At 39.1% G+C, this 144,179-nt stretch overlaps 1 protein-coding gene across 2 annotated transcripts; it reads left to right on the top strand.

The window, feature by feature from the left end:
* The first annotated feature begins 24,683 nt into the window (after window positions 1-24,683).
* On the top strand, window positions 24,684-119,720 carry lrrc4ca (leucine rich repeat containing 4C, genome duplicate a). Of its 2 annotated transcripts, XM_041794690.1 has the most exons (4): window positions 24,684-25,520; window positions 59,968-60,041; window positions 88,851-88,924; window positions 113,525-119,720. In XM_041794690.1, exon 4 carries the CDS (start codon window positions 113,576-113,578, stop codon window positions 115,520-115,522), a length of 1,947 nt encoding a protein of 648 aa, XP_041650624.1. In that variant the 5' UTR covers window positions 24,684-25,520; window positions 59,968-60,041; window positions 88,851-88,924; window positions 113,525-113,575; the 3' UTR covers window positions 115,523-119,720. The 2 variants fall into 2 exon arrangements, with proteins under 2 accessions (XP_041650624.1, XP_041650625.1); XM_041794691.1 differs by lacking the exon at window positions 59,968-60,041.
* The last annotated feature ends 24,459 nt before the right edge of the window (window positions 119,721-144,179 follow it).

Here is a 144,179-nt window from a genome sequence, read left to right as displayed (position 1 = left end):
TCAAAGAAAAAGTTTTTGAAAAGTATAAGTAGATACAAAAACATTTCCAAGGTATTGAACATCCTCCGGAGTTCAGTTTAATTGATCATCAAGAGATGATATGGAACATGTGTAAATCAGACTAGATCAGGCTGTCCTGAGTGACTGTGCAAAAAGGAGACTGGTGAGAGAGACCACCAAGACACTATAACCTCTCTGAAGGAGTTACAAGCTTCAGCAGCTGAAATGGGTGAGACTCTGAATACAACTCTCGTCTGGGTTCTTTACTGGAAGAAAACTCATGTTAGATCTCAACTAGAGTTCACCAAAAGGCATGTGGGAGACTCCATGGTCAAATGAAAGAAAGGTCTTTAGTCTGTTGAGACAAAAATAGTGCTTGTTGGCTATCAGACAAGATGCCATGTTTGGCGGATACAAAACATTGGACATCGCCACAAACCCACCATCGCCATTATGAAGCACGATGGTGGCGGCATCATGGTGTGGGGATGCTGCTTGGCAGCTGACCCTGCAAGGCTTGTAAAAGGCAGAGAGTAAAAATGAATGCAGTAAAACATAGGAGGACATTGTTATTCAGTCTGTAAGAGAACTACAACCCAAAGCCTTCAGCGAAAGCTACACAGAATTGATTTAAAGACAACAAGGTGGATGTTTTGGAGTGGCTAAATCAGAAGCAAGACCTCAGTCGAATAGAGAATTTGCTGCTGGACTTAAGAAGAGCTGTTCACACCCAATCTTATTATAGATCTTCACTTGCCACACTGCTATATCCTAATTTCTCTTTAAGTTGATTTATTGGTAACACTACAAAAAAAATGAAAGCCAGTAGTGTCAATAGTCCTTTTAGTGAACATGAAACACTAACATTAGAAAAGTTCATCTAAAATGTGTGTGACCTGCAGTGTAAAAGAGAGTATTACCGTATTAAATGGAGGTTAAAATTAACTTGTCAAGTTCACTGGGGTTTTGCAGTTATAAAAGGTGATATCTGATGCCTTTCCTAAAATAAAACCATCACAAAATGACTCCAGAAGAAAGTGACAACTCTGCAAACAGTCATATGTTTGTTCATATTTGTGTTTTGATCTTCTTTACTTCTTTAGCTCATACAGCTGTGTGAAACTGTAGTCTTAAACTCTTTTTAACTTCTGATGATACACTATGCCAGCGTTTCATATTTATGTGTAACAATTTGAACTGGGGCATTGGTTGGTATCTTATTAACTTTGAAAAACTGAGAGCTTTTAATTTTTCATGAAAATGAATCTTATGATTCCAAGATCATTTTCTAATTAATTCAGTAACACAGAGCGGATTTTTATTTTCTCTAGAGATGGCATTACACTTCTGTAAATTTTGTCTATCGAGAACAACAGAAGAGCCTGACTCTTATTTCTTGTGGGTTGAAACAAATGAGCTTTTTAAAGCTGACTCTGGTTCTGATTTACTATAGAACAGCCATAAAACAAAACAAAACAAAACAAAAAAATTTGCACCATGTCAAAACCTGGGGACATCGTTTGACTCACAATGGAAATTTTGTGACATCTGCAGTAAAACATGAACATTAAGGGTTAACTTTTTCAAAAGATCAACGCTTTATGTGTCTCTGAGAGATTTTTATGGAACGTTTTGAACTCTCTGCTCTGAGGTCACTGTAGTCAGCTGAAAAGTCTAAAGTCTAAAAGTCTCTAAAGAAATTTCCAAAAGCAAAAGGGATTATGAGTCAGCCGGACCACATCCATCCGTTAATTTCTCTTTAATGCTGTCAGGATGGTGCTATCTTTCTCCTTTAAGGAAACAGACATTCAGTCTCTTTCTTTCCTTCTGCTATCAGGCTGTTAAATGTTGACATCAGTAGTCAACGTAGTTGACAGACCAGCTCTAAAAAACTCCTGTACACTGTACCCTGTTGTTGTTAACTCCGCCAAGGAAGTTATGTGATCGGCAGGGTTTGTTAGTTTGTTATTTAGTTAGTTAGTTTGCTTGTTTGTTTGTTAGCAACATAACTCAAAAAGTTATGGACGGATTTTGATGAAATTTTTTAAGAAATATCAGAGATGGCATAAGGAAGAACTGATTAGATTTTGGGACTGATCTGGATCACCGTCTGGATCCAGGAATTTTTTAAAGGATTCTGTACTATTGGGAGATTGGGCTAATGGCGGACGTCTGCGCTCTCTGAGTGCTTTTCTAGTTTTTGTTTGGGTTTTTTTTTTTTTGTCTGTTTTCTTTTTTTACATTGCTTACGAATTATTTAGTGTTCTGGTTTCTAGTTCTTTATGGCAGATCTGCCGTCACTGACCTGTCACTCTGCTGTTGACTATATTTGTCTGTTCTTTAAAACAAATATTAAGGATGTAAGAGAATCAAAATCTCACAGCACAACAATAACTCTGTAACAAGTCCACAGTACAATATTTATTGTGGTATCAAAAAACAACAAATGAACTGGGTACTCCGGCTTCCTCCCGCCACCAAAGACATGCTCGTTAGGTTAATTGGTGACTCCAAACTGGCCGTAGGTGTGAGTGTGAGTGTGAGCGTGCCTGGTTGTCTGTCTCTATATGTCAGCCCTGTGATTGACTGGTGATTGACTGGTCCAGGGTGTACCCCGCCTCTCGCCCAATGACAGCTGGGATAGGCTCTAGAACCCCCTTTGACCCCCAATGGGGTAAACGGTATAGAAAATGGATGGATGGGTCTCTCCCTTGATACTATTCTGTTGTTTACATCTGTTAATCATGAAATAAACATACAAATATGTTTCTGTTTAATTGTATCTCATAAAAAATACTTTATTATTGATTTATGTTTCATTTATTTGAAATTTTTGACGTTTTAAACTCGACTAGTCTCAGGGGGTTTTGAACCCTATGTGAGGTTTTCTAGTAGGACTTTGCACATTAGATTAACATGCGTTTGATGCTCTCATGCATTGAAAACATATAATTTACATTTACTGGTAGTCTATGGGGAGGGAGAGAATAAAAATAAGGCCTCTGATTGCAATTTTCCTCCTTTTAGTCTGACCAGAAGAATTACCAGATTTCCAAACATGTCACCCAGATAAATATAATTATACTGATGACATTGCTTTCAAGTAAATTAACTTGCTCAATACATCTTGTTCTCAAACTGAAGTAACTAAATGTATTACATAAACTGGAGCACACTCACTAAACTAAAATAAGAACATTACCCATGCACTTTGGAGATTACTGAGGCTGTGTTTCTATGGCAGGCTGCTGGATTCTTGTAAGAGAAGGGCCACGGGGCTTCTGTGGCAAAGTGATTCAGCTTGTGACTTTGCAAATCTGAGTTCATTGCTTCGCTTTATATAAAAGCCCTGCATGGCTGGAGCTGTGGCTGTGGGACAACAGTATTAAACAAATCTGCTTTTTTAAGTGTACAAAGCTTATTGAAGCATGCGTGTGTGTGTTTCTGTGGATAAGTCTGTGAACAAGAGGGCAGGGGGAGAAAGCAGGAGAGGAAGAGGTTTGACTCACCTACTGTCAGCCAATGAGACTTTGTTAGTATTTGTGCCCCTTTATTGCATATCTGGGTTTATTTAATACTTTTGAGTCCAGGGATTATAGGAGAAAACCTCCATGACTTTGATGTTTGTTGTAAATACATTTACCAGAGGGATAGTTTGTCTTGATCCCCACTTTACTGATGTTTTGTTGTGCAAAGATTAAGATATTATGTTGAATGTATGGTGTTAGTTCAGAGTCAGTTGCTGCCATATAATTAAGATACAGCTGATCTCACACAAGCCCTCATCAGCTGAAAGCCAGCTGATTTGCTCAAAGCATGCTATTGGCTAATCACACTTCTGCTAAATTTAAACTGCTCTAGCCTGGCTATGCTTTGCTGCTCTCTCTGCAAGCCAGTTTTTGCAACCCTCCTCCACCCCAGCTCCTCCTTTATTCTACTTCTGACTTAATCATTGTCATTATGTTGTCACTGGTATCTGCTCTGCTCTGAGTTTTTTTTGTTTGTTTGTTTGTTTGTTTGTTTGTTTTGCTGCTTCTCTCCCTGCCACAGGCTTTCCTTGTAGGCACAAGAAAGGCAGGAATGTATGTTGTTCCTACCTTTATGGGATATGGCCGACACAGCAGTCAGTCAGAAGGGGGGGACTTTAAATGTTTTGGCTCCAAATATTTGGAAAGATATACAGTGAAGTAGACCTTGAGTCTCTGGAATGGCCCATGACTTTCTAGAAGTCACCAGACCTTGACACCAGGGATACTTTTTCATGTAGGCATGTCCTTTTTTTTTTTTTTTTTTTGGTAATACCACTGTCCATGGTGCTGATCCTACGATTGGCTAACATTGCTGGACCACAATACTTATCTATGTCTTTTCTGTGCTACTTTTAAACTCACTATGACACTGTTTTAATCACAGAAACCTTCTCTCAAATTACAGTGGTAAACTCCATGTGTGAAGTTGTATTGCCTCCTCTCTTTGCTTCTCATCTTTCAAGTTTACTTGAGGATACTTGCTGTGCTTACATGTGCTCTGATAGATGGGTCACAGAGATGAGCATTGAAACACTCATCTTGACGCTTGAAACTACAACTATGAAAGATCCACATGTTATTTAAAGAAAAATGTCAAAAATCCTTCAAGTATACTGTCCAGGACTTATATTTTGATTGATCACACATAATGCATCTCAGTTTTTAATTGAAGTGTTTGTTTGTTGTCCTGATTTTCTGCTGCTTTTATCAACTGAGTGAAATATAACACCTGAAAGATGAAGATTAATCTGTTTCCCCTCTCTGCTTAATTAGCTGGATATGAACAAATTGTGAAATTGATTTGTAAAATGAAGTGTAAGTCCTTGACTAAGACAGTCTGATTGATCAGCTTAAGTGCACAGGATGCATGCTTGGATTGTAATTCTTCAAGTTGTATAATTGTATTACTAAAGACAACATTACACATTCATCAGCAATATTCTGTTGTTATATTTTCTCTAGTCTTAATAAATTTAAATAAATGGACGAAACGTAAAATCCCCAGTCTGGGTAAAATTCATTTTTGGTTTGGGTCAGGATAAAAGGTTTTTTCGGCTGTGAATGATAGTCGAGTGGATGTCCTCCAAGAAGTCTTGAAACTGTAGTTAGAAAAATACTTCTTGCAGTGTGCCCTTGGAGAGAGGAGAGTAACAAATAAAAGAGTTTTACTTTTAAAAAAGACATCAGCTTTAGAGAGAACTTCTTCTTTATCCAACTCCAACTGTTGGAGCTGTAAGATAGCTCTGGCTCAATTTAGAAATACTTTTCAACAGTGAAATAGGAGGATGGATATTTGTTTGAAATTATTACTTTTAAATTGCTTCTCTGTGTGGCCATGACGGACATAAAGGATGGCTACAGTGACTAACAGAGCCTAAAGTTAAAATCCAGACATGAGTATCATTTGAGTCATACCAAATAAACATGCTTTCTTCAAGTACATGTTTACAGCATCTTCATAGGGAAGGAGTCTAAATTTAGACACTGGATATCTTCTGTTGGTGTCCTGTTATGTTCAGGAATTTCTATTTTGTGGAAGTCAGTTTGTCAGTGCTGTCAAAAGGAGTTCTCCCCAGGGGATAATAACGTTTAAGTATTGATTCTTAAGTTTTTATGTAAGTCGAAATACAGTAAAGAGTTTTCAGAGGAACAGTAAAATCACAAAGGTACAGTGCTTAACAAATTTTGTGACCACCTGTCATATTTGTCTCAGAGACCATCCAGCATCATGAAGTGCTTTAATGCAGACTCTTTCATTTTCAGTCAGCTCTCCACGTTTTACCATTTTGAACAGAAATGAGGAATTTCAAACTGAATTCACCCAAATTTGAACCGGCTCACTGGGCTTCTCTGAGAAGTCAGAAATTAATCAAGCATAACATTCAACCACTAAAACTAATTTTTCTGTTCAGGAATGCAAGTAAATAACTATAATTTGACATATTAATCAAGAAATATTAATGTGCTTTACTATTTTCTCAGTTTTTTTGTAAATCAGTAAATTTGAAAATTCGTGGATAACAATAAGAATTATATTTTAGCATTAAAAATAACATTTGGGTTAAAGAGCTTCTACATATTGGTGTATTAACCATTGCAGAAACATAAAAATGATTTTGATAATTACCAATACTGTTATTTTAGGGCAGGGTTGGTTAGGGTTAGGGTGGTCTAATAAATTTGTTAAGCACTGTACATCTCATTGGTTTTTGGCTGAAGGACATTATCAGAAGTGTGTAGTTGGGGAACTTTGGTTTTTAGTTGGTAACAGTTTGCAGATTAGCCAGTGAATCTGGGATGGATTATGGCAAAGGTCAAAGCCCTATTTACTAGAGGAGAATTTGGAGAAAAGGATTATCACTGGCGTCTGTGGCAGGGGTGGAACTAGAAGGAGCAAATATCCGGGGCTTAGCCTGACCTCAGATGCTCCAGAGACATGCTCCCCCATGAATTGTATCCTCATTAGGGAGTTATTTCAAGTCATTCTAGTGACAAATGTCCTGTAGATCTAAGCCCCAGCTGGTGTAAACGGTTACACTCAGGGTGTAAGTGGCCAAAAATGGCAGCATACATAAATAATAATAACTAAAAAGTACATTAATTTTTTTCCAACTTCTGATCAAAATCAGACCTGATTATGGATACCAAATACTGATTAATGTATTGAATTGTTGATAATTGCAAGCCCTGGTGTTTGTAATGCACATCTTTTTTTTAATTTAACCTTTATTTAACCAGATAAAATTATTATTAATTGTTATTATTATTAGTAGTATTGTATTATTATTATATATGCTTTGATTATTTAATTATTCTGTATTCTTGTTTCATATTCAAACAGCCACATTTCCCAAATCATAACTACTTTTATTAGGTAAACAGAGCTGATGTTTGAGTGCAGTTTTATTAAAGAATTGTGAAATGTTCCCCCAGCATTAGAGCGTCTGTTTTCAGTGCTTAAAACCACTCATGCATCTTGTTATTGAATGTATGTGTTACTTTTATGAAGGTTGGTTTTCCCTCACTGTTAATGGCTGTTAATGTTAATGCAAAGACTGCGGAACATTCTGCTGCATTTTCCACTGATATGAAGCTGCAGGTCAGCAAAAGCAGCTCAAACTTTTGCTATGCACTCCTGACTTTGTGTGCTCTGTCCTCACTTCCCACTTGTTTGTAAGTTTTTTTGGCACAGATTCTGTTTACCCAGCCCACTTTAGTGTTCTTCCAAGCAAAAATACAGCATATGATTTTTTTTCTATTTTGTTTATTCATCTGCTGCAAGTGGTAGAGATCAAGAGATTTCTTATTTTTTCATTATTTTCTATTTATTTTTGCCAGAAGCTTTTTCTGAGGCAGGGTTCATCAGCTAAGGCTCACACAGAGAATACTTGAAAGCGGGCGTATCATTTAAACGTGGAACACTACACAAAGAGCCCACCACATTTCTGACAGCACCTATGTAGTTTTCATCCAGTTCATCATATTGATTGTCCATTTATAGGAGTAATGTATACTCAGATTGAAAGGCACATACGGCTGCACCGCTGGAGTGCATGTGTGTGTTTGGATTGAGTGTGGACATATATTGCTGGCCGCTTTGAATATATTGGACTCCAGGAAGGATATCACTTAAATATATTTGCTTCACAGCCGTCTAGCCGGAGATGAAAAATTGTTTTGATGACAGAACAATAACAGATCAGTGCAATTGAATTTTATCATAATGTGAGGCCATGATTTATTTTGCAGTGGGTTTTTTCTTGTGTGTGCCTCTGGGCATGTGTGTCACCCTCACTGAGTACAACGCTTCAAGTTTTGCTCTGGGTGAAAAACCACTGATGTAACAAAAGGCCTTTCCTTTGGGTTTGCGAAACATTAATACATGTAAAACATACAGTTACATTCTATGCACCGCCCTTGTTCTCTGGATTGAAATGACCCACCTGCACCAAACCTCCGCAATTCAGCAGCTAAATTGAAATTAACATAAATCTTTTTTGCTTGAAGAAAAAGGTCATTCACCACAAACTGTGTGAATACCTCAGTTTCCTTCATAATGGCAGAAATACTTCATTGATTCAGGATGCACCATACATTTGTATTTCACTGTCAGTTGTTTTCTTTGTGTAACATTTTTAAATGCAGTATTTAGTATGTCTATAGCTTGAGAAAGTAAGGGAAAAGTTTAAAAAGGGGTTTTAATGCATTTTTATTTATCCCAATAACTAACTTCCAGATACCACTGACATAAAATATGCAAAACAAAAAATGTGAACAGATTAACCCAACAATGTAATTCAGTCAGCTAATTTGCACATGTAGTGCAGTGTCCTGACTCACTAAGGAAGTCAGGGATAGGAGGGTTCAGCTACTTGATATAGAAGCAGCAGTTGCGCTTCTATGGGCATTTTCCTGGGCCTAATCCAGCTTACTGCAAACTGTGTGCCCAGGACCTGATAGGTTGGTCCAGATATCAGAGGTGGCTGGGTGCATAATAGAGAGGTCAGCTGGGAGGATACTGGGAGAAATAGGGCATGGGCCTGGCACCGCACAGGGTGAAGGCCATCAAGAGGCCAGAACAGTACAGGACCAAGGTCAACATGGTGAAGTGCCAAACTGGCATATGCTCCTATACCTGACCAGACACAGAGTGTCCTATAGTCCTTCTTTGGTGGACAGAACTGGCATTTTTTCCTCTACTTGTTGCAGCTAGGATGTTATCTGGGGCCGTAGCTGAATTTGGGGTACCATCATCCTTATAACCTCTAAGTAGCCGCAATGACAAGGTGTTAATATTGTTGTATTTCAATCATAAGGGTCTGTCTGTTCTTGCACTTCTTGACAATCCAATCATTAGTTCCAGCTGCTTGGTAACAGAGCTGGTCCAAGGCAGTGCACTCCGTTAGTAAAGACCACATAACTTGTCATGTTGATGTGTTTTAGTACATTTTTTGCAGAGCTTTCATGAAAATATTAATAATGGCAACACTTCACTTTGTCTAATGTAGAGATATAGGAAAGTCTAGGAAAATTTATCAAATTTTAAGTTGAAAAAATATTTTGGGGATTTTTCTCTGCTGTTTGACACACTGGCAGGTTATTTTGACCCAAAGACAACAGAAGGGTTAAATGAGTTATGGTATATGCAAGGAATAGTGAATAGAGTGGGTTATTTTCACCTAATTCAGGGTGAACAGGACCCCAGTGCAAAGCAACAACAACAGCCCACTTGCTTTATAATGTCCCACTTTAACAGCCCATTGGAATCTACAGTTGAAGCTGCATTAATGACAACAGCTGAGAGGTGGGGGTGGGTTATTTTCATCGGAATTGGTATGCACAATGGCTGCTAGTGAACTGATTAGCTCAGATGTAGGCATAGCAGCAGTTTTATCAGAATTAGACCACATTTCTTCATGAAAATAAGAGTAAAGCACCAATGAAAGCTTGTGCTGTAAGCCAGTGTATTCAGTGGCTGCTACCTCTGAAGCATTTAGCTCAGAAGTAGATGTAGAAAAGTGGCAGTTTCATCAGAATATTTCTTTATTAAAACAAAAGCAACAAGCCTCAACAAAAGCTTCTCTTGGTGGAGAAAATGTTTTCACTCTTCTGCCAACTGGCCTTGGCATAAGTTTTATGCACATCATGTTCTACTATACACTATGCCAGATTTGTATCGACACTGTGCATGCATACAACTTCATTTAATCCTGTTCTGATCTGACAGCAATGAATGTGACAGACGGAACATTTCTTTAATCACCTACTGAGAATTTCATGAAAAGTTCTTCCCTTCCCATACGCTCTCTATAGGAGGTTTCTCAGATAAATGTGAAATATATCCATGCAATCAATATATGAAACAGTCTATCTGGTGTGTCAGGTTAATGAGTAGCCAAATTAAAGTGAGTATAGCAGTCCTTTAATTTTGCCTAATTGATTGAAAACAGCATTATAAGCTTAATATTCATACAAATTCAACTTACAAAGCCACATACATTACAGTGATGACGATAATTAGCATGAAACTCACACTTTGGGCCTACTTGCACATAAGCAGTGAATTGGTCTGTGATTCTTGCAATGTCTGTGATTGTTTCTGGGAGATCAGGAAGTCCTCCACTACTCTGTCTCTGCTGGGATGTTGTTAGGTTGAACCTTATGCACACAGATGAAAGAAAGGGTCCTCTCTTCCTCTTCTTTTTTGGTCTCTCTGGCTGTAGAGGGCTGTGTTGGAGCCTCCTGAGGTCAGACCCATCTCATCAGCATCCACACTAGAACAGTAGAAAAAAAGACTACATTTTTTAACTTGTGCCCAGTAGTAAGGCACTGTTATTGTTTACCAACAGTGGAGCTCATCAGTGGATAAAATCCACTGACAAGCTAACGCCTGTGAGGAGAAGAGAAAGCATCTTTCTCTCTCATGAAAGGGCTTTTAATAAAGATATGTGGTGCAGTTCTGGAAAAACTGTTACTATACTACAGCTACATCCAAGCTAATCACCAACCAGGGGCAGCCATTGTCAGCAGCTTCTGATAAACGCTGCTTGTAGCTATTTGTGGTATCCTCAAATGATTGTGATGAGTCGGGTCCATTCTCAGACTGAGCACAAATGTTTCAGATTGGAGCTTTGCCCGATGATGCTGGATGACAGATGTGGAATCTGGCCGACCTATCAAGAGGGGTCTGGTTGCAGGCCTTACAGCTCTGACAGCCACTCTCACAGTTCATCTCAGATGCCGTATCTCTCAGTACCCAAGTACATGGTTAACTTCTGAAATAAAATCAGATTACAGTTCTGTTTAGGGTTAAAGTAAAGGTTAAGGTAAATGTTAGGATACCAAAAGTTGAAAGATAAAAAGCTGACCTCTAAAATTTGATTGAAGGATGTTTAATAAGGCTGAGTAAACCGTCTTCTTACAGAAAAAAAAACTTGTCGTCCATGAAAACATTTCAACGCAGTGAGAGTAGCCTATGTAGCTCTACTAGCTGTGTAAGCAATTAGATAACATAACTACATAGCCAAGCTAGCTACAAAGCTATCAAAGCCATGCAGCTAATGTAGCTAAAGCTAAGCTCACAAAGCAGCTACATAAGCTACATGTCTATGTAGCTATGTTAGCTCTAGCTTCGTTTGCTAAAGCACAGATAGCTACATTGGCTTATGTAGTAACGTTAATTATGTAGCTAGTAAGCAATGTTAGCTATAGCTAAAGCTAACATAGCTAAAGTGAGACACTGTTTGTATATTTACTCTAAAATGGGTCTATACATAATTTAATCCCAGATTAGACTTCTTACCTTTTTTTCTGCTTTACTTATGACATGTTGCTTAGTCTGTAATGTTAGAAATGTGGTTATTTCACAAACGTAACTGCCAGTCTTCTTTAGTAAATAAAGCAGAATTTTAAAGAAAATGGAAATACGTTGTACCGGCAAGTTATGGCACTTTTTCAATGAAATATAGGTCAGCATTGAACAGTCTTCAGCCACACTGTCTAGATTCTACCTGCTTTGCCAGGATACTGAAACAAAGGAGAGGAATTTGTGCTACATATAATAGTAATACTGTAACACGTGGGATGATGTAATTGTCAATGCTGTACAATATTCAATAACCCCCCCCCCAGTTTTCCTTCCTTTGTTAAATAAACAGATTGATAAAAGGTTAGAAAAAATTTAACATTTTCTTTTTCAATCAATGGAACTTTCAAACTCTTGATTCCTCATACATACGTAGGCTATGTTAACACAAGCATGTCAAGGAGTTTATTGAAATTGAAATCTCTATTTTTTCTAATGTGCCAACAAAACTCCTCCCTTATGTAATATTGTCATCTAGAAGATGCCTCGGTGTGTTAAAAACATCTGTGGTGGATTTTATTTTAAGTTTTATTTATTATAAATCTGAAAGATGTTATTCAGCTCAAATCTGGTTATTCGTCGTATACAGTCAGATTCTATTCATCAGTTGGATTTGACAAGAGTCCCATCTGTAAGTCTGACCTGAAGCATAGTCACATCGTCCTCACAGTTTGAACTGTATGTAACTTTAGTGAAACATTTAAAGGCATAACACGCTAAAACAAGGTAGCTCATTGAATGCTAAAGTGCAGGTGTATGACTCCTTCAGCTATTCATACTTTGTATTTTAAAGAATATTTCCAAAAACACGGTACATTCCTTCCGGACTAGCATTGTCACTTATTTGTTACCATGCAATATTGAATATGTTTTTGTCCCTTTAATTCTCCAAATGCATAATCCAATATACAGGATGGTGAAAATAGACAAAACTAGCCTTTACCACATGACTACAGGTACTTGTAAAGAAATGTACCTCTTTGCGTTGGCCACTGGCATCATTCATAAATGTATGGATCTGTGGATGTCAGTAAGCCAAAAACAAGGCATAGGGCTTTTACTTATACAGGTGCATAAATACTCTAAGCTGCACCATATCAAACAGTCATAAAGACCATTTAAACTGGAGCTACATGGTGTTTTAAGGCCTCATCCATCTTTTCTGTTCATTTCCAACCCTATATCACTGCTGCAGATCGACTGGGATTACTTAGCCAGTACCATGTGATTTGTCAGACTTATTTGAAGGGTTAAAAAGGTTAAAAAGTAATCATGAAGTGACCATTTAGTAACTACAGACAGAGCAGAGGTGGAGAATTGCTATCCACTCATCCACTGTGTTTAATGGTCACACTTTTTCATGCCATGTCACATCTGGCTCCATATTCTATTGCTCATCTCACTAATCTCTTTAAAATAGTGTTAGCTTGCCCATTAGACACTAGCACAAGCAGCTCTTATGAATGTCATCATTTACCACTCATTGATTCTTATTGTCTGTCGTTAACCAGACCGTTAAATGACCTTTCTGGGAGAAAGATAATTGAGGTAATCAGAGTCAATCTCATAGTGGTCCAATTTTTTTTTTTTTTCAAACCTTTCAAGGTGATACTTTTAGAGGCCAAATAGAGCTCTGACTGGGTCTTTTTATGCTCTTTTAAAGTTTCATTTTTCTATTGGCACATTCTGTCTGGTTTATACAGTATACAGAGCTACCTCATCTCTCTCCCTTTTTTGCATTTATGGACAGTTTAAAGTGGAAGAGGGAATTCGTTTTTCAGTAATTAATCACTAAATACTAGGTGTCAAGCTATTAAATTAAGCAAACGTTTAAGGCCTTGATATAAAATTCTCTCCTTCTGAGATGTACAACTTTTAATATTTTAGTAAAAAGCATAAATATTGAAACCATCATCCTCTGCTGTATCAGACTTACTGCAAAAGCACCATAACTACTGCTCTTTACTGATACTTGTTGTTACAAGCTTATCTTGGCTGAGAAAAGGGTCTGTCTGCACACACTACATCTCTGATGACCACTCTCACAGACCATTCATCTGAGACATTGTATATATCTCAGAAAGGAAGTGCCATGATTTGGTGGTACAATGTATTTCCTGTTTAAGATTTTTTTTTCTTCAACTTTATTCATAAACAAAGTCTGGCAGTTACATTCGTGAAATAACCACATTGCAAACATTAAATAATGAAGCAACATTTCATAAATGAAACAGAGCAAAAGGTAAGGGATGTAATCTGGTATTAAATAATGTATATACCTTTTTTAGGAGCAATTAAACAAACAGTTGCTTGCTTTAGCTTCATAAGATTTAGCCAAAGCTAAAATAGCTATGCTAGCTAAAGTACATAATTAGCATTACTACATATGCCAATGTAGCTACGTTAGCTTTAGCTTTTGGGCTTTAGCAAACATAGCTAAAAACCTATGTAGCTCCATAGGTAACGTAGTTAACATAGCTGCTTTGTGAGCTTAGATTTAGCTATGATAGCTAACTATGTTTGCTTCATAGCTCAGTTATCTGTAGCTAAGTTAGTTTTAGCAATGTGAGCTTAAGCAAAAATAGCTAATGCTAACTTAGGTACAAATATAATGTAGATACGTTGCTTACGTAGCTCACATAGCTGCTTTGTGAGCTTAGCTTTGCCAACATAGCTACGTAGCGCTGTTATCTGCATAGCTTATGTAGCTAAGAGAGCTATTTAAGCTACGCTTGCTGCATCGGTATCCCAAGCCTTACCCCGACTCTTAATGCAAGTTTAATCCGCTTTCATCTTGAAAGTTTTGGCGTGTATCTCCGTTCAGAGATATACAGGGTCTCAGGTGAACAGCCCATGAGAGTGTCCATCAGAGATGAATGGTCTGCAGTCAGACTGCTTTGAAATAGGGAGTATGATGGTGTCACAGATATTTTATGCTCCTAAAATGTTGATGTCATTTAAGGACACATTTTGTACTTGCTGGAGCTTTTGTTTCTCAATGAATAAAGGACCAGTTAAGCCAGTGCAAAAACCTGTTTCTCTCTCCATAACACATCCCAGGCTCTCTTGCACCCACACATTTAACTGTTCTCATTTTGTGTGTTTTCAATACCAATCTAAATGGACACTTAATTCAAGAGGTAATCAACCTCCATCCCACTTGATACGAGCGGTATATTATTGGCAGCAAACAAAGCTGTTAAAATGTGCAGTCCCTTCTGATGTTTCATGTTGATTATATGGGCATTTAGTGTTTTTTTCTCTCTCTGTTTATCTGCCCTATGGCAGGCAGGATGTAAATGGATGGCCCACTCCATCCCCATGTGTCTGAGCAGAAAGACAAGCACACGGAGGATTAGAAGGAAAGGGGATCGACCGTCACATCCAGATGCTGCAAATCTGCTCCCAGCCTCACATGTGAATAGGTATGCCATTGTCTGGAGCACTGCTTGTTTTGCATGAAAAAAACAAACAAAAAAAAAAAAAAAAAAAACAAAACAAACAAACAAAAAAAAAAAACAAGGAGATAAACAAGCAGAAAGTGAGGTTATACCCAACCTAAATCTGCTATGATACAGGATTACAAGGTTTATGCCATGCCTTAAAACATTATCCTCTGATTGTCAGTCAAGATTTACTCAGTAGCAAACTTTGTAAGCCTTTAATGGCTGTGCATTAACAGACAATTCTATCAGGAATACAAGGGTCGTTAAAAGATGCACAGCATACTGATTCTGAGCTGTGAGTGGGAGGAGACAGACTGAACTGCATTTGATCAGATGGTTGGAGGAATATATAGTACCAGAATGGGCTTTAGGTGAGAAAATTCTTCAAACCTAGGCTGTACTTTTGTCAACCTACCATAAATGGACTTATTTAGAGATCCCCAGCTTAAATGCTCCTCATATGAAGATCTGTATGTGTATCCCTTGATGTTTTTTTCTTTTGGTTCACATTCAGAGCAAACAGCTGAGCAAACAGTTAGAAAAATATATAAATCTCTTTCTTGTCATACAAGACAATTTCATCTGTAAATGTTGCATGCTTAAGGCCTCAATTTTCCAGACAGTTTTGGACAACAAATAGAAGTTTTAAAGTATACTGAAGGATGAAGGGAAATAAAAATTATATATGAATGTTCAGGCAGAGTTCTACATTTAGAGATGAGGATGTTAAAAGAAGCCTTGGGGGATATAAAAAGTGTGATGAGTGATTGAGGAAACTGCTAATGACTAATAAATTCAGGTTAAATTCTAACCATAAAAGTGTTTGAGATAGCTGAAGCCATAGAATGAAACTATCTCATGCTTAACACTCTCTTTATTTGCATTAAAAAACATTACAGGCTTTTTCTAATCAGTATACATCTCAATTTATGAAGAGGACTATGGGTAACTTGCATATGTTTCCACCTTTGACTGAGTAATGAATGTCATCATCTTCCCCTGAAGCATTTAAACTCCTACCACTCTCAGATTAATGAAAATACTGTCCTCTTGAACTAATAAAATTTCCATCTGATTAAGTATTAAGGGGGAGCTACTGTGATTTTTAATTCTCGCTTTGCTGTCATGTTTTTCTCAGCAAATTCTAGGATTTTTGTGTTTTCACACACGTTATGTAAATGGGCAAACAAGATGTGAAATTGTCTTGGAAAACACAATCATCACACCATTGTGACCAAGTTCAGGAAGAAAAAAAAGCCAAAGTAACAGACATGCAGCTAAATATTTTGGATAGAACTTGAATTGTACTTAACCACATTGCATCATGCTCTGCAGCACCAATATCATGTCTGTGTATTGGCTCCCTCTCCATCAAATTTTACACAGTACATTTCAACTGCCTACATCATCTTTGCATCACAAAATTGTGATACTTGCACTCAGTCATGACCCACAAAGAACTTGCACACAGGCTGAAAGGAATACATAATTGCTTAATGCCCACACATTACAGCATCCAAACCACCCATAATGTGTTCAAATGGCTCAGCCATTTGGACCATAATTGTTAGGGCTGTATTCAAGCATATGGCCAAACACTGGCAAGTAAAAAAAGTCTATATGCACAACAACTTTTCTTCTTTGCTCATACTTTTTTCCCCTGACCTGTACTTCATAAGGATGTTATGCACTGAACCATGATATATGACTATAGTTTGGCATAATCCTGCAAAGATGATGGATTGGCCAGATTCCTTGTCCATCATCAGGCAGAGCAATCTTGCAGCTCATGCTGGGCTCTTGGTTAAGCAATTTTGGACCCAAAAGCAAATCGCTTTTTTTCGCTTGATTACCCTCTCTATTCACCTGATCTAGCACTGTGTGACTTCTTCCTTTTTCCCTGCGGTCAAATCTGTACTTAAAGGAACAAGTTTTGAGTCTGTGTGAGAAGTTAAGAAAAGAACCACAAAGGTTCTGAGACAACTATAAAGAAGATCGACTGCTCTGCTTTGACCTGAATGCAGCGGTGTGTTGAAGCAGGAGGGAAGAATAGCGAAGGAGAAAGATGGTGAAAAATGTTTCTGTTCAGTAAAATTGTATCAAAGCATTAGTCTTGTTTGTTGATAGCCATACCTCGTATATGTGCTTATTTCTACATAATGAGATGAGTGCATGGATCTTGTCATTCTATCTCACAGCTGCTTTGAACCACAGCCAACATCCAGTAACCAATCATCCAACCTCTCTCAGAGTTATATGATATGATATGATATTGTAGAAGTGGCTAAGGGAGCCATGGGTCAGGCATGCTTTGAATTTTTTTCATTAACCCATGATCATACCGGAGAATCTGAGCCAGGAGTTGTGCAGAATGCGTGTTAAGAATCCATCCTCCAATCCTGAGCCCTGTGGGCCAGAGGAAGCCTTGCATAAGAAGTACAGTAAGAGATTAGTGCTGATCAAAGAGGAGATTAAACAGGACTACTAACACATTGATGCACCGTGTTATCAAGCTTGTGAAATCTGATAAACTACTAAATAATCACAAGTTTATTTGTAAAATTTCCTTCACTGACTCTTCAAAATAAGCCAATTTTGAAAGGTTATAGCATGGGTTTCTAGAGAGTACAGTCAAAATCAAACATTAGACGGACGCTTGCACCCAGGCTGATGGAGAAGAATAGAAAGGAGTGCCGTGTGAAACATCGTCAGCACACAGACTCGCTCCTCCGTCTCGTCTCTCACCACACACCTGACTACATTATTTTGCTGCCTCTGAGCCTTGCAGGATATCAGGAGTGATGTCTCATACCCCTCCAAAACAACATCATGAATAATAAATGCCAGATCTCAAAATAAAAAACACACATTATTAATGTATTCACAGCCTCTTTTAAAAGGGGGCAGCTGTAGGTGCCACAACGCCTCTTTCTCACACGGTCTCTGAGCAGGTAACTATTTTTGGGAAGAAGATCAGATAGAGAGAGGGGTATTTTAGCATGTGTTTTATGGAAATAAACACCACATTCTTAAAATAAGGTAGTGCATCTGTTTGGATACACAATTTGAGGTGCTTTAAGAATATCTTAGCATTCAAATTGAAAAATGAGTATCACAGATTTTAATTCTACTCGCCTTACACAAAGCTTTATGCTGATGCTCTTATAGTCTGGATAAACCTATACCATGTGTACACATATGCTCATATATTCCCTTTGATCACTGGATGAGACCTACATGGCATACCCAACATGATTATTACATTATCTAATTGCATCCCAAAACATGTTTTATTCAGCCCCTGACAACATAATACTCTCAGGGAGGGAATGATCAGAGTGCCTTAAGCCGTCCCCGAATGGCACTTCAGTGCTGTTCTGCCTCTGCTGTCAAAAAAAAAAGCATTTTTTTTCCAGGGTAGTCTGACAAAAAAAAAAAAAATGTGTTGAGAAAAAAAAAAATCATGTTAAAGCTTGCACTATCAATGCAGTGTCTGTGATTCTCATTATTAACTACAAGCAATCGTCTTTTTACAAGGATGGTGAAAGCATGACCAATAATCTATACTGGAGCATTCCTTTGAGTGAGCTCTTTTACTCGCCCTTGCCCCTCCATGAATAACTGCCCCCGAGAGTCTTGTATGTGTCTTGCCCTTTCAGGAACAAGGTCACATTGTTTACAATGGCAGCACAACATGCTTCTCCAAGGGCAGGGCGATCTTTCCTATCATGGTCCACTAGTGTGTGTGAGAAACCTCTGCTTGATGCAATAAGACATTATATCATGTGCCACATAAGCTGATTTTGAATAATGCATTCACAATCAACAGGAGGTGTTGCATTACCAAAATGGGTACCAGAAAATATCTCTTAGGTCATCTAAAAGTGGTATAAGCTATCAGTGGGTTAACCTGAGAAAAATCAGCTTTTTCAATTGGAAACTTCTTTACCTCTCCAAGTTATTGGCCTGGACTCATTTGCTCTTGTTTTGGTAAAGAAATGAGGTCAAGTTTTGACAAAAACTGCTGCTGTGGCTACATCTGAGCTATTCATCCCACCAGCTGCTATTGTGCTAGCTCCAACCCCAGCAATTGTAAACTCATGCTGAAGCAGGTCAGGAGAAGAGTAAAAACATCTTTTCCATCATGTAGAGCTTTCAGTATGGTTCCCTGCTCTCCATTAAAGCTACATCTGAGGTAATCGCTACACCCGCTGCAGCCATTGCCATCAGCTTCCAGTAAACTATATCCTGTAACACCAATTAAGATTACAAATTTCTCCGTCTTTGAAAACTGTTGAAAACATCTGAGGAAATGAAGGTACTCATTTTAAAAAATACATATAACTGTCAGCATTTATGTGTCTATTGTAATTAATCAAGGTCCATAATTAAAACATAGATTTTTTTAAGTTGCAATTACTTGCTTGCTTCATTATCCCTTCCAGCACACTTTAGTATACCACTGTAGCCAAAAATATTTTTCTCTTAGTTTAAGACAGTACAAAAATACAAAATGAAACAAAAACAGTTTTAAATGCAACATTTTGGAATTTCAAACTGGAGAGATTATCCGGGATGAACTTCAGAAATTCTGTAACACTCTGTAACAACATGCATCAACATTTTTAGTTGTTTGACAGACCAACATAAATCAGATGAAGTTATTTTATAAGTAAAGTAGAAATTTGGGTGCAAAAATATGTAATGTATACCTTCAAGCTGTTACCTGTTAAAAATGCTGTATTTCTTAGCCACTTCAGTGTAAACAGCAAATCCAGTGGGCTCCAAGTCCAGCTTCCACTAATGTTATATCAGCATGTTAGCAGTTGCTCTGATTTAAAAGTTTTAGTTCCTTTTCCTTTTTATTGTTCCCATTCTTTTCTTAAAGGAGCTGAAATTAACTGCAAGTGTCATTCTCTTCAAATCTAATGGGCATGATAGTTTAAACCTAAAAAAAGAAAAGCTTCAATGTAAAAAGCCTCAAGGTAAAAATCTGTGCTCAGCCAGTGCCCCTAATCAGACTCTTTCTAAATAGAAATGGTATTGCATAATTCAGTCAATTCTGTTTTCTCTTTTGTCAACCCAGCAGCTATAATGAAACTGTTAAGCACTTGGAATTGGTGTATTCAAAAATGCAGGTTTTGAACTAGGTCTAAAATGAAATGTGTAGTTGAGGAGCATCCTTACAATTCAAAATGAAAGCATGGAGGGGCAGCTTTATTTATGTGGCACATTTAACACACTGAGCCTAGTTAAAGTGCTTTGCAGAATATTACAATGAAAAGACAGAAATTCAGTTAAAAAGAGCAGGGGTAAAAGCATCAAATTAATTAAATTATTCATTAAAATTCATGAAAAAGCAAATAAAAGAGGTTCATTGTCTGATATCCACCCGTTTCTTTTACTCTATCTCCCTATCATAAGTAATTGCAGCTTGTTTTCTCACAATCTCAACTAATTTATTTTGTTATCTGAAGGTAACAAATCTGGTATTCCTGCAAGAGGTTCATTTCTCAAAACCTTGTGAAAACAACAAAAATTACGTCTTTATCAAAAGAAAACCACTATTACCATCCCAGATAATTATTTAAATCAGATGGATACATGCCCTTTTAGGACTTCCTTAAAACCATTTAGATGATAAATTATTTCAGCTTGGAATTAAAGGCGGTCCAAGTAAGGACTAATCTGACATCATCTGGGGGATCAGTCCAAGCCTGAGCTAATGAAAGCATAATGCTGCTAAATCATGTTTTCTTCCAATAATGTGGGCAGTTAATATGTTTTTTATTAAGTACGCTGATTAGGAATCAAAAGGAATGGAGAAAAGTTAGTACATAAAAGCTCTAAATAGATGCACGCTGCAATCATCATTAGAAAGTTGCTGCTTACATTGGGTATGAGCTTGGTGATTTGTTTCCTGTGAGTTAACCGATTTAGCCTGGCATGGAGGCTCAGAAGGTCGAGTCTGTTGTGGGCTCGACCCCCAGCTCCTGCAGTTACACATCTAACACTGATGACCTATCAGAATGAATGGAGTGAAAGGGTGTGAATGGATAGGTGAGAGCTGCTGTGTAAAAGTGCTTTGAGTAGTCGGATGGCTAGAAAAGCGCTGTAGTCCATTAACCATGAAAAGAGTCAGATTTTCCTTTGCAATGACGAAGGTGGGATGGACATTAGCTTTAAAAAAAAAAACAAGGTTGATTTGTTACAAGATGTATCTCGGCTCTAAACCACGGAATATGTTACATGTGAGCAGACATTTTTTAAAATCACTTCTCTGATCCAAAAATATGTCTGCAGTCATAGTCTTTACTTTTCATTAAGATTCTTCCTGCTGCATTTTACATATGATCTAGTTATAGAGCTTGTTTTGAAAGCTCTATGGAATTACTATCACAGGCATATTATCCGCAGGCAGGCCTTCACACAAATTGACTGGGCCCCTGATAAACACATAGATAGATAGATAGATAGATAGATAGATAGATAGATAGATAGATAGATAGATAGATAGATCGTTGTTTATTGTCATTGCATTGTAAATATACAATGAAATTACATTTGGCAGTCTCCTCTGTAGCAGCAAACACAGTGGTCCAAGCGGTGGTTAAAAATCCACGGCCTCACGTCATCCATCCTGCTGGCGAGGGAGCGGGCACCCAGGAGGAAGATGCTCAGGCTTTACAATGCCAGTGCATGTGTGGTAGATCATGGCATGGGCTAACAGTTAACTCATGTCGGAGCTGAAAAGTGTGTCAAGCTCATATTGGGTCTGTTGTTGAAATTGTTTGATTCTGCCACTTTCTGACCCCTTTTCACCAGTTTTTCCACCCATTTTGCCACTTGTAAGCCATTTTCCCTTCTTTCTTACCTCTTTAGCCCAACTTTAACAACTTTCTGACACTTTTAGCCCATTTTTGCCAATTTTATTGCTACTGTTAAACTCTTTTGCCACTTCTAACTGCTTATGACAGTGTTACTTTTGACTGTTTTTTTAGTCTCATCTTAGTCTTAAGATTGCATGCCTTTCAGATTTAGTCACATTTCAGTCATTTCTATCCTTACAAGTTTTAGTCTAATTTGGTTGACAAAAACTCATAAACATTGTTTTAGTGCATAAAAAGTCTTCAAATTTTAATCTTAACTTTTAGTCCAATGGTTATTCTCTTGCCTAAATCTGGTACCAAATCATAGTATTGTATGCACCCTGCCAAGCCTTGGATCCCTGCTTTCTACAGCTGAGAGACAGAAGAGTTACAGAGGCACTGTATTTTGATAGATTTAACTACAGTGGAGAAATATCACAGATTTTAAAAACCCAATAAAAACTAAATTACATTTTAGTCTAGTTTAAGATCTATTTTTGTCAGTCTTAGTCTATACCTCATGGGAAAAAAGCTATCAGTGAACATCTTAGTCATAGATTTAGTCGATTAATTAAAACTGGATTATAACTCTTTCTTTTAACTTTTCTCCTACTTTAAAACAAGTTTTGCCAGTTTTTAAAAATAATTTAACCTGTGTTTGCCCATTTTACAATGATTAATGATTTTTTGGACCCTCCATGGACCCCCTTTAAGCCCCCTTATGGGTGGCCTTGTCCACAGGAAAGGGAGGCATGTAGAAGCATTTCAAGGTCTTGCTTTCACTTTAATGCTGTGACTCAAAATGTTTTTAAAGACACAAAGATAATAAGTTATTGATTCCTGTGGTTGGTGAAATTGAGTCCAGGGTTACACACAATGAGGGACTCAGTGATTTAAGTTCAAAGACGGACACTGGCAACGAAATTTGTGTATTCAAAAGTCTTACTTTAAGGGTTTTTAACCAGCAGCGGCCATCATAAGCAACATAAATAATGATAAAGGACCTCCACTGACAGCAAATCAGACATTTCTGATCAACCATATACTGTCAGCAGCAGGAAGGGTAAAAGCTTTGAATCAAACCCATTATAGGCCATGCTGTCATATAGCAACATGACACCAACTATGGCAGTAAGCACTCAAAAGTGACCCCAGCAGTTACATGTCAATGGCATGAAAATGCGACAGAATGAAAGGATATTATATGGGAAAAAAAAGCCACTGCTGTGTGATCTTGAAGAGCAAAGTGGGTTTAATAGGTTTCATTGGCCAGCTTGGTCAGGGCCAGGGAAAAACGTGTTGAGAAGAACGGTGTGAAAAAAAAAATGGCCAGCTATTTAATGATGTCTCCTTCGACTGGAAAGCAAGAGGGTGGTGCTCTTTACTACCTTATGGCAGACACACAGACAGGCAGGTCGACAGTTATGAAGACGGATGAATGATGCAACGCTTTCAGCCCTGAGGGAAATGAGATGGGATGTTGACAGCCCAATGGACACATCCCTGCTCTGGCATTCAAATGTTTCCTCACATCTGCTTTGACATGACCAGTCAATGCATACTTACTTCTCCCAGATGTTTGCACTCACAACGTCACTGCTTTTTTAAGGTCTATGATGCATCTGGTTGCCAATCATAAGAATGACCTCAGTATAACAAGTAGCATGCAGCAGGTTGATGGAGATAATTGTTCCATCAGCAGTAATATCTTTGAAAGTCTATCAGCCTACTTGTTGAATGTGCTGTTTGTAACTCATTCGATACATTAAGCAGTAAATTACCAGGGAGACTACATCATATATTTATTTCTTACTGTCAAACTTGTCACACTCCTACTATGTGCATGTGCTGATTTGATTGTGTGACATTGTGCTTACTTCTCTCCTCGCCATAAAACAATTATGTAGGCCTAGATATCTCATGCTGTACCCTGCAGCATTTTCAAACAGAAATAGATATGGTGTATGTATAACCTTATATAAACACAACTTAGTCTCTCATGGGAGAGCAGTCCTATGCGACAATCAGCCGCTCTCATGCAACAAGCAGGCTGCAGAAGCCGGTAGGTGGCAGTCGTGTCTCATTTGCAGAGGACACATGAGGAGAATCTGTCTCTCTCTGTCTGCCTTAACCTCGCTCTATCTCTTTTTCCCCTCTTTCGCACACGCGGATCCAATTTTGTGCACGCGTAAATAACGATTTGCATTGTTTTTCCTTTATCAAAACTGACCAATGAGATAGAAGGACAGAGGTCGATTATGTTTTATTAAAAGCCAGTCTTTCAGGGGAGATTCCATCAGTAGAGACATTTTTGCAGCCACAGAAGTTCCCGTCGAGAAACGTGAAGTCTGAAAAGGGAAAGGGGAAACAACATTTCCTGCCCTCACTGCTCCAGTCCTGCGGCTGCCTCTCCGATTCACCAGCAGTGACTGGCGGAACAAGCTCTCTCAGGGAGAGCAGCTTGTCAGTGGGAGGTAACCTAAACGAAGACCCCCTTGTGAACTAATCGATCCAGTGTCCATCTATTGCGGGATGTACGTAAATGAAGAACGTACTGAGGTGCTGTAAAGCGCACCGATGGGCACAGCCTGCCTGCGCGCGTTGGAACGAAATCATCTATGAGCCAGAGCAGCTGAATTCAGCCTGCGATCGACACATGAGGAGGCGACGGGGCTCGGACGATCAGAATTCTGTGGATCATAACCTCTCAAGCACAGTTTTACCCCCCTGTGTATGCGTCTCACTGATGGTTACGCGAGGCTTCAATCGGCGAAATGCGTACGTGGATGGAGCGAGGGCGCAGAAGTGATTACTGCTTGTGGTGAACTATAACTCCAGTCCAGACAGTCTGAAACGAGGATCAGCGCGAAGAAAATGTGAGCATTAAGCAAAAGGAAGACTTTTCTTTTCATTTGAGATTGCTGCCTGAGCGTGTGTTGGTGTTTTACATGAATCTTGAGGACATAAGCTGGATTTTTACTTCGATGTTGCATATTTTTCCTTTAAAATGGAGACGCTGAAGAGAAAAAGAAGATGTTTATTCATTTCTGCAACTTCTCCAATCATCTGATGTATAGGATGCCAGTTAATTCGCTCAATAGCGTGACTTATCCCACTGATATAACCAGGAGGGAAAATAGAAAATAAGCGTCTTGAAATCCGCACTGGGTTGTGAGGTGAAATCTAATCAGATTCAGCAGCGTTGATGACTAAGACAAGGGACTTAAAGAAAAAGTTAAATTTGGAAACGACAGCGAACGGGACTTTTAAATAACCCCACCTCTGCCCCTCTGTGCATGGATGATGGTCTACTTCAGTCTGCAGTCCACCGACGGGCTCCTCAGGATGGATCCACCTGGAAATTGACCACATGAGGTTCCCTTCGCCTTTTTGGAGAGGCTACTTTTCAACATTTCAGTTATACCGCAGAGAAAATCTAGGCAGTGTTGCTTCACATGGACCTGGTTCATCACTTTAAGAAAACCTTGGACCCCTAGTGAGTATCCCTTTTTCACCAGGAGAGTAGTTCCAACAATGGCACTTGTGGGCGCCTTCGTGTTCTGTGTATCCTGAAAAAGGAGGAAATATCGGATGTGTTATGAGCACTGTGAGAGTTGAATGCATTTTTATGCAGACTGGTGTGTGGATTACATACAACGTATGGAGCAAAATGTGCCTGACAAGAAAATATCACCCCGGATTCTGCCAAATCGCCTGAGAATTACGGATGGTTTTTGGATGCAGTTTTGTGCAAGGAGCTGGGAGCATCTAAAGCAACGATCCCTAACACTACAGGAGTCTTTATGAACGAGTAAGTTTGTGTTTTGGTGTGAAATAACGTCTTAATTTGACTGCCACACTGAGCCCTGCAATATAACTACCCCTCTCTGATACTTCTTTAATCTTCTTTTGATTTCACTTTAGCAACATTATTCAAATCAGGGCAAATTAATTCCCAGGCTTTGTCGTCATCAACACTGCGGCCTCTAACTAAAAAGATCTCTTATCACGCGCTGATTTGAGGATAAGGAGAAGATGTGCGCGCTCGCGTCGGTCTGCTTGCGTTTCAGCGCGCGCCCTTGAGTTGAATGCGTGGCAGTCAGCTTAGATGTCATTAACACTCAGGAAGATTGAGTTCGCCTCAGTATACCCAGATCAGAATCAAATATTTGTCAATGAAAGTGCAACATAAATGCGCAATGCTTCATGCATAATGCACTCGATCCATGCGCCTTTTCCATACCTGCTGCTCTCAACCTACTTTGAGAACCTGCCATATTTAGCACCACTATGTGTATGTTATGGCGACCTTTGGGGAGAAAATGCATGACATACATATAAAATATTTAGTCCTTGAATTCAAAATTCAAGGATTGCATCTCTGGCTGCAGGCTAAGTCGTCACACATTGGTTTGATTCTTTTTCTTGGCATGGTGCACACAGAAGACTGCTTGTTCACGGCCCCAGTGGAAGCCTGGGAGGGAGCTGTCCTTCTTACGTGGTGCTGAAATTAAAAATCTCCCTCCTTGCTCTGCCTCTGCTCAGCTGGAGAGGACATGAATGTTGCATTTGCTGGCTGAAAAATATGAACCACGAATCATCATTCCCCACTATGCAGTGAAGCAACAGATTACCCAAAAGATGATGTCTGTCTGTCTTTCTATCTATCTGAATATTTCCCCCAACAAAGGTCAGTTCAATCACATCCCAAGTGTTGGATTTAAAAAGTGAGCTTTAAAATAGATGTCTGTCAAGCTGTTGATAAAGCAGTGTTGGTGTTAAAAGCATAAATAGAGGTGGCTGTCACTCTCCAGACAAAGAATGGATTGCATCTCTCACCTGTGAAAGTGAGAAACATGGCGAACATTACTCATCCGCTGAAAGAAAAGCCCTCCAAATGATGGAGTGACACCACCTTGGGGAGACAAATTAGACCACTGATTTTTATGTTTTTTTTTTGGCCTGTCAGAGGCTGAAGCATGATAAATCCTCCCTACATATTCCCCAGATTGTTTGTTGGCAAGTGGTGCAGAGTGATTCATAGGAATAAGTAGAGAGACTATTTCTCCTCCCCATTTAACACTTTTCAAACCTACTCATCCCTGCGGAGATTCTCATGGAGATGAATGTGGGCCGTATGCTTTGAGAAACCATAGGCTACGTAAAAAGACAACGACAACATAAGGAGAAAATGACTTTTAAATCCGACTGATTCACTGGGTACTCACTGAGGATCAGTGTTTGTTTATTTCACTATGCTAGAGTGACAACAGCTGTATCCCCAGCGTGTCCCTGTTAGTCCGTCTAAGCAGTGGGAAAGAGCCTGAGAGCAGGTGCAACACAGGGACTGAGAGGGACTTCCTGCTGCTCTGGTCCTCTGCTGATAATGTTGCTTCCACAGACATCTGTTTTATGTCCAATTTCTCCAGCCATTGTTGTCTGACTTATCTATTTCAAATCATTCCAAGATGCCGTGTCAAGAAATTAATGAACTTGTCAGCCAGAAAAGGGCAGCACTGCAATGAGGCGCCAGGGTCGCGCAGAGCGACAGTCTGTATACCCAGGTTCCCCCTTCCCACAGAGTCTTTTGTCATTCTTTCACCCTCCTCAGCCTGTGACTCAGTCCACATCAGGGCCAGCAATTTGTGCCTTATAATAAAATGTTCATTCCTCAAATCGGATTAATCTCTGTAAAGCCCGGCTTAGGACACCATTAGCATTCATTTCTTTCACTGCTGGAGACTTGTATCAATAATGGAGCTACCCCTACATTCCTCATCTTCTCTTCTGGGTATAAAGTCTCTTAGGGGGTTTCATTCAATGAGAAAAGGGAGAATTTACAGTGATCCGTTATCTACTCTTCAGCCTATTGTGTTGAAGATCAGCAGTGCTGTGCAGGAGGTCTACTGTGGTGGGCCCAAAAAGACAAGAGCCCAGTAATGCTGAAGGTGAAAGAGGCCTTTGTGTAAAGAGAGCAGCAGAGTGCATGGGTAAATGGATTAGATGCCACATTTAAAGTTTGAAACAATATTTTCTTCTGTTTTTGCATCATCAGCGTTGCAGCTCATCCATTGAGAGGGTGGGGAAAGTTCATCAAAATACAACTTTGTTGACCATCAGTCCTTTAATAAAGACTTTTCACTTTGATAGCAGTTAATTAATTTAGAAAAATCTACAGATAAAAGAAACTTTTCTCTTAAGTCACCATTATCTTCACTCATCATAAGTACATTACTTTCTGCAGGTCAAGCAGGATTTCACAATAAAAGCGCCCTTGGCAGAAACAGGCACTTTGGCTCATAATTCAATAAGATTACTGAAGTAGAGACAGTATGCTCTTGTTTAAGTTGTCTAAGAGCAGGATTTGGATCCTTCTTCCTCTTATGTAATAAAACAGACATTTGCTCATTGTTGCAGCAGCTCAATACCAGTCAGGGGCACACTCGTTCCACATTGCAGTGTAAAGTTTAAGCATTCTTTCACTGTGTTTCTTTGGCACTGCTCAATATATATATTCATTTCTATCTTTACAAAAGATACAATGAAAATTAGATTTGATCATCATTTTGCAAAATTAACATCAATGGAAAAAAAAAATCAAGTTAATTCACACTGATTATTTCTGATAATTGGATTTTTTTTAAATTCTGTTTATTTAACCTTTCTTTTGTCAGGTTAGTCCCACTGAGATCAGAGAGCTCTTTTCAAGAGAGACCTGACCAAGATTGGCAGCAACACATAGTGTCGACAACCGATACACTCAAACCCACACAGTAAATAATAGATGTTAACAACAATAATACATCATCAATTATAAACAGTGGGATTCAAAAGGTTTGGATTCACAAGTTCTCACTAAAGATATTCAAACATTCAGGGTCCCCAGGTTTTGAAGTTTCAAATCAGTCTGCAGATTGTTCCAAGCAGATGGCAGACAACCTAAAAGCCTTCTTTCCTAACTCAGTTCAGACTCTGCAAACAACAAAAGAATGCATATTGTGCAAAACTTCCTTTAAGTTTAAGAAATGAAAAGGTAGTCCAGAATTTGGGCCAGAATGCTTTTATAATTTTTTTTCAGCAACATACTAAAAATGCTCCTTTCATAGAGTCAGAACTCTTAATATTTGAAATAAGATGCCAACTCAATTTCTTGATTATATTTAGTAAGTATTTTCTTGGACAATGTTGTTTTCACAGTTTTTTTTTTTTTTCTTTTTTTTTTGGGGATGTGTGCAAGCCAATGTGTCATCGGCATAAAATGAAAAGAAGCATCAGGAATATTCCTTCCAAGGCAATTGATATAAATAGTGAGTGCAAATGGTCCCAGAACCATACCCTGAGGTACCTCCTTTGGTTTTGTAGTACCTCTTTTGAGCATTCGAATTATACAGTGGCTTCTTGCCTCTATTTTGGATGTGCAGTACCGCGTTCCAAGTCGCATGCACCGCACATACATGTGTAAGTGCAGCACGGTCAACATCAGAGTTAACAGTCATTCTGCCACTTCTGCAGCGTTGAGTTAATGTCATCAGCAACCCGCCACTTAGATACAATAATGACATCTTAAGTATCTCGTAAGAAGCAGAGGAAATGAGAGCAAATAAAACTTTAAGAAACAGACAATCACAAGAAATGTGTTTTTATACCCACGAAGTCTAGAAAGAAAAAGACCAACTCACTGATAAGTTCAGGTACGTCATTCTGGGCCTTATTTCAGTGCAGCACTGCTACACATGAAGCAGGAATAGACGCTGAATTTTGTTGATCTGTGGGGACAGGTGGTCGAAAATTGTAATTTATTATGTGATGAACTGGTAAACGAACACCATTGTGATATTTATACTATTGGTTTTACATTTCAGGGAACTAATGTACATAAAATAACCTACATATTTACAACTCTGTAAAGCTCCCACTAAACATCACATTTGAGGCTTTCAAGGGGCTCGTACCCCTTTTAGGGGAACCCAGCTCCCCTTAGCTCCTTGTTAATTTAAACTATACCTCTGATGTCACACCTTCTTATTGAACAGAATATCTCACTGGCAGAACCTATTCTGTTCAATAAGAAGGTGTGACATCAAAGGTAATTTAAACTATACCTCTGATGTCACACCCTCTTATTGAACAGAATAGGTTGTGCCAGTGAGATAGTTTGCGAACCACATCACAGCATACTCTGAAAACCCAGTAGCTTAAAGATGGTACAGTAATGTGTGACCAGTTCTAATACCCAGTTGTTCCATGTGAAAGTATTAATCTAGCTTAATTCTAGCTCTGCTATAAGACTGATGCATCAACGATGCAATGCAATGCAATACAATACAAATATTTTATTTCAACTTATTTAACTCTTGTGTAACCAGGTTAGTCCCATAGAGATCAGAGATTTCTATTTTCCAGGGCAGGGGTGTCAAGCTCAATCACAGCAGGGGCCAGATTCTGGATTCAGGACTAACCTGACGGCCTAACAGGGTCACCTTTTTAACCCATTAAAGCCTGAAAACACAAATTATAGCCAAGAAATTCTAATTTTTTGGAACTGAAATGTTTATTTCACTTTCTACTTAAATCCAAAAAAATCTAAATTTCCATAAAATTTAACATATATATTTTTTGTATCTCATTTGATACATTAAGTGTTTTTGGTAACTGATAATCCACTTGAAGACATTTTTTAAAATCATTTTCCAGATTATATTCAGAAGTTTTTTTAGTAATTTATGATCATATAAATAAGGTGCACTCATGATAAATAATTTTGACAGTTAAAAAGTTAAAATATAAGTTTAAAAGGCTGACAATCTGAGAAAAACAAAATGTATTAGTACAAAAAGATCAAAACGAAAGATTGAAAACTAATGTTTCTTTAAGGCAAACATATGAGAAAGAAAGACAAAATCATGAGTTTAAAAGGTCAAAATATGAAATAAAATTTGTAATCATCAAATTAAAAGTCAAAATATGATTCAAAATTTTAAATTGTATTTCTAAAAGGTCAAACTATGGGATTATGAGGTCAAAGTTTAAAGTTGAAAATATGAGGTAAAATACAGAATAATTCATTAAAAAGGTCAAAATATCTCTTAAAAATAGATTTATGAATCTTAAAGCTAAAAATGTTATATGGGAAGTCAAAATTATGAGTTGAAATGCTCAAAGTATGAAATAAAAAGTCAAAATCTTAAGTTTGAGTCCTAAATGTGAGATGCTTAATTGAAAATATGAAATTAAAATACAAATTAATTTCTTTTCCCTCATTCTTGACTTCTTAACTAAATATTTTTACTCCTTACTTTTTCAGATTTTATGACTTAACAAGGATATCTTAAATCATCAAGGATAAGTTTACATTTTTATACTCAAGGAAATCTGCAGACATCATACTGATGGGCCAGTTATGACAGAAATATGAGATCATCTTGTGGGCCGGATTTAACTGTTCCACGGGCCAGATTTGGCCCCCGGGCCTTGAGTTTGACACCTGTGTTCTAAGGGAACCTGACCAAGAATGGCAGTTAAACACAGTTTCAAAAGTTAAACCACTCAGTTCATAGAGTACACATCAGGAATAAGTACAGAAATGCTAAAAAATCAGCTACAACAGCAGCATACAAAATATGAAAATACCAAATATAATACGAATTAAAAACCCAAATTTGGAATATTTTTCAAGTGATCTGATTTATTTTAATAATAATTAGCTCAGTTTGAGTAAAAAACATGCCAAATTAATGAGACAGGACAACACAAGCATGTTTTAGAGAATTTTTTTTTGGACTTTTTGATGCAATTTTTGCTTCCATGAACAATGTCATGACCCATGAAAAGGGGCTCTACCAGGTGACAGCCACTGCTTAATGATATGATACATTAAAATATGATACAATCAAATATGATGCAGTACAAAACAATAGGTTGTGATATGTCAGGATGTGATATCATATTATATAGACAATATGGTTCAGTACAGTTTATTGTCCCCTTGGGAGATTATGTCTTCGGCATAAAGAGCACTCAAGTCTGGTAGCCAAAAGCCATATGCTTCCTAACGTAATTTATAACTTTATTAGAGACAATTATATTTGCCAGATATTACACAGCTATGACAAATCCTGTGTTCTGATCGGTTAGTTACAGCATCCTGAGGATCTGTCTGCTGTTTCTGTAATTCAGAAAAGGACTCCAGCTTAATCCTCATAACTAGAGGACTATTTTTTATCCAACTGATATGCAGAAGAAAAATCTGATAAATGTGACATTAGTAGACTCTCTCTGGGAATATCTTAAAAAAAAAAAAAAAATCAACGCTAAGTCAAACTTTCATGTCAGTTTGTGAATTCATTGTATTTGTCCTTTAAAAGAGACATATTTTTGGAGCGCATGGTGTTGAGGCTCAGACGCAGAAGTCAGTTAGCTTGAAGATAAGTGCATTGAGGATGTTGATTGCTGCTTTTACACCCAAGCTCAGTCTTTGTGTGATCAATCGTGCACAAAAACAAGAGTCACCTTCAGGGGATTGACGTTGTGGAGATGCTTCATAAGCCATGAGTGAGTAAGCTCGAACACAGGGTGGTCACTGACACAGTGCTGTAAATATGCATCACAGGAAGCTATTGTGAATGTGATGAAAGAAAAAAGAAAGCATTTCATTTTAGCTGTGCTGCTGGTGGATGACGCAGGCACTGCTTTGAAGAGATTAAGAGAGTGTTGTGGTCAGGTTGGTTGGCTGTAAAAATGCTGCAATTTATTACAAAAAGCATCCATTTATAGTCTTAAAAGAGTTTTTTCAACCTGCTGTCTAACCATGAAACCTCAGACTCTATTTTGTGATTCTCTTCTAATCTAATTTACTGTAACAGTCAGACACAAGCATGAATCTGGGCTCTGAAAGTATACACAGACAGACATGGACAGTTTCTTCAGAAGCCTCCTTCATTAGTCATCCTCTCCAGTATGTCTGGCCAAATTCTCCATCCAGGGAAAGAACAGCTGAGCATGGGGACGGCCGCAGCACATTCCGTCAGTCGATGGATTAATCAATCGGCGTTCCAACTCGGCCCATCCATCTCGGGGAATAATCTGGGAGACATCATAAAAGTGCCATTCTGTCATTCTAGTGGCCAGGGAGCACTGCTGCTTCTTCTATCTCTCTCTCTCTCTCTCTCTCTCTCTCTCTGCTTATCACAGAAGGAGGAGTGGATTATACGGAGTCTAGATAAGTTTTCCGCATGGCAACAACGTGAGGTGTTTGCTTGTGTTTCTGCTATTTTGGAACAATACACCTTGAAATATTTTTGCTGCTGTGACTCAGTGCTTAAAAAGGAATTTTCTAACTCTGTCGCCTTCTACTCGTTTTTTCGCCTCCTTCGTAAAATTCAGCTTAGAGCGTCGACCTGAATTCGAGGTGCATCATTACTCACCACTTGCCTTGCATCACCCACCTTGCCAGTCATGATGAGGGTGCCTTTCCGACTTAGTCCTCACCTTCGTCTGCACTGCCAGGTCTTTTTCTTCTCTTGACCTCACTGTAATGTCACATGAGGGGAAGCACATAGCAAAGGCATGACTTCAGTAACAGATTACGTATGAAAGGGGCAAATCATTGAATAGATTTTTTTTAAAGGGACAATGGACCAATAATGAGTAAACAAAATGGCTGTATTATTTTTAATTTTATACCCCATTCCACTTCCACTCACCTAAAGCTTTAAAGGGGACATATTATGCAAAAATCCCTTTTCAAGCATTTCTAGGAAAATATATATGCCCCTTGTCTTTACACAATCCCCCCAAGAATCAGACCACCCACCCCCCCTTTCTCCACCTTTCAGAAAATGTGGGCTAAAACAAGTTGCTCTCAGATTTTCCCCTCATGATGTCATGTGAGGAGTTAGCACCGCCCCCAGGTTCGGTTAGCTCTCCTCGCTTGGGAGAAAGTTCAACCCTCCTTTACGATCCTCCTCTCAGCTGGTCCACATCCATTAAGCAACATCCATTTCCTGAGAGGGGTGGAGTCAGACGGCTCAGTAACATTTAAAGCAACAGACACGGAAATGGCTCTTTATGAGCAGGGCTGAAACAGAGGGCTTTTTAGACATGCAAAAATCCAATAATGAAGTGAGGTTTTTTTCAGCTTCACAGGTATGTTTTGGTGACCTTTGAGACAAATTTGAAATTCTTTTAAAAGGGTGAAATATGTCCCTTTTAAGGTTGGGTGCCTAACCCTTACCTTCTTTGAGTTTTCCTTAGTTTGTGGTCTGTTAAATGGAAATTTATATCCCTCAGTAAGCAAAAAATTTATGTCATTCAGTACGCCATTCTGGTTCAGGTTTTGGTATTGTATGTCACTTCCAACCCCACAGCTGAGGTCACCCCATTGTAGAGATCTGCAACAGATGAGCCAGAAACACCCCACCATAGAGATCTGAAGCCAGATCTTCAAGAGATTGCTGCCAAGAGATTGATTTATGTTTTTGATAAAAAACTGTTTGTGGTTTCTGTTGAGTATTTTGGTCTTAAACCAAACTGTTGAGGATGAAGGAGTTGATTGGTCTCAAGATGGTCGATAACCTGCTGTGCCACAACTTTATCAGGTTTCTTTGATAGTACAGAGAGAATAGAGATAGGGTAGTAGTTGTTAACCAAATCACGCCTCCCTTGTTTTTTTTGTTGTGACGACCGCCTTTTTCCAGTTACTTTGAAATGGGTATAACCATTCACAGCTGTACTTGACTTTTCCATCTGATTTCAGTTCTTTGATGTCATTTTAACCATATGATCTGCTGGTTGAATTCTTTAAATATTCCAAATAGAAGCACCATGGCCATCGCCATCATTTGAGTGTAATATGATTATTTTGCTTAACATAGGACTCATTTATTACCAAAACGTTGTAAAGATGTTCAGAATTAATTTTATAAGACATTTACAAATCAAATTCAAGGCTGCCTTTCTTTATGCTTCAGGGAAGCATTTGTTTAAAGTGACACCAGCTCTGGCTGCCACATTAATCCCTGCTGCTAAATTAAAAGGTTAAACAGGCTGGGGAAAGGTGGCGGGCTATCGCTTACTGGCTCCCTGTATTTTTTTTTCCTCATACATGAATGGTTTTTAACTCCTCCAGGAGAAACAAATGATTGAAACAAGAAAATTGAAGGCAGGGCATGAGAAGAGACCTTCCTTTCCAGCACTGTCTTCTCAATCTTTTGTTGTTTACACTCAAATCTAGCATGAGCCGAGCATGCTGGGAGCTCTGTGCTCCAAACACTTAAAGTTAAAATCATTTGAACTGAAGAACGGCCTTTCAAACTTGTTTTAAGACGTAGCATAGCAACAGAGCCATCTCTCAAGCATCCCCTGGCAGTTTATGGGCTTCTAAGCCTTTAGCAGAAAACACCATAATAATCTGTTTTTAATACTTGGGGCTATTTTAATGCTGTTGGTCTCCTGGAAATGCACTCATATCTTAGTTCATTAATATGAATTTTCATCAATGGCAGTTGGTTTCCTGTCAAACACATCTGTCAGTCTGGAAACAAAGAGAAGCTGCAGTAGTAGACACAAGTGAATGCATGTGCAGGCAGGAGGATGCACTGCTTACCGTTTAACTTGTGGTGTTTTTTTGAGATGAAAGAAAATGCCCTGTAGCTGTAATGAATTCTTGACCTGTTAGAGCTAATGGGCTTCTCCCAGAGGAGGAGAAGCATTTCTTTGTTTTGTTGTTTTGTCCATAACAAATTGCAAGCTTTATCTGCAGGGGGGAAGTTGCAAAGATTTTGTTCTTGGCTCTCTGTACAAAACAGCAAAAGCTTTTCACAAGGATCTGTTTAATTTTCAGCGCTGTGTAGTCTCCAGGTGAAAATATCAGAATACAGAAAAACCTTGGAAGAGAATGGAACAGAAGGGCAAGGAACCAGTCCTAGCCTCACAGCTCCTGCAATGTGTATCAATGAATGAAATTATGCAGAAAAAATGAAATGAAAAATTCAGGTGCCCTTTGAGGATTTCTCTTAAAGCTGTAATGTCAAAAAGCAATGCATCTCAGTTGCATTCATCTGGGTTTGACCTTGAGCGAGGCTGTACTGGCAGTTAAAAATGTTGTGACTTCTGAGAACAGGTGGCAGCTCTTCTCTGGTTAGAAAAAATCATGGCTGCCTCATGGCTTTTCTATGGAAATTAAAACTCATCCACTCTCATAAGAACAGCAATATGGACAAAAGAAATGAAAGAAAGAATAGTTAAACCACCTTTGTGTTGAATACCTATATCATACCATACATTTGAGATCAGCTGATCTCATGCAAGCCCTCATCAGATTGTAACCATCTGATTCTCTCTAAGCACTCTATTGGCTGATTGTACTGCTGCCATATTTAAACTGCTCTAGCCTAGCTATGCTTTGCTGCGCCCCACTTCAAGCCACTTTTTGCAAACTTCCTCCACCCCAGCTCCTCCTCTATGCTATATATGACTTAATCAATGTCATTCTGTTGTCATTGATGCCTGGTCTGCTCTGCGTTCATTGCTGCTTCCCTCCCATGTGTGCTTTTTTTGCTTGATGCTTTACATATACGCTTGTGGAGGGGCAGGGGTATCCCAGAACAGCCACGCCGCCAAATATAAGTAACAGCAATGAGGGTAATATTAGTAACTGAGCACCCAGGGGTGCAGAATAAGTGTCTTGTATTGGGACATCTGGGTCTAGCTTCGCCGTCTGTCCCTCAGACATGCCTTTCGGCTCATAAACTGGATCAGGTTGCCAACAAGACAGTAGGTCAGCTTTGTAGCATAAGTGTGGCCATCTATCAAGACAACAGCATGGTCTGACCCTGAACAGGAGGCACACAATTGAGGACTTTTGAGCTGGTTTCTTGATCACAAGAAATTCCTTCTCTCAAAGTTTACTGATATTGACTAAATGTTGCGATACTACTGTTAATTATGGTGGCAGTACAGAGCAATTTATCCAACAGTTGAAGCAAGAGCTGCAAAACACAAAACTAGAGTACAAAGAGCCACCTCTTTTACATGATTGATACAATCTGCATCCTGTTTGGGAGCTTATATTTTTTTTTTCTTTTTTTTTTTTTTTTGGCATTAATGATAATAATGATATTATTGCTTTTATATATTTTGTGTGTCTGTGTGTTATTTAATTGATTAGACACAACAATCTTTTCCCTACACTACTCTACCACAGGCACACCATGCATTATGCACACAAGCTTTATGGTGTAACATTGTTTTATATGAGGCGTGTCATACAGCCCAGCCAGTGTGCAGATTTCATCTGACCTACCACTTATTTTTTAACCTTGCAAACCAGATGGATTCGCCCATTTCCGTGTTTCTCACTGGTGAATCCATCTTGCAAAGCTCCCATCACCAATCAGGAGTAAAAGGCAGTACTTTCGGGTGCGACGGAGTCATGACGTAAGAAAGCGGCAACAAGAGGCTGGTGTAATTATGGCAGAATAGATTAGCATGGATGCTGCTGTAACATCAGGTTTATCAGACATTTCTTCTTTAACAGAGGAACAAATACAGCATTGAGTGGTTTTCCTTTGAAAAAGAACAAAAGTCATGTACTGACATATCTACAGTCTCAATGGTTTGCGTTATGAAGTGTACTCCTCTGTATTGGCAAACACCTATGACGTTGCGTGTTCTGTTGCTCCGATTGGCCCGTAAAGATGTGATGGTCAGAACATGCATCCAATGACCCTCCAATTTTTTTTTTTTTTTTCAAAGGCTCTGCCCTTTCCCAAATGCTGTCTATGAGAGGTTTTCCAGATGGATGAGTGAAACAAATCTATCTGGTGTGTCAAGTGACGTATTTTCAGGAGTTTAAACAAAAAAATTAAAAGATATTTTCATTTATTCAAAAATGAAACATAATTGGAGTGAAATGCCAGCACACATATCAATGATATGTGATGACATTGCTAAATCAGGTCAGTGAAGCTAAACAGGTACGTTTGCCAGTCAAAAAGGTCCGTCTCTTCTTGTTGCGCTGAGCCAAGTTACCCTGATCACTAAAAAGAGCTTGAATACCCATCACTAATGGCACAGAGACGGACACCTACAAGAGCACAAGGCAGAGGGCAGATAGAGCAGCAATGGAGTTGTGGATGTCTGTGTGAAACAGCAACCTCTAGTGAATACATTTTCAACTTCCACCCGACAGAGGAGACGTGTATGGGTACGTTGGCGGTGACAGTTGTAGTGTTTAATACACACGGATCTTTTTCAATACATAAAGTGAGCACAAATTACCCTTAAAGGTACAGTGTATTATATTTAGCCTGATAGCATATACTGGAACAAACCTGGTTAGATCAAAAAGTAACAAGATACCTATCTTTCTGAGGTTACCACCAGAAATGAGCATCGCAATCTAGAATCTGACTTTGAGATGACACAAACATTCCCAGTTTCACACACTTCAGCTTTAAGGCAGTTTGAAGCTAATTGCTTGGGATTTTTGATGGATTCATTCCTCTCTAATGTAACCTTATGAAACTTCTCAGTTATATTAACCATGATGATGGTTTTAAAAGCGGTGGTATCAAAACGTGTTGGATTTCTGGAGTATTTCACAACCTCATATTCTGTGTTTAGAACTCCAGATTCTGACACCTTTTTATAGAAACAGGAAAGAAAAAAAAGGATAGAGAAGTATTAAAAAATGTCCCAATGTGAGGACAGACTAAATACTCTGCTTACAAGTGCATAGCTGTTTCCACTCATGAGTGCATGTGCTTGCATGTGAACACGGCGTGAGCTCATTTGAGTGTGTATCACCATGAGTGTCGGCATCTTTGTGTATTTTTCTCACTACCCACTCACTTTGTTAGTCTCTGACCTTAATGTGTCACTCATCCTGGCACCTGCATGTAGGCAAGGCTGCCCTACGATGATAGTTTTGATCTGACAAGGATAGACTTACACTTGATTTAATCCTAGTTGTCTCTGTGGAGTCTGCCGAGGTACCAGTCTGTTTCTGTGCTCAGGTCAGGGCCCTGTGACAGGGGCTGTCAGTCGTCTCCCTCACTGTGAGGGAGGAGAGACACGCTCTGGGCACTGAGATGTTGTAGCTGCAGGAATGGGCCCGGGAAGAGCTCATGCATGCCTGGTTAATGGGTAATCTCCCACCAACACAACGAGAATTAATCTTGAACAGATGCCGCCCTCATGTAATGAAACGCTCACTCTTGTTTCCAAACAGGCAGCTTGTCAGGAATCAGGATGAGGGAATTAAAAAAGCAGAAAACAAAAGATTTATTTCCATATTGAGGACAGTTCAATTTAAAAGTTTGAATGTCACTGCTTTTTGACCTTTAAATATTTGCACAGTTCAAAATTAGACTCAAATGGAGGCCTGAATTTAAGAGAAACTAAACAAATAAATGCCAAAAGCAACATTAACCAAATTTATCATAACACTGGTCACTGAAAGTCCTCAAGTAGACATCTGCATGTAGACTAGTGACAATAGTCTTCAGTTTAAAGCTATTTAAACGATGCAGTCAAGACAGGCAGTAGGAAGGTGGCAAATATGCTTGATGGGACGAGTAAAATGTGTGTGTTTGTGTGTGTTGTGTTTGCATTAGCACAGCCCAGTGGCTAGCCTCCTGCAGCCTGTGCCAGACTCCTCAGCATTTTGGCTGCAGCCCGTCTGTCGCTGAGGAGAGATAATGGGAACATTCAAGGCCTTGTCAAAATTTATTTCCTTTTAGTGAAGAAATTAACATTACCAAATCAGTGGAGGAAATGTTTAAATGTAAACCTACATCAGTGTCGCTAGGTTAGGCCAGATTGTGCTGAATATGCTCTGCAATTGATCAAAGTATGTCGGGTAATGTTACAGTGCATGGTTGTTTATAGGATTATCTACACCATACCGCTGACTTTAACCTAAGTTTCCCTTTGTCTTGTTTACTCGTTTGTGGATTTACTGCCAGACATGTTTAAGGAGACTAACAAAAATGTAATGTAGTCAAATTGTTGGATGTGCACCCTGCTTGGCTCATAAAGCTGGCTATATTTGGTTACAATCCATGAAATACATACTGTATGCCAACAAAACTATCCTATAAAGTAATTCTGTCTTTTGCAAGTTCCAAATGCCTAAGCTGGAGTCATGTAATTTCTAAGAGAACACATTTTCCATTTGATTTTTTTTGTGGTAGGAAGATCACTTGACTCGCATCAAAAGGTACCAGTCTTGATTCTACAAAATTTATGAAACAAGACAAATGTGCCTTCCTTCAAAGGCAAGTGGTAAATATTTAACTACAAATCTGAAAAATTATGTGGAACACACAGGTGGAAGAGGCAAACATGTCCATACAACTAGGGATTTAATTTCCTGCTGCTACGGGTACGTTTTTAACCATCCATTCTCATGTTTAAGCTGAGAGAGCAAGTTAGAGATTATGTGCCAGCAACAGCTTTGGAACCTTTTCTATGAGCAAAACTAAACAGGTGGATTGGTGCAGCACCATCGGTAGTGCAGTAGTTGTACCGTAGCATTTGAAGAGGGAGGTTGAAGAGGGAGGTGAGCTTTAAGGCAAAACTTTCACTTCATCCCAACCCTCACCTATGATCATGAGCTTTGGGTAATGGCCGGAAGCATGAGGAGTTCAAGTAGTCGAATTGAGATTCCTCAGGAGGGTGGCTGGGCTCAGGATTAGAGATAGGGTGAGGAGCTTGGAAAGGGATGCTTCAGCTGCAAAGTTTTGCCTTTCTTTTGAGTCAGGTAAATAGAGATTGATGTTTTCAAGCTCCTCCACCTTTTCAGTTCTTATTGATCTGCCTGCAACAAAGTAGGGTACAAATCAGCGTTTCCGCTAGACTTTTTTGTTCCCGGTCAAAATGACTGGTAGTCCTCAATAATTCTGGCCATTTAGAACAACTACTGGACATTTGCTTTAACATTATTTTGCTGCATTAACAGCAGCAAAACGCATAAATCTCTCTCTTATTTTTTTGTGTAAGTGGTTTAAATTATCAAAATGAAAGCTGCGTGCTTTTCCTTACACACGCAGTCAGTTACCCAATATACGCCCACGTTAAACACATAAACAACAACAGTTAGCTTCACATCAGCACCATTAGCACATTGGCCACTATCATAACTTTGCAGCTTACAACAGCCAAATACCATCTTCCGACGACAACAAAGCATCCAAACATATAAACAAAGTGCTCTCTTAACTGGACACTGTGTTAGAACTCTACATTTCAAATGAAAAATGAATCTTACCGTCAGTTGCTAATATCAGTCCTCATGAGGATATAACTGTAACCTCTCTGAAGAGAGACAGCGCCTTCGTTATCAGCCCCAAGCGGTCCATGCCGTTCTGCACGATGTGATTCTGTGTTGACTACAATCCAACTTTATCTGATTAAAATTCTGCTTAACGAGAAAGCTCTGGTCAAACTTTCCCACTTTCCCTGCATAGTCCCCAGCAATACTGAGCACGCGCGGAGAGATAGATTTGCTTTGACGTCATCGTGCATACATAATTAGCCATGTGCTTGCCGTCTGAGGAGATAAACAACCCCAGCACCACAGGACAGCAGATGTTGTAAGATTAGGGAACTTTTAGTTTATATTAATGCTTTCTCGTAACATATCTTCTAGGTTACACAAAATATAATATGCAAGTATTCAGTATTTACATATCTGGTCATATGCATGTTTTATGCCGGACATTTTGACCAGTTATATTTTATCTGCCGGACTTCTGCCCTTTTTACTGGCAAATGCCGGCTAATGGAAACTCGGGTACAAATATTTCTAAACGAATGTGGTGGTGCTTTATGTTGCTTCTGTTGCCAACTGGAGAACCACAAAAGAGGCACAAAGTAACAACAAATCACACTGAAAAAACAACTTTATTTCCCACTTTTAGAGGGACGATGTTGTTGAATGCTCTGTTTTGGCTTGGCTACTTTAGTTGTGCATCCTTAATCTGGCTAAACAAGGTTAGTAGCACCTAACTCCTCACTTCAGCTTAGCTAGCATACTGCCCTATTGACTTTGCATATTGATGGAGGTTGCTGCTAACTTGCTGTGATAAGTTAGCTTCAACTGCATACGAACTTTACTGTAAAATCTCTATTTATGATAGGCCTGTCCTGTTATTGACAGTTGGAGGGGGTGTGATATCTGTGTATTTGATTGAGTTGAAGCCGTTTGCAAGCAGCTTGCTGGAATTCCTGGTTTAACCCTTGAGTCGCTGTTAAAAAAACAAGCATAATAATTCAGTTGAATACTGAATTGACAGTTATCATCTCTCATATTTCTGTTGCTTTGCTCTTTTTAGCCACACACTCTGGCGTCTCAGTCTGCTTGCCCTTGCTCTGTTTAGTGGTTTGTGTAGCAGTGATGTTTTTTAGATATTCCAAAAATATGTGTAGTCGTTTTGGCTCGGCATGCCCTGTTAGAAGGTTACTTTCTGCTTGATGGTCTTCTGGCTGCAGGGTAAGCGTACAAACAAGCCTGTTTCCACAATATTACATAATTCTGTGTTTGATTAGAGCCGAGAACTCCATGCCGTGTGGATGTCAGTGAATAAGGTACTACTTCAGTGTTTTTTTTTGAGCATTATTCATGAGCAGCCACGACCTCCTCTTCTATCTAAGCTTTCTGAAGAAGAGTCCTTGATATTTCTCGCATGTGGTTGTGTGGTTTGATCCCTTCCTGCTCTGGAGTCTGTAGCAGTGATACAGTGATTATGTATTATAACAGGGGAACATTCCAGGCTCTATGTTGACTGCTAATTGGGCTCCAGTGTAACGACTGTGTCATATTAATGACCCAGATCCGGCTCAGTGTAATATTCATGAGCTGTGAGGATTGCCTCTCTCTGGGACTGCTTGGTGCAGAGGTTTATTAGTGTGTGTGTGATGTTGTGTGTGCATGAGGATGCGTGGGTGTTGAGAATAAAGGTTTATCATTGTGGACAGCCTTACTTTAATGTATCCTTTCTTTTCCTCAAAAGCGTATATTTCTATGATGTGCGTACCCACCCCTCCCTTTACCAGTGCCATTGATATGAAAGGGTGACTTGATTTAAATGTGCATGTGATTAGTGGGGGAGCATTGTAAGGTTATCTGCTGCTTTTGTGTAACATTACGTGGAAAACAGAAGAAAAACACATTCAAAACTGGATGTTTAAAAGCATATTCACAATGAGCTGTCATTGCAGAGGATTTCTAAGCCCTTTTGGAGAGTTATTTATTTATTTCTCAATCAGAGTGGACAGGTTAAAGGCGACCTCTGCGCCTGATAAAACAGGTGGGACCCCTACGGTTGCTGGCATCTTTCCTCTTCCTCCATCCCAACAAATGTGCTCTGCATTTGCATAACACTAGCAGAGTATGAAACACAGTCTGTATGCATTAGCTCCATCTCAAGGTGTTTTATTCTATAAAAGCCCTCAACGTCGTAGACATCATATTGCATATCTATCTGCTCTAAGGCACAATTCTGCAGCACTATTTTTTTTAAAGTGGTGCTTGAATTGGAAGTGGAGTTTTGTAGTTAAAAGAGGTCAAATGAATGTGAGACGTCCCTGACGGCTAAGAAGGCTCAACAACGCCCGTTTAGATAAAAGCGGGACATGTTCTTCCTGTTGTAGCGTGGACAGGATGACAACAGACACAGGTGATAAAGCCAAGGAAGGTCTTTTGAAGGACAAATGAGTGTCACATCCTGATCCAAAGCCAGGAACTGCTTTTCTGCCATTTCCTTATAGGTGTGTGAGCTGAGAACAACCTTAAAAGTCCTCTCCTCAGTTCTCTTCCTCCTTTTGTTTCCTTTTTTGTTTTCAGTTTTGAAAGATGAGCCTTAATGGCAAATTATGTTTCCTTGTGCAGAGTAAAATGATGCATAAAAAAGCAGAGGGTGTTGCACTGGCTTCTGTCTGCCAAAGACAAATGAGATTTTAATGAAGAATGAAAGTGGCTCTGTGGAGTCTCGGGCAGATCCAGCACAGTAACTTTTTGTGCTGTGATGAGGCATTCATTAGAGCCGGTTAAGAATGGCAGCTATCAATCTGTAAATGAGCTGTATAAGTCAAATAAATTAAATGGCAAATACAGGGAGCACCCTCATAAATGTCAAAAAATGCAAATAGACTTCAATGGATGGCGAGGCAAATGGAGGAAGTGTAAAAGGAGGATGATATCCTCTCAGAAAGCGAGAGTGATCCTCCATCCCCTCATTTAACCTGACAATGGAGGATTTCATCATTGTGAAGGCAGAGAGATTCACTGACTTAGGGGAGATCTAGGTTTCTCAGTGGTGAAACGGGAGAACAAATCTTCATAAGATGGTTCTGCAATTTTTGCACTCATTCTTTCCCGACATCAAAGGATCTGCTGCATTGTGGCTACAGCCGCTGCAAAGTGGACCTTAATCCAGATAAATGAATGGAGCAGCTCTAGAACATGCTAACTGCATTGTTTTCTACACTTCAATGGGAAAATGAGCATGGATTTTTGAAGTGGAACAAAATCATTCATCTGCTGTTTTCCTTCTAAGTCCATTTATCTTTAATATAGTCTCTTTTTAATAGAGCTGACAGGGTTTATAACACCCTCACAATGAAATTAGGGTCCAGAATGAATGCACTATTATTAATTTTTTAATTGCATGCTTATTGTCCCTGCAAACAAAGTGAGGTTTAATAAGTGCACCACTGTGTCAAGCCAATTTTTGCTTTTTCTGTCCACCTGTATTTTTCTATGCAAAAATGTCCATAGAATTTAAATCCTTTTAAGTACAATAAAGTTGTATCCATCTGTTTTTATCAGGATAACCTGGGCTATCAGGATGTGTGTGCAGCATTGTCAGATAAATTCACCAAAAGTTATATGACCAAACAGATTATGTGAAAGAACAAAACAGAGATTGAATCTCATACAACTTAATACAAATCACACCTAGATCACCAATAGCCAAACGTTTTCACACCTGAATTTAGTTCCTACAGGCCTGTTCTATCAGGAGAAAATAAAACAACTTGCTTACAAATATACAACAGAAACTATCACTACCATTTATCTCCTAAAACCAATTCAGATTTTACTTTGATTTGGTATTCCATTGCGTAACATGTGCATGAATCCCACTTTTGGGGAGTTAACATCCTATTGTTATTATTTAGGCCATAACTGATGATTTTTTTTTTCTCAACTTTCCAGATGCACAGATCTTGTCTCTTGTTGGTATTTGACTGGCTCCGATTGGTCAGCAACCCAAAGAAAGCATTTAAATAAAGAAAAGAAGAAGAAAGAAAGAATTCGGAGCATTGTGATTGGCCGACAGGCTGACAAGAAGTTGTTGTCCTTTGCTTCCAGTGTCAAAATGGAGGACTGATGGCAACACTAGTACATTTTTCATTGCAAAAAAAAAGTAATAAATAGTCACATTATAATGGATTTAGCAAAGTGGATTTGTAGTATCAAAACTGAATAAGCACCACACCTTGACTGAAAATTTTCTGCAGGGAATATAAATGCCAGCAGCCATCCATAGATTGGCAAAAAAAAAAAAAAAAAAAAAAAAAAAAGCTAAGCTTCCAATCACAAGTTATTCTGTAGAAATCCACAATGCTTTTGCTACCGCTTGGGATCGTTGATGATCTAGCGGGGTATGTAGGGGAATTGTCTCATTCCATTCCAAAAAACTCAGGGACAGCTCAGTGGACGAATCAAACGTTATCTGCACCTTGTGATATCAATCTTTGAAGTTCTTACTGTTCCCTAATCTTCTTTTCAATCTATAACAAGTTCCTTTTTCTGTTAGTTCATGTCATAGTCTTTCATGTACCCTAGTTACTCATGTTATTTCAAAATAAAAGCATGCAAAAGTCCTGTGGGTCCTATTAACAGTCATTTAAAACCCCTATTTTGACAGCATAAGTAAACATGGTTACAACAAGGTGCAGAGAAAAAAATCTGGTCTTCATAGCCTACGTCTTAATCGGCAAACAGTCTTGGAGGGCTGTTTTTTTTTTTTTTTTTTTTTTTTAAATTATATTAAGGTTTTTGAATGTTGGGTGCACTGTAGCTGTTTGCCTGTTTACCGGGTAGTCTGGAAGTTAGTTTAAAACAGCATTTTCAAAATGGCGACTGCCCTCCTTTGGCTGTGGAATTCCCAATTGTTAACTAATGAATGATGTCACTGAAACTACTGCACTATTTACACAATCTAAGCTCTCAGCTCTGCTCTCATTTTAGCAAGCCACCCAGCAGTCATAGGGCTCAGCATTCTTTAGTGCTTTAGCTGACTCCAACTTAAAAAAAAAAAAACAAAACAAAACAAAAAAAAACGTTACAGTTAATGATAAAGGCTCTGCAACACCGTATGTTTTTCACTTTAAAAGAAGGCTGATGATACATTATTTTGGTTTCTAACTTTACAGAAAAAAATCAAGTCACAACTATACTACTCAAGCTTTATGGGCTGATCTTATTAAGAGGTATTAAGGCTATGCTAGCTTTATGGCAGAAGGATCAAGCAGAGGAAGTGTGCATTCACTGAAGAAACTAAGTCTGTAGTTGGATGACAGGGAGTTACAAAAGATGACTGATCCCCCATCTGCAAAACCTGATGGAAAGAAGTTACGGCTAATATTTAACACAAACCTTGATGTAGTGTCTGCAGGATAAGCACCCAGCTCCACACCCTGAAGCGAAGGTTTCCTAATTTCATGATTGATTAGTGAGATAATGTGTTAGTGGAAAGTTACCTGATGAAACACTTAGTTGGTAGAAAATTAAATGTTTTGCTCACAATAATCAGTGAATCTGTGACAGTTTGGCTTTGAGCATAACATAAAAGAACAAAGGATCAACAGTCTTCTGAAGGGCTTCAGTCAATCACTGATTCTGTTTCTTTCAGTTTGGAGGAATAAGCGCTGAGTTAATAAACCAGGTTTTACACTAACATGACATCAGGCAATTATACATACAAAGCACCACACACACATGTCCTTCAAAACAAAAGTCCCCTAAACCCTACTGTTTATAGGCCTAAGGGAAAACTGAGCATCACAGAGCCTTTCACAAAAAATAGCTTAAAAAAAATCTTTAAATGATTAATTTCAAATCCTAACACTAAAACTCCTCAGGGTTTCTACCTAAAACTACAAAGTTCAAGCAGGCCAAACGTACCCCTTATCAGAATGCATTGATTTTTGTAAAGCTTGCTGATCTAGTGCTGTTATTTAACCACAGACAGTGATCAGAGGATAAACCACAGAAAGAGAACTGGATCACTGTCTGACCACGTCCACAATCCTTCCAGGACTGATCACTCAGTCCTGAAACTTCCCCACCGTTCTTCTTCACTCAGAGTAGATCTAATGACACTTCACAATAATGAATCTCTGTTTCTGCCTTTTGTATGCTGAAGGTTAGTGTATGACTTCAGAAAAGCAATAGAAAAAGGCATTACCATAGCAACGTCTATTTGTCATCCACTGGTGTGACATAAAACAGAGGGAAAATTGATTATTTTTATGGAGTAAATTATATCTCCTTGGCAGTTCAAGGTATGAATAGCCACTTTTTGAATCTGGATTTAAGAAAGCATATCATAATAATAACACAAGGTGCTAGACAACAGACTTTGATGGAAGGTCAAAGATTAACAGACTTTAAAGAGTAACTAAACCACAGATTTAGCTGTGTCTAGCCTGGAGTTTCAAAAAAATGCTCTTAGAGCGCCATGTAAACTGCTGGGACATGCTCAGTCCCTCATTCCTGCTGTCCCTTATCAGCCACAACATCATTCAGTTCAGATTTTCTTCCTAAATCAGAGTCTGAAGGTTATGTTGCTCCTCAGACTTTTATTAATACAAAGTAAGGCATAATTGAAAAACAGGATTAGATTAATTTACACAATGGCAGTTCTACTCACTACTGCAAGTTGAATCAAGTTAATCTTGGCTTGATTTTTTTTTTTTTTTTTGTTCTCTTTTTGCAAATCTTTATTGTCATGTAATCTAATGCTTGACAACCATGTTATTTCAATCTGTGCATTGATGTATACCCCATAAACATTGTGGACGAATTTCCACATGGTTTTATACATTATCAATGTTGTGAAGTTAATTAATAGTCTTAATAACCATGACCCACGATTATTTCACTGACTCTGTTTATACCATCAAAATTGCTATTTACTGCTTAACTGGCATCATTTAGACCAATGTCTGTGGTCTTGAAAGAAAGAGTGCATTATCTGATATAAATTTTCCTCCAAGCAAGGTGAAATTAATCAAACAAAAATATCAAAGAACTTGGATTGTGCTTGTGAGGGTGAAAAACACCCATATCTACCTCCATAGAAGTGGGTCATCATATCTGTTCAGGCAGTGATTAGAAGCATGAATAGAACTTGCTGCAGACACATCACTATCTGTTTTATTTGGTTGTAAAATATATAATCCATTAAGTTTAATACCTGCTCACCTTGAAAATGGGTAACAGGCCAAGACAGCTTCTTCGTGCACCAGACCTGCTGTGTGCTGACTCTGGTTGCTCTGGCTTTTGGTGTTTCAGACTTACTTATAATGTCAGACAGCCAGTTAACGTCTACTTGCCAGATGCCTGCTAACCTGCTGTCATAAGTGACATTGCTGTCCCACTTTCCTTCAATGTGTCTTTGGCTGTCATTCAGCTCAGCAGGACTGAGAATCCGCCTCTGTCCTGAGGTGTCTGGCAGGATGTCGCTCTTTGCTTCTGGACTTTGCAGCTCTTTGAATGACAGTTTCTCTTCCTGTAATGATAGATGAGATTTGCAGAAGTCTCTAGATCTCAGATATTACCCACGGTTTCTGTCTTTGAATAACCTCGAGGTGCAGTGAAAAGAATACAGAGGGACAAATAAGGAAAGCTTTAGGGAGTGTGTTAAAATGGAGGATTACACTTTGACATAACTTGGGGGGAGCCCTCCCTCTTTTCAGTGCAGCTGTGGTCCAGTGTAAATTGCTGTTTTTTTAAGTTTAGTGCCCAGAGGCTGAAAGAAGACTTAAGAAATGTGGTAGACCATGCATGCTTATAAATTCAGGGTGAAAGATCTTATGTATGCATACATAAACAGTAGAGCCACAATAACACAAAGACATTTATTATCCCTATTAAAGAAGGGAAATGAGAATGAGAATGGGGAAATGAATAAACTGCAAAGTAGCATGTGGGAGAAAAGTCCTTTAATTATTTAAAAAAAACAAAAAAAAAACAACATAAGCTGTTCATTATTAACGCTTTAATTTATTCTCTGTTTTCCTTTTTAACTAAGCATAAAGTGTTAGTTTATTTATCACTATCAGATTTATGAACAGGAAAAAAAGCTCTTCTCCATTACAACATTCCTTCCAGCAAGCATTGCTTATGTAACTCCATTAGCTGCATAAGCTGTGTAAATAATGGAGCTACATAGCTAATGGAGATACAGCTAAGCTCACAAAGCGGCTGATTATCTACATAGCTAAATTAACTTTAGTCACATTGCTAAAGCTCACTTTGCTAAAGCTCACATATCTAAAGCTAACTTAGCTATAAAAAATAACAAAGTGACATAGCTAATGGAGCTAAAGCTAAGCTCACAAAGCAGCTATTTATCTACGTAGCTAATTTAACTTTAGTCACATTGCTAAAGCTGACATTACTAAAGCTCACGTATCTAAAGCTAACTTAGCTAAACATAACAGAGTGACATAGCTAATGGAGCTAAAGCTAAGCTCACAAAGTAGCTATATAAGCTACATAGATGCATTATCTAGGGGCCCAGCCAAATCTGCAGGCAGGCCCGGTTGCAACAGATAAACTCGGTTTGCCTTTGGCCCAGTGCTGCAGTGATTTGTTTTATAATGAATTAATCATCTGTTTGAAGTTTTGATTTAATAAATGACTCACTTTTTAAGTCCATTAAGATGCAACAAATCAGGCAGTGGAATTAAACGTAATCAGGGAAGCAGCTGTAAACACAAGTGCTCCATACACTCCCTGGCACCTCTGCTAAAGCTAAGTTAAATAGATGATAAATTATTTCTGACAAGTTCTTCTTTGAAAGCTCATACATGTCATTTTGCTCAAGTGCTTTTATTGTGAACATTCACATCAGAAAATGTAGTACTGTCAAAAGCAGCTTGAAGCACCTCAGCAGGAGAGAAATGAAACTTAAAAGAAGTGAACACAGAGGGACTTCTAGAGTCCTCTTTCTCTGACTTTTCTGCTCAAATATCAGTTGAGTATGCCATCACTGACTTGTTTAAGGGATAAAGAGATTTGTAACTCCTGAATATGCATATAAATGCATTACCTCTTTTTATTTTGTAGTACTGCTAAAGGAATAGGCTACCTTATGCTGGGGTTTTAAAAAATAGCCTGCCAGTATATCCCGGCAGTAATAGCGTATATCCTGGTAACTTTTAAGTGAATACAACCCAATCCTATACTGCAATATAATACTATTGCCATATAGGGCAAAAAAATGTACTGTGATATAAATTTTAGGCCATATCATCCAGCCTTAACTTGAGTGAACAGACATGAAATTATTCTCCTTGGAACATAATTGGAGACAATGATATTTATATGCCTAAGCAACAGAATATTCAGGCTTTTCCATTTTAATGTCACTATCTGTAGAAAAAAATAAACAAAAAAAATAAATAAATTCACCCCAATTTATCTTTTGGGAGCTTTTGTCTTTTCAACTAAAATTTGACGGTAGCTTTCTTCAAATTAAATGTGCTGTGAAATAGTAAAACCAAAAGAAAAATACTCGGTATGTGCAAACAGAGCTTCAGTATAAAGCAAAATTAAATAATAAAGTATTAACCAGAGTGTTGCTGGAGCAGGCATGCATTCTTAATGTTTGTTTGTTTTTTTTTTCTCTCATTTAATGGTAAAAAGATTTGCTTCACATTATTTGAATGTTGCTTTATCTAACACCTAAAGTCTCCTCTCTCTCTTTCCTTCTCTCTCTGACTGTCTTAGTGTTTTCAAATCACACCTGATGATTCCCTAAATCTTTCAGGGGGAGCTGCACGATGGAGTCCAAACAAGCAAATATTTCACCCTTACTTCACCCAGAATATCTCCTGTCAGCCTCCTTGTAGATTTTCTATGTGAAGCAGGTCTGAGAGGATTTGAGAACGCAGCACGAAATACAGTATGCAGGAAAGTTTACCCTGAGCGTGCAAGAGAGGGGATGACATTTATATTCTGTGACTGTTCACATTATAAAGTTACTGCAAAATGTTTTCTGGTAGCCAATGCTCTCCTGCTCCTCTGTCAGTGTGGCGTTTATGTCAAAGTACAGATAGCATTGAATCCAAGGCTAAAACTGTCATCACTGCATTGCACTCAGTTGCTTCATTTTTCGTTACTGTGTTCTTTTAGTGTCATCTGTTGCTGTCCAACAGTGAAATTTTCCCTTGGTGAGGTGCATAACTCAGGAACTCTTAATTTTAGCCTGCTGGAATATAAAAAAGAAGAGTTACTCTACAGTGTTAAGCTCTGTGTATTCTATCTTACCCTCCTATCTCCACTGTCCTGCTTCACATTTTCTCTTATTTAATCTCTCTGTCCTTTATGCATTATAATTGGTTTAGAAACCTGTTTAGCCACATCCTGCACACTTCCCAGCTTATGTGCTGCTGAATCCAGTAACCTGTGTGCCTTCAATCACTCAGCCATTGCAAGAGAGCGACAATACCCTGACTGATTTCAGCTCCACTGTTCCCCCGGTAATGGGAAAGCTAAAGACGGCTGGCTGCTGGGGCCATCACACAAACAAGGCATGCTTGGGGGAGAGCAAAGCTCCTGCAGAAAGCAAGCACATCAGCACTATTGTTAGCACATAGCGGGAGATTAGTGCTGATGGCTGTATGCAAGCTAGTGGGCTTGGCTGGTGTTCTGTGTCAGATGCTAACCCAGCCCACCCCTGCTGCCACTGCCACCATGTCACAATTAGCCTGAATAGCTGCAGAAGTGATTGCTCATCTTAGTGGCAATGTAGGCAACCCATCTCCAATCACTGTGAATGCTGCACTCGCTTCCACAGCACCCCGCTAAATTTTATGCTTAGCAAGACACCAGACATGCTCGACGTGTTGTTAATTGCTCAGATTTCAAAGGATAACAAATTCACAATGGATGCAGATTTCCAACAGGGAGTAATCAATAAACCTGGTCTGTGCAGTTGATTAAATGATAAAAACTGACAATAAAACATAAATTTAACTCTGTTTTTTTCCAAGGCATGGGGAAAAAGCACAGAAACTGGATGCAGGACTAAATGTCAAACCTGATTGCATGAACATTGTAACCACAGACAGGAACACTGCCGCAGCAAATAACACAACCTGCCTCCTTTATTCTCACTGTGTACCTGCACAACCACAAACATGCCACACTCACAGATGCACAAATACTAAATCACCGTCTTTGACTGATTACAGTGCATGATTAATTAGCAAACAGATTGCTAAATAGAGGAGACCAGGGCTGGATGTGCAAAGGTAAAGAGTACTCTCTCCACTGACTACAATAATGTCCTCTATGCCCTCCTCGCTTCCCCTTGCATCCTTCTCTCCCATCCATTCCTTCCTTCCTCTCTTTCTATATTAAGCCCTTCTGGGTTAATCATTCCTAGAGGACGACAGCAGCACGGTGTCGCAAAAAAAGAAAAAAGCAACACAGCTGTGTGGTTCTTATGCACCCACTTTCAGTGATTACAGACCCTTTAAAGGATAACCACAGATCTTATAGGCGACACTGTCTTCAGCACTTCAAAAGAGGTGAAGAGTTTTTATGCTCTGTCTCGGCCTCCTCTCATTTCCACAGAACCAATTCACTTGACCTTATTCCTCATTTATCCTTATATTTGCCTGTCCTTTTCCCTCCGGCGCCACAAGAGGGTTTTCTAATCTTCATCTTATTATATGGCGTTCCTTCACCTCTGCTTACATCAGTGCACCCTATTTTACTCTGCAGTGTCGCGGGCTCCGGTGGGAGGCAAGTGCGCTAATTTATTTGTTTGCATATGGGAGAGATGTCCAGCTCTGATGGATGGCTTTGGCTCTCGGAGTCCCTCACTAGCTCCGGGTTTACAATAGAATTTGCTCCGAGCCTCTCAAAGGACTGCATCCTCAAATAGAGAGAGATAAATAAAACACCCCCACACACATACAGCATGCTGACATGCAATTCCACATTACTTTAACCACAAACAGATAGGAAAGCACACACACAAGAGGCTGATCACACGTGTAACCTTAGCCTGTAACCACACATGTGCAAGCTGTGTACATTATTTACCAATGTCAACACAAGCAGGACATGAGTGGAAATATTAAAGCTGCATAAGGAAACCAAACACTCTCATGGCTTGAAGACACAGCAGTCTCCTCAAAGTCAGGCATCACAAGAAACAGTTTCATCTGCTCCATGTTCAAATTAGTCTGCATGCTAGCAGAATTCAGACAGTTATTCATAAACAAAGCCTGGCTTTAACATTTTTGAAATAACCACATTGTATTATTACAGACTATCTAATATGTCATAAATAAAATAGAGGAAAAGGTCAGAGGTATAATTCAAGATTAAATTATGAACAGACCTGTTATAGAAGAAGTTACATGAACAGAGACTATGCTAAAGCTCACAGTGCTAAAGCTAAAATAGCCACACTGGCCAGGTAATTAACATTAGCTACTAATAAAGTTAGTTTTAGCACCGTTAGCTTTAGCATAGCCAAAGCTGACGTATCTATGTATATACAGTAACATGTCTACACAGCTTACATAGCTGCTTTGTGAACTGAGCTTCATCTACGTTAGCTACATAGGTATGATTGCTATGTAGCTCTGTTATCTATAGCTGAGTTAGCTTTAGCATGTGAGCTTTAGAAATGTAGCTAAGCATGACAAATTCTAAAGCAGCAAGTGTAACTTACATGGCTCTGTTAGCTGCAAAAGCTAAATAGGTAATGAAGCTACATAGATAATGTATTTTTGAAGCTTATGTAGCTGCTTTGTGAGCTCAGCTTTAGTTAAGAGCTACATTAGCTATATAGCTCCATTCTTTTTTTTCAGATTTATTTTGGGGTTTTTTGGGCCTTTATTGATAGAGGAGGACAGTGGATAGAGACGGAAACAGGGACGAGAGAGTGGGGAAAGACATGCGGGAAAGGGTCTCAGGCCAGATTTGAACCCTGGACACCCGCGTAAATGGGGCGCATCTTAAACCACTGAGTCATCTGTGCCCCTGTAGTTCCATTATTTACATAGCTTATGCAGCCACCTAAGCTGCGTAAGCTACATTTGCTGCGTTAGTTTGTTTTCATGGAGGATTAGCTTTTTCCTGCTGGACTTTATTAAACATTTGTAATCCGGTTTTGCAGGACAGGTTTTTGACTATTCACTTTGGTCATTGTAACCATTACCTCAACTCTTACCATCCCCCTAAATGGAAGTTTAACCTGGTTTTATTTTGAAAGTTGTAGTGTGTAATTCTGCTCTGACAGCAGTGAGAGTGGCCATTAGAGATGTAGGATCAGCAGCCAGACCCTCCTCCACAGAAGAGGAATGCTACAAGCTAAGCTAAAGCAGTGCAGCAATGGAAATGTACAATTTCAAAGCTGTTTTTTATTTATTACAGTTATTATTTATGGTGCTATTATACACATTATTTTGTATGCTTTTATTATTGTAGTTTCATTTTTTGTCTATGCTAATTTTAAATGTTTTTGTTTGGACTTTTCTGTACTTAATTAATGTGCTTTAATTTGTAAATGACTAGGTAAATTTGGATTATGAAACCATGATGTTTTTATGACAGTCAAAACATTATTACCCATGCCGATGAAATCGGCAGGGGGTTATGTAAAGGGTTCCTTATCTTTGTTTGTATGTGTACAAGATAACTCGAGAACGGAAAGTCGGATCTTCATCAAACTTTCAGGGAATATTGGGATAGTGACAGGGAAGAATCGATTAGATTTTGGTGATGATCCGCACACCCGTTCGGTTATTCTTGGACTTCGAAATTTTGAACACCATAGTAATCAATAGGAGTGTAAGTTCCTCAGTGGCGCTGCTTAGGCGTAGGTCTGCCACCTCAGACAGCCATTCTAGTTTTCTGATGTGTCTCTCTACACAACAGCTGGATAGAGGAGTTTTAGGATGTTCCCTCCCTGAAATTGTCATTGAAACCAGCCCTTGATCAGCACCACAGAGTGTCACACTTACCCAGTCTAATAACAGCCTAAAACCTCTTTAGCCTGGTTTATTTAAACTCCTAAACATTTAGAATTGGACCAATAGGCTGCTAGCTCTGTAAGAAACAATAAAGGCTGCCAAGAAATCAAGATGCAGCTACTACTGCAGAAAGATATATCAGTTCAAGTGCAGCAGAGTCTGTGCAGTCAAAATGACTGCCTGCAGTCTTTTTAGGTAGAAGCAATCATATTTCTATGCATTATGTACAATTTCTTAAAATTACATTTAAATTAAAATACGGACAGCATTGCAACTTTTAATTCAAGTTATACATATTGCAAATGTGAAAGCAGTCAAAATGACATGCAATGGAATTTCTGAATAAGAAAATCAAACACTCTCATAACATTCAAGAAATAATAGTCTCACACAAAATCAGGTGTCACAAGTAATCGTTTCGTCTGCTCCATGTCCAAATTAGTCTGCATGCTGGCTCTCTTAATCAATGTGGTTGCAAACTGTGATGTGATGTGACTGCTAACATGCAGTCTCTTTCTCTGTATCTCTCTCACACACACAAACACACACTGTCGGGTGCTCTGGCTAAAGTTAAATGTCTGCCAGCTGAGCGTGTCCCTCAGTCAGGCTTTTGTTCGTCTCCAGCTGAAGCTCTGTAATTTGTCTGCCAGTAATTTGTCTGGAATTAAGGTAAACGGTTGCCAAGTCCAACACAAAACACACACTTTGAATATTTCATCCATATAACATTGAGCAGCTCATCCCTTTTGAAAAGCAGGTCAAGAAAAGCAAATAAATAGTGTTTAAACACAGAGTGTGAGCCTATCTGCGCAGAGATCTGAGGGTGCACTGGAATCTTTAATGCTTCTCAGTTCATTTGCAAACCAGTCACATATTTATACTGTGAGTGTGTGTCTGTTTGGTCTCTTCACAAATTCAGTATGTAAGAATTCATTACTGGCTGAAGTCACACTCTGTAACGGCGCTTTGTTGCCGGCGCAGCTCTGAGTGCTGTGTACAGCTTGTATTTCTGAGTACCCCGGCTTCTTCTGTAATGGGATCTGTGTTCGAGTTCAAACTGAACCAGCGCCCTGTCTCATGAGCAAATCTGAAACAAAGCTGTGTACTCTGTTGTTTTGATTCATGCTTTTTGATGCCAAATTAAATGCACAAGCCCCTGGGACATTTCTGCATCTGTAAAACCGCAGAGGCCAAGACGCTTGTGACTCGGCAGGGTGAGCGGCAGGCATGTGGCAGGGGAAATGTACTTCCTCGGTTCATTTCATCTCTCCTCTCCCTCTCTCTCACTTCTTTTTTCCTCTCTGTGGCTTTCTATGGTTCTCTGCCTGAATCATTCTGAAATAGAGCCACAAACCTGAGTGCCATAGTTCGTGGTCAGGGAGCACCAGTAGTATTGTGGGAGAGCATCCGTGCACTTGTTCTATTATTAAACCCTGGTTATGTAAACCGCCAGGAGACGACACCGACGAATAATGATTCACCATAATTCAATTGTATAACAGGCCTATTTCGATGAGGAAATCAGAGGTGGTGCATGTGTGAGAATGTGGCTGGGATGGGCTGTACTACTTGATTCATTTCCTGTTCATTGAAACAGTTTCTGTAGTGATTTTCAGCTTCAAAGGAAACATGATTTCTATAGTATATCTGCCATAAGGGATCAATGCTAGAACCAACATACGGTATCTCTTGGTTTATGAAGGCATGTCTTTGTCATTGAAATGCTTTAAAGACTGTAGCATTATACTCTTCCTCTTTTTTCTAAGAAAAAATATTCCTCAACAATTTAACCACATCCTTTGTAAGGAAATATGGTATTATTGGAAAAGCAAAGGCAAGATGGAGAAGCCATCATTGTAAAAGGCAGGGCAGCTCTTGTATATTGTTCTTTTTGTAGCAGATAGGACTTTTAGATACACAATGTCACCTCATCTCCAGGTCGTTGAAGCTTTAAGAGTGCATTTTACGACCACTTTCATCAATTGGAACCAAAACCTTTATTTTATATCGTGATTTGGCCAAAGTCAGTCATAAAAGATTATTATTATTTTTTATGCCTAATAATATAGAGGAGGACAGAAACACTGAGCTGGACCCACATTGCCTGCCTTGTCAATTACTTTAAGAGTAGATTTCCAATTTTTCAAGCATCTAAGTTAAAGTTTGGGCAGATATCAGCTTTGCGGAGGACAAGAAGTGTTTGCTTTTATGTTTTTTTTTTTTTTTTTAGTTCAATGCTTTATGAACTACCTACACCCACAGAAAACATGCAGCCTTTTAAAATGTTCTGCTTCAACATTTGTTGTATTAGCTGCATGCATTTCAAACTGCTTTTAAAGCTTAGCAGTGAAGTCATTGAGTTAACAAGCAAGAGCAGGTGGGCAGCAGATTGGCAGCATTGTTTCCAAATGTACTGAAATTGGGCCTAATTCACCAACAGCTTTACAAGATTTTTCTGAAGTTTGTTCTAAAAACATCCTTATTCTCAGGCAGATTCAAGAAACTGTTCTTAAATAGCTGATTTGTTTGTACTTGTGTACTTCAATTAATTAATGCAGTGTCTTTATAAGCTCATGCATGTCTTTCCCCTTTAGCAGAGAGACCTACCTCTTCAATGTCCTTTTGAGGTTTTGAGACTGCAGGGCCATTATGCAGGAGTCACATAGGATCAGACATGAAGAAGCATCAGGATGGGGTTAGATTCCATATTGATGCCAAGTATAAAATACTTTTCATTAAAATGGGGCTGGTTGTAGAATTTGAAAATGAGACATTTGTAGGTTCACTGTCAGAAGTCATGAAGACAACCACTAGTCATTCATTTACATCTCTACAGTGCAAGCCCAGCCTCAGTAGAGAAGCATTACCTCAGCATGCCTGTGACAAATAACGGCATACCATCTACTGGAAGAAAACCACATGTACGTAATCATGCCAAACCTCAATAAGCATCTCAGTGGCAGACACCCAGACCTCTTCAAAGAATACACAACATGTCAGGTTGTGTGCTTATATCGTGACTATATAGCTGAATAACAAAGGGCTACTAACTTACTTTAGATATAGTTTACACTACAGCTCTACAGCATCAGATTAAATGGCTAGTAAAAGCAGTCCATCCATCCAAACCAAAAGATAATCAATCACATTAATGCCCAGAGGGAATTTAATGCTGTGATTTGGTAGATGGAGAAGAGGAATATTTTATAAGAATTGCTATAAATATGAAATTATTTATATAAGAAATCTATGAAATTGTATTTTGTACACTCAGTGAGTCATACAGTTCTGTGCCAAACCTTTAGGCATGTTTGGGCCATAAACTGAGGCTGGAGTAAGGCATAGATTAGTCACCTGAGGGCATCATGGGGCAGGGAGGAAGATTGACCCAGCCCTGGTCATTCTCTGGATGTCTTTGCATATTACCAGGCATGGGAAAATACTCTGTTGTAATAAAACAAAGACCTTTAGGGCCCAGTGATGTGGTGAGTAAGCCTAGCCCAGGGTACCAGCAGGACGGGTAATAGGTTTGCCACAAGCTGTGGATTTCCCATGGCCTGAAAACACCAATGGTTCACCAGGGCTGAAACAGTCTAGACAAGAGCGGTGCCGTCGAGTTTCCCCTTTCCCCTTCCTCCAGCTCCGGGTTGTTGCACATCGGGCACCATGATGAATACTTCGCACCCTACATGCCAAAACATATGTGTAGTTTTGAATATATTTCTTAGTTTTGATCAATATTGCATACTGAAAATAAAAGTTTAACTTTAAATTCGCATTACTGCCTTAAAATAAATAGCCTCAGTTAAGATAGTATAATCACCACAAGCTAACAGGTTGCAACTCAAATTAACTTCATGCAGCCTGTGAAGTTGAGTTGGATGTGCTTGATACAAATGCTGCTTACTAACTAAAGCAATTTTTATTTTCTTAAAGAGTTAGGTAATTTAATAATTTTACTATGCTAAATATCAATTAGAGTGCTCTTAGATTTTCTCCTTAGCTAAGAGAATATCAGGAAGCTTTGGCAGATGTCTTGAAGACTATAAGTGGATTTTGATTATAAATATCTTTTGAACAGTTGGTGAATGACGTTCCTTAACATTAATTACATTTTATGCATATCTCATCCTGTCAAATGGCAGCAATGATAAAAGAACATCTGTAAGTTTTCTATTTGGAAAAGTGTATTTATGTGATAACCTTGTTTTTGAAACCTTGTCTTTGTCTCATCTGACTTGAATATTCCTTCCTGCCAATTATAAATAATCTGTTGATCTTATCTGCATGTGTAAAAGCATCTTGTAGACTCAAATCCTGGGTATGAATAATAAAAGACATAGCACTTATAGACTCCCAATGTGTAATAAAAATGTCTTTTAGTTTCTTGTGTGTCAGAATGATTAAATTAACTTTAATTTCCTTGACCCCAGTTCTATGATAACGTGTTTTCTTCATAAGGCAGTGTTGCCTGGTTTCGTAATTAAAAACCAAAATCAATTAAAAAATAAAGATCTTCAATATCTGGATGTGAACACAGCATGTAAACAAGGATATTTGAGAAGGCTTATCTTCTGACCTGTGAGAGCAGACTGCTGGCCTACTTTATCCTCTCATCTCTCTTCCTTTTTCATACTGTCGCTCTTATTTTGCTTGATGTCCTTGATATGCTGGAGTGCTCTATATTGATGAAGCCGAATAACCTTAATCAGTGCCGAGATACTGTATTTAGATAAATGCAAGCATGCACTTTTGGTTGAACCTAGAATTGGTGTTTAGACACAACAGATAATGGTTGTGGGTTGGGTTTTCCTAACCAAGCTGTAAGCAAATTAGCCTTAAGAAAAGGACAACAGCCTAATACCCTTTTTAACTGTGGCTTGCCAAGTAACACCAGACCTTTTTCAGCTATGAAACGCCATGAGATCATTTTCTGTTCTCTGCTCATCTCTTTTCTCCTGCAGAAGGGCAAAGTGGATTCAAACCAGAGGAGAGCATTGGCATTCCATCCGGATCTTACACATATTTCTCAGCCCAGGTCAGAATTTACACCTCACACTTAAAACAGAAAGATAAAACACTGGCAAACGACAGTAACATTTTACACAGGTCATGCTGTGCCACGCCATCTGACCTGGCAGTTCTCCCAAAAAAGAAATAGAGGAGAATCACAGCTGCTGTCTCCCACTCTCTCCCCTCTCTGTGTGTCTCACTCTCTCACAGACACACATTACCCCATCTATCCAACCCACATGGGAAGGGGGGGGAGCACAGTCTTAGTTATCATGTTTAATTTGTTTCCCACTGTGTCTCAAGTGTTCTCAGATGAGTTATCAAAGCGGTTTGATCACTTTTTTGTAACATACAGTGTGTGCTAACTAAGCACGGAGAAGAAAGGAAGACAAAGTACGAAAAAAAGGCATTTTTATGAGCATGACTTGCTTTCATTATATCATCTGGAGCTGGTTTGATAATTCCAAGTGAGACTGATTTTATGAAATTCACGTCTCAGAGCAGATCAAAACTGAGGCCCAAAGCCAGCTCATGTGCAGCGTGCGAGCACACAGTGAAGCAGAGTGAGGCGAGCACTGACCCATGCTGAGGTTCTGCTTCGATAATTAAAGTTCATTGCTCTCCCGTTGCACGTTTTTTTCTTTATTTATAGAGTAATTTAATTTGGCATGGGTGGGGGGACAAAAAATAAAGTGCACTTTAGAGTCTAATTGATGCTGGTTTCTCTTTAGTCCTGCATCCTCAGCATTCTTCCTCTCTTACCAATGAAGTTAACTAGGCAGGCGGATGGAGGGCAGAGGAAGAGAGAGAGAGGTAAAGAACGGGACGGGGAAAAATAGGGAGGTTATTGCATAGGGAGGGGTGTTTGAGGGGTGCAAATTTGATTTCTTCTACATCCTTTGTTAGCTTGTGGCGTTGAGAGGCAGCGAGTCCATTTTCTCGTAACTGTTGTGAGAGAGATTAGCAGAGGCTGGGCTTGTTTCTATTTGAGAAATAATGAAGAGAGCATCCCCATACAAACCCTACTCTGCTATGCAGCTGCCCCCCTCCCCATCCCCTCTTCTCCTCCCACATCCTTCCTCTCCCTTCATAGAAATGTTAAAGTGTGTGATGGTTCATCAGTTGTCATACTGCTCTTATGTGGCTTTAAAACAAGATAGCGGGGGGGGGGGGTGTTGTGGGAGAGGAGTAGTACTGTGTGAAAAATCATGTGGAAAGTGTCGGGGCAGTCAAAAATATTGAAATATTTAATGATGATTAATCTCAGAATTTTTGTAGTAAGTTATGACTAATTTTGTCCTTTTTATAGCATTTTAAAATCCCACTATTTTACATACAGTGCCTGTTAAAAGTGGTATCATTTTATTAATTTTTTTTTATGTGATTGCATAAATATGCACCCACATTTAAGTGTCTGACCTAATTCAACAGAAGTCAGGCCAACTGGGGCTTGTAGTCTTACAATTTGTGAAATGGGGATCACCTGTTCTCAAGTAATTGTAGTACAAAGATACCAGTATTTCGAAAGTCCAGTCATTGGTTATTCAGTATTCCTGGCTACCATTACACCATGAAGACAAAAGGACACACCAAGCAACTCAGAGGAAATGTTGTTGAAAAGTATAAATCAGGGGATGGATACAAAAAAATTCCAAGGCACTGAACATCCCCCAGAGCTCAGTTAAATCCATCATCAAGAAATGAAAGGAATATGACACATGTGTAAATTAAGAAAAATCATATTAAATCTTGACTAGAGTTTACCAAAACACTTCCACTTCCATGGTCAAGTGGAACAAAGTTCTTTGATCTGATGAGACCATAATGGTGCTTTCTAGCCACCAGAGAAGATGCTATGTTTGGCGAACACCAACCACTCACATCACCACAAACACACCATTCCCACTGTGAAGCACAGTGATCACAGTATCATGCTGTGGGGATGCTTCTTAGCAGCCAGCCCTGGGAAGCTTGTAAAGGTAGGGGGTAAAAATGAATGCAAGCAAACTAAAGGACAATTCTGATGAACAATCCTATTCTGCAAAAGAAGAAGAACTACAGTTTGGGAGAAGATTTATTTTGCAGCGAAAGCTACACAGAAAGAGTTTAAAGACGTCAAGGTGAATGTTCTGGAGTGGCTGAGTCAAAACCCAGACCCAGAATTTGTGGCTGGACTTGAAAGGAGCTGATCATGCCTGATCACTGTACAACGTGACGGAGCTTGAGCAGTTTTCCAAAGAAGAATGGAGTAAAATTGCAGAGTCCAGATGTGCAAGCATTCTTAAGACCTATCCACAAAGACTCAGTGCTGTGATTGCAGCCAAAGGTGCATCTACTACATACTGACTTGAAGGGGGGTGAATTTTTATGCAGTCAAAGATTTTACATTTCATTTTTTTAACTGACATTAAAAATTAATGTCAGTTAAAAAAATGAAATGTAAACTCTAGTCAAGATTTAATATGATTTTTCTTAACATCTGTTTTCACCTTGACATTGAAAAGATTTTTCAAAAACAAAAAGGACAAATAATATTGTCCATGATTCATGAAATCAGTAAAAGGAAAAATATCTGACAAAGTGAATACTTTTTCTATTCACGATAAAAAAGGGTAATTTTGGATTCTTTTGGTGTCTTACATTAAGGGTATTTAACTTCCTGTTTGGAAAAAGACCTGCTTTTGTATTTGTATAAAAGATTACTACATACACGTATCCACAGAAAATGAACTTGCTATGGATTGAAGATGAAATAAGGGGACATTTAAAATTCAAATATTTGATAGCACAAGGTGCAGATGACTATTGGCTTGTCCACTGAGCTGATGTGAGTTTTGTAACTGAAATGAGACATTTAAGGGTAGTATTGGTGGACTTATTTTAGATCAGTGAGGCTGCAGGGAGACACTGATGTGACTTAACCAAAGCATTTTAGTTAACTGGGATTAATCTTGGAAATGGCAAACTCCAGGGGTACCACACAGTCACCAGGTGAGGATTCTTTCTTACAGAGGAGCTTTGCTGTGGAGGAGCACTTTACTATACTGTGGCAACAGTGTCATCTTAATTATGTGCTTGCTCAAAACCTGCACTGACACAAGAGCTGGATCCCTCCCTGGATGCTAGGATTACCTCATCGGCCTCTGAAAGTATACGAGCTCCCTTGCATATTTGCAGCAGCACTCTTATTTTTAGCATCTTGACTTTTTTGCAGCCATGGGGAACCTCCCAAACGACCCGAATGTAAGGATGCATTTGACACCTTTGTTCATTAAGAGGAATAGGGAGCAGAAAGGCGGCCTTTCATGGGCTCCCACAACACAAGAGTGCCTGGAACAGGCTGTGGAGAGGCAGCCTCACAAAGCCTACCAAGCTCCACTTCTCTGCCTCCTAATAATTCACTGAGGTCCTGGTGGAGTAAAGGTGTCAGCCAAGACATTCACATCACGGGTTCATTCGCACAGAAATGGAAGGATGAAAGAAAAACACCAGAGGGGATGGGGGAGGACAAGTGGCTCTTTTAATGACTCTGGAGTGTGATGGGAATGCTGTTAATGAGGAGGGCTGGGATAAGAAGCTATGCATCCCACGTAGAGACACACAAGCCTGGGAGGAGCCTGTGGAACAACTCGACTCAGGCTGCTTGACGCTGTTACAGCCGAGCGGAGCTGCGTGGACCACACGAGTGTGGGAAGAATCGAGTTTGACTGTGAGGCAGGCAAAGATGGCATTGCGAATGAGCAGCTCCTCTTTTTACGTCTCCTCTTCCCTCTTCTCCCAGAGAGACAGTGGCAGCTCTCCGGTGAAGATCAGAAAGGTGGGAGATGGAAAGTGAGCGGGAGAAGGGGAAAGAGGGAGACGAGGGAGACAGTAGCCCTCAGGAGGCTACATCTCCAGTCAGTAATTCCACTGGGGCTCTCCCCCAACCACTCTTCAGTTTCCATCTCCAGATAAAAAATAAATAACCTCTTCAGACGGCCTCGCTCTCCTTTGAGAAAGAAAGAGAGCTTTCCCAAGAGCTGTGTTTGCTTTCCATGGAGTAATCTCTGTCTCCCATCATTTACCCAATATTTTCCCACAAAGTACACGCACACTTTGTCCATATTTACAGTGGATAAAAAGCACAGATGAATGTTAATTTTGCATAAAGAAAAACTGTTTAAATCATTCATTTTCTTGCATGTACCGACATGTAAACCTGCAGTTACAACAGTGTAGCTCAAGCTGCTTGGCATGATTTATTCACTTCTTGTAGAAAAAAACAACACTACTTATCAGCTATACTATTTCATAGAGTTGTCCTCATATCTCAGCCTGATAATGAATCCAAAAGCCATTGTTTGCCAACAGTAAATTGACCAAAATGAAGAACAGACTGAACAAATATCCTGCATCCACTGCATAATATGACTCATATACTGACGTGTAGGATGCATCATTTACTTCCTTTGTTGGAGTTATGTCTGCCGCTTTCTAGCTCTATCAACCTGTTTCAAAATACACAGTACAATTCTTTTTTTTTTTGTACACAGCAGCAACATTTACTTATCTCTCCTGCAGTGGAGCATTTGCTCCGTGTGCGAGCATGACTAGCAGAGCATAGCAGCTGGTGCTGCCAGGCGCAGAAGCTAAAGGATGGTCTGGTGCAAGATTGTTCTGGAAAGTGCTGTCAGGCTGATGGCCTCGTCGAGAGAGAGAGAGAGGGAGAATCACGGCTGATTGTGCATGACGGGACGAGCAAATGCTGCTATCTGATGCTCCTCCCTAGGCTTTCATGCAAAAATATGGGCAGAGAAGAATGTCTCTTATATGGAAGTCTGCATTTGAGCGTCCACTTTGTGCATGTCAAAACAAATATGCTGCAATAGCACAGTCACATTTTTATTAGAACTTGTAAAATCTGCAGCATTCCCTTTTCTACATTTTCTTCTCTTACTTTGCTCAGGAAGACACATTTATATTCTGATACTCACTTTCTCTTTCCCCTCTCTTTCTCTATCTCCCCTTGCCTGTGTTTTGCATGATAATGTTCAGCATTTTAATCTGGACTTTATATTACCTCTTCTCTCTGGTAGCATGTCAGCATTTTCTCTCTTAACTCTGTTATCAACTTCAGCTCCTGATACCTGTAATGAACGCTCTGCTTAGGGCTGATACCGTACTGTAAATCCGCTTAGGATCCCTCGCATTTAGCCCAACAGGGAATGAGCTAGCTGCACTTCTGTATGCATACTCTCTTGCATGGTTCAGAGCTGTAGTAGGATGTCTTTTGAGTGTGTTTCTTCTCATCACGATGCAAAGTGTGCAGATGGATTATCAGAAACATAGTTTCAATATGTGGAAACAGACATGCATGCACTAAGAGGTTATTATACTTGTGTGCTATGTTCTATTTTTAAAGCAGTGGAAAGGAGAAAGTACTGTCATAAGAACATGCTACTCAGAAGCATTAGCATACTCAGTAATGTTAAGTCTGTCCTCAGGGTCATGTGTCAGGAAAGTTCTCAAGATTATAAAAAACTAAATAGGTACATCTTCATGAAATTTTGAATAAATTTATGAAATGGTACTGCAGTATGACTCATTGATTATGAATCTTTTTATTTTCTTAGTTAGTACAAGTACATAAGGGCACAACATGGGTTCGGTAAAGTCAGAAGGGCTACATCTCTTGGGAGCATAAAGATGCAAATTAAAAGTTTCTGAAGTCTCTTATGAGTGCTTAATAGTTTGGAGGGTACATGTTTATTTCTCTTATGACACCAGGGAACAGCAGATTGTGAAGCTTCTTTTTCACAGGAAGTTACAGAATCACAAACAGTGACCTACAGACAAGACTCAAAGTCTTAGGGCAATGATTTTAATAGCTGATTAAAATCTGTATATTTTCTTGTTTTCTTGTGTCTAAAGGTCAAAATTAGTTTGCAGGAAGGGGAGTTAACTCATAAAGCATCTTAAATTAGACAGGTCCATCCTCTGGAGGGCAAAAATGTGCTCAGTCTATTAAATAGGCATGTTATAATACTTTCCAATACAATAAAATAGGGTGTAACAGTGCACAGAGGTCATGGTTCAGTTCATATCTTGGTTTTTGGGGTCATGGTTCAGGTCATCAATAAATGAGGAACATAAAGCTCCATATTTATAATTCCAGATTTGCCTTTTTTATTTTATTTTTTTTTCATTAAATGTTACAATGTCAGACAGCTGTTCCAGGAGTTAATGGCCCAAACTGGATCATGCCCTGACTCAGAGCTGAGCCATTGACCTCCTATACTAAAGTCAGCCATGTAACCCACTGAGCTACTCAGCCTCCTTTATGAATAACATTAGTGCATCTTATTCTTTGCTCCAGCTAGTGATATTTAGTGCTGTCAGTGGTTGTTGGTACAGCTTGTGATGTATTAAACATGAGCCAATAAAAAAAGAGGAAAACAAAAATTAGGCAAAATGAAAGCAAAACAGAAACTAAAAGCCTTATATCTCCTGATTTGAAAAAATGAAAGTAAATACAAATAAAATGCTAATCAAATTATGTGCATTTTTAAGCATTGCGTCATAATTCTGATTTATGAAGTGTGCTGTTGCACCATTGTTAGTAAAAAGCTTGTGCAGTGGATACTGATGTAAAATCCTGACTCATGTTTGTCAGTGAACCCCAGACTAGATCACGTCGACACAGGATGGGACGTTTCAGTGGAGTCTGAGCCGAGCACTTAAATACACACACATGTAGCTGCTGTTCTCTGCTTGTACAGGTCCGTGTATAGTCTTAAAAATGTATAAGCATCTATAATATCCTTAACCTGCTCTGCTTTCACAGCCAGAGGCTTTTTAAAAACAGTGCAGAGATGAAGAGGTGGAGAAGAAGCTGAGGGGTCTCACTTCTCTGTTTATTTGCAGCGGGAGCTTTTACTTTTCTTCTTCATGTGTTTAATTTTGCCAGCATCTTGCTCTTCTTCGTTGGTTGTTTAATAGCATTTAGCAAGCACTTGTAAATGCTACTGCTTTTGTTTACTTTTTAATGGTGATGATGTATTTGGCATGTGACTACATGCACCAAACTGGGACCCCAGTTGGGACTATTACAAGTGCCATTACATTGCTGACTACAAGATTGGTTCCAAAATGGACAATTAAACTCCCTTTGACTAACATATATGATGCAGTACTCTTTTTACCTGCAGAGGGAGCTATCATCTTTTGATTTCTCTTGTTTGATGTCAGTAGCTTAACCAGTAACATTAACAGAGTGGCTGTTTTTTGTTTGTTTGGGGTTTTTTTTAAATAAAATTAATGAATAACTATTTCTCTCATGAATATTTATGTAGTAATAGAAAAGCATTGGAGTAAAAAAGCTGAAAAGCAATAATACAACACAATGCATTATACAGTGCATTCAGAAAGTATTCAGACCCCCTTCTCTTTTTTCACTTTTGTTATGTTGCAGCCTGATGCTGCAGTCCTTAAAGTTCATTTTTATTTTCATTACTCTGCACTCAATACCTTATCATGACAAAGTGAAAACTGAATTTTCAAAAATATTTTCGCAAATATATATATATATATATATATATATATATGTATAGAATATCACATTGACATAAGTATTCAGACTCTTTTGAAAAACACTGTAAATTTAGCTCAAGTTCCTTCCATTGCTCTGGAGCATTGCTGAGAAGTTGCTACACCTTGACTGGAGTCCACCTGTGGTAAATTAAATTGATTTGGAAAGGCACATACCTCTCTTTAGAAGGTCTCTCAGCTGACAATGTATATTAGAGCAAAAACCAAGCCATAAGGTCAAGGGAAGGCTACAAAAAATGCTGCTGCACTGAAGGTTCCCAAAAGTACAGTGGCCTCCATAATTCTCAAAATGGAAGAAGTTTGGCACAACAGGGACTGTTGTAAGAGCTGGTCGCCCTGCTAATCTGAGCAATCAGGGGGCTGGGCCATAGAGGTGACCAAGAACCTGATGGTCACACTGACTGAGCTCCTGTGTGAAGACGGGACAAAGTTCCAGAAGGACAACCATCACTGCATCCGTCCACTTATCTGGGCTTTGTGGCAGAGTGCCTCGACAGAAGTCTCTCCTTAGTGCAAAACACATGTTATGTTCAATATTAATTTTGCCGGTCTAAATATAGCATATGCGTGTTTGTTTTAAATGATGACTTCTGCAAGAAAGTTGAGTGAAACTCTGTCTTGGTTTGTTGTTCTCAGCTCTGTGTCCACACTGATGCAACAATGCAACTATTTATGTACCACTCAGAGGTTGAACATGCTTCAAACATTTTCTTTTTCATGTGAAACCCTCACCATCCTACCATTAACCCTGCTACCACCTGGGGGAAGAGTAACAACTCTGTCCACTCAGGGAAAATGTTTATAGAAATACAAAAGCAACACTTTGTCACATGAGTGCAATTCATGGAGGACAAAGAGATTTTGCAAATCATCTTATTCTTCTTTGAGATGCATTTAATCACTTCAAATTGTCACTTGGTAGTGAAACAGGGCAGGAGAGTTGGGATGCATTATGAATGTTTAAGAGATTTATTTGAACAAAAATCAGTAAGAACAAATTTTTACTGAAAAGCACAAATGACCAAAGGGTCAGTGTGGTCAACAAAAATGTTTATGCCCTCTAAAGATAATGAATTTCAAATGTTAAGATTGATATGTCAGAATGTAGTTGTTGTGTTTATCACTGGATATATATTCATGGTTCGAAAGTAGTTACTCTGGATAAAAAATGACAAATCCTGAACTATTTCAGTCATTTGTGATAACAGATAGAAAAAAATCAAAGTGGAGTGACAATGCCTGTGCTGACACAACAGCCTTTTGAATATTGTATGCAGTTTAGTCTGCATGCTCTTAGTGCCTAAATACTTCATGATCCAGATTTTCAGAGCTGATTTTATAGCATAATTAGAAGCAGAAGCATAAATCATAAAGCAACCCTATTTGACTTTGCCAAAAAGTGAAAATAAAAATCTGTTCCTGGATCAAATGTTACACCACTTGAAGCTCGATATTTTGCTCCTGAAGTGGGAGCCAAATGAGGGAAATGTGAAGAGAGAACCGCAGGGGGAAATTATAGAATATCTCACTAATTTACCGTGTTCCTTTGATGGTGCTGCACGCTCGCCACTTCAGTAGAGGCCCTCATCTCAAGGAGACGGACATACCCGGTGACTCACCATGATGTCCATCACACCAGGAAATGAAATTAATGATAATCCAAAAAAAAAAAAAAAAAAAATCTGCAGCCGTCCAATCTCCTTCTATGTGTCTCACACCTTCTTTGCTCTCATATCACACTAATCCTTGAAAAAAAAAAAAAAAAAGATTCCATGCATCACTTCGCCGTTTCTTTCTAATTCATATTCTCCTTGTCTCCCACTCCAAGGTTTCATTTCTCTGCCTTACCCCACTCTCCTTTATTCTCCCCCACTTCATTTCTTCACCCTCTCTTTTGGATTGATAATGTCTTTTTCTTTTCTCCTTCCTCCCGCTATTATTCATCAACAACAATCATGCGCAGACTCAATTTTCGTCTTTAATCACAGTTCGCTCTATGCTGTACCATCCTTGGTTGTATTCTTCTGTGGATTGCCATTACATATGCTTTTTGCTCAGCATGGTAGGCTTCTTTTATCACCCCACGGTAGCATGACATCCGTTCTCATGCATTTTTCTTCAAAAGCTTTTGCCAGCCTTTCATAACAGAGTCAGATATTTCAAGGTAGAGATTTGATATTGGTAATTTACTTCTCTTCCCCTCTCTGGGGGTAACCATGCACTCTGTGTCTTTCATCTTCCATGCTTCTCCTCAAAGTACCTTTTGCCTGGCCTTCCCTCTACCTCTTTGAGTTTTGATATTGTGTCTGTATTTGCCTCCCTTGGAGTATTTCCTCCTTTGTGTCATCCTCAGTCTTCTTATCTATGGAAGGAACTTCATGTGGATCTTTTTTTATCCCTAATGACAAGGTCATAATGAAAACAGATCACAATATCTCAGAAAAAAAAGTCTTACATTTTTGATGGGGCCAAGCCAATTACCTCACCCATCATTGGTAGCTGACAGGTGGTGTGTGAATTGGGGAAACCTTAGACAGGAGAATCACCAGACTCCATTTCAAAGGCAGATGAATGGGGGAACATTTTTGTGTCAAAAATAATTAATCAAAGATAAGAGACTGGCTTGAGTGAACCAAAGAGCTGAAAGAAAAATACCACACTGAGAACTGATTCATATCAGCTATTTTACCTTTTTTCCCCTTCCCTCCCAGTCTATTTCACAATATTTTTCTCCTCCGTTGAATGTTTTTGCCTTTCTTCCTCCTCCAGTATCTCATTCCTCTCCTCCTGCCTGAACTCTATTTGGACTGTAAATGCTAACTCAGTCAGGCACTTAATCAGACATATTAATTCCATATCTCTCCTGATTGTACTAATTCCACTCTGCAGTGGGTTTCTCTGCAGCTTTCCTTTGGTGCAGCACAAACTTAAAGTGTCGTGCTGACCAAGGCTTTTAAAAGCAGTGCTTAAACACAAATACGCTCATGTGCTTACTATACAGGCCCGGCGCTCATGATAAGGTAGTGTCACTGTTTTGAGTCATGATTTGCCACAATCATCCCAATGATGTTCCCAATACCATTTGATTTCACTGTTATAAATCAATCATGGGCAATATAATCTGACTTTCCTGACAAACAAAATACAAAAAAACTCTTTTATGTCAAAGTGAAAACAGATTCCTACAGAGTAATGTCATTTAATAAAAATGTGTGAAAATGGTGTGAAATGGGGATCACCTGAGTACAGCGAATGTGTCCCAAGTGATTGCAGAACAAATACATCTGTGTCTGGAAGGTCCAGTCACTGGTTATTCAGTATTCCTGGCTACCATGACACCTCAAAGACAAAAGAACACTCCAAGGAACTCAGAGAAAAGATTGTTGAAAAGTACAAGTCAGGGTATGAATGCAATATTTTTTTTCAAGTCACTGAACATCCCAAGAAGGAGACTAGTGAGACAAGCCACCAAGACTCCTATGACTACTCTGAGGGAGTTAAAAGATTCAGCAGCTGAGACGGGAGAGACTCTGCTTATAACAACTGTTGTCCAGGTTCTTCACCAGTCAAAGGTTTATAGAAGAATGGCAAAGAGAAAGACACTTTTGAAGAAAACTCACATAATCTGGACTGCAATTTGCAAAAAGGCATGTTGGAGACTTCATGGTCAAGTGGAAGAAAGTTCTTTGGTCTTTTGAGACCAAAATGGTGCTCTGTGGCAGTGTTCATTTTGTCAACGAAAACTATGACTAGAAATGTTTGTCAACAGCCTTTTTTCCAAGAGAAAGACTAGACTAAGTCTAGTCAAAAATAGATCTTTGATGACTAAAACTGACAAAAGGTAGGTTGAGTTTTCAACAAAAGGAATAAAACTAGTCCTAAATGTATTTTCTTTTTATGCCAGACACTCAAAATCCATTAAATTTCTCCACTGTGGGTAAATCTGTCAAAATACAAGGGATCTGTAGTTCTGATACCTCTCAGCTGTAGAAAGCAGGGATCCCAGGTTTGGCAGGGTGCATGGATAACACTACCATGACTTGGTACCAGATTGAGGCAAGAGAATAAATGTATGACTTAAAGGGATACTTCAACATTTTGGCAAATTCGCCCATTGCCATAATTCCTATGGTCTTAGTAATAGGTTCGTTACCTTCAGTTGTCGGTGCAAGCTATTTTTAGATCGCCGCTGCCGAGTTCGGACCTGCTGTGGCAACTCAATGTAAGCAGACGGTATTCCGGCTTTCCCTCATCAAACTCATCAAATACACAATCCAACAACTCCAAAACGCTCTCGTGGACAAGTTGTGACCTGCACATTCACCATGCTATGAAATAATAACGTATACTTATGTAGCATTACGACGCATGAAGCAAATACTCGTAACTATTTCTTGAGTAAACCACTGGGCGGAGCGACACAGTGCAGCAGCCATGCCTGGAGTGTAGTTCCAGTTTTGCATTTAGCTTTAAAACATCTCCATCTCGTAATGTTCAATGATTATTACACAGCGTGGTGAATGTGCAGGACACAACGTGTCCACGAGAGCGTTTTGGAGTTGTTGGATTGTGTATTTGATGAGTTTGATGAGGGAAAGCCGGAATACCGTCTGCTTACATTGAGCTGGCACATCAGATCCGAACTCGGCAGCGGCGATCTAAAAATAGCTTGTACCAACAACTGAAGGTAACGAACCTATTACTAAGACTATAAGAATTATGGCAATGGGTGAATTTGCCAAAATGTTGAAGTATCCCTTTAAGGTAAAGACTAAAATGTGTGGACTTTTTATGGACTAAAACTAGACTTAAATATTTTTGCGTTGTCGTCAACCAAAAATAGACTAAAACTTTAATGGGTAGAAATGACTAAAATGTGACTAAAACTAAAAGGCATTCAATCTAAAGAGTAAGACTAAGACTAAAATTTAAAATTTAAAACAGCTTTCAAAATTAACACTGCTTTGTGGCCATCAGACAAGATGCTTTGTTTGGCCATCACCAAACACTGCTCATCTCCACAAACACACCATCTCCATTGTAAAGCAATTTTGCAAAGAAGAATGGAGTAAAGTTACAGTGTCCAGATGTCCAAGCATGATTGAGACCAGAGGTGCATCCACTAAATACTGACATGAAGGGGGTGAATATTTATCTAGTCGCTCATTTAGATTACATATTTTTATTTACTTGCCATTGCTTTGTAGAAATATGTTTTCACTTTGACATTAAAAAGAGTTTTGTAAATTTTTTTGTCAAAAAAGCCAGTTTACAATGATCATGACTGATGTATTAAATAAGATAAAGGGTTAAAAAAAGTATCCATGGGGGCGAATACTTTTCATAGGCACTATAAGTTGTATTGAAATCAGTAGACCTTATCCATCACCATTTGTCAATTACAAACAATATCTGGCAAAAACAGTCCAGTGTCTCTGATTTATATGCTAAATGACACATGGCATCATATCTGTCTATAAATTAAGAAAGCTTGGTTGTCTGCCATTTTGATTATAGACAGTAAATCCATTATACAGTGCAGACTCAAATACACACAAAGCAGCACACAAACAGAATATGCCTGAAAAGCTCAGTAAGCTCTTACATTGTCTACAGACAAATGGTGTACATAGCTGAGACGTGTATTAATTAAAATCATATTAAAGTAATGATTTAGTCGAATTCTAATTTAATTAAGTCACAGATCATGTAATTGAGAGAATTACAAAACCGCATTCTTTGTTCCAGATAATTGTATCCCATCTTAATTCCTCTTTGTAATTGTGTTAATTTGTTTTATCTAGTTTCTATCGTCTTTCTTTGACGTTTTTTCCTCCTAAAATAGAAAAAAGTGCCTTTGAATGTGTGTGTGCATTCACATAATATAAAAGCAAACCTTGAAGATTTTGTCCTTTCTACTTGATAGGATCTTTTAGCCTTAAACAGAAAACTCAGCAACAATAGAAAGTCCCAGTCTTCTCATTTAACAATATGTGTATTTCAGGATAGCATTTGAACACTTGTCCAGCTCGTATCAATCCATCCTCGTTCCCTTTTCCCTATCTTCCTTGTGTCTCCGTCCTATCGTGGAGCCTCTACCTGACACAGATGGATTTACCATTAGATAATGACAAATGGCAGGCACAGCTGAGCTGATTTCAGCACTTACTGCTCCTTTGGGAGCCTGTCCTCACCGCACCACAAACCGCAGTGACCACCCCCCATCCAAGATCTTAATTGAACGAGTGACCGTGCAGCCAATTGATTTAGCCTGATGTGCATCTCTGGTCATTTCCAGTAGGTGATGCAGTGTGACCCGTGGGTCAAAATATGCTGCAAACGGGAGCAGAAGGCGCTTGCATTTGTCTTGATTTGTTGGACTATAGGGACTTTATCTCTGTGAGTTCATGCAAGATCAAAAGAGGAGAACAAATGGGTCAGTAGAACTTGAATTTAAGGAACTGTGATTGTCAACATAACTGTTGATTTTAACATTGCATCTGATCTTTGTTTTTGTTTTTTTAAATCAAAAAAGTTATTAAAGAAAACTACTTGGAAAGATGAACACTTTGACATAAACTTAGCACAAAAAGTAAAAAAAAAAAAAAAAAAGTGTTTGGTAGATTATTTATTTGTTGTAATAATGCTTATTTGCAATAAATCATACACCGTTGGAAAGCCTGTTTATTTCCCTTTAAATGGTGCCACATCTGTAAGGAAAATTTATTTGTGGGATGAGCAGCACAGCTGAGTATGTTGGCTGTGCCCATGAAAAATCTGTCAAATCTTTTCTGCTAATGCCAGGTGTTGTTTTGTGGATTGGATGATTGAAGTCTGAAAAAACAAGACAGACTGGCAATTTAACAATTTATTAATTTTATCAAACAAGAGCCTCAGTAGTGTGTGGAAGAACCATACACAGCCACAACAGCCTGGCACCTCCTACTCATGATGGTCACCAGCCTGGTCACACACTGCTAATTCCTACTGGTCAGCCCACAAATGCATGTGCCTTACAAATGTGACACTATTTAAAAGGGAAATAAAAATATTTTTCAGGGGTATATGTTCTACTGCCAAGAAGCATTGTTACAACAAAGAAATAATCTACCAAACATAAATGTCCTTACTTTTTGTGCCAAATTTAGATAAATAAATAAATCATGACAGTTCTATCAGGATAGAATCAGGATTTGACAATAGGTAACTTAAGGTGTTTTTTTATTATTTGACCCTGTCTCATATTTTAACATGGGGGGTATGACCTATACTGCAGCCACTCAGCAGGGAGAGCTCTTAAAAATGTCTGGCTTCACTACTAAGCACATTTACTTAGGCAGACTTAAACCTGAGCTGCCCACTTCAGTGAACAGACTTGGCACATGTGGGTACGTGTTTCAGCCACAAAGCTTTCCAGGCTTCGTATTCAAATCATTTTCACACCAATGTATGTTGTATTTCTTGATGAGACATAGAGCAAAGCGTCCTCTCAAATCTGATGTATGTCATCATCATTTGCCAGTGTCAGTGACATCCTTTGATTCTGCAGCCTTACAGTAGTTAAATGACAAAATACTACATATGCACATGGAATCACGCACTGTCATCTCTCTCCTTTTTGCACAAAGACTTGACTATAATTGAAGCAGCAGCTGTGTCAAATAGACCAGACTGCTCGCATGTTTGAGCATGGCTCCACTTTTTTCTTTTAATTAGAAAGAACATACATCTTTTAGACACATTGTTCAACACTAGCTCCAGACTTACTTTGAAAAATGGAATAATGCAGTGTTTTGTCAAAGTAGGAGGAAAGCCAGAGGGCATTCTGTGCAGTGTGTGTGTGTGAGAGGTGCAATATTGATGCAGTTGATAACAACAATGATAATGATTAGAGCAGCAGAGCCCATATCCATCATCACTCTCTGTGGGCATAATTTGTCATTCTTTGTGAAGTTTCAGCCAGAGAGCATTGGATAGTTTTTCCTTCAACTTGCTGTGCAGCACTTCATTTTGTTGGACAATTTGTACTGTTTTTGTCAATTACATTAACTAGGTCATCTTGTAAATATGCTTCCTGTTCAGCTTCTGAACGATTTTGTTGTATTTATTACTGTCATTGCACCATTATACTGCCATGACTGCCATGCTGTAGCAGAACTAAAGGCAGTAGGCTGGCAGCAGGATGGGAAGTGGAGATAATGATTGAGTCTATGTGTTTTCTATTTCAGGGGTTTGGGAATGGAGATGAGCACTTTTATAATGTGTTTGGAGGGATAGGGGAACTCGGTCTCCACAGGCAGCTAAAAGTCTTTCTTCATTATCCCTGGCTTCAAAATTTAGCTTGTCTCTTTTTCTGGAAAGACATGTCATTATGCCCAACACATTGCAGAAGTTACACATACTGTACAGTTAGTTTTAATGGTTCATGTTTCTCTAACTGTGCCACTACTGATGTCCTGTGGTAGCCCCCAAGGGAGGCATGCCTCTCCTTTTAAAATATATTTTTTCTATGTAGTTCTCACTGTAAACATACTCATTAAAGGCATAAATCCATTAATAAATTGCCTCTTAAAAGTATTGCCAAATTTATCCAGCATTTGCTATTGAAGCTTAGCGTTAGTTCTTGTAGGACATGGTAGACATACGCCCAGCGACGATCAGCTGACGGCTAGCTGATCTCCAAGCTCCCACAGCCAATCACAGCTCTTTTTCATCCAAATATGACTTACTTCTCACTAAACCCTGCTTACATTAATGCTGATGCCGAAGGCAAAGCTTAACCTCCTCCACCCCAGCCTCCTCCTTTATAGCATAAAGCAGGTTGCACCCTCATTCAGATTCATGCTACTATGGATTCATGCTTTTGAACTAATTTTATTGTACTTAATGCACGTTATCATGAATATATCTATCCATATGGAGGTTTTGTAGCCATGCACTCCCTGTAAAGCACTTTGTTAATGTAACCTTTACCCAGTTGTCCTACTGAGTATAGCAATAGATATAGAAAGGAAATAATAGTGGTCCCAAACCCACAAATTGAAGTACCCTCTTGGTAATGCACTGCCTCTGAGATAACACCCTCTAACAGCTTGGGCTCCACCAGTGAAGCTTGGTGTACATTGTGTAAATTCATCCTATTCAGCCTGAAATTTTGAGTCATACGACTCACTTGGAAGTCATGCAACTTTCAGTCGGATTGTGCATCATTTGTTGTGCTGTGCAGAGAGTATACGATGGGCAACCATGGCTTGACTAAGGCCCGGCCAGCTACACCCAGCTGGTCAGATAGATTTCTGACATTGTGATGACCAAAAGCTTTAAAAAACAGGTTTGTCCTTTAACCTTTCCTTGTGTTAATGTTTAATCACAGTTGGAATGGGAACAGCGTCACAGCATCCTCATCATACGTGCAAGCTTTCAAAAATAAATCCCCAGAGAGCTGATTCCAAATTGTGTTGTTTATTACAGTAATAAATAAGATAAATGAAAAACAAAGGCTGGATTCTTAACAAATAAATCACAGCAATCAAAGCCTGCAGTCAATGATATTATGCGCTGTGCGTCAGCCGCTCCTACTAATAAGTGAGTCACCTCACCACCTGCAGAGGTCAAGACAAAATGAAAGGTCAACAATGAGAAATTAAACTATGTAAATAAAAACTGAAATGTGGCTCCTACACACCAGCCCCCAACTGTTCTCTATAGAATCAGTAACACTTTGAAATTAAATAGCAAAGGAGCCATAAATTGACAGTACTTCATCACTTTTATTAGCAAAAATAAAGTATATACATTAAATCCCTTGTGGATTTCTCCTTTTTATAGAAGAAAGTCACTCAGTCTCCAGAATGCAGCACAGCTTGGTGATTGGTCTTTCAAGGACTGAGGTCTTTGTTTTGATCTTCACTGAGCGGACCAAACCTCTCTCGTCAGACTTGGTCTCCAGCACTCTTCCCAGTGGCCATGATCCTTGAGGAGTTGTAGGGTCAACCACGTTTCCAGCGACGTCTTACATAGAGGTCAGATTTCAGAAAGGTTCCAGGGGCAAGGACAGGTGGTGATTTTAACAGGAGGATGTGAATTGGAGTTAATGGTTCCAAGTCATGTGGATCAGAGGACACTGTGCAGAGGGGGTGATTGTTAAGGATGGATTCTACCTCACAAAAGAGGGTTTGAAGGCCTTCATCATCGATGATTTGTTGATGGAGAGTGGAGTTCAGCACCTGGAGGACAGATCTCATGAGTCTTTCCCAGACTCCGCCATAGTTTGATGCAGCCGGTGGATTAAAGTTCCACTGGATTCCATCAGGAAGTAGAGCATCTTGGATCTTACTGTGCTTAAGAGTGTCCAGGGCCTTTTTAAGCTCTGCCTGAGCACCCACCAGGTTTGTACCATTGTCAGATCTGATGTGTTTAAGCTGACCTCTCCTGCAAACAAACCTTCTCAGGGCATGGATGCAGGAGTCCGTGTCCAGCAAATAAGCTACCTCTGAGTGCACAGCTCTACTGGACAGACAGGTGAATAGAACTACATACCGTTTGATGAATCCTCTTCCCCTCCTCACTTCAAAGGGGCCAAAATAATCTAAACCTACATCAGTAAATGGAGGGAGGTCAGGTAGGATTCTTTTAAGTGGTAAGTCCGCTATCTTCTGCTCCCCTGGTTTACCTCTGAGAGGTAAACCATTTTGAGATCACATTTCTTGCATCTGAGTTAGCCTTTACAATCCAGTATTTCTTACGGAGCTAGGAGAGCATGTGATTTCTTCCACAGGGATGTTTGGTTTCATCGGTCATTGCAGATCTATGTAGCCTGCCACCTACTCTAATGATGCCACCCTCTAGTAAAGGGTCAAGCTTACAGATTTTACTGCTCCCTTTTATTTTGACAGGATTTTTTTGAAGCATTTCCTTTTCCTGTGGGAATGACTTTCTCTGCACATAGGAGATGACTGACCTTTCTGCCTGTGAGAGATCTTTCACTGAGAGGAGCTGTCTGCCTAGTGTGGTCCTGAAAGTGCCAAGCTCAGTGCTCATCTTTTGGCTGGATGAGCAGGTAGTCATGTGACCTGAGGCAAGATCTTTTCCCCTTTTGACAGTTAACATCAAAACTTTATGCAGTTTCAGGTACCAAGCCACTACTTTGAGTAATCTCATCCAATCAGAGAAGACAGACATCAGCTGATCTGTAGGCAGTGCAGTGTTTTGTACAACTGTTGTGAACACAGATGGGATTTTCCGGACCTCTGGATCATCCTGTGACACTGTCTTGGAGCCCAATGCTTTTGCTACAGGCCAACTTTCCTCCGGCCTCCATAGAAACTCTGGGGCATGAATCCACCTGCTTTGCTGCATGAACTTCACTGCTCTCAGCCCTCTTGAGGCATCGTCAGCAGGGTTGTCTTTGCTGCTGACATACCTCCTCTGAGAAAGTTCTGTATTGTCACGAATCAAGGACACTCTGTTGGCTACATAGGTTTTAAATCAAGCCTTATCATTAGCTATGTATTTTAGCACAGTTTGACTGTCTGTCCAAAAGACTGAGGGTTTAAGTTCAAGGTCTAATTCTTTCATTAGCATTTTGTCAACCCTTACTGAAAGTGCTGCTGCAGCCAACTCCAGTCGAGGCACTGTGATTTGTTTCAGTGGAAGAACTCTGGATGAACATCGTCCTGCTCCTCAACTTGTCTGATTTAGCTAATTGAGCCACAGCCAAGCTCACTTGCGCCGGCAAAGTGACACAGTTGCACATGTTTTGGTGTTCCATAGTTCTTGGGTTTTACACAATGTGCAACCTTAAAGTTCTTTAACCTTTTCAGACTGTTCATCCGTTCAATCCATTTGTCTGATTTGACTTGGGGCAAAGGCTCGTCCCATCCAAAGCCTCTCTGGCAGAACTCCAGTAGCAACTGCTTTGCTGGTAGAATGAGGGGGGCAAGAAATCCTAGTGGGTCAAAGTTGAACTGACCACTGATGGTATGCCTTGTTGAGTGTGTGGCTTTTGGCTGAGGTTAATGTTAAACTTGAAATGGTCAGAGTCAACACACCAATGCAGTCCTAATGTTCTTTCTATGGGCAGACTGTCTTTGTCCAGATCTGGTGTCCTTACTTCCTTTGCCTTTTCTTCCTGAGGGATGGTGGCTAGAACTGCTCGGCTGTTACTAACCCACTGAGTGAGCTGAAACCCTCCTTTGCTGCACAGTGCTGTGAGGTCTTTAGTTAACTGAATGGCTTCAGACTCTGTTGGCAATGACTTTAAACAGTTGTCTACATAAACATTGGTTTTGTCTGTTTCAGCTACCTGAGGGGAGTAGTTGCTTTTGTTGTCATTAGCAGTTTTTTGCAGGGCGAAGCTTGCACAGCTCGGGGAGGACACAGCACAAAAAAAGTGTAGAAGCATGCGGCACTCTCTGGGGTTTTGGTCATCCCCCTGTGGCCACTACAAGAAGTGCAGGAAGTTAACATCAGAGATTTCTAGACCCTTACTTGATGGAACATTGATTTAATGTCAGCCATGACTCCAATGGGCTCTTTCCAAAAATCTTAAAATGACTCCTGTGAGAGAGTTTGCTAAGTCAGGACCTTGCAGCACTTCTGTGCTGAGGGATACTCCTTTATAAGAGGCTGAACAGTCAAACACTACTCTGAGCGTTTTCTTTTTGGAGTGGTACGCTCCGTGATGTGGGATGTACCAAGTCTTTTCAGGTGGTTGTCTCAGCTCTGCCTGTGGGATTTCTTCTGCATAGTTATTTTCAAAGATATCATTCATGAATGCCACATAGTCCTGTTTATATGGCTAGTCCTTTTTCATTTTCCTTTTGAGACTCTGGAGGCGCTGTTCTGCTACCTGCCGGTTGTTGGGCATGCCAGAGTTTGCTCTCCTGAGAGGTAACTTCAGGTGGTAATGGCCATTTTGTAGAAATATCTCATCAGCTATCTGTAAAAATCATTTATCCTCAACTGACATCTCAGCTTTCTCCTCAGATGCTACCTCACTGAAGTCCTGGTTATACTGGTGGACTAAAGCTCTTTTAAAGTTGTAGCCTTTGACACTCATTTCTCTGCCCTCACTAGAACCTCTCAGTGGCCCATTTACCACCTACCCCAATAGGGTTCTGACTGCATAGGGCCCCTTCCCTTGGTTATTAATAATCTCCCATGGCTTTAGCGGTTTTGGAGCATTTGTACCGATCAATAACTCCACCTCTGCACTGATACTGTGAAGTTGAACTTTGCTTAGATGCTGAGCTCAGCTTTCTTGCCTGGAGATGCTGTTTGTGGTGACAGCAATTTCTGTCTGAGTGAAAGCTTCAGGAAGAGTTAAGAAGTTGTCGCTGTCCAGTGCTGAAACTTCAATCCCAGGGCCCACATAGGCTGGAACAAACTGGGTCTAATTAATTGTGCTGAGAAGAATCTGAGTTTGTCTTCCTTTCAGGTTGAGCTTTGACTTTAACTTCTCTGAGCAGAAGGTGGCTGTAGATCCAGGATCCAGGAGGGCATAGACCTGCAAACCTGACTACCTTTTGCTGCCTTAACCTGAACTGGGACAATGGAAAGCACATTCTCTTGGCATCCAGCCTCAGCCTCTTTGTTTGCAGGTCCTACAGGCAAGGCATTTTTTGCAGTCTCTTCTAATGTGGCCTGTGGAGAGACAGTCAAAGCGTATGCCATCAGTTTTTAGAAAACTGAGCTTGTTTCTATGTGTGTTGTCTAAGAACTGTCTGCACACATCCAATTTGCATCCTGAACTACAGAAAGGGGCAATGAGGTTCAGGTGGCTTTTCTTTTGGGGCAAAAGAGATGCTGGTAGCAACACGCCTGCCTTCTGGTTTAGAAATCTGTGACTTAACAGGGAGTCCAGCTTTACCTCTGCTACCTGACTGGTCCTGAAGGTAACCAAAGAGTGGGTCTGCTGTATACGAGCTTGTTGTTCAATAAAGTAGATAAGGTCCTGAATTCTGACTCTGCGATGGCGCTCCTCTTGCAGCACATATGCTTTGTTCGCCATCTTTCTCTGAGCTTGAAAGGCAGTTTAAGCACAATGCTTCTCATGTTAGAAACTGTGTCGTGCTCCTCCACATACTCCTTTTCCTCCATGGCATTACAGCAGCTCCTCAGAAACATGGCATAGTCCTGCAGACATCTTGAATCCTCAGATTTTATCTAGGGCCATGCGAGAGCTTTTTCCAGGTAAGCACAAGAGATTTTGTATTCATTTTCAAAGTTTTTGTTTAAAAAAGCCTTTGGCCTTTGGGTAGCCTCTTTTAACTCAGTTTTTGTGCTTGGACTTTGATAAACTGTATGAGGAACTGTTACTTGTCTTTGTTATTGTCTGTTTTGTTTTCAGTCATGTTTTCAAAGGAGTTTATGAATGACTTGTACTCAAGGATTTGTCCATCAGTGGAAGGCTTCCTTGGGGGAGAGAAGATATGATCTGCTGTTTCACAAGAGTCCTAGTCAGTTCATTTTGGTTCTCTCCTCTGGCGACTGGGTTGGCTGTGCTGGACATGGAAAAGGGTGCTGGCTCTGTATCTTGGGCTTGTCCTTGGGAAATCAGAGGAGGTGTGATAGAGGGGATTCTCTAGGCAGAGGTTTGCAGTGGTTGTGGTTGATGGTCACTACTACTGGCCCTGTGCTAGACATCAGACTGATCACTAAAGATGTTTGCTTCTAAATCGGTAAGAGGAAACTGGACCTGAACACCTGCCTTTGCTCTAACAGCTGGGTGTGTTCTATCAAAGAAAGAAATTAAACTCTCATGTTTAACATCTAAATGCTTCTCTAGACCAGCTGATGAAGCATCTATGACTGGCTCAGGCTGGAAGCCACTTTCTAAACTTTCAGCTTCTCTGAGGTAAATTTTAGCTGTTTGCAGTTTTAATGTTTCTCTTTGCTTTTTTAGCATTTGTTCCTGTTCCTAAATAGCGTGTTTTCCTTGAAGCTTTGAAGCTTTAGTCATTAAAGTTACCCTCTCTGCCTCTGCACTGATGCATAATGAGGAAGTTGAGCTTCTACTGGAAACAGACCTAACTGACTGCCTATCAGTCTCAATCAGACCTGCACCCTCACAGTCCTCCTTTGGACTACCCTGCTCTGCATCAGGGGGGACTAAAGATAATCTATTGGAATTGGAGTTTTCTGCATTAACAATCCATTTTGATCCATCCAAAATCGCAGAGTGAGAGGCATTCAAGTCTTTAAAATCATCCAGATATTCATTGAACTTGATCATGTTTCCTTTAACTTTATCAAGAAACTCATTTTCAGTCATTAAACTCTTCACAATGTTCATCCTCCGCGTTAGGTGAGACAGTTTTCCTGATCTGGCTGAGCGCAGACGCGCAGCTGCTCCATGTCTCCCACGGCTGAGGTTTCTCCTTCATCAGAATTAGCCATTTTAGTCAAAAAATGACGTCCAAAAACATTCAAAATATTCCTCTTTTCCTCAAAAGATCGAAAAGTATCCAAACACTTCAAAAACAGCTCTCAATCTTCCAAAATCCACATTTCTTCAACTTAATTTCATTCATTAGAGGTTGCGCCGACATTCCTAGGAACATTCCTATACGTGGGTATATATACGTGTGTGTGGGATAAGGAGTGAGATAACGGGAGAGTGAGAGAGAGGGAGAGAGCAGGGATATGACTGGATACAACTTTAACATCAATGCGTCAGACTGTTTCAAAGGAAACTCCGCTGATATTGTCAAATTCCATCCTGATTTCACACTTACAGTGTAAACACTCAGGTTTTGCATGACTATCAACCCATATAGTGGGAGCATATAAATTGTGCAAGATAGCTGTGCGTTGTAAGTGATTCAGTCGTACAGTTTGAGCTGACATACAGCCATGACCGTCAGAGTTAGCTTGGAATCGCATAGTGTATGCCTGGCTTAAGAAAGTCAGCAAACCACCCAGCAGCATGGTCTACAAACCCAGTGGCTTAAGGATGATCCATTAAGATATTGTGATTCACAGTATTATCGGCCTTGGAAATGTCTAGTCAACAGACAGGCAACTCTGTTATCTAAGGCTTTAAGAGTATCATTTACAGCTGTCATGGCAGCAGTGACAGTGCTGCAGGTTTCAGCATTTTTAAGTTTTCTGTACATTTCTGTCTTGATTTCCAAGATTCTGTGTCTCTTTTAGAGCAAGTGTGGTTTAGGCTCCAAATCAGAAACAGCCTAGGGATTACTGATGAATTTGGGATGTGTGCGAGAACTCCAGCACTAGTGGCCATCATTTTTGAGTAAAATTTCATCCCTTGCACTTTGCACACATTTTTGTCTACAATATTTCAACATATCAGCATTACATGAGTAATTGAACTTAATGGGTTTGTTTAACTGGGTTTACTTGGTAAGCAGTCTTATAGTACTGGAGTCCCAGATATGTTTAAAGATGGGCTTAGACTTTGCAGTATCGAAGAGGGGACAAAGTTAAGACCTTTTTATGATGTGTTCAAATGTCCTACAGAAAAAATTTGAATTTTAGTTTTTAGTGTGAAATCAGAATAAATTTTATCATTTTAAAGGAGGAATATTTAGTATAAGATAAAGGAAAAGCATGAGTTCAGTTTAAATGTTGTCTCATGTCTCCACCGTAAATACACATATAATCCTGTTAATATAACTAATATTATCGATGAAGAGTGTAACAGCTCCTCTTGCCCTTTAGAATAAAAAGTTCATACAGAAATTCATACATTAATAAAACACATCAACATAACCAAGCTGTAAAGCTGGAAAGGCTTAAGAATAATTGATAATTTATTTATCTCTAGGTTTTAGGTACTGGGGACTCGTCTAGAACTTGAACACGGGTAATGGGGACTTGAACTTGGCCTCAGGTAAACAGGACTCCGATTTTTCTTTGGTGACTCAGACTCGACTCGGACTTGAACACTAGGGACTCAGGACTCGACTCGGACTTGAGGTTTGGTGACTCGACTACAACACTGTTGGTATGAAATAAGAAAATAATAAACAGTACACAGAGGTACTCTTCAGTCCACACCTTCAACATTATTTGCACAGCAATCTGGATTACAGCAACAACTACTTTAGAGCAGCTAAGGTAACTCTGAAAGGGCACATTATCCAAAAGGCAAACAAGCAGGTTCGCCCTGTTAGCACTGGTTAGCACATGCCATTGTGATGATACCAGAACAGATAATTGGTGATCTGATCCTACTAAGTTTTATGGAAAGAGAAGAATTCTGCAAGCTGAAGGTATTAGGTGACCGGGAGAGCAACTCAACATCATAGATGTGTGAGGAAAGAGCAGATGAGTGCTGATTGATAACGTATCAATAAAGTGGCAGGATAGGATTATCTTAGAGTGGCAAAAGGCTCTTGAAGGGTGAAAACAGAAATGCTTTGCTTTTATGCTGTTGAATAGTTGACCACACTGACTAGATAAAGTTTGTACCATCTCATTCACACCACGGAGCTCCAGTTTGATGTTCTCTAACACAGTTTAGGCTCAACTAATAACACGACTTGTTTCATTCAGAATTGGGCTTCAGAAGTGTTAATAGGATGTACTTGTTTCAGTGGAACAACCCTGACACAAACACATGGCCAAACACAAGGAAGCCAAACCAGGTCAGGTCCCAGCTGTTCACTTGCATCTAAAAGATGCAGGACATTCCTTCTGAAGGAAGCAATGTTCAGATACTGGCCAGATATGATCACTGGTTTGAGAGATGTGTCAACAAAGCCATCTATGTCAAAAAAAATATATATATCCAGGAGCAGAGGTAGCAGATTCTTATCCCCAATATATAATGCAGCCTTGGATTCCTAGTGTCAGCAATACAACCAGGGCTTTCACTGTGGTCACATAACCCGACATCATCCTAGTAAACCTAAAAGAGGCCTGGGAGGATGTGCTGTTCGGCAAACTAGTGAGGCTTTTTCACTAAACCAAGCCATGCTGATTTATATTTCCATCACCAGTTTGGCTATGCACAGAATGGTCCCGCTCTGTAGCAGGGCACAAGCACCCCACGTGACATCACAGTGGTTCATGATGATGAACCGCTGGCAGACACCTGGCAGACGTGTTTAAGTAGCAACTACTGCATCAACCTTTGAAATACCTGCAGGATTACCAGCAGAAGAAGAAGATGAAGATGAACACTGGCCAACTGTTGAACAAAACAGTGCTAACAGAACGTCAACATCAAGGACTCAAAACGCTGCATCATGAGCTCTATGCACACTCAGAGGGATAGCACGGTTGTGGTTGCAAAAACTCTGCCGTGCTGGCCTGCAGTGGCCAGTCAAACCAAGTAGAGCCAAGCTTCTCATTGTAATGGAAAAAGCCCAATTAAAGGTCACCAGCTCTTAGGTGACCACTCAGATCATTAGCATATGAATTGTCAACAGAAGCTGCATTTTCATTACCCCTAGAAATGCACAAAATCTTAATAGCTCAATAAAAAAACTGGTAATGGAAACATTGGAATTTCAAAAAAACCTCTCAAATATTGCTTCAAAGTTTTTACACTTTCATGAGGAGGTTTTTCAGACATTTTGATATAAAAATATATTGCAAAACTACAATGGAAACACTTTTTCCATATAAACAAGTCACAGGACATTATATATGGTGTCACATTACCAGTTCACTTCAAGACAACATGGCGCAGTATGTGTGGGCAGAAGAGGAGACCGAGACTTTTCATCATACCAATACCCAGGGCCGTTTCTAGCTATTTTGGTGCCCTAGGCAAACTTACAATTCTGTCATTCTGTTCATTACGTGGATGGTCAGACTTTAGGAGGAATTTGACACACACGTTGCAGACACAGGTGGGAGGGAGAGAAGACACACACCGCACAGGCAGGTGTTAATGGTCAGGAAATCGGGGGGAATGGGCAGGTAGGGTGTTAGCTGTCCGACGCAGAACTCTATCTCAACATCCTGTCCGTTCAGCGCTGTGTGAACGAGGAAAAAGAAAACTTTTTTTTTCTCTCAATGTCTTGCTGGGCTCCCAGCGTGCGGGTGCTGGGGGCACGCATGGAGAGAGCGACAGAGAGCAGCGAGGTGAGGCTAGACTGTTTCACGAATGAGGGGCACAGAGGTTACAGGAGTTCAGGAGTTGATGATCTGTTACATTAGTGGATCTATCCAAAATGTTCAGGGCTCATGATGGCGCCCCCCTCAGCGTGGCGCCTTAGGCAACCGCCTATATCGCCTATGCCCAGAAACGGCCCTGCTTATACCCTTGGCTTTTGCCATATATATGGACTTTGCCTCTGAATTATCATCCCTTGCCTTCGTCTTTTCTTCAAAACTAGCAAGCAGTGGAGTCATGCTAACTGAGATTTTACGAAAATTGTGAGGCTCATGCCCACAACTCAAAGCGCAATTGTATTTAGTCAAAATTTGAGAAATATCACCTTTATTTTCCAAAAAACTGTAACGGATACCCAGCTAGAGACTTTACTTTTTTGTCCAGTCAGATTCAAAACTTGAGGCCTTTTGCAAGAGAGGGAAAGAACCTCAACTGAGTCCAGTTGCCCCACTTTGGACCAATAAATATAGATGACACTGCTATGATTAGCCACACTTGGCTAACACATGTACTGTCACTTGAATTGAAAAGATAACACGGACTGTCTTGACAATTTTAATCCCTTTAGCTTTCTTATTGTTTTCTGAGTGTTTAAACATTTTTGACAAGTCAACTAGCCTGAAGTTAAATGTCTGTTTAATCAACTAGGAAATTAGCCCTTAGGAGTATATCCTTAAACTAACTTCGGCAATTTTGGGGCTTTTCTATTACACTGAGTTCCTTTGCTCCTCTTGGTTTTTTTCTCTGCACAGCAGATTTGCTTTTCCACCACAGTCGAGCCATCTGTTTGAGGGCTCATCTAGAGTTGTTGATGCAGTGTTTTGGGTCTTTGACATTAAATGGCCATGCTTCAATAGCATTGTTTTGTTCAGCCAGAGGAAGAAGAGTTGGCCAGTCCTTCTTCTTCAAATTATGCTCTTTTTCTGAGCAGGATGATCTTCGGTGAGACAACCTGATGAGGGAAAAGTGAATCAGAATGGCTTGAATTGGATTGTGACTCCTAAACGTCATAGTTGAAAAGCCCAATAAGGTGGCCACCAAGATCATTACCATACGAATTATCAGTATAGGCTTAAGTCCAGGCCCTGACCCTAGTCGGATTGAAAACTTTAGAGGCCTTTTGTGAGAGAGGTTAAACATCTTCAAGGGACCTCAATCAAGTCCAGTTGTCCCCCATTTGGATTAAGATTTGGATGGCACTGCACTGTTTTCTATGTGTTTTCTGAGTGTCTAAAAACTTAAGATGAGCCTCTATTTAAATGGCTTAAACAGCCATTTTAATAGGGGCAACTAGGAAATTAGCCTGAGGGACAAACCCTAAAACTACCTTGGACAACTGGAGTAACAGCATTAACATGAATGACCTGTCTTTTGGCAAGGTTGACCCTTAAGACTCACAGGACATTTTATGTAGCCCTAAGTGTTCTGCTGTGTTTAGTCATGGATATTTCTGAGGATATTATAACTGTTTGATGCTGCCCATCAGGCTTCAATGCAACTTTAATATGGAAACAGTCCTCTTTCACAATGCTGCATGAATGAGACCACAAACCCTTATCACAAAACAAAGGACGGGGTCACGATAGGCCCACACGACTATGTACCGGTGAATCAAACACACTTATTTGCAATCTATGTTCCTGCACTCCACTAATGGATGCCAGGCAAGATGGGAAGCTTTATCTCTGTTTGCTTTTGTCCCCTATAATTTATTCAGCAAGGTCTGTCCTTTCTGTCATGTGTACATGTGTTTGTGCATGCAGGCTACACGTGTGTTAAAGAGGGTGCCTCACCGCTACGACTGTCCTCCTCTGTCTTACTGTACAGCAGTACACTATAAAGCTCCCCCTGTTCGATAGAGGTTCACTGCTGCACTAAAAGATCAGCATTAGCAGAGAGTGCTGAGGAAGCAGTTAAAAGGAAAACTAACAAGATGACTCAATGATTATTTAGAAACAGTAAAGAGAATTTGGAATTAGATGTACTCTATCCTGGGGGTTTCAAAAATTGCTTTTTTGGTAGCCGAGTAGATGCATCATCATCTTTCCAAAACGCTGCATTATTCATGGGCTGCACTCAGAGTGGCCACAAACCATATCACTGCAAACCTGTTATCTGCTGTTAAGTATTATCACAGTTTGCCTCTTGTGTTTTCAGGGACAGCTTTACGGTGGATTGGATGCTAACATGAGGATGACCGTAACCTTTTGGGAGTGCGATTGAATTGGCAGGTAAGAAAAGAAGAATGAAGAACCAACAACTCACCCAGAACACCTAAAAACAGAACAAATATACACTGGCTCATGTTTTTCATACCAGGATGTATTGACAAAAAGAAAAGGAAGCTTACCCCCTCCTAATCGTTTACTGCATTATATCAGATATGCAGTCCTGAGAGGATTTACCTTGTTGTTTCACTCAGTCTTCTCCCTGAAAATGGACCCTTTCAGCCAAAATAAATCATCCTTATTATCTCTACACACTACTGCTGCTACACTTCTTAAAATGTGGGAACACAGCACAGTCCAAAGGTGTCTAATTATGGCGGATGGGAAACTATAAATCACCAGCGTGTTTCTCTGTCTGCAGCCCCATGTGGGCTGGGATAAGCCTCAAGCGCCCTGTGATCATGAAAGGATTTAGAAGGGGAAGTAAATGAATGGCTAAATGAATAATTTTTTTCTTATTTATTCCAATTTATTTAAGCTTTTTAAGGTCTGAATGATTTAACGTCTTCCACATGTTATGTTGCTTATACATCATGACCTGAAGATACATTGTGAATGGAGCCTGTATTATCTTTGAATTGTCATAAAAGAAGTGCAGGTATGATGTTAATGAGTATTTGGAGCATAATCAAAGCTAGGGAAAGCATATTTTCCTTCAGAAATACCTCAAAGATCCTTCTTGTGTTTTTATTTATTTTTTGAATCCATAAAGACTGAGTAATATGTCATTGCTATTGCCAGTGAGAGTTTTGGCAGATTATCTGGATCATAATCATTTTGGCAAAAGTAGACAATAAAGGAACAACAGTTCCAGTATAGCGTGCTTTGAAGTAGCCAAGATTTCTTTGGATGCTCTACGATCACGAGTTAATCACAATGACTCCAACATGGTTGCTCGCCATACCATTACACACTGACAGTTATGGTTAACAAATAAAATGATTTTGCTGTGGGTATAATTTAGACATCATAGATCCATCAAGCTGAATGTATAAACCAATTTTAGAGTATTAAGTCCTAGCCTCCTGTATGCTGCCTCCTCCATAGTGCTGAATATACACTAGGCCAGGATAATGACCAGTATTTAGTAACAGGGCACTGGTTAACGTCAGCTTTCGGAAAAGTCCATGTACAGAGACAGAGTTCTCTATGCAGAGTCATTGGTTTGATTTCCAGCCTGTCATTCCAATCCTTTCCCACATCAGAATTTTCTTGCCTCAATCCAGCAGTCCAAACAACGACTAGAAGCTGAACAGATCATATAAAATAGTAATCTAGAAATGTGCGCTGACTTTGTAGAAGATAGAGAGGGCAGATTTTGCAGTGATGTTTCATGAGCAAAATAGATACACATTTTAAATTTAATTTAAAAATTAATACTTTTATTAAAAACAATATTTGCATACTGTACTTATGCACATAAGGCTGGCTGCAAACCAGTATTGATTTGGTATGATATGAAAAACATCTGTGTTTGTGTGTACCTTCCTGTGACGCGGCAGTAGAGAAGAGCGAAAGCTAGCATTAATCTGTAGCTCATGCCAGTATTAAACCAAAATGTGGTAGACCTAACTTTGAATTGTTGAAACACTCCATCAGCTATGTCTGATCTTCATCATTTTTTGCTGAAAAAAAATGCTGAAGTAATTGCTCCAAAATGTTGTATGAAGTCCTATTAGCTAGAAATCTCACTCCAATGTTGAAATCCACGTTAAAATCAGCAGCTAAAACAGAAGTTTGTGAAGTAAACAAGGCCACATGGTAACACTGGATGTATTCAAGGAGGGCCCAGTAAAATAACTATCAAAGGTCAATAAAACCACATCATGGTGTGTTCAGATGTCAAACAAAGAAAACTTTTTTTTTTTTTGGTGAGAAACTCAAATAAGTAGTTGTTTAACCCTCTGAGACCAATGTAGTGTATGACAAGAAAAGACACAGGTTATTAAAAGTTATACAACATTTTAACCATGAATCGTAGCCTTTTACTTTTATTTTCGTCTTGAAGCTAGATAGTTGTGCTGTTCCAATGATAAATTCCTTATGAAAGCTTTTCTAGCCAGCCTGGAACCTGGGTGACTCTTTTGGGTTTTTAAGTATTAAATCCACACCAGTATATATATATATATATATATATATATATATATATATATATATACATATATACAGTGCTTAACAAATTTATTAGACCACTAAATTGCATCGGTAATTACCAAAATCATTTTTTATGTTTCTGCAATGGTTAATACACCAATATGTAGAAGCTCTTTAACCCAAATATGCTAAAAATGCTAAAATATAATTATTACTGTTATCCATGAATTTTCAAATTTACTGATTTACAAAAAAACTGAAAAAAATAGTAAAGCACATTATTATTTCTTGATTAATATGTCAAATTATAGTTATTTCCTTGCATTCCTGAACAGAAAAATGAGTTTTAGTGTTTGATTCATTTCTGACTTCTCAGAGAAGCCCAGTGAGCCAGCTCAAATTTGGGTGAATACAGTTTGAAATTCCTCATTCCTGTTCAAAATGGTAAAACATGGAGGGCTGACTGAAAATGAGAGAGTCACATTAAAGCACTTCATGGTGCTGGATGGTCTTTGAGACAAATATGACAGGTAGTCTAATAAATTTATTAAGCACTGTATATAGAATGTCTTTTTATCCATTTTGAATTTATTTTTGATCATTTCTGCCACTAGTGGCTAATGCTAAATTCCATGTTGTTTTCCCAGAATGCTTTGTTAGGAACTGTCAACCAATGGCAAGCTGTTCTGTTGTGTTGTAATTCTGTCTATTAGATCATGGTGGAGAGAGCCTGAATAGATCATCATGTGGAGAAAGAGCCACAGAGAGGCTGTGATGTAGCCTCCTTTGTCACTGCGGATGGGAACTGCTTTGAATAATAGCACAAATAAAGCCAATACAAAGAAGTGCAAGGATGTCCTGAAAATATGCAAATGTTTTGAAGATTTCTGACCCAGAATGTTTTTTTGTTTCACTTTTTGGTTCCTAAGAGATAGAAGAACAAGTTTGTGCCAAAAAAAAAAAAAAAAAAGTCTTAAGGTCTTTGCAAACTGATTTTTTGGATCCCTGACCTGAGAAAAATTTCACACACTCGTACCTAGCGCTCTGAATCTGTTGCGTTTTATTTGTATCCACTAAGAAAATTTGTTGAATGTGGCTTATTGTTTACTGTGACGTAAATAAGGAGTGGGTAGGAATCTGCTGCTCTGTCACTCCTCCAAAATCACTCTGGATCTATCTATCCTTACACAGAGTTTTATATGGCACCAGCTTGTATGTCAGCTGTGCTGAGTTGTTGTTAACAACTGAGGATGGCATTGTTGGATACGACAAGAAGATACAAGTGTTATACAAAGTTGAATAACTTTCAAACTGTAAATCCTAGGCACTTACTTGTTTTTTCCTCTGAAATCCACCCGTTGTGTCGTTCTAAGGACACTCATCAAGCCTTCGTAGCTCTTATAGAATGTTTACTAGCAAGTCTGGAACTTTGGTGACTTTCCTGTGTCTTTAAAGATTAAATCCACACCATTAACTCCGGTATTGGATGTGTTGTATCCATTTGTAATCCATTTTTCAATCATTCATGCAGTTTTTTTTTAGTTTTAATTGATCATCTCTGTGGTCTCCACTGTGAATCATCCAGTATGTGTATTCAGAGAATTTTAAATCCGTTGAAACTGGCTGTGCTCTCTCACATTTTTAAATACAGTGGAGATCCAAAAATCATCTCACATAACCAGCTTTAAATAGGGCCATGCATGGCCCATAAACCCTCTGCTATAGTCAAACTCGGGGCACTGAAATACATAAGGCACATCTTTTAAAGAAATGTTGATTGCTGTTAGCTCTGCTTTGAGAACATGAAATTTTGAGTTAATATCTGCTCTCCTACTAAAGGGAAAGGAGCTATAACATCATGCCATTGATAGACAGGGACAGAGAAAGATTTTATGAGTCTTATAGACTTTACCAAATCACAGCATGGCTCTAAATGAGAAATGACATGCGGCTGCTTTCATGCGTGAGTGAATCTGTGGAGAAAATGGAAAGAAAGTCTGATACAAGGTCACTGGAGTGGAAAAATAAGAGGAACTTTATGACTCTCAGCAGTGCTCTATGCTGGTACCTCTGCTCACACTGTTGGAAGTCTTATTTTGCACAAGACATTTCACCTTTGTGTCACCAATTTTTATTTGTGTTTTTTTCAAAGACGGGTGCTGAAGTGCACACAGAAATATGCCTCTGGTGTGAACAGTCCTGCTGCAACTCATGCATGTAACTTCCACTACATGTCTGCTCCACTTTTAGTGTGAACAACTGTCGCAGTGTCAGGCTGCTTCACTTGCAACCAGCAATCCTCTGTAAGCCGATGATTCTGTAGTCTGCATTGGACATGCTATGTTGTTTTGATTTTTCTGTCCATTATCTTCTTAATAATACTGGGAATGTAAGCTTTTTTTCCTTTTCTGCTATTTGGCATCTTTATGGCTCTTAGTTCCTTCGTGTTGCTTTGGAGACTAAAATATAAAAGCAATGATTGTAAAGTCTCCACACAGAGCTGCAACGCATTCAACATATTTGAAATGACTCCCCATGAATAGCTTCTTTTATGATACACTTAGTTCAAAGCCTCTTTTCATGGGCTGTTTTTTCTTATTTTATGCATCTCTGTATCCAGCCCAACAGGGAAGGAGATTGTGTTTACTAATGGAAATTGCATTGAATTTTTTTTTCAAAGGAATCATTTCACATGTTTTCACCACCTCTGTAATGTAACATTTTCTGCTTCCTACTGAGAATGCAACAAGTCACGACACATTCCCAAGTATGTCTTATGCTGTTACACTGATTGTGAAACATCAACAATAGTTTTACTTCATTATAATAGGACTTTGATCATTTCTGGCATTATTTGAAAGTAATCTGATGAATTCAGAAGAAACAAAAAATAGCAGTCTTATGATTTAACATCCTGTGCAGTAAGGTGCATTTTTTTGTTTTTTAACTTCCTGTGTGAATCTGCCTTTGAAATTCATTTTCATTCATCTTTGGAGTGGGGCATGCAGCCTCGCTGCCTCTTACCTATAATTTCCACATACTCCACCTGCGTCAAGAGCCGCTCGCAAAAGCGCTCTGTGAAGTAAATCACCCCCTCTCTTGTCAATCTTTGCACTTTTACTGCTTGCACTCTGGTCCGTCTTCAGCGCCTCACAGAATCGCCCTCCGCTCTGCTTTAACTGGAGATATGAGGCAGGTCTTTTTGCATTACTGGCTTGTGCCTAACCGCATCAATCCACATAGAGCAGACCAATCCAAATAGCTGGAAAATGTGCAAATTATCTGGTCAACTTCAAAATACATAATACAACACAAAGCACAGAATCCCAGTAGTAAATCATCACTATAGCAACATTGCGTCCCGTCTTGAGGCACAAGCAACAGGTCATCTGGAGGTCAGGGGGTCATAGAGCTACAATGGTGCCATTGATGAGGGAAAGCTCATTTTTGAGGTGGAACAACACAGAATTTTACTTTAGACCACACATCCTTAGTAGCAGAAATAAACCTTTTAACATCACAATGTACTCACCCATGGTGGAATCAATAAAATCATTAAATCATGTCAAAATGAACAGCATATCAACCCCGGAAGGAAGAATAGTTTGCTGTTTATACTATTGCCATGTTAACACATAGTTTGTAGATCTTGAGCCTCGAGCTCAGGCACAGCTGAATTGTGGCCACGGTGAAGTATGTGGAAATTTGAGGTAAGTCTGTTCTGATCAGTAGCAAAGGATTTAGTTTTTTGTCCATCTATTATAATATATCCTTAGATCAGTTGTTGTGTGTGGTTTTGGTACACTTAGTGGGTTGCACAGCCCACTTTTGGAACCACTGATCTAAACCAATACCCCGGCCAATTCTAAGGAGCACCTCAAAGAAGAACTATTGGCTTTTATCCAACAACAGTTTTGTAAAGCATCGCTTCCCAAACTGGGGTCCTGGACCACTTGGGGGAGGTGCCAAAGATTTCAGGGTGTGTGTAAGGACCTGCCTGCTTTGAGGTTGTGAAATGAGGCTCAATCAGACTAACTAAAATCGCAGCAAAAACACGTTTGAATTATTGAGTTCTTTTGGTTAAAACGCGTTTTGGGCTATTTTGCTAAAAACTATTCAAATTGATGTGTATTTTTGATGACAGAATATCTTTTTTTTCATATGGTACTGGGGGGCTTAGCTCTTCTTAGAAGTATGGTGAGCTTGATGGGAAAAAGGCTTGGAAACACTTTCTTAGAACACTACCTTCAGAGACAAGGAAGGTATCCTGTCTCAAGTCAACTGCAAACTCTTGAACAGACACAACCACACATCTATGCATACAAACACACACAGAGAACACCGAAATGCATACTAAGACTGTGCAATGTGGGCTATTACATTGTTTAAAACATTTTTTTGACTTTAACACTGTGGCTATATGTGTATCTTCTGAACTTTTTGAACTTCTTCTTTAAAGCCTCTGTGAGCTTTATTTATTTGTTGATTTTGGTGCCCCCTGTGATTGAAGTAGTAATTTTATTGCTTTGCTGGTTTTGTCCTCTATGTTTTTGAAGTAGCTTTTCCTTTCTTTTTTAACAAATAAATTTCACCCTGCTGTTTTTTTCCCAAGAAGTTAAACAAATAAATTGCTCATCAAGAGTCTTTGGCATAAAAAATGGTTTCAGCAGTGTGAAATAAATCTCCTTCTTTGACACCTTTCCCCAGTTGGCAATGTTGTATGGCCTTAGAAATAACCCTATAGAAATAATTAGCATATATGGTAATGGTCTGGCTCTCGTTTGTAACTCATACAGAAGCATCAATATTAATTTCAGCCTGTTTCATAGCCAGCTAGAAACTCCTCACAAGAGCTTTAAGGACTCAGAAAGAACACTGTTTTTATTGTGTTATATCAAGATCTAGACTTTATAGCTGAAAGGGCTGCAATCAGGGGAAATAAAGGGATTGTAAGCTCTTGGATGAAGTTTTTCAATAGATCCTTAAGAAAAGTGCTCATACTTAAAGAAGCATCCATTATAATCCATTATTTCTAAACCAGCAGAGGTCCCTCCACTCTCATAGTTTATGGTTCTAACAAATGTTACTGCTGCCATACTTACAGTTTTTCCTGCTGGCAGCCTCTGTAGAGCTGACCTTCAGTGCAGCTGCTGTTACTCAGGTAGACTGACACATCAATCAGGAAGACATTATAAGCCAACGTCCTTGAGCATGTCAACACTGGACAGATTTTAAGAGCAGTGAGTGAGGTATTCAGAGGAGATGGGAAGTGTTTTGTTTGTGTTGACCTCTACTTCTGCTCTTTTACTCGTCAAATCATCCAAGTGTGATAATTCAGCTCCGTGGTTTACCGTAAAAACCACAATATTGATTCTGTTAATCAGTCATTAGGCTCTTGCTGAACTGCAGCAGATTATGATGAAACAAGAATCAAACTCAAAGCCCACTGAAATAATTCACACATTCAATCTTCACAGGCTCTTAGTTTTATTGTATTTTCAGACACTATAGCCTCCAGTTTCCTTTCCAGTTTGTAGATATCATCTGTGTGCTCTTCATGCTCGCCTTATCTCACATGTTCCAGCCCCAAACACAATCACAGGGAGACCGTTCTGCCTCCATGTCCCAGGTTCGCAGCCTCAGAATGACCTCCGTGCGACACGGTCACACTCAAAGTGATGCATGCTAACCCTGACCTCAACCAGACACCGGAGTGACAGCTGGCGGTATTGCTAACGGACTCCTCTATCTTAACATCCTTGAAGAGTAGTTAGCAGCCATTTTCTGCCCACAGCCACTCTGAAATGTTCACAGGGTGAAGAATGATTTTATCAATACCTCTTGTCACCCACAAGCCCCTGCCGCTAACAACTGCTCGCTGTGGAAGCAGAAGGCTGTCACATACACAGCTAGTAGAAAACACATTGGACATATAGATACAAACGCTGCTGGAAATCTGTGCAGCTGGTAATCTCTTTTTTTCTGAAATGACAGAGGAATCAAAGCACAGGCAGGAAGGACTAACATCATAAAGAAATCAAAGCTTTCATGGTAATTTAAGCTCTTATTGGCCATTCTGCATGGATCCCTCCATTGATTATACATGTGTGGGAGACATTCACAGTCTATATTTTACATCCATGGCTGTATTTTCCAGCTAATGCACATTCACCTGTATGCATCCTTTTCAAGGCCAGCAGCCATAAACCAGCTCCTGGAAGGCCGCTTCTGCCCGAAGAGGCCAATTGAAATTACTGCAGCTCATTTATCAGGAAAATGCTTTCTCCGGGGTCAGGCTCTCACCGAGGGAAAGGCCGCCTGCTTTGTCTCCGTGTGTAACCAACACCTGAATCCAAATATGTCGCCCCACAGTTCTACTCCTCATCCTGCTTTATCTGATGACACATCAGCCTCTTGAGCAGAGACTTGAAGGTTGAGTCACAAGAAGAGAATCATCACAACTGCTGGCCTCATTCAGAAATAGAGAAAGAAAGAAGTGTCATTATTAACAGTGACATATTTTATGTTTTTTTTATAAAGAAGCACTGAGAGAGTCTTATGGGGAATAAAACTGACAGGTAACTGTGTATTGGTGAGGTGACAGTATTATGTGACTCACAACCTCAACTTAAAAACTTATAAAAATGGAAATAAGTTATCACTCCTAGTTCAGTTTTAGTGTCTGAATCTCTATGAATCATGCACTGAGCCCTCTATGAGTCACTATTATGTCTAATTTAAAGAAGGAGTTATAAGAAATGTGTGTTGTTTGGTGCGCAACAGTAAACATAGAAATTCAAGGAAATGGAAAATGATTGCCACTGATAGAACACAAATGCTAAAGCATCATCAACAGGCACTTCATCTGTCAACTCAGGGTTTCCCACAGTATTTTTGGAGACTAGTTTGGGGACTCTGTGGGGGTCTACGGCATGCTCCCCTAGGAGAGTTTTTGTATAGTTTAAAGTTAAATGCATATATCTTGTGAAGTTTGAGAGCAAAACTAACAGGCTAAATCTATAAAAATGTTGCTCTATTTAAACATTTTTGTGCTCTTGTAATAATTAAATCAGATGGGTACTGATTCCAGTTTGGCCAATTTCAAAGGAATTTTCCTGGTTTGACCTCCTGATAAAGATTTAAGTTTAGATTAGAAAAGATTCTCCTCAAAAAACTGTCATTGACATCAAAAAGAACAATCACATGACCAATTCTTATTTTATTTATTTATTTATTGTTAAAATTTATTTTGGGGCTTTTTATGCCTTTATTGGCCGAGGAGGACAGTGGACAGAATCAGTAACAGGGATGAGAGAGCTGGAGAGAGACATGCAGGAAAGTATCTCAGGCTGGATTTGAACCCAGGCCGGCTGTGTACGTGACGCGGGCCTTAAACCACTTGGACATTTGCACCCTGATTGTCTTATTTTAACTCAAACTGATTTTTTACCAGAAAACTGTCACACCCTTTAGTTAGAACATGATTTACGCTGACATTACAACAACAGATAACTAAAATCAGTGAAATCTCTCACTGTCTCTTTATCTGCCGTAATGAACAGGATTTGTGTGTGCAAAGAGTTTTTATAATATTTCTTATCCCATAATTACCAATACTGACATATTTTTCCTCACATGCTGAGTTTTTATTATTTAAAATAAGAGCATTACAGGATTATATATTAAATCATACATGAATTTTCTGCTACCCTGCCCGCACGTGTGGGAGAGACAGCAGGGGTGCATGTACATGAGCAAAGAGGAAAAGAGATCATATGCAGCTATGGACATTTAGTGGAGAGCAACATGTGTAAAGGCCTTTGTTAATCTAAAATGCTTTCAAGTTTCATTTCCTCTGCTGAAGAGCCATGTGTGTGACGCTGTGCTCTGTGGGAGTTGTTCACACACACATAGAGCATTTGTTTATGAGCAGCATGAATGGCATACATGCATGTGTCAGCGCCAACTGCCAAGCTGGCCATCAGCCTTAAAGCAGGGTTTCTGCAGATCCTTGAAAAGTTTTGATGAGTCTTAAAATTGGGCTTTTGTGGAGCAAGTTAGAGTCACCTAAGCCTCTGATCTGCACCACAGGCAGTAGCTAGAGTGGCATAATTTTACATTTAGGCCTAACCATGTGCCTCAAACTACCTCAGCCTGATCTGATTAAACTACCAAACAACCGAACTTGAGTCGCTAGAATGCTTACAATGTGTACAGATGAGAGTTTTTAAAAATACATGAATAAAAGCATTATGGATAATAGCATTGGTTACACTCACACTCAGGCTTCATCATTTATCAGTGGCAGCACAGTGGCCTAATTTCATTACAGACACGACAATCACAGTTAGGGGTAACAATAGTATTACTACAAATTCAAATTCCATGTCACTCCTTGACACAGAGAGAGAAATCTAGAGGCTTCCAACAATAGAACCCCAAATGCAACACGTCTGTCTGCACTGTTATGCCTTCAACAAAAAGGTTATTTATTCAGTTTTTCATCCTGCAGATAGACACTGGACAATTACTTCCAGCAAAGGTGGAGACACACATAGAGTTAACAGTTTCAACATCATCTTGTGTCTCACAGTTCTTCACACTGAACTTCTTCACAAAGGCAGTCTTTGCATAAACATCTCAGTTTAACACATTTAAATCGTGAACCTGGGCATGGAAGGAAGTATGCGAACACATTTTCTAGATGACACAATCAAAATTTTGGAGAGAATTTATCTGAAAAATAAATTGGAGCATTTTTACAAAAACAACAATATCAAAAAGATACAATTTATTAGGCAGCTCTGCATGTTGGGGGGAGTGTGTGGTTCAGTACAAGGTACATGCAGGTTTATGAAGTGTACCCACTCATATTTCAGTCTCTAGCCACTTCTAAGTCCTCTCTCCTAGGCTAGTAAAAGTAACATAAAAGAAATCTGAGTGCACTAGTGATTGCTTTATAACCCATTACCCCCAACACTGCAAAGAACAATGGAATAGTTAACTTGAAAAGTATCATTTTTTTAGCCTATAGTCTCTGTATTGTATCTGCTCATCTTTGGCTGTTAATTGCATAATGATCCTTACTGCCTGAAGAAGAGTTAAGTGACAATGTGCAAATACTTCAGGTCCATTTTCAGGTGAACTAAATATGAAATAAGGTCTTATATGCCATTATATAACACAGCCTGGTTATCCTTTGCTGGATTAATGGTAAATCACCAGAGTAACCCAAAAGAAATAGAAGGAATCACCCACAGGCAAAGTTGTAAAATGTGATTAAATAATCTTGAACAAAGACAGAACAAATGGATATTCCTTTTTCTTCTTAGCTTATCTTTTCCTTTTCAATGTTATTTTGTGTGGTTTCTGTTTTGTTAACCTATGAATACTTTTCCTCTATAATTACCCTGTTTTCTAACATTTCATTGCTCTGTTTATCTAAAAACAATGTATAAATGTGACAGGATGAAAAAAGCAATTGGTGAAATTTGATATGTGTATGTAAAAACCTGCAATAGCATTAAAAAAGATTGGGCGAATAACATCAGATGGCTGCATGCCAGATCTTATTACCTATAAACAACTCCTTTCAGCTGTCTTAAGTTTAACCTGTTAGTATGTGTCGTCCTTCCTATTTACTGTTACAGCATGCACACATGAGATGCGTGCATGAACAGAAATAAAGGATTATTTAATTGATTTATAATGCATCAACAGCACACCATTTGAGACCATCCCATCTTCAGACAAAGCATACAAAATCTCGCTACATTGTGAGATGTGATTGATTTGTTAATACCAGGAAGTTTGATATTTGCCACAGTCTGACACTCATACTGAGAAAAACAAATAATTAAAAAGTAATGATTCTGATAAAGCATAATTTGTGTCTTTAAAATGTCTGAAAAGGATCTTTAGCCTGTGTTTGCATCCTTCAGACTTCATCAGTTTGGTTCCAAGTTCTTGAAGGACTTTAACTGTGGCTTTTCTTTCCCAATGCAACAAAGGTTTTTCTCATTGCTCTTTGTTTGTGAAAGAAAAACCTAGAGAGAACAACAAAAAAAAGGTTTCCTTATTCGGAATTAACATTCCTAAGGAAATCGTGCAAATTCTGTCACTTTTGTTGTTGCTGTCGAGTTTAACATTGAGTGTTGATCAACATCATACAGGCAGAAATGTTTTTAGGTTGAAAATGATTAAAAGAGTTGTTATTGAGTAATGAGAGCTACTTTCACTACCTTCATGAGTAATTTATGGATAGAAACAAAAGTTCATGTAAGGTTGTTAAGAAGCACAGTCTAATAAACACACAAGAGTGTTGAAAATGAGCACAGATCATTAAAAGGAACTATGCGTGCAGGCACCTTGAAGCACGCTCACACTTAGGCCTATGTCTCTTTGTTTAAAATAAAATGTTGTAAATATTGAATACAAATATATATTTTTATAAAAAATAAGTTCAGTTCTGTTAACATGCTGATTTGAAAATGGCTGTCTGCCTTTTTTAAAGGTTCTACATTAAGTTAGCTGCTCTAAATCACTCACAGGCAGAACAGCCGAGACAGAATGCTTGCTTGTAGCTGACGTTATAAAACAGCTCATTAGATGAGCTTGTGCCTTTCTTTCCTAATGGCTTTTTCCCCTCTATTGTGCACTTTCCAATTAGGACTAAATGTTGATGTTAACGAGCAGGCTGAGACCTTTTCTGCTCCTTCCATTGTCATGCAAAACTCAAAGTGTGGAGTGAAAGGATGAAGCAAATAACAGGAAATACTGCAACAGCTGGGGCACAGAACCTCTGGAGTACACTCCTCCACAATCATACCAGATTGATTGTTCTAGGTATAAATGAAATCTCTCAACTAAGTGAAATACTTAGAAAAATAAGCCTCAGTAATTCAGTTCAATAGATTTATCCAGTTTTATTCAAAATGTAATGCATTGTATTAAAATGAAGAGGAGTTGTTTCTGATGTCTGTATATTCATCTCTGTCTCCTTCCATTGGTTAAGGTAATGTCAAAGAACCTCGGTGATGTTCAATGACGTACTCTGCTTTTGATGTTATTTATAGCAAATGCATGCACAAATGGGAGCTGGCGGTTCTAACCTTTTCATTAACCGAAGCACATAGGTAACTTAGTGATTGAAAGATCCCTCAGATTAGTACTGTCTAAGGCCAGATAGATCCCTCTGACTGAAGCAGACACTCATGGTTATGGAAAGTTTTCTGTATTTAATGTTATTTTGAATTTTCTCCCTCCTTACCTTCTCTGCTCTGTTAGTCCAGTTAAGAATGCTGCAAGGAGCCACATATGTCAGCAGATAGAAATGATGCATCTGTTTTGTGGCATTAAAAAAGTAATTCACACAAAGTACCCCCCCCCCAAAAAAAAAAAAACACTTGGACATAATAATGCAAAACTTTTAGGCAAGTTTGGGCCTAAAATTAAGGCCTAAGAAAGGCGTAGATGTGGCAGGGTACTTCCTGGGAGGGGAGGTGGATGGCCACAAGCCCCTGATTGTGCTGTGGATGTACCAAGGGCCCAAAAACCACCGGCAGTCCCCAGGTGTGTTGCCGGCTGTGTGAAAAGTCCTGGACAAAAGACATGCCATCAAGCTTGACCTTGGCTGCTGAGTGACACGTGTGTGTCGCCGTGTCGAGCACGACTCTGGCCACCCCCACCCACCTCTCCAGCCAGGATTTGTGGCACTTGGGCCCTGTGATGAATCATTAGCACCTTACATGCCTCAAACTTAAATGAGCATGATATAATGTGTCACAACTGATAGTGTTTGATGAAAATTTGACACATATTTAATTGACTTTCTAGTTTGATCCATCTGTTAACATGGAGGAGGTGGGGTTTATGACACATTGCAGCCTATGAGCAGATGGAGCTGTTAATATTTTGGCTTCACTTCTAGGTGGCTGTGGCTTTGTCCATGTTAATATACAGTCTATGCTCACAACACATTGTACTCTGCTATTCAGGCATCCCTATTTCCATTGTATTAAGATGTCGTATTCCAACAACATTCTTTCTCTTAAAGCCATTGCTGAAAATGTCCAACCAGCTAATACTTCAATATGCTAAACAATACAAATAGGTTTAAGCCTCTATTGTGCTGTAACTTCCTTACAAATTTTTTGAAGCAAACGCTGCTTAAATCAGTGTTTGTTCGATGACTCAAATCAATTTCACCATCTTGTTATGGATGAGGCAGACAAGCTGTGAGTGGAAGCATGTCAGGCTGTGGGCAGGGGAGCAGCTGTCAGTTTGTCTCACTTGGCGAGTTAGCACCAATTCAAAGTACTCTGCTTGTCTGTTTCACTTGGCTGGCTAAAACAAAAGACACTGAAAAAGAGCTACAGTACGACTATCTTCAAGTTTTTTTTTTTTTTCCTCTCTCAAAATATGTGAACACTTCATTTGACGGTGGCTTAAAATGTGCAGTGCAGTGATCTGAATCTTGAGATGTGGGAATTAAGAGTACGATTCAAACTCAGAAAAGAATGGAGGAGTTGAAAGTGTCCTGTCCGCTATAATGTACCAGCATAAATCTGTGTCTTTACTGTATTTATTATAGCACAGCTTGTTTGAGCTGGGTTAGATGGCTGGGAAAAATGTTACACTTGACAGATCGAGAAAGATTCTTTTTAACTACAATTATAGAAGCAGAGTTGAATCACATGGTGATTCAGGGTTTTCATCTTCATACTACACAACTTTTTTAGCAAACACAGAGCTGCATCTGACACTAGCTCAAGGGGAGGATGTCCTATTTTAACCCTGGTGAAATGCTGGCACAAACACGGTACATGATAAATACGGCACAACAGCAGACCCCCATGCTATCCATTTATGGAGTGCTCTGCATATTAACGCTGAGATCAAGGAAAGAAGGAGAAAGCTTTTGATGAATGTGGTGGGCATCCCTCCCACAGTGGAATCCATGAAGGATTCTGGTTTATATTTGGAGTTGTTGTAAGATTCCTGGCAGTATTAAGAAGTGACCTGATTTGATTTCTCTCTCGCTCTCTCTCTAACTATAGCACCCATGCCGACCTTCCCTTGTCACACGTCTCTCACTCTCCAGCTCTCATCATCCCCCTGCGTTGCTTGCTGTGCAGTGTGAAAGTCAAAGCTTCTGTCAGTCACTCTTCACCATAAAGTTCATATTCAGTGTGCACTCAAGCATCAGTGGAATGAGGGAAACTGAAGGCGAGTTCTGCCTAAGCCGTGAATGTGTTTGTAAAACTCCACGCAGGAGATAGATGTTTGTTGACCCTGGAAAGACAGCAGAAGAAAATCACTTAGCTGTCACTGCTTTTTGACAAGCTGTGGCGTCACCAGAGCTATTTTTAGGGTCTAAAACCCCAGTAGAGCTTCCAGTAGCCTAGCTTCATAATTAATTAGGCTTTTTCTGGCTGATTTCTAATGTAAAGTAAATGATCTATTCTCCAGGAATACTACAGAAAAGAGAATGAATGTCTTGTATGAGTGCCAGAGCCTTTGGTAGTGAACCTCCAACACATACAGTCTGATTACAAGTGAACAGTGTTGTTTATCTTCTGTATTGCTCCAAGTTTTCCACAGGCTAACATTTAAAAATGCTGAAGTCATTTCTGAGCATTATTCTTCAAACTGAAAACATTGCAATGCTGCTTATAGAAAACCAAAATGATTTTACTGTATAGAAAGGGTTGTCAATGTGCCAAGTGTATTCTCTCTGTATGAGAAAGAGATGACCCATGACTGCAGGTCAACTTATGTGTGTCTTTATGTTGTATTGATTAGTAGGTTTGTGCTTAAAGATACAGTATGTCTCTTGTCCCCATGGCTGCCAAAGTAAATGCCAGGTACCTCTAAATAGTCTGACTGGAAAGAAAGCTTTTCAGAGAGGAGATGGTGGATAATGGAATTGCAGCTTCATATGGTATAAAACTGACACATTAGTTTGTTTGTTTGTCATAAACAACGCTTGATTTATTTATTTAGATTTATTAAGGAAGGAAAACCTTATCAAGTTTAAGAACCTCATTTACAAAAGTCTCCTGGCTTAGACAGGCAGCTGCACAATTAACAGAGTCACAGACATGTAACAGAGACCAGCTCCTCTAGATATACATTTTCCTGAAGTAGATTCCAGGCTGCATTACATTACTAAAACATTAGGCTACATTACTAAAACTCCTTTTACACAAGGCGGACTTTGGGGAAAGATTGCAAAAACAAGTCTTGTGACAGAGTCACAGAGTGAAGACTGAAGTTTCCAGAACTTTTCATGTGAATAGAATCACACAGGTGTGATGGAAGGAGGTTGAGTATAGCCTCATAAATAAGGATATGTCAATTATTTTATCTATAAGTGGTCAATAAAGGACCACCCAGCTCAGTCATGCAGAATACAATGCAGTTAGGGACTCAAGATTTGTTATAAACCTTAGTGCAACATGGTACACAGTGTCTAGAAGATTAAAGGCATTAGGAGGATGCATTATATAAAACATCACCAAAATCAATCAGAGGTATAAGCGTTGCAGCTACAATACTTTTCTTTGCAACACAAGAAAACTTATGGCTGAATTAATTGTCCAGATACAATTTGATGCTTAAAAATCAGAGAATCATCAGTCAAAAATCCAAGGTAACAAAAAGACACAGAACCAATCACATGACCCCTTAGATGCGGTAATGGTGGGCAGGTTCAAAGGCTTTATCTTGTAAAAATCACAAGTTTGGTTTTGACAGGATTCAACAACAGTTTTCACTCACGCCAAACATCCTGTACAGAATCAAAAGTTTCCTGTAAATGATAGAGAGCCTGAGGCTGTACAGGAGCTGAGCAATAAATGACAGTGTCATCCGCTTATAAATGAAACTTGGCATTTGAAACATTATGATCGATACCGTTGAAATAAAGTGTAAATAACAGCGGTTACAAAGCTGAACCCTGAAGCACTTCAGACCAATACAGTGCAGTACAGTACAGTGATTAGCTGGGTTAAATTCATTCAGCACACAGAACGCTGACTTTTCCATCATGATACTTCTGTGCTTTGCAGAATGTAGAAATAGAAAGTAACTTGGCATCTCCTAACTAAGAAAATGGTCTGTCAAGTGAATCACTGAGATGTCACTTCTGCTAGCCTGTTAATGGTTATTCCAACCATGCTTTAGCACCAAGCTAACAAAATAGGATTTATATCCCTGTCCTTTTTGTGGAAGTTTCACCCATTCTTAAAAGGCATGCACCAGTCACTGCTGGGAAGATAAACGAATAAAATATTACCTTTTCTTTCTTCAAAAACAGACCGCTGGCTTTTCACTGAAAGAATGAAAAATAGATTTTGGCATTAAACTGATAGTTCTGTCAAAAAATGATGATAGTATACAACCATGTGTAAAATTGCTAAAGATTCACCACAGGGCTTTGGAGGGCAGAGTCAAGCTTGATGCTTGTCAACGTGTGTGTCACACAAAAGTCAAGGTCAAGCTCAATGGCATTTATTTTGTCAAGGTCATTTCACCTCTGTTAATATGCCAGAGACCACAGCAGACTATCACAAACTATCGGACCATTACCCTGCTGTATATTCACATATTTGGTGTTACTTATCATGCACTCTTTTCAACTATTAATTTACGCTGATGACTCACAGTTTTTTCTCAGTGTAAAACACAAAATGAGGTCCCAAACCACCACTTGAGAGCCAAGGGTTAAAGGTTTATGAAATATGGCAACTATAAAACAGCATGAAGAAGCGCTGTGATGATAATGTGTATTATGGCTTCCTTAAATGTCATTACTGATAAGAAGAGCTGATGGTCACTCAGTGTAGAGTTATGGTTTTTGTATGGCTGGGTTCAGTGGGGAGTTTTCCTGTATATGAACTACAAATGAATTAAGAAATCTTGCTTTAAGTATCTGCTAATTTTGTTCACTCTTTAGTACTCTTTAGGAGACAAAGACACAGCAGGCAGCCAATAATTTGTTGGCACAAAAGTTTGAAAAGCTTTCTTTTCTCAGTCCCATCTTCTTTATCTCGCTTCATCTAATTCTTTCACTGCCCAATTTCCCTCCTTTCACTGTCAGCGGGAGAATGTATTGTTTTGCAACTTCATCTTTTCTGAGGCAATAATTTAGATTCTGCTGATTCATTGTTTATCTTTCCAAGGTTCAATCTCTTGAAGTGCATATAACAAATGTTGATTCCTTATCCAAGAGATAGTTATTTAGGAATCCAGTGCTGTATTTTTGTAGTCGGGCAGATCATTAACAGAATTTCACCTTGAAAGCACTTTTATTCATCAGAATGACAAATGTGTAACAGGAAATTGTTGCTAGTATTATATTTCTCTCACAGTCAGTAACCAGCATTTGACTGTAGAAGCAGTCTCTCAGACCAAAACAAGATATTATCTCATCACTCCTCAAATAAATCTGCAAGGGGTAATGAGGTCGGAGCCTCGACACCAAACAAGCTATGTTCTGCTGCTGCAATTAAGACTTTAACCGTTGCAAACATGAGCTGTCTGACTGAAATGTTTGTATTAAACTCAAGATCTAAAGAAAGTGGGCTAAGTCTGTGTAGCTCTGCATGTGTTTGCATATATCTGTACAGCCCGTGTCTTCATGGTTGAACATTTAGCAAACACAGAGCCAACATCACTCAGTTGGTTTAGTGTTAGCCAGCTACAGCAGAGAAGGATGACCATTCTTCACCTGAGCATCCATGGTCATATCACCAGTGTTTGCAGAATCTTGAATGATATCAGTGTTTCCCAAAGTAATGCAAAAAAAAATGCCAGTAAATAAACTTTGGTGGTTGTAAAAATACCTAGATGGCCCACTTGAGTAGAATCCTAATAATAAGTACAAGCATTGTGAAAAAAAATAGGGTTTGAGATTTCTTTAGGTAATTTGGATGTATAAGTACAAAGCAAAGTCATCAGTGTTAGTTCAACTCCAAGAGTGATGAATTTACCACTTTTTCTAAGTTTATATAATTCCCACAGGTTCTGGGTTTAATTTATACTTTGGAAAGTGTTTATGTTTGAAGTCATTTATGTTGTTAATTTTAAATGTTTACAGTGTTGTTTTTTTTCAATTTATTTACATATACAGGTGTACACTGTGTTATTCCCTTTTCATTTCAGTTAGTGAGACACTGCAATGGACTTTCATACTTAAAAACATAAAGATTACCATTCCGGCTGGACTGAAACAAGACAAGACAACTGCAGTACAGGGAAACACCATTTGATGACACAGCATGCTACCTTTAGCTGGAGACAATCCCTTACCAAAGGCAGGGAAGGGGGTAACTCAGTGGATATCTTCACTCATGGTGCAGAAGTGTCCAACACCAAAAACAACAATAATATACTAGAAACAAGAGCAAATGAACCCCAGCATTGATCACTGCATAAAAGGCAACATCTAAACACATATGAATGCAATTAAAAATATATAAAACACATATTGACACCCTGCCCAAGGGCATGATGGGAAAACTCCATCCAAAATGGTAGTGGATGGAGCTAGATGAATTGACTGTCTACAGAATTGGACTAACACTTAAGAGATCAACACTGCCATGCAGCTCCAACACTGAAGTCTTTTCCAGTAAAAATGGAGTCAAAATTACACTTTGGGAATTAAAATCAATCCTGAAATGTTTAAAGAAGTAGTGGACACCAACAATTTTTTTTTTTCAGCTGTACACTGATGTATCTGACTGAAGTATGAAAAAACACGTCAATGCTGGTGTTATTTCTGACATTTGCACCAAACTGATAACAATCTAACAAACAATTTTGTGTCTTTTAATTAGCTCAAACGGACATCTGCCTTGAAAAATCTGCTCTGAGTAGGCAGGGCTTTTGTGACGTAGAAACATACCATCACAAACTTTATATAAAAGGTAGAACGTTACCGCCTCTAACTGACTTTACCATTCAGAGACCACTCCCATCCTCTTCTGCCTACACCTGCACTGCTTCGGCTCTGAGAACTCCGGCTTTAGTAATGCCGGTGCTGGAGCCAATGGCACGAACAGGTAGTGCTCCACCTCAAAGGATTGCTCTGAGGCAGCAGTGCTGCGGGAGTCCATGTCACTTTCTGGCAAGGGGACGTCACTGTCACTCCTGCTTCATCTGGAAAACCCTGTCCTTTAAAAAAGCAAACAAACATACAAACAAAAAAGTCCATTTCCCTGTGCATTTTTTGAAATCCTGAAGTGGGCGGATTTAGCTTTGAACTGGGGGTTCACTTACACTTTAACATTGAGATTTCAACACTCCAGTTTGTGCTGAAGAAAAGAAGCGCATACACCAACGAAAATTATGTTTTAAGTGAACAACTGTCACTTGTATTTGAGTAAAATTTGACCAGGAGTATGTATACTTTGACATAATTATCAAAGTTGTTTACTTTGTCCACCACTGCATTCACTTATAGGTGGCAACATCAGCTCTTTCCCATGTTTTGTTCATTTTTTTCCTCCGCGTCTCATTGATTTTTCTGAATGTGCTCCAGTTTCCTCCCACATTCAAAACATGCAAGTCGGGTAGATTAAAGACTCTATAAATGTTTCTCCATATCTGTGTTAGCTCTGTGACTCACCAGCGACCTGCAGAGTGTTTCCTAGAGAGGGGAAAAACATTCACATTCAAATCTGCTTTCTGTGACAGTGATGGAAAATAATGCATCGAGACGTCCTCTGACAACAAGACGAGCAAAAGGTTGACGACTGTCTCTGTCATACTGAAATATTGATGTTGTGCATTTAAACATTAAAAATTTTGCATACCTTAATTGTTGCACATATGTTAGTTGTTCACAGCTATAACTTGGTCCAAATTAGTGAAAACATTTTAAAGCTAAACAGGGCTGTCATATCTGAATGAAGAAGAACATGTGATTAGCATATTAGCAGTGTAACAAGAAATGTCAGCTCCTTCCAGGGACACTAAGCTCACTTTGCACATCTTAACCAATAACACCTTTGATTAATAAAGACTAATATGCTGCCACTTTAAAAACACAACTTCTCTCTCAGTTTATGATTCATGAATTTCTGAGGTCTTTTGGTTCTCAGGAAGATCTTTTATCTTCTGGTTTATCTCACAGGTAGAACAGCCGCCCTACACAGCAAAAATATCTCAGGGTTAATTATTTCAAGTGTAATTTTATCCATTCTGAGTGAAATGGTCTTCAGTGTTGGAGTTATTTGACAGTGCTGATCTAAGAGTCTCAGTTCAACTCTGTAAAGAGTCAATTAATTTGAACTCTGCCCACTGACATCTCAAATCTGGGGGATGCATGGGTAATTTCCTATCATGCCTGTGGTCCTAGAGTTCAGATGTGTTTAATAAGAGTTTAGTGGTGTTTAGATGTTTCCTGTTGTACAATGATCTTTATGTTTCTGGTAGATCATTGTTGTTACGTGAGATACATTTGCACCATGAGTGAAGTTATCCACTGAGTTAGAGTTTATGTCTGTGGTTTGCGGTGCTGCTACAGGACACATAGTCCATATTCTTCATCAGTATGCACTGCCTTACTATGATTTTACTCTCTGCTTTGTTCTTGTCACAGAGACCAACCTTGCCACAGGCTGTCAACAGTTACTGCAGCTTTGTGATGTTGTAAAATATTTAACACTTTCAAAAGTGTATTTTAACTCTTTGTAGTGTGGACCAGTCTTAGCATGTTTAAATTGATACATTTAACTATGTATTTTACTTAGTTATAGAGGTGTGCCATTACCTGAACAGCCTGGTTGAAGAGCTATTCTTCTTAAGTAGACCAGAGTGACCAGAGTGCTTTTACTTGAGTACAATGGTCATGCACTTTTTCCACTTCTGATGGTTAAAGAATTTGTCTTTATATTCTGTCCTATATTGGATGCCAGGTAGGACTAGCTACAGAATACTGTTGGAGGTATTGCCTGTTTATTTTATATTTCCAATAGACATCTAGAATAATCACAAATAATCAATTAGTGAGATTTAAAATCAAAACTGGTATATCTACGCTTACAGTACAGTTGTTGTTCAACTGACTAAAATCACATATTTCTCTATTTCTACCATTTATTTTTCATTATTCTATCAGAAGACCTAAAAAACTATGGCAAATATTAACGTCTGAATAAATTTGAGCAGAAATAAAGCTCACAGTAGAAATGAAAACTGATTAAAGTCACATAAATATAATAAACTGTTATGTTACAAAAATGATGGAAAATTAATCCTAATTTATTATTATTACTCGAAAGTTTCTATAAATTAGTAACATTTACCACTGTATCACTCCTGATTACTTCCAAACCGATGGGAACATCTAACCACACAATAGAGTATCCTACATTACTGGTTAGAATCATGTTTTAAAGAAAATACTCTTAATATTGTTAATTTGGCCACATGTTTTAACATAAATCCCATTTTACACACCTAAATCGTCATAAGTCTAAATACAGTTCCTCCATTTTCACTCTAAAATTGCAATAATTTCTTGAAATCTTTGGCAAACTAAACCTATCATGGCATTTAGCACTACTTTTCAACTTTATAATGTGTGAGTTTCATCAACCTGTCATGGTTAGTAAGGGTGTTAGGGCCATTTGTGTGGGACCAAAAGAGACGTTAAACTATATTTTGTGTTTTAGAGGAAGTGTGTGTGATGTTACCTTCTGTGACATTGATTGATCTCCACTGATTAGCTGGGAAAAATCATTCAACTGTTTTACAGAGAGTTGGGGGGAGTCCACAAAAGAAGTTAACCTCAGTGACCATTTATGGTTACTTGCCCCATAAAGGGTCAATGGCCTTAATTTAAAAATGTGTTAATTTCAAAGATTATGACCGTTTACAAAATCTACTATGACACTTCTTTCAGTTTTATTATGATAAGGGTGCTGAATGAAATTCAGGGGTGACCCAGCACTCCTGTAACCTTGCAAAGCAGATGGATACGCCCGTTTCCTTGTTTATCACTGGCGAATCCATCTTGCAAAGCTCCCATCTGAACAGTTTGAGTCCAGTTAGAAATTGACAGGACCAATCAGCGACGAGGGGCAGTACTTTCAGGCGCGGTGGAGTCGTGACGTAAACAGGCAGCTGCAGGAGGCCGGTGCAATTGGCGAAAAAGCTTAGCGCAGATGCTGCTAAAGAGCAAGTTTCATCAGAACTTGACAAAATTCTTCATTAAAAGAAGAACAAAGAACAGCATTGAGTTATTTTCTTTTCAAAAACGACAAAAGTCGAGTCTTTAGTCGCCATGTTTCGCTCTATTCCTAGGTAGCTGCGCATGCACAGCTTGATAGCGGCTATGTCGTGTTTTGTTGCTCTGATTGGCCCGTAGAGATGTGACAGGCAGAACGTTCATCCAATCACACGCCAAGTTTTTTTCAAAGCCTCTGCCTTTTCCCAAATGTTTCCTATTGAGGCTTTCCCAGATGGATGTGTGAAACACATCCATCTGGCGTGTCAGGTTAGCACTCCTGCTTAGTCTCGAGAATTGCCTGTGATTCCTATATTGTAATTTTTAATACAACAGACTGAAACTGTTGCCAAGGGGTAGATGTCAGAAAGTGAAAGACATTTTTCACAGCAGTACTGACAGTGGGTATCATATTTACCTGTTTAAAGAAAGCAAGATGAGTTGTTTGATGCCATATGTTTATTATGTAATCCACAGGGATAAGTTGCACTACTCCGTCCACAGGGGGCGCCAAAATCAATGCTTACTTGACTCTTACAGGAGCTTTAAAGTCTGACTAACCCTGTAACCATAAGTATGAAAAGCATCAGGGAATACTGATATGATTAGAAAACAGGACAATAACATACTCTTAATAAACTCGATAAACATCTGTCATTTAGTCAAACTCCACAGCCTCCAGAGCATTATCTTTCCTGCAAATCTAACTCAAAAAATCCTTGTTTGTATTTCTTTAGCTTCCTCTGGCTGGTGCATTTTTAAAAAGTGGCACAAACATATTCCCTGGTTGCATTTTGTCTGTTTATTATTCAATTTCATTTTTGGACATCCCAGTCACATACATCTGTGCCTTTGAGGAACTGTGGGCTGTAATCAGACATTTTCAGATATCTTCTCTCGATTGAAGGTCTGGCGGATGGCAAGCTTTCTTATTATTTATGTCCTCCCAGTCTGAAATATAAATCACACAACATGGCAGTCAAAGCCCTACTTTTCTTCCCTACCCTTTTTCTCATGCAACCATACTGCAGATGTCCATGGCTTCATCCTGATTTTATTTTATGTGACAAAGATTGAGATATGGAGGGGGACACATACACTTTTGACAAACGAGGGTAAAAAAAATAAGTATGTCACAGAGCTGTCAGGTGTTTTATAAAGAATATTTCAATGAGTGTATTTTCTGATTTAACCTTTATTTTGTGTTGTTGTTAACTAAAACAGCAGTCTCTAATGTATCTCTTCTTCTTCTCTTTCTTATTTACTTACAGTGAGCCAGAATCCTCTTTCCAAAGAGTGGACGACCAGTCAATGAATTATGAATGTTAAACAAGATGACCTCCTCTCAGCAGCAGCAGATGATGCGAGGTCCTAGGTGGAACCGGGCCTTTTCCGACCCTTTGTTTGTGCTGCTTCTGGCCCTCCAGCTGCTTGTGGTGGCAGGGCTGGTACGTGCTCAGACGTGCCCCTCCGTCTGCTCCTGCAGTAACCAGTTCAGCAAAGTCATCTGCACCAGGCGAGGCCTGCGGGAAGTCCCTGATGGCATCTCGACCAACACGCGCTACCTGAATCTGCAAGAAAATCTCATTCAGGTCATAAAGGTGGACAGCTTCAAGCACCTGAGACATTTGGAGATTTTGCAGCTGAGCAAAAACCACATACGCAAAATTGAGCTGGGAGCATTCAATGGACTGGCCAGCCTCAATACCCTGGAGCTTTTTGATAATCGCCTCACCACTATCCCAAATGGGGCGTTTGAGTACCTGTCCAAACTAAAGGAGCTCTGGCTGAGAAATAACCCCATAGAGAGCATTCCCTCCTATGCTTTCAACAGAGTGCCCTCATTGCGGCGCTTGGACCTTGGGGAGCTCAAACGGCTCTCCTACATCTCTGAGGGAGCATTTGAAGGGCTGAGCAATCTGCGCTACTTAAACCTGGGAATGTGCAATCTGAAAGAAATTCCTAACCTTATTCCCCTGGTGAAGCTGGATGAACTTGAGATGTCGGGTAACCAGCTATCCATCATCCGACCCGGCTCTTTCAAAGGGCTTATCCACTTGCAGAAGCTATGGATGATGCACGCCCAGATCCAGACTATAGAAAGAAACTCTTTTGATGACCTGCAGTCATTAGTGGAGCTAAATCTAGCCCATAACAACCTCACCCTCTTGCCCCATGATCTCTTCACTCCTTTACATCGCCTGGAGAGGGTACATTTGCACCACAACCCGTGGAATTGTAACTGTGACATTCTCTGGTTAAGCTGGTGGCTAAAGGAGATGGTACCAGCAAATACCAGCTGCTGCGCCCGCTGTAGCTCACCAACCCACCATAGGGGACGATACATCGGTGAGCTGGACCAGAACTACTTTCACTGTTATGCTCCTGTTATTGTGGAGCCTCCCGCAGATCTAAATGTGACAGAGGGAAGCGCTGCAGAGTTGAGATGCAGAGCAAGCTCCCTCACCTCTGTAAGCTGGATTACACCCAATGGTTCCATCATGACACACGGTGCGTACAAGGTCAGAATCTCTGTGCTGAATGATGGCACTCTGAACTTCACCAATGTCACCATGCAGGACACTGGTACATATACATGTATGGTCAGTAACTCTGCAGGTAACACAACAGCATCTGCCACGCTCAATGTGTCGTCCACAGAGAACAGCAGCTTCAGCTACTTCACCACTGTCACAGTGGAGACTATAGAGACGCCGCATAATGAAGCCTACACCACTGTGCAACAGAAGGTGACCCCCACCCCATCTGCTGGTACATGGGACAGTGTTTCACCCACTTCTACGACCACCACGACGACCACGGTCCGGACCCCGTTTATCACTCACACCACAGAGAAGACTACAACCATCTCTGTGACAGAGGTTGGCGGGGAGGGTTCACTGAACGGCCTGGATGAGGTGATGAAGACGACTAAGATCATCATCGGCTGCTTTGTCGCCATCACACTCATGGCAGCTGTCATGCTGATCATCTTCTACAAGATGCGCAAACAGCACCACCAGCAGAACCACCACGCACCCACACGCACTATTGAGATCATCAATGTGGATGAGGACTGTGTAACAGGTGGCCCAGGCATGGAGGGCCACCTGACACTGCCTCCTCTTGAGCACGAGCACCTCAACCACTATAACACTTATAAGACTGCATACAACCATGCCACTATCAACTCCATACACAGCTCAGTGCACGAACCTTTGTTAATCCGGGCCAGTTCAAAAGACAACGTACAAGAGACCCAAATCTAACAGTTTCTTTTTTCAAAATGAGACATTATAAAACTGAAGGAATAACATAAAGACATTTCTAACCAGACTTTAGAGGCGAGCGGTTGTGAGGACTATGGCTCAAACATGAAGAAACAGACTTGTGTTTTGGGCAAATCAGTGGCTGGTGATGTTTGTTCCATGACTTTGGGAATTAGGGTATGTCTACTGTTTCAAAAAGTGTCTTTACAAAACAGAAGTTATTTATTTAAGAAAAAAAGAACTATTGTGGTTAAATCAAGAAAAAACTGTATTCTGCAATTATTTTTTCAGCACTTAATTCATTTTCCTTTTCTTTTTTATCCTCCTCTCATTTCACGGGATTGGTTTACTAATACGCCTTCAAACTCTGTGTGAAGACATCTGTTGAAGAAAAACTCCTGAAGCAAATTATTGTTATTTTCTTTGGAAACTGCAGACCTGGAATCAGATGAGAGGGTAACCTCATTCTGCCTGTGTCAGTCAAAGGAATCTAGAGCATGATAGTGATATTCTCCAGCTGTGGATGAAGTGAGGAGATCCCTCTCTACCACCTGTAATGGAGATGAGTGAACACGTTCATTATTTTGCAGTGAGTGGCACAACTGTCAGTCAGGAGATTTTAACACGATTCACTCTTCTTATATTTGTCACGTACATATAGGCACTACTGCTCTTTTATCGATAGACTGAAGATTATAAGTGAAGGAAATATGTCCTGCCTGCTGCCATTGTAAACAATGAGGCTCATTATATAAGAAGAAAAAATCAAGTAAAAATTCAATTTGTTGAATTACTATGTACGAAGCGCACACTTGTCTTTGTATTTCTAGTGGATATGCAGAACACTATTTGATCCCTATTTAAACTCACTTTCAATTAAGTCATTCTGAGATAGTCTTAACCTTTTATAAAATATATTTGATTGAATTAGACTTGAAATGATGCAAGCACCACAAATCAACATAATTCTTACTAAAATAGATACAGAAGTGAAGATCAGATGGCTTGTGAAGATCTTAAAGAGTTGAAAAAGCCCACGAGCGCAAAATGTTTTAAATATTTTTCAGCTTCACCTTTACCCTAAAGTCCTTTGTACTATTGCATATGAAAATCATAACTTTGAAGCGCCTCTTTTCAGACTAGGAGAACTTACCTCATCTGCAGCACTGCAGGTCCGAGTGCTGTCAGAATCCCACTGATGAGCTGAGAAAAGAGCCTAAACCTCCCTTTATGCAGCCGTCTGATCACATCGCCTGTCATCTGCGTGCCACATTCTCACATGGGCAGCGTCTGGCGGCCCCATATTCACACCCTGCCCCTGCCAACTGCAGGACTTGGCCCTTTTGGCTGCAGGGCTTATTCTGTGGGAGGCTGCAGTGGTGAGCGTGTGGGGTCTGGCATCTACCAGATGTTTGGGATGCACCTGCCTCTATCCGTCTCCCTTAGCGGTATCACAATTTCCATTTTAATTGATGTGCCTGTGGGCTGTAGATGGACACAGCTCTCCAGACGGCCATACCCTGGAAACCATTTTCAAAGTCCCCACTGTGAGGAGAAAAAAATAGCACCAGGAAGCATAACAGCAGAGGTTAGGCAGGCAAATAGGTGCAAGTTTTGCTCCTCTTAAAATGTTGTACAAACTCAGCTCATAAACACGTTGAGCCCAGCTTTGTGATTTAGAATAGGTGAAGTGTTTCAGACAATTCAGTCAAGCAGAGTGCCATTAAACCTCTGTTGTAATTGGGGGGGGTGCACTTTCTGTGGACAAAAATAACAGTTTGTTGTCAGTTTCAAACACCAAATTCTTATATGCTCGAAAAGGCTTTGTGCAAAATATGTCATTTTGCATTTTGCATTGGACAGAACTGTGATCAGCTTTGACTTGTTGTTTTCACAGTGAATTTCAAAGTGGCTCTTCAGAGCAGAAATTTGAATAGTTTCCTTTCACTACTTGAACTGTATCCAACATCTCGGCTGCACTGCAAAATTCAAATCTAAGCAAATGTATCTTACTCATTGCATGTTGAAAATATCACAGTATCTCCATGTACTTTAAGGCACAGTCACCTGACAAGTCCAGATGAAAATCCTTTTCAAAAGTACTAACTTAATTGCATAGTTTGATCTTGGTTTAAAATAAGTGAAATTACATATTCCTGACTTGAAATTTGATTTATTAGACTGCAAAAAGAGCGAATACATTTGCTTAGTTTTTCTTTTGTTGTGTGTCTGTACAGTTTAATTCAGTGACAACACTGTCAGTGTCTAATGAGCAGTAGTGTTGTTAAAACCACAAATGTTGCAATTTCAACCCACAAATTTCTGGTACAGTTGGATTAAAGTTAGACAAAAGATTACCGGAAAATCATTCCTTCAAAATCCACAATTTATGCCTTTTCTCGCATCTAAAAACTTGGCTGCACGAGTGAGCCAATACACCCCTCTTAAGTGCTGGGACTCATGCTGCCGTGACCACGGGTGCAGCTGTCCTCATCACACGTTGCATGATGTGATTGAAAATTCACCCCCATTTATTTTGTATTGCAAACAAGCTGCTTGTTTGCTTCAATGACACACACCAATGCAGACTAGTCCAGCAGAAGGTGGCACTGCCCTTTATCAACTTTTTCTCCCTTATCATGTCAAAATCCTCCATTGAAACAAAATGGGGATATATCTATAAGTGAAAGAAGATTGTGGACTGCTGGTTTGATTGAAAATATACATACCGGAACAACACTGCAGACCGTTCATCTCCAACCACTCTCACAGACTGTTCATCTGAAGCCATGTATCTCTGAACATAAATTTCAGGCTTAAACTTTTGAAATAAAATCATATTAAATTTCCATTTAGGGTTAGAGTAAAGGTTAGGATTCAAAAAATTAAATCCTGACCTGAACAAAATGATTACAAAATGTTCAGTGAAGTCCAGTTAACAGTCTGCTTTTGGTAAAAAAGTTCCTCCTCCATGAAAACACTAATGCAGCAAGTGTAGTTTATGTAGTTTCTTTACCTCTGTTAGCTGCATAAGCCAAATAGATAAAGTAACAAATTTAACTACATACATAACATTGCTACATTGCTAACATAGCTAATGTAGCTATGGAGCATACAAAGCCAAAGCTAAGCTCACAAAGCAGCTTAGTAAACTACACATCTACATTTTCTAAGTAGATAAATTAGCTTTAGATACATTTGTTAAAGCTTACGTTGCTAGAGCTCATGTTGCCTAACTTGCAAAAGCTAATGTAGCTAACATAGATACGTTGCTAAAGTAGCTAAAGCTAAGCTCACAAAGCAGCTATATAAGCTATAGGCACTGCGTTCAGCATTAGGTGTGGAAATCTGTTTTTTTCATTGGATCAGGAATCCTGGATCATATATCTATGTCTGATGTCTGTGACAAAACAAACTACTTAAAAATTGGTTAAATTTTCTGTGAGTTCATAGTGTTTAAATCAGGTATAGACCTCCCCCCGTCGTTGACTGGTATTCATCATCTGCTTTAACTCCCCCCTTCGTGTGTTCTGATGCCATATTTCCAATGGAAGCTAGCAGCCCAGACGGTATCTACGCATTGATATCTATGTTTGCTAAGGCCCACATTGTTACAGCTAATTTAGCTATTGGTTTATGTAGGAACATTAATAACATAGCTAGTGTAGCTATGTTAGCTTTGGCTAAACCTAATAAAGCTAGAGTGAGCTATGGTTCGTGAAAATACTTCTAAAATGGGTCTATCCATAATTTAATTGAACCTCTGACCTTTTTCTCTATATTATTTATGGAATGTTGCTAAGTCCGTAATGTTTGCAAAATGATTATTTCATGAATGTAACCACCAGACTTTGTTTATGAATAAAGTTGAATTTGAAAAAATATACATATAAAACTAGAAATACATTGTACCAGCAAATTAGGGCACCCCAACTCTGAAATACATGCAGTCTCAGATGAGCAGTCTGTTAAAGTGGTTGTCAGAGATGTACAATCTGCACCCCGACCCCTCTCCACAGGAAGACAGATTTAACTTTTTTCCCCTCTGGGAGAGGCCCAGTAACTCACTGCAGCTAATTTGCAAGTGCAGTTTATAATCTGGATTTTACAGTAGTATTTTGAGAATAAAAATCATGTAGTAAGGCAAAACTGACACTGGACCTAAGAGACATCTTTGAAGGTCACAAAGGTAAAATGTTCCCACTCAAAGGATTTGAATGTCGTGGACAAAAAAAAAAAAAAAAAAAAAAAAAAAAAAAAAGAAAGAAAGAAAAAAAAAAAAAAACAAGACATTCATACATCAGTGATTAGCATTTTTCATTCAGGGTGTTGATTTAGATAGAGTAGCTCTTTATCCCTTTACCAAGATATGAAAAGAGAATTAAATTAAACAATAAGATTATGGTCTTAAAGCCTATACACACAGGAGCATAATCACCTGGGGTTTTCTGTTGTATGTTATACAATAAGTGCATAGATTATACTATGGCTGTAATCTAAAAACTGAAGCTAATTATCTTCTTGATTCCATGTAACACAGAGTTAATTGGATTCTGTCTGAAAGAGCATTATTGTATCTACCTTTCCCAGTATACTTCTATGATTAAGACTCATTGTTGCCAAAGTAAAAAGGATTAATTGGAATTTCAGTATCATTAAAGAAACTTGGGAGTAAGTGTCAGTTAGGAGTACAGCTGTATTTACCAGGATAGTTTGATGATCACAATAATTCTGGAAAATCAAAGTGAAACATAAGGCTTTATTTTTTTACTTTGAATGTGCTTCACACAACAAAGATGTGATTGGTAGATTCCTGATTATGAAGTCCTCAAGTATTACTAGACCAGACTGAATAAGGTTATTACTTACCTCCTATTATGTTTTTTTTTTTCTTTTTCTTTTTTTTTCTCTTGTCACCTGGAAACTATTTTTTGTAATTGCACTTCTGTAGAGTTTGGGACATTTGTAAACCATAGAATGATGTGGGTGTGTGCCATTTAGTCTGTGTTTGGGTCCCTAGTGGTGGGATGTGGATCACAGTTCAATTCAGTTTATGTAAGAAAGTGTAACCATCCTCCCTTTTTGCCTTTAGTTGGAGGTAAATTGTCTGAAAATTTCAAGTCGTAAATTTGTTGCATTTTAGTCCAGCTGTCTCATGTATGTAAGGTATCTAAATATTTTGATCAATATTTTTATTTTTTTTTCCCACATTCTTTTCTTTTTTGTTTCTGAGATTGAATGCTGTTTTAGTGGTAGATTTATATAAAAACACATTTTGAGAATAAAACAAAACAAAAATTTTTAAATTTTGATTTTACATGTGCCAACAACCTGTTCTAAAAGTGCAAAAAGAGAAACCTGATGTAAAAGAATACCAGATTGATTTTCATGTAAGCATTCTTTAATGACCTTTAAAAGATATGGAGATCGATTATAGAGACCAGAGTTTGTAGTTCATACACAAAATATGGTTAAAATAAACTATTGTTGTTTTTCTGTATTGTCTGATTCTTGTTTTTTTATCAAGTGAGAATTATACAGTATCATATAACACTGCTATTTATTCTCAAGTAAAAGCTGCAACACATTGGTGTTTCCCCTCCACATTCAACTTTTAAACATGTAATTATAGGTGCTTTTCAGTTTCAGAATCAGCTTTATTGGCTGAGTATGCTTTTACCACAATGAGCTTTCTTACAGTAACTGAGATGCAGTAAAGCAGAAAGAGACAGTGTATGATTACTCAACATTTTAAAATTAATTTACACCTGTAAATATGTAATTTAATCATTCTAAATGACTGTGTTATTGCTGTAAGTTGTCATGTCAATCATAAAGGTGTTTATACATACATTCATTTCATTATCTTCCACTTATCTAGTGTTGGCTTGTGGTGGCAGCAGGCTAAGCAAGTCAGACCAGACATCTGTCTCCCTAATGTCTTCCAGCTCTTCCTGAGGGACTCTGGAGTGTTCCCAAGCCAGACAAGATATATAATCCTTGAAGCAAGTCCTGGGTCTACCCCCTGATTTTCCTTCCAGTTGGACAGGTGGACACCTCCACAGGAAGGCGTCTAGGAGGCATCATAATCAGATGCCTGAACCCTCCTGTGGAATCTTATTTTGACAGCTTGAACCTGCAATCTCATTCTCTCAGTGATTACGAAGAACTCATGTCCTTAGGTGAGGGTTGGAACGAAGATCGACTAGTATATTGAGAGTTTTGCCTCCCGTCTCAGCTCCCTTCTTGACGAAGACAGTCTACAAGATCTCAATATACTTGAACTCCTTCACTCTGAGCAAAGACTCGATCCCCACCTGCAGGGAGTAATCCACCGTTTTCCAGCTGTGAGGGTTTCAAATATAGGCAAACATCTTTATTTCCCTGAAGGGTGGTTTCACAGTAAAGACCCAGTAAACTTGTCTGGTTTGTTGTGTGGACCAAACTCAAGCAATGAGTCCAGGTCTGCTTGAAGACCTGGTCTTGGGCATGGCTCAGGTGTACTGGAGCATGATCTGCAGGAGACATAAATATAACCATGCTCAAGTACGGTGGACTTATCAGCCAGTAGAGTTGTTTATGTCCCAAAAACCAACATATCCAGACAGCATGAGCTCATCCTCTGAGCAGCACAGTAGATGTAAGAGAAGAATGAGGGTTGTCGCTGGCATCCAAAAAAATAATACAAGATCCACAGTGGCTGTAAGGATAGACTACATTTTCCACATGGAGCATAAAGAACTGTCAGTGCAAGAGGTCGCCTTCTTTCTTCTGTTTATTGGTGAATTTGCAAACCAACTTGTCAAGTTTAGAACTTAAACAAAAGGTAAGACCTTAGCGCAGAGGACAAAAATGTTGAAATAAACAAAAGGGCAAAACCACTCTCAAAAAGTCAAAGACCAACAAGAGTTCATCTAAATACAACTCAAAATACAGCAGTAAAAATCAACCAAGAAACCAAAAGGGGAGCATCCACAAAAATACACACTGATTGTATAACAGAGACCAGGGGAAACTAAAGAAATAGCTATACAACAGAGACAGAGAAAAATACACAGAAAACATAAGGCAAACGGACAAAGAAGGAAAGTTACATAGAGACTAAAAAGACAAGGAATGATTAGAAACAGGTGTGAGAAGACAGGGGGGAAACTGGAGTGGGCAATCAAAGTGGAGAGAAAGACACAAAGGCAAGAGGAAAACTAGAAATCATACACAGGGGATGGAAACTACATAATTAAACAGGAAATACTGGGAACTCAACAAGAGAAATAGTTATAAAGATGAAGCTAAAAAGAAAGGACAGAAAACCAGTCTGGGAATATTTATAAGGACACACAAGTAACACCAAGGCATGACAAGGTTAAACTGAAAATAAGAAACAGGAAACACGGCTACAACTGGCACTACATTACAAAATCAAGAGCATGACAAACTACCTGCATACTGCCTGTATAAATGTGCCAGTGTAATATTAAAAGATTGTTGTACATTTTTCAATCTATGCTAGGTTCCTTAATCACAATTATGAGTCATAGTATAAATAATTCAATGTCCTCTTAAATCTTTATACCTTACTACAAGGGAGCATAAATAATATATTATTTCAATCAGGAGAGACTTAATATGGGTTTAACAATTATTTATTTTATATAGCTAAAAGAAAACTATATATGCAAGGTCTTTGATGATTTCACTGTGGTCTAGATACTGCTGGTGTTGATGAGGGTGCAGGTTTAGATGAGTAGACTTCTGAGAAGCTAAACCAGGAAGCCAATGAGTTGGCATGGAGGAGGAGACTGAGGTATGCAAGATGAGATGAGCACAAGACCTGTGTGGATCTGGACTAGATGGCTGATTAACTGGATGGAGGTGGCTGGGGTGAAGGAGGGTTGCAGCATTCACGAGAGGATGGCAGATTAAGAATAGGTGCATGATGATTGGTCACACAAGTGGTAGGATCTGATTAGCTTAGTACTTAAAGACCCTGGAAAGTGAAATCCAAAATTTGTGTCTTAACAGATATGTTGGAAAATGCTTGCTGTAAACATTTAAAAACACTCAGATCTACACACAACTGAATTTTGGTTTTATAACATTAGAAAGTTTTCACCTCTTTCCTGGCTGGGTTGAATTTGAGCGGGGCAAATATATGGGTTGGTGATGTCACCGGCCCACAGTGCAGAATGACCCCGCTCCTTCATCTCAGTACAGTCTGTTGTTAACTGATGTCACTGCCTTTACTGAAAATTAGGTCAGTTAAATGCTGGTTTCTTGTTCGTTGTGAAGTAAACTTGTCAAATCTATCAGCCACAGTGGCTATGGATCATTTAAATTAGCATATAACAGAGATTTGAGCCACAAAACGGACTTGGTCTCTTCTCTGGACCAGAGCCAGGCAGCTGCGCTCTGATCATAAGGTAAATGTAAGGTCAAGGGACAGGATCAAATTTCTCCTGACTGGGTGTGGCTTCAGCTCTGATACACCCACACCATCCTTGAGCAGATTTTACTGCCTCATTTTTCATGATTTGGAAGCTTAATTTTATAAACCTATAGGGATGTTTTATTTGACTGAAATTTGACCTTGGGGTTCATAACACAGTGACCTGTCATACAACAAACATAAGTACAGATTTATTTTTACTTTACAGGGTCTTTAAGAGAGTGAACACCCTTAATCAGCTGATCACCAGAGCGGGAAGAGAGAAAAACGGAAGAAGGGAGAGATGTGCTTGAACTTTTGCTGAGCTCCTTTTAATATTTCTGTTTAGTTCTTTCAAAAATACAGTGCTTAACAAGTTTATTAGACCACTTGTCATATTTGTCTGAAAGACCATCCAGCATCATGAAGTGCTTTAATGCGGACTCTTTCATTTTCAGTCAGTTCTCCACATTTTACCATTTTGAACAGGAATGAGGAATTTCAAACTGAATTCACCCAAATTTGAGCCGGCTAACTGGGCTTCTCTGAGAAGTCAGAAATGAATCAAGCATAACATTCAACCACTAAAACTCATTTTTTGTGTTCAGGAATGCAAGTAAATAACTATAATTTGACATATTAATCAGGAAATAATAATGTGCTTTACTATTTTTTCAGTTTTTTGTAAATCAGTCAATTTGAAAATTCATGGATAACAATAATAATTATATTTTAGAATTAAAAATATCATTTGGGTTAAAGAGCTTCTACATATTGGTGTATTAACCATCGCAGAAACATACAAAATTTAGGGCAGCTGTGGCATAAACCTTAGTTTGGTTAGGGTTAGGGTGGTCTAATAAATTTGTTAAGCACTGTACGTGCTATTTTATTTGTTTTAGTTATGTCTTGATATTGTTCCCAATGCTTCAGATCCAGAGAGAAAATTTTGTTCAAGGTAGAGGAATGTTTCATTTGAATGCCTGTAAGCAGGAAGTCTGCACAATCTTTGACATTTGCTGCACGATCAGTGACGGATGCAGTCCTTGTAGAAATCCTCAGACATTTGATCAAGCAAGAAAGTAGGCTCATAAGCATATTATGTAATATTTCTGTTAAATCCTCTCAAAATGACCTGTTGTGTCCTGGTATTGTTCAAAATGCTTCAGATCCAGAAAAATAAGGGTTGTATTCAAAGTAGAGGTGTGTTTCATATGAATGCCTGTAAGCAGGAAGTGTGCTTTGAATAACTCATGTGTGACATGACATGACTATCATTGCATTTGCTGTGCAATCTGTGAATAGAGAAGTCACAGATTGCATTTTTTATTCAATACAGTTGATCAAAAACCCAAGATCATGGGACCAAATGATGATGCAAAACTGGGATAATTTTTTTTTTTTTTTTTTTTTTTCTTTTTGTGCCAAGCTGAATAAACAGATACCCCGTCTATGGTTTTATCAAATAGGAGAGATTTTCAGCTGCAGCTGTGGAGATGCCTCCGTACTACTTATGAAGTGATCAAACTTCTACTGTTGTGATTTGGATTGAGAGATGCATAACTGCAAAAATGGCATTCTACATCCATTCTAATGCCTTTCTTTTAACTGTTCATCTCTCTAAGCTGCTTAGAAACCTGTAGAACTGAAACTCTACACTGATTTGAAAGTTTCAGAAAAAATGATAAAATCCTAATGTGATAGGTATCTTGTCTTGAGCAGATTCAATAGAAAGCAAAACAATATGGTTGAAAATTACCTTCCTCAATATTAGTATTCAAAACGTGCACGATCCTTGTCTACTACATTGAATGACGTAGCGGACTTGCTTCTGGCATCATGGCGGTGGCAGCGACGTCTGGCCAGCCAGCCAATCCCCCGTCGCATATTACATCTGAGCTCAGTGATATGTAAATTTAGATCATAAATCGATTCATTAAAATTAATTTAATGTTATCGCTGTGCTTGTTAACCTGAAAACGTATGTACATTTCGTCTACTTGTATTTCCTTATGTGACGGATCTGCCTATATTAATATGGCGGTGATGGAGAAAGAAAACAATGAAGAAGACGTTCAGTTCAAGCATACGTACACTTCTTCCTGTATTAGAAGATGAGATATGGCGGCGATTTTCTGACTTCTGGTGTGAAGTTGAGGTCCTTAGCTGCATCCAGGTACTCTTGGTTTCATCACTCAGCAGCAATATACAGGTGACCTCTTTTTTCATAAACAGGTTTTTGGAACTTCTAGTTTTTGAATGGTTGCCTGAAGAACAAGTTATGCTTAAAAACACTTATGGGACGATAAAGACAAAAGAAAAACTAAATGGAAATTAAAACTCAAAGATTTGTTTTCTGTGAGACACAGGAAACAATAATGACTAAGAATGTTTTCTGAAACAAACGTGTGCTCCCATATCTTGGGTACCAAAAAGTGAAAAAAGAGTAATTGTGTTACAAAATATCTGCAAAATAATAGTCCTTGTGCTTTTCTGAATTGGCTGAATTTCAGTCATTATTCAAAGCAGTTCCTGTCAGCAGTGACACAGAGGGACACATCACAGGCTTTCTGTCTCTCTTTCTCTCCATTATGAGCTCATCACAGCGTCTCCACCAGGATCCAAGAGTTGAAGCGTGCACTGTTTGGCAAAGCATGACTTGATGTTGGAACAGCCTGCCATTGGCTGTCACAGCCCATGCAACAACCATTGTAAGGTAGCAGCAGAGATCAATCAATCAAACAAATTAAGTTCAGAGTTACTGGTGTGGATTTAATCCTTTAAGACACTGGAAAGTCACCCAAGTTCCATATTCACTGGAAAAGCTTCTGTAAGGGCTATGAAGGCATGGATAGTGTCAAAGGGTCCTGATGCCCAAACGCTGCTTACCTCACTCTCTCTTAACTGGGAGTACTGTGACTTATGTATCTTTTGAACTAACTGCAGCTAATGGCAAGGAGCTAACCATGGCTAACACTAGCGAGCTAACAACTCTTCACAAACACATTCACTAACTTGAAACAAATACCCCCTTTTCACTTGCTGATGATGCCGCTGATTCACCTTCGATGGATGTCAGCTGATGTTTTGTGGTCTTCATTTGAAGAAACTGAGCATTCATTACTGTGGGCTAGATAAGCTAATTAGCCAGCTAGCTGTCTTGTTTGCTCATTAAGGTAAGATTGGATGAAACTCTTCACAGTCTCATTACTGTACACCTTTCTTATTACTCTGAGAAAACATCTGTGGCTTAATCCCTGTAAGTCACCCCCTGGTTTTGCAGATGATCTTGATCATTCTGTTATTGATGCATTGGACAAAACTAAACGTATGATTCAAAAATGAACCTAAGTTGTTTTTTTATGATTAATTTTGTAATTAATAATGAGAATAATAATCCTCAAGATTGAGAACAGCATTGATTTGTATGGCTATTTAAATATATAGTCCATATATGATTTACTGCTACATATACATAATGGGAGGAGAGGAAGCTTTTAGGCACAGCATCAGTCCATCATAGAGCTAATCCATCATATCTGCTGGAATACCACAAGCCCACCAACTATGCTTTTACTCTGTATCATCAATATTGTCACTGGTCTTTGTTTAGCATATTTGTGGGAGTATAATTGTGTGAGAAAGACAAGAGGGGCTGAAATTAAGTTTCGCTTTTGTTTTCACAACAGAGGGCTTTGATTAGATGTATCCATCAGGATTAAAGCTGCTCCACACAACATCAATCAAGGCAAATATAAATATATAAATGTCGATTTAATGTGGGGATACAATAAGTAAAGTGAGGGGAAATATCCTGCATGGAAAGTGTGTTAATAAACAGCAGAATGCACCTGTAATCAGATATATCAACCAGAGACTGTTAATTAACTGTAGATTGAACACGTTAAATGTGTGCAGTGCTCACACGGGAGATAAATGTTATATAATTCTTCTATCATCATTTATCTGTCAAATGAGGCTCACTTTTGTGTTTTGCAACAATATTCCAAGAGCCTTCATTAAAAAAGTGAGAAAGTTGACTAATGTTTTCCTTAAAGGTCTACAAAAAAGGTCAATTCATCCATTTCTTTCACCTTTGCCACACATTTCAGCAAGCTGGTAATAAACTGAAGCACACTGCCTTCTCCTCCAGGCCAGGAATAAAAGCATTACAATGTATGTTTGTATGCCAACTGGTCTGCTCTTTCAAGTGTGTGACAGGTTAGTTTTCATAATAGTTCCTTATTGAGAACACAGCCCTGAGCCTGTTCCACTGGCTCCTCACTAATGCGCAATTAAACTCCTCATTTTCTTATTTATTCTGCTCCTCAGGCTGGGGTAAATTAATGGGTGCTTAATGCCAGTGCACTGTTTGTGTACTGGTGTTTCTTTTATGAGTATAATAAATAAGGAAAACAGTAATTTAGTAACATTGGTTAATTTTCTCTGTTTACCTAACAGCAAGACTAGAAATGTTACAGATTTGACCTAAGAAGAAGATATTCAGATATCATAACGCACGCATACAAGAGAATACCACTCATGAATCTTTGTTATTGCCAAGTACTACTGACGGGAAAACTACTACAGTGTGTGGGAGTTAAGTTTAAAGTAGGTCAAACTGTTGCCTGTTTTACTTGAGGTACATTTCATAATAAGTATGATTACTGCTGACGCCTGCTGAAATACTTTACCCACAGTTTGGAATAACAGGCCCTGAAGGAGAAATTCATGCTTTTAATTTTCACAAAAGGCAACGGTCCCCTTAAGGCCACAGGCGTATACACCATGGACATAGTCTCAGTGACATCATTCACTGGCATTTGAAGTGGACATCTGAAGCTCATTAGTGATTTTCCCCATATTAGAAATGCTTTTTTTACAACTAAATTTCAGTGAACCTGACAACAGATGAGGCAGGCGCTGAGGTGGGCATCAAAGCTTCCTGGCAAACAGTTACCGTCCATCATTCAATCAGTCACTACATCCAATAACTGTTGTGATTCATAAAATCAAAATGGATAAATCATGGTTTTTTTTTTTCCCTGCACAGTTTGTGCCACAGAAGACATGAACTCTCCAGGTCAGAGTTCTTTTGTGAACTTCCTTTTGGAGATATACAGCCTCTCCGCTGATCGGCCTGTGAAATTGGCTGCAGCCAGAGTTGTCTCTTTTTTCACATCTTTTTACCTGAAGGAAATTAATTACCTTAAAACTAAACTGTAATTTTGAGATTGACAACCCATTATTTCATTTCATCACAGGTATGAAATAATGAGTTTGAGACAGTTGGATTACTTTCTCTTCTACAAACACATTAGGGTCAGAGCCTTGGTCAGTGGAAAGGTAAGAACAGAGCCTCTGGTAAATGACAGAAAGCAGCTAAATGGTTGGCTAACGAATTTCCATAAAAGGATAAAGGAGGACAATCAAGGCACCAAGTCTATGATTTATTCATTTCCATCATACAGTAGTTTATAGTTGAACTGTGTTGTGTTTTGAAGTGGGATTTGGTAGCTCTTGAAAGTGAAAGAATCCCATTGGAGTTTCTTTTGTGCTCTTTTATGTCTATTGGCCACTGTTGTTCTGCTTCTAAGGGAAAAATAATCCTAGCATGAAGTTTTCAAAGGTACTAGAGAATCAATAAACCATGCCTTTTAATGTTAATGCAAAGCTAAACACACGGAGATCAATATTTTGAAGATCAGAGAAATAAGTTTAGTAATGTGCATGTTGACCTCTGTGGGGTGAAGTTGCTCCGTTGGTCACATTTGTGTACATGTTGCAGCATTAGCTTGAATACAAGGCTGAAGCAAAGGTGAAGGGATGGTTGAATTGATGCGAATTGTCTGAATCACAAGATCACAACTGTCTGGAGGGTAAGTCTGCTGAAATGCTGCCTTTCTGGTTAAAGCTGCCAAATGCATTGGAAGAGACAGGAAAGTTTTAGGCACAGGCAACGTCACAAAGCTGTCATAAATTACAGAAATCAAACAACCCCAAGGAGACCACAGTGAGATGCAAGATAGAAATTACTGAAGAAATAATGATTAAAGAAAATAAATTAATAAGGATTTGATTGTTTTACTTCTTATTTGCAGCCTTCTCTGCCCTGAGAACTCAAACTAAGACGTTGTGATATGACAAATGATGTCAGAGGCTGCCCTTTTCCAACAGATAATGTGTCAAAACAAGAGCAAATACTAGTTATTTCTATATCGAGAGGTGACATTATCACCATGTGCTTTATACCAAAAGTTACACACTGAATCATGAAAATGTGGATGGCAGAGTATGGCCTCAAGTTATTATAAGCATATCAGACAGATGTATAAATGGTACCTTGGAAACAGCAGTCAGTGACTAACTGCTGACTGAAAATATTAGAAAAACATGAGGCTTTAAGCCAGTTGATGTTGAAAAGTGAGTCAGGCAGAGTCTGGCTCCTGACAGGTTCAGATGATGTGCTTTTGCTGATGCTAAGCACACTCTGTATTGTACTCTGATGGTATATACCTTCACTTAATGACTACGAAGCTGTCCCACATACTGCAGAGGGAGAGCTGCTTACTCCCTATTCCCAGGCTTACATTAGCAGGTAAGGACTGATACGGATGTAGAGGATCCACTGCAGTGAGACTAAGACAGGAGGGGGGGAATCACATCAAAGACGAGGAGACGAGGCATCACTGCGAGCAGGTGATCACCTCATTTGCCATGCTGCTCTTTAAGTCACTTAAAGAAAGTGCAAGTCGGGATATTTATGGTGTGATGGCTATTTTTACAGCTTGTACTGTGCAGGGTTAGTGAGTTCATATTTGCTGAATGAGCACATGCAAATTTCAGTACATGGTGTTTCAGAGCAGAGCCTGTCAGCCTCTTACAGCCTATGTGTGATAAAACATAAGGAATGTGCTGTTTTGATTTTAAAGTATCGGCAGCAACACGATAATTTATCAAGGAGATTCAAAGTCAGGTTAAAAGAAGAGCTTTAAACTGTGTCAAGTCATCCTGTGGGAACAAAGCTAAATAAATCTGCATGAAGATATGCCATGCCAAATGACAATGAAGGATTTGTGAAGGGAATCTGCAATGTAATCCTCTTTACACTACAGAGGGTGAGTGACATCATTGACAATGGGTGTCTTGGAAAAATCCTTAAACACTCATGTACATATGCAGGAAATTTGAATGCAAAGAAATGGCAGTTTATTTTTACTCACAATGTTCATGGAAATTTCACCAAAGGAAACAAAAAAATGTGTGGTCTCCTAGTTTAGCTCTACTGCAGAGCAGGAGAGCAGACTTTACCCATGGATGGATGCTTTTACCCATACTATCCTACAGGCTTATTTTGATGAGCTTCAGATGCTTTTCATTAGTCTGTTCTGAATCGTACAGCTTTTTTTGCCTCTTCAGTAGCCACATACAAAGTATTTAACCCATAGGATGTTTTACCCTTTTATCGATTTTGATCAGTCATGGTCAATATACTTTGGCTTTATTTTACAGAAAATTTTCAAAAACAATCCTCTTTAATGTTTGAATGAAAAAGCAGATTTCTAGAAAGTAATGTCAACAACATACAAATGTATAATGTAAAATAAGTGACAGCATAAATATTCACCCCTTCAAGTCAGTATTTAGTAGAGTTGCTTTCAAAATTATTCAACCCCCATTGCAAGTCAGGTTTATTGTAACAATTTATAGACTTTCTTCTTTTTGCAATAAACAAATTGAAAATGCAACTTACAATGACTTCTTCAGTCTTAAAACTATTCCACCCCTTCAAAGCAAGCATCTTTAGTTCTTAGTGCAGCACCCTATTGCTTCTATGACCTGCTGTTAACGAGATGCATATACAGACACCAGCTTCTGGCAGTGTTCCTGAGGATACTTAGCCTGCTCATCATGTGCAAGGACCCCCCCCCCCCCATTAATACTGCACTTGGGTCTGCATGCTGCAACCACCTTCTTCAAATCCCACCAAAGATTTTCTATGGGGTTCAAGTCAGGTGACTGTGATGACCATTGTAGAATTTTCCAGGACTTCTACTGCAACCAAACCTTGGTGGAATTTGAGGTATGCTTTGGATCATGGTCCTGCTGGAAGGTACAGTGATGCCCAAGCATCAGTTTCTTCACAGACGGCATGACGTCCACTCCCAGGAATTCCTGATACTTCAACGAATCCTTCTTGCCTTCCATACGCTGCAAGTTTCTAGTGCCAGAGGATGCAAAGCAGCCCCAGAGCGTCACCGAGCCATCACCATGCTTAACTGTGGGCACAGTGTTCTTTTCAGCATATGCTTCATTCATCTTCCTCCAGACATGCTGCTGATCCATGATGCCAAAAAGTTCCAGTGTTGTCTTATTCTATGATTTTGAGTGCATTGGAGCTGACTTCTGAAACCTCAGTCCCTGTTGCCAACAAGTTTTGCTGGAGGTCCTTTGCCCATAAAGCCTTGACTGGTGAAAAAAAAAAAAAAGAAAAAAAATAGGCAACAGTTGTTATTTGCATGGTCTCTCCCACCTCTGCTGCTGAAGCTGCTTCCTAGTTGATGGATTTAACTTAATCCCAGGGGATGTTCAGTGCCTTGGAAATGTTTTTGTTTCCATCTCCTGACTTACATTTTTTAATAACCTTATCTCTGAGTTGCTTGGGGTGTTCTTTTGTCTTCATGGTGTAATGGTAGCCAGGAATACTGATTGACCAGTGGCTGGACCTTCCAGACAGGTGTCATTATACTACAGTCACTTGAGACACATTGTCATATGTGACGCTACTCAAATCAAATCTTTTACTTGGACCTGGTACCATGAGTAAAGATGGTGGGTGTGAGAAGTACACAGAGGACTCTGCAGACAAGAAAGTTTCAGCAACTCAGAGACAGAGAAACTCAGTGAGTCAGAGAAAAGCAGACATAATGTTCTCTAAGTAAGAAAAGAATGGAGTGGAAAATAGCTATTTATCAGGAACAGACAGACTCTTATATGTCCATTATTCCTACTGGCAGAGTAACAAGAGCTTTCACCTAACTCTTGATTGTTCAATGCAGCAATGTCAAGCTTTCATACAAAACAGCACCTATCTTAATGCCATGATACTGAGCCTGACTTTCATTCGACCTGTAGACACAGGAAGTTATTTAACTGGAGTGCAATATGAAGATTTCACTAGAATCCTGACTGAAAAAAATATGCTATCAATGTTCCCTAAAAGCTGCTTTGATTTGGATCAATATACAACGTATTTTGCTAACTCACAGGTTTCCTGACACAGCTCCAGCTCAGATTAGAAACCTTAACAGGATGGACTTAAGATCATTTGTCTCACTATGGAAGACAAAGTGTGAGTGTTTGAAATAAGACAGAGGAGCCAAGGTGATGAAGCTGTTTCATATTGTATGTGTTCAAGATTGATTTTTGAAAAGTAATTCAGATTAATGCCAACTAAGGAAAAATGGGTAATTTAGGCTTTATCATTTTTCTTTATTTTAATGCAGAGTACCCTCCAGTCATAATAAAGGTTGTTATTCAATGCTTATAACGGTCTCTACTGCTTGTATCACCAGGTAAGTCCTTTTAAAAGAAAATATTTACACAAGACAAGCTGAAACTTGCAGCTGCATGCATCGGACCACTCTGCAACTTTCTGAAAGCCTGTCAGTTCAAAAGCTTCAACTTGAAGAGACAATGTGTCCATCTCTCTTCTTCAACTGCTACTTTTCATACATGTCTTGCAACGGCATATGATGTGTAGAGAACAAAATTAGTAAGGGCGGTTGAAGTGAGTTTTTCTTTTTTTTTTTTTTTTTGCTATGGTTGAAATTCTGTCTTTGTCAAAAATGCAAAAACAACAAAAAAAGATCCAGACCTTAGAGCCGTCTGTGGATGCATCAACAAAATAACCAGGAGGCGACAAAGGCATGTATAGCATCATTAGAATGGCACAATGCAGCGCTTACAGAGGGAAAAAAAAAGTAAGTGGCTACAGCTTATGGTCATTTTTTCACCAAGTGCTTTAAATAACCTGTGTTGGAGGATAAGAAGATGTTATGAGGAAAAGGAAATAATAGATGAAAATGTGGAGATAGTGTGAACATAAGCTGTGCATGCCAGAGCTGGAAGTGAGGAAAGTTTGATTTCCTGAGGCTGTTGTGCTTTCATTTTCAGTCTGCTAACTTCCCTGTTGGCTATTTCGTCTTGAACATGAAAATTCATGGTGTGTGCTGAACACTTGGTTGTTTACGGGTCTCCCCCATATGACTGTAACCAAGTATAGAGTCAGTTGTCTCTCAAATAAAAGGTTGGTGGGCCAGTCATTAGCTCCTGTAGTCACATGTTAATGTATCCTAGAGAATGACATTTCAATTAGCCCCAGCTAGAAACGCACTTTCAAATCTCAAGTCAAGTCCCTTTAATAAACATAGTATTGATCATACATTTTAAAAATGGTGTGGCTGCACAATTCTTTCAGTCAGATCAGATACTTCACACTTCATCACAGGAGAACCTGGCAATAAAGTCTATAGGACTACTGGCTTCAATAGATGGCTTTAATAAAAATGGCTGTCAGTCTCAGAGGCCTAAACCTTATATGAATGAAAACCTAAGATGTTTGTCAAACTTTAACAGCATAACTGTCTACATATCAGTAAGGTCATTGCAGATTATACATGTCTGCCATCAGGTTCTGCCCCTCAGTCTACATGTGGAGGACAATAGATGAGATTAGCTACTGACTATGAGTCTCTGCTCTCCATCACAAAGGCAGAAAAGAAAAATCCTGAGGGTGTATTCACCGTGTGTTGAACTGAGCGACCACCCAGCGTGGGTAACCAGCCATATAAACTCTGACACTCACTCCCACTGTCCCCCCCTCTGTTTCTCTTTTGCATACACATATGCACACAGGAACACAAAGCACTGTTATAATGGCCGGGCCTTGTTGTGTGTGGGCGATCACTGGAGGCACCGTCAGCTGCTGCAGTGCTCTGTGTCTGTGTTCCCGTGGAAACTGTGATTGTGGGATGTACTGACTAACCCTGTTTAGCATGCCAAGAATTACCCATGCATGGAAGCCTTTCTTTAACATTTTCACCACCTCAGCTATGTGCTACTGTGGTTTTATTAATTTAATCAAAGTAACATTTACATGCATGACACCATCGAGAGAAAAAAGACTGAACGATTAAGGAAAACACTGAAATGAAAAGACATGTGAGAGGGTTATATATTTAAACATGAAAGCAGTAAACACAGCACGGTATAAACCTTAATAGGAATGGTAAAGGATATGATATACTCTGAGTTTCTCTGATTTACTTTTACTACACCATAAAGCCTTATATTTATGTCTGATAGCTTTGTTTAAAGCAGCAATGATTGTAAAACCCACAGGTTCATGGCAGGCTGCAGGGCTGAAGATCACAGACACATACTTGATCATCAACAAGTGTTTTCAACCAGCAACAGGTTTAAACTGTGCCACTTCAAAGTCTGATAAAGGTTTCAAGGAGCAGTGCAACATGAAGCCCGTTCATCCACTTTAACATACTTTCTTGGTTTGACATTTGCTGTATTTTGGGGTGGTGTTTCAACATTAAAATGTGCTTATTTTGCTCTAAAATGGTTTTCTTTCTTTTTAGAATAATGTAAAAACTAAATTTATGTGCCCTAATTGCATACCTTTGCCAAAAAGACTATAAATGGTTATTTCTGCAAAGTGTTTTAGGCCCACTCAAATAAATGTTGATTAATTTTTGAGAAATAAGGTTTGGAGGTGTACAAATACAAGAAACAAAACTGTATTTAAAGTAAACAACTTACAAGACAAAACTCAAAATTTCCAGTTCAAAAATATACATTTTGACTTTAAAAACTGAAAACACTAACAATTCATGAAGTCATAAATACAGTGTCTGTTCAAAGTAACCCCCATGGGATTTTTTTTTACCCTTTCAGTGATTTTCTTAATTAGGAAAAAACTCTTTAATGTCAAGGTGAAAAAAGATTTCTAAAAAGTAATGTCAATTAAACAAAAGCATGTATGGTAAAATACATTTGCATATATTTGAACCCCTGTTAAAAGAGACTGAGCTAGTTCAACTGAGGTCCAGCCAGATGCTAGTAGTTTCACAATTAGTGAAGAGTGGACCACATGAGTGCAGTATAAAGACACCTGTGTCTGCAAGGTCCAGTCACTGGGTAATCAGGATTCCTGGCTACCATTACACCATGAAGACAACAGAACACTCCAAGCAACTCAGAGAAAAGGTGATTAGAAAATATAACCATGAGATGGAAAACAATAGTCAGGGAATGGATACAATAACATTTCCAAGACAATAAAAATCCCTCACAGTTCAGTTAAATCCATCATCAAGAAATGGGAAAAAATATGGCACATGTGTAAATGAGCCTGGATCAGGCCATCCTCACGAACTGAGAGATCATGCAAGAAGCAGACTAGTGAGAGAGGCCACCAAGACACCTATGACTACTCTGCAGCAGTTACAAGCTTCAGAAGCTGAGATGGGAGAGACTCTGCATACAACAACTGTTGCCTGGGTTTTTCCCCAGTGAAAGCTTTATGGGAGAGTGGCAAAGAGAAAGCCACTGTTGAAGAAAATTCCCATTTAATGTTGACTAGAGTTCACTAAAAGGCATGTGGGAGACTCCGTGGTCAAGTGGAAGAAAGTTCTTTGGTCTGATTAGACCAAAACAGTGCTTTTTGCCCATCAGACAAGGCATTCGGTTGGGTGGACAACAAACACTTCACATCACCACAAACACACCATCCCACTGTGAAGCACAGTAGTGGCAGCATCATGCCATGGAGAAACTTCTCAGTGAAAAGTGAATAAACACAGGGGAATCCTGGAAGAAAAAAAAAAATTCGTTTACAAGAGAACTGCAGCTTGGTAAAAAAAAAAAATATATATATATATATATATATATATATATATATATATTTTTTTTTTTTTTTCCAAAATGTAATGTTTTGTTTCTTGTAAATTTATCATTTTTCAAGCTGTAAAATTTGAATATTTTCCTGTAAATGAGCAACTGTGTAATCTCAAAAATTTAGATTTTTTTTTCTCAACAACTTATTGTTTCTCTTTTTTGTCTTTTGTCTCTTGTTTCCTATTTCAGATTTCCCCAATACATATATCGTGGGTATACATAACAAAATTAAGTATTTAAAATTAGACCTGCAAAGTAACTGCATCTAATTTTAAGCTTAGAGGTGTAAAAATGCACAACTAAAACATTTACACCCCAGGTTGATGCATTTTGAGCAATGTTGCAATTGATTTCATAATTTTTTGTTATCCTGTTGATGGTGACGGCAGACGAAAGTCACTCAAAATCTAAAAGGGTCGGAGAGAAAATTGTTACTATATTCTTCAGATTTTCTGTTCTGATAACCGTTCTCTGATCAATATGAGAATGTACTATATGGGCTTTATGATTGACAGCTCCCCTTTCCGGTAATAACAGTGTTTCTCTTACTTCAGTGCAGCTGACATGATTTCCTTGACATTCACAAGTTGATGTGATCAATATGTTGAACTACACTGGGCTGAGATCTTTGGGTGGTATGGAAATGCACAGCTGCATGTAATCTGTACAGCTGTGAAAATCAATGCCATGGTCCCAGTGAGGGAGCTGGGAGACACAACTTTCACTAATCAGGTGATTAGCAGTTAGTGGGTGGTATCTTCTCTTTGTCCCACTGGTCTGTTATATAACTGAGGAACACTATCATGGAGGATGCTGAAAAGAAAGAGGCTTTGTATGTACCTAAAACAGATTAAGTTATGTCTTCTGCACTAGGGAAAAAAATTGCATTTTTTTTACAATAGAGGAGGGACAGTGGTTAAACATGTCTCAGCTCTTTGAGGGGAATAAAGACTGCCAATGGGTAAACAGTTCACAATGCTAAACCGTAAGCACATCACTAGAGCTAATTATGAGTTTTAAAACAACATTTACAGTCTTGAAAATATGTAAATTTTTTAATGGCTAGTCGGTAAATGGAAGAGTTTTAGATTTGGAAAGTGCAGTTCCATCATTAAATTCATCTTCAGTCTTTGCAATTACAAATTTTGCATAATTTAGCTAAATTTGTGGGTGCTAAGTGTGTGAAAGCTTTAGAAAATTTGATTATTAAAAGCAGAGAAGGTGTAAATGTTAAAAGATAAAACACTACTTGTAATCACAACCTGTGATTGTATGCATATTACACATTGAATTCCCCATGGTGTGAATGGTTTCCAAGTGCAGCTGGGTAACAGCATAACCTTGAGTTACTGATAGTCATCTATGATAACTGGGTCATTACTGGAAACAAATGATCAATACATTAATATAGAAACCATCTGTTTCTGTCAGGTGTGTATAGAACTTGTTGAAGTTAACTAAATAAGATAATTCTTAGAATTCCTGCCCACATTGTGACCTTGAGCAAAGCATGATGGGTTGTGGTCCAGCATACACTAAAAGCCAAATGAAATCCACATCTAAAGCTTTTAAGCCTTACTTTATGCATCCTAATGTAAATCAGTTAGATTTGCTTTGCAGAACTGAATATGCGAGAAAAATACATTTTAAACTGCACATCATACACCTCTGTTAGTGAGTGTTGCACTTATTGGGAATGACATACATGCTGCAGCATGAATGCAAGACACTCAGAAGGACTCACAGATGGCACATCATACACCTCTGTTAGTGAGTGTTGCACTTATTGGGAATGACATACATGCTGCAGCATGAATGCAAGACACTCAGAAGGACTCACAGATGGAGATGCATTAAGACGTTTCTGTATTTTAAATGCATTCAGATCTTGGGCTGGTCTGTGGCCTGGTTTTATTCCCCGCCAGCTTGAAAAGCTATGGCACTGCTTCCTCATCTGTTATTGTCCATTACAGCCATTTTATGGATTTTTAGTTAAGTATGCATGCATCTGTAGTGTATTTTACAGTATTCTTAGCTCATTCCCACAAACATGAATTTTCCAGTAAAGTGTTTTTCCCCATGTCATGGTTTATTTCTTAGGGTTTTACATATGGACAGACATTTCCAAAATAACACACAGAGTTGTGTTGTAACTATTATGCCCTCATTGGAGTGTAAATGCCAAGCAGTATTTAGGTTACCCCGATTGGTTGAAAAACTGAACTCATTAGTCATGCAAATCCTCTAGCTTGTTCCCTCATCTAAAACAAACTTAGCACAAAAACTAAGGAACTTTGCATTTGGTAGATTTTTTTCCTTTTTACAACAATACTTCTTGGCAATAAATCCTATACTGTATACCTGTTTCCCCTTTAAATGGTGCCACATTTGTAAGGAACATGCATTTGTGGGATGAGCAGCAAAGCTGAGTATGTGGGTTGCATCCATGAAAAATTTGCTAAATCTTCTCTGGCAAAGCCAAACAGCTGATTCTGCCATTGACTCTTGTTTGGTGTTTAGTGGATTGGATGATTGAAGTCTGAAGAAACAAGACATATTGACAATTGAACAATGTATTCATTTAACAAACAGGAGCCTCAGTAGCTGGTAGAAGAACTATACACAGCCACAACAGCCTGGCACATCCTCCATGCTGGTCACACACTGCTGTGGTTGCTTCTATTCTTCAACCAGCATTTGTCGCAAGTCAACCAACGTTGTTGTGTCGGTCACTCTGGCACAAACAGCACACCCAAGCTGATCCCACAAATTTTCAATGGGGTTGAGGTCAGGACTGCTGGCAGGCCATTTCATCCTTTCCACAACAAAATTCTGGAGAAAGTCTCTGATAAACCCAGCTCAATGGGGGCGAGTGTTGTCATCTTGGAGGACAGAGTTCGGTCCCAAAATGTGGAGATATGGGATTGCCACTGGTTGAAAAATCTTATCTGCACTGAGATTGCCTCCAATAATGAAAATCCTTCTGCTCCACATCATCACACTGCCTCCACCAAATGATGCTAGTCTACCGGAGCAGCAATCTGCAAAGCATTCTCCACGTCCTCTCCACACTTTGACCCAACGTTCCACCGGCTGTAGGCAGAATCTGGACCCAATGCTGAACATAAAATTCCTCTACATGTCAAGGTTCCAGTGCACATGTTGCCGACACCAACGCAAATTGACCTGACAGCTTGAAGTTGCCCTATCCAGATCAATCCAATGTGGCATGCTGATTCTTGGAGCAGACACCTACTGATTCCAATGATTTGGAAGATTTTCATGAGCACAACCCACATACTCAGCTCTGCTGCTCATCCCACAAATGCATGTTTCTTACAAATGTGACACCATTTAAAAAGGAAATAAACAACCTTTCCAGCAGTATAAGATTTATTGCCAAGAAGCATTGTTACAACAAAGAAAGGATCAACCAAACACAAATCTCCTTACTCTTTGTGCTAAGTTTACATAACTGTTGGCAGGCTATCTTTTAAAGAGAGCTGATAGTCAATAAAACAAAGTTTTAGCTTTAACTAATATAAGTAGTTGTCAACTTTTAGTAGATATGACAAACCTGTTATCACACCATTGCCTCTTCATATTTCACAGAACTATTAGCAGTCATTTGAATTTATGGCTAAGCCCCCTGATGGATGCAGTTAAGTCTACATTCCCTCAGCTTTGCTTGGGTGTATGCTAATATCTTATAGAAATGCCATCCTCTTATGCTGTTATATATGTCATTGTACTCAGCAGCTAACCCATAACTTTATGCAGTTTGGTGACTGGCAGGTTATTGTTATACATCACAGAGTAACCTGCTGAGCCAGACTCTGTGTGAAAATTTGTGGTCCAGAAAACCAAATCAATGATTTAAAAGCAAAAGAAAGATTTTTCTGAATGTTTGCACCTGCAGAGTCAGCACTTGTATTAAACTGTGCTACATCTAAGATAAAGGACTGCAGGAACTCACAAACAATATAGATTGGAGATTGTGAACTCATTGAGCAAAATAATCTGTATTTTATCACATTGTAATGCTTTATTACATTTAATTTGGTTGAGGCTTAAGAACATGTTATCATATTTTAATCATCTGATTGATATCTTAATTTGTTTAGTAGAAAAAGAAATCATATTACATTGAAATTAACAACTGTAAACTGTTCAACATTTTGTGTTTTTCAATTGTACTTCAGTTCATCACTAATATTGGGTGTAAAGTAAAATTTATTTAGCTCTAAAACAAAGGCTGTTCATACTCTGCATGTTGGTCTAAAACAGTGAGACTGCTGCAAATGGAGAGCACACATTTGAAGGTCAGGTCTTGAGGGGTAAAAACCTCCTTCCTGTGCCAATTCATTAATCTAAGGCTCAGCACAGGAACAAAATGTATTTGGATGATGAATGTCCAGATCATAGGCTTTTGCACCCCCAAAGGGATGAAATTAAACTGACATAAACCTCTAACTGTTCTTATGAATGCAATGTACGCCATTGTTAAAGGTGATTTGTCTTTTAGATAAACAGTATGTTATTCACAGTCATAAACTGCTTATATTTGTGTGAACCTTATTGTACTAGCCAAAGTAATAATCCTAAAGGGACAATGTCAAAAATGTTGCCTGGAAGCACAAGGTCACTGTTTCCACAATTACAAGTGAGCTAGTCCATTAATGTATATTTTAACAACTGGTTCACAGTTTAAAAGGAGGGCCAGAATGCCACTTACTATCCACAAATCTACACTTGCGGTCAAAACACACAATATACCAAAATGCAATGCAAGAAACATGACTTAAAATTTACAATGACTGTCAATGGTCAAGGTCACTGTAGCAACAGAGTGAACAAAGCAGTCAAACGTGCCCTTTCTCAGCAACTTTCTGTAACTCCTTCATCTCTAAGTCTTTTTTAGGCTCTAAGTGCTTCCAAGTCAGCAAAGAACTGTCATTTCTCCAGGGTGTAATTCAGATTAAAATAGCTTCCACTATACATAGCTGACAGTGGAGCTCAGGGGCAGACCTACTGACTGGTCAAAAATAAAAGCAAAACCTGAATGGAGTAAAATTACAAACAAATATGCTGCAGCACAGAGAGGTCAGCTAAAGGTTGGGTGAGTATAAAAATGGAAATAGTATATGCTACAATGTCTGGAGGCACAATACAGAAGTAGAAACTTCTGATATGAGCAACGACAGTTTCCCCACCAAAAAGAGGCCGGATTACGTCAAAGAGCAGTGTTCATTCTTAGTTTCTTGATTTACTCCAAGGAGCACTTAAGCTGTTCCTGTGACTTCGCACCTTATCAAGCGACATTTTTTTGTTTTTTTAAATGTGTCACCAATCTGTCTTTGCTTTCAAGTGTAAATGAGGGAGTTATAATCCAGTGCCACAGATGCACACTTTCCAGACTTTGGCTGCAGCTGCTGAGTACACTGTGCCCAAGAAATCAGAAACTTGAAAGGGGATATGGCACACTTTTGTCAGATTTTTCCAAAGACTTACATCAAGGTTTTTATGTAATGCGTTAAGCAGATGTTGAACAATCCTCTAGTCTTGTTTTACGTAAAATAACCCAGCCTTTTGCAAGTCTAAGGACAGTGTATTTGACTAATATGTCTACTATTGCAACACAGATGTACTCAAAGACTCCAGCACTGCAGTCTGAACCTAACCAACCTTGCCTCATTGCATCCGAGGGGCTGACAGATTACCCCAATGACCTCAGCCAAGGAGATGGACTTCAAAGTCTTATTCTACAAGCACAATTTCCTGTTCAAAGGTTATTTCTCTGTGATTCAGAAAGGCTTTCAAACCAACCCTGAGTAACCCAAGCCTCTACAGGTTTCTAAAGTCATTACAAACCAGAAACCCTGCCCTGTGGTGCACTGCTTAACTTTGTCTGTTGCTTTTTTTTTTACCCTGTTTCTCAAAACTTCATATCTGGTGTGATTCTGGAGAGATAAATTCTTGATTTTCAAGTAACTCTATGTTTTATAGACCAGGATTTATAGTCTCTGAGCTCAGATCACAGATGATTGGTTTTACATGGTTTTAGCTTTTTAATTACACTCTCTATTCCCCAACTGCACAGTCTTGTATTCATGTCTGAGATTGTACTGAAAATGGCATTTCACTGAGTTTATTAGTGTGCAATATATATTGCTTTTTAAAAAGCAATATCCCCTTTATTAATCTCAAATGCAAAACTTAATCAGACATTCTACATTATCACTGCCCTCTTTGCTGAACCCAAATCATTAAATATGATTGAATAAAATGCTGCCTCTTGCCTTATATTACTGCTTCTAATGTAAGACGTAAGGCCTTATTCTGATCAGTAATGCAGATAAGCTTAGCTAACAATGTAATGTGGTTGTAAAATGTATTTTTTCCCCTAAGTGATAAGCGCATGTATCAGTAATGAAGCAAATCACTGCTTGTGTGCTCAAATCCATTATCACAGTGTCTGCCTCCTACATAAACTGGTCATAATCATGCATGAATTTCCACCTTTACAGTCATTAGTATTCACTTTAAGAAATGTTAAGAATATATTCACTGTTTCAAAGAGAAGATAGTAGAAATATTATCAAACATATTTATATTTAGAGCAGGGGGGAGTTAAATATCACTCTATAATTAAGATTTTGCCATCATTCTCTTCCTTTAGGTGGTTAAAGTTGCATGTATAACTTTGAATGTAAGGGATTGCTTTAGGCCATCACTTAATAAAGGGTTATTACAAAACAGTATGCATGTTTTCAATGAATACTGCAGTTGCATTGGCAGCGAAGGCCCATGTGGTCTATCATAAAATACACCAATAGAGCAATATTTTAGATAAAGGGTTTCCTCACTGAGCCCTTATTTTTTATAAGGAAGAAAACGAGAGTAAGAGAGTAAGAGATCTCTGTGTGTGATTTTTCAAATTACTATTTCCCTGGTTGTTATAAAATGACATGATAATTCAGTGTTTTTTGTGAAAAATAATATTCAAAGTCTTTCAATTGAGAATCATCCCCACAGCATGATGCTGCCACCACTGTGCTTCACAGTAGGGATGGTGTGTTTGTGGGGATGTGCAGTGTTTGTTGTTTGCCTAACAATGTCTTGTCTGAATTTTGGTCTAATCACACCAAATAACTTTCTTCCGCTTGACCATGTAGTCTTCCACATGCCTTTTGGTGAACTGTCGTCGAGATCTAATAAGTTTTCTTCAACAGTGACTTTCTCTGTTCCACTTTCCCATAAAAC

Source organism: Cheilinus undulatus, linkage group 9, assembly GCF_018320785.1.
Source record: "Cheilinus undulatus linkage group 9, ASM1832078v1, whole genome shotgun sequence".
Lineage (NCBI taxonomy): Eukaryota > Metazoa > Chordata > Actinopteri > Labriformes > Labridae > Cheilinus > Cheilinus undulatus.
The sequence above is the reverse complement of the archived record's forward strand: the minus strand, read 5'-3'. Positions and strand labels throughout refer to the sequence as shown.

Excerpts from the sequence above, each read along its gene's own strand:
- lrrc4ca (XM_041794691.1), top strand. The coding sequence starts at position 113,576 with ATGTTAAACAAGATGACCTCCTCTCAGCAGCAGCAGATGATGCGAGGT.